Genomic DNA, 144179 nt, shown 5'->3' on the forward strand with positions numbered 1-144179 from the left:
TAAGGCAGTGTGCTGCCTCTTGTCTCAGGGCGCCTCCGATGTGTCCTCTCTAACCCTCTCCATCTAAACTCTTTGCCTGATTTATGCTTCCTTCTGATCTCAACTTAATATCATTTCCCCAGAGAAGCCTTCACAGACCCTCCCATGCTAGGGCAAGCCCACTCCTCTGTGCTCCTCAGCTCCTGTTTAAATGTTACAGTATTTACAGCAGTGTGACTCAACATTTTATTTTCCTTTTTTTAAAACTTTTCCATTGATTTGAGAGACAGAGAGAGAGAGAGAAAGTGAGAGAGGGGGGCATCAACTCAGTATTCCACTTACTTGCTCTGTCTAATTGTGCATTCATTGATTGCCTCTAGTACTTGTCTTGACCAGGGATTGAACTCACAATGTTGGCATGCTGGGACAACGCTTCATTCACTGAGCTACCCAGCCAGGGCCCTCAACCATTTTTCTAATATGACTCTTCTAAGAAATTATTTCACACTTTCTTTTAAAATTGCTCCTCTCCCATGAAATTTTAGTGTCACAGAAATACTGTACTATCTATATTATCTGTGCTTTATATATAAATAGAGCAAGATTTCTTTTGCTGCCCCCCCAAAAACCAGTTTTGTACCCTTAGCCAATATGCCCCCATTGAGAATGCATGATTTATAATAATTGTTACTAAAAGTCAGTTGAAATGTTTTCTCTAAGTCTGTATAGAACTCCGTGAGGGCACAGATCAGCTCTTCAGACTGAACACTGCCTTAGTCTGTGCCATGCAAATAGTAGGTCATTGTTAAATACAGGGGTGGCAAAAGTAAGTTTATAGTTGTTCATAGGGAAAAACATATGATACAAGAATATGTAATAACACAAGAATAAACTATGTTTTGAGTACTCACTATTATAAACTTGCTTTTGCCCCACCTTGTATCAATAGACAAAGAATATTATAATACTTGAAATGGCTGTAGACATTGTATACTTTTTTAATTTTTCAATTACTTTGTGATCCTATGAAGAGGAAAGTCTGAACCCGTCTTCACCACAGACCCATTTAAGTAGGAGGCCCTCCCTAAATATTTGCTGAATGAATTAGTTATCTACTTTTAGGTTAGGAGAATCTGTCCTAATTCCTAAAATGAAAATATTTGGTACGTATCCTGGAAACGACTTATAATGACAACAAATGTTTTGCATTCGCAAAGTATTAAATACACATACTACCAGCAGCCAGGGAGACAGAAGGAGATTAAATTACTTCAAGGGACTTATTCCATTCAAAGGCACTGGTTCCCATCTGGCTGTTGCTCAAGTTTGGGAAGGTTTCTCAAGGCCGACAGCCACCTTCAAAGGGCTTGATTTCGAAATTTGTGGAAACTCTGCAACTTCACTGATGACTCATTTCATTTTAAATCCTTGGCTAAAACATAACCTAGTTCACTTCCTTAAAAATAATTTTTCACTGCTTATTACTATTAGGAGCAAGTCAAAAAGTTCATGGTAGGAACTAAATGTAAAGCCACTATTTCTGAAGAATTTCCTGTGATCAGTTCACCCACAATTCACTCTTTTATACCTACCCTGGATAGCATGTTCTTGAGGAAATTGGCTTTCTAGCAAATGTATCTTAGACATTCAGTAATATTTAAAGATCAAAATGCAACCACGTTCTCTAGCCTGAACTCACCGAGGCAAAGATAGTATTTCAGAAAGCTTTTTAAGCAATAGGTGATATATGAACATGTGTTTAGCTTAAAATTTAGAGTAACCGTAAAATCATCTTGCACAGAAAATGATGTTTATTATTCAAGGAATTGTTACATTAGTCATAGTTGTTGTTTTTTTAAGTCTATGTTGCTTGAATATATAGTACAAGAGACTGAATTTAAATTTTGTCATGTTGCCTATACCTTCATGAGAAAAATATAGTTGGATTCAGAGCAGCTTCTTTTATTTAGTAAGGCAATTTCAATTGTAACTAAAATATTAAATATCTGAAAAATAAAAAGCAAGGTTTTATTGGAGCAGTATAAGGTTTCCGTGGGCACAGCTGGCTTTGAGCATTAATCATTTGGCTTTGACATCAATGTCAGCTCTCCCTGTGGGCCCTGTGGTCACCCTGTAGTCTCCCTTTTACCCAGCCCATCACTAGATCCCACTGGTGGTCCTCTTCAGTGTTTTCTAAGCCGTCCATCTTCCCCGCCCCCACCGCCAGTTCTCCAGTCCGACCTACTGCCGGCTCCCTCAGCCAACCCCCCATTCACCCTCGCTCTCCTGCATTACCTTTCTGTGGCGTGGTGCCCTGGCTGCAGTAACCATACAGCACACTTTAGGGTGCTTTAGGCAGCAGCACTGTGCTTCTCATGCTCTGGGGGCTGGAGGCAGGGAGCCAGCATGACCGGGTTCTGATGGAGGTCAGAGTTTCAACCGATGGATGTTGGGGGGGACACACACATGCAGGCCATAACATGCAACCCCGTTAATCTTTGGAAAATGTCAGTTGGCTTAAGTCAGATCCCCGCTTAAAACCTTTGCAGTGTCCAACAAGGCCCTGTGTTACCTGGGCCGCCTTGCCTCTCTAACCTCACCCGTGCTGCTCGCCCTTGCTAATAAACCTGGTCCGGCCACGCTGATGTTCATGAACTTCGACTTCCCAGCCCTGTCACCTTCACACTGTTTTCTACCGTCACTTCCCACTCTTAACTAGTTAGTCCCTAATTACTTTACATATATCAGCAAAACTTCACTTTATCCAGGAAGCTTCTCTGCCAGACCGGGTTATAACCCCTTGGTTTATACTTTCAAAGACATCTTTGATTTTCCTTTCAAGTTGTAATCACTCGTGTTACTACTTCAGATTTTTATTTGTGAGGTTGTCAGTCATTACTTAAACTAGTTATGGAGACTCCCAGAGTGCACTACATTGTATCAGGCACTCCCTATCCCTCTGGCTCGCCTCTGGAGCCCCCTGCTGGATATATATATTTCTTAAATAAATGGAATGCTTCCTCTCCTCATTCTTTGCGTTCATCCCCAACCAGGTCATTTGGACTGTTGTAAAAGGACAGGGCTGGAGTCCTCACAGACTACCCAGGGCCCACCTCCACGTTGTATAATAAGTGGGAAAATGAGGCTAGAAGGCAAACTACCCAAAGTCACATAATGAGCTTACACAGAATTAGCACTAAAAATCAGGTCTTTGGTTTCTCCGCTCTCTGATATTTCAGGAAATCAAATCATTCCTTCTCCCGTTTTATTACTACTATTTTTTAGATTGTCATCTTTTCTCTATTTATAATTTAATGTTGCTATAGAAATATATTCTTATGAAGTATTTGTTATTAAGGGTTGTCATTCAGGTTGTATCTACCCAAGCAACATGAGTTAGAAATTTGAACACATCTTAGACTTCAGATACTGGTCGTCAGATATTTTAACTCTGCTTTTTAAACCTGTTGAACATTTTGGCCCCATCATCTAAACCCAAGGATGATTTTTAGCCTGCATTTATTAATACAAAAGCATTAATCATAATTATGCCAGTATTAATAAATATGGCTCAAGAAAGAAGTTACCAGAGCAGATTTCATTAAGCTAGCTTAATTTCTTCATCAATTTTCTAAGCAGTCCACTTAAAACCACTTCCGAACTTTTTAGTTTTTTTTTAATTATTGTCTATAAAATCAGTTCTGGATGTACAACAAAGGTTTCTGTCTCTACTTCTACTGATTATAACTCCTATTATTGTAAAATTTTTTTGGTGTCCAATTTCTCTCAAGTTCAATTTTCCTGTACCACATTCTGCAGATGTAACTGTTTCTCTCAGTATTTGGTTCATGGCTTTTTTTATTAAGTGAAAGGAGGGTCGATAGTGAGACAGACTCCCGTATGTGCCCCAACTGGGATCACCAGGCAACCTCCATCTGAGGCCGGTGCTTGAATCAACCGAGCTATCTTTAACGAGTTCATGGCTATTTTTAACATGTACAAGTTCAGATACTTCAGTGTTCACTATTTTTTATAAAATTGAATTTCCCCGTGTCAGTTTTTAGAGTGTTAAAGAGTTGCGAACAAGTGTTTTTATTGTTGTTTCTTTAGTCAGTTTCATGTACAAAAGATTTTGCCTTCTACCATTTTACCTCTTACGAGTCTTATTTTCTGGTGATTATTTCTACCAATTAAATGCGGTTGGAAGTGGACAAAACTCATCTGCTTTCACTTGTTTCTCCCTTAAACACTGGGGAAGTTTTTAGTGATTTCCTTTGCTTTTCCAGGGTTGCTCTGTTTTCCTGGTAGGGAATGGAGGTAGCTAAAGACAGTCATCTGTATTGAGTAGACTGTTACCTTATGACATTATAGATTTGGGGAGAAAACAATTTAACTCAGATACTTCTCCTCCCAACCCTCATTTTATAGGAAATGAGGAAAATCAAGGGCCAGAGAGGTTACCTGACTTGCCTAGCATCATAGGGAGAAACAGACTTTGGGTCTCCTGACATCCAGGACATGTAGAGGAGAAAGCATGTCCAAACTGAGCGTCAAACTTGAGGACGTTTTCCAGAGAGGAGAAGCTGGCGTTTTTGTTACTATGGCAACAAAGTATATTTCAGTTTTGTTTTTTTTAAGAGTTTACCCCCTACCTGTGCTCCTAGGGAAAACAAAGCCATTGAGCGGATGATCTTTATGGTGATTCAAAAACACTTTTGATAGATCCTGTCACAGGCTTTATAAGTTCCTGAATGATTGCATGGAATTAAGTTATTGGGCAGAGAACTAGCTAATGGAAACACATTGATGAAATCGTTTTTGAGGGACATTAAATGGAACTTAAAATAAAGCTGAAATGGCTTTATGGATTTTTCACTCAAACTGTTTATGAACATTATTGCTAGCAAATTATATTGTGTCAAAAGAAAGGATCACTAGGTATGACTTTAATAGAAACCTTTTGGAAATATTAAAATTGAGAATAATTTATTTCCCCTGAATGGACAAGGATTAGATGGGGGCATTCGTCCTGATGGATGGCCATTCACTCGGCAACTTCTGGGAAAGTGAAAAATGGTGCGAAAATCATAAACCAGATAGCACATGGGAAGAAATGGTCTTTTTGAAAAGTATTAATAACCCATCTCATTGTACATGAGAATTGTTTTTACAAGAGAAGTGGTGGGGGTTTAACAAGTATTATTACCTGGGGCCTAAACATTGGTATTTGTCTATAGCTCACAAGAAAAGATGAGCAAGTAGAGAGTGACTTGATCTGCTGAAAAAGACAGTGTTGTCTAGTGGCCAAGGGCATTTGTTCCAGAGCTGAAATGTTAGAATTCAAGTCCCAGCTCCCCCTCTTTGCTGTGTGACCATAGGAAAATGTCCTGACTGCTCTGAGACTCAGATTCCATATCTACAGTAACGTATATTAATAGTCCCTATCTCATGGGGTTATTCTAGTGATCACATGAGAACAGTTTCAGCAGTTTTTATTGATAATAAGTTCTTGCTTTAAAAACATTATTTTTTTTTTAAGAACCACAGAGGACCTGGAAAGAGAAGGGATGGTTCCAATAATATTATTTTATAAACTTTCATCTGCCAATTGCTTTGTGCCTGAGATCTTACCTGGTGATCAGCAGATAAAGAAACAGGCTCAGCCAGAAGTCTGGAGGGAAAAAGAAAGTGCCTCAGGCTTTTGAGGTTCATGTTACCTAAGACAGTGGCATCCCTCATTTTTGGATAATTGGTCAGAATAAATGTAATGCATGTTCTACAACGCGCATAGATTTGGCATAGTCAAAAGTTGCAAAATAACTATTCTTAGGCTTCAAAGACCTGATGAAATGATAGGAGCAGGCAGGAGAAAGAGGTGTGACATTAAACTTGACGGCATTCTAGTAACACTTCAAATGACAAAGGTTGTCCATTGGCAGTACTGATTGCCACATGGGTAAATCAGACATACATGGCTGATTTGAAAAAAGATAATGCTCTCTTACAGTGATGTTTACATAGAATTCTTGGTAGAGGAAGGGGAGATTTGAGTTGGGGCCATAGAGTATGGACTATGTAAATACACAGAAGTAACTGTCCTTGCCTTAGGACAGTGGTCGTCAAATTGCCGCTCGCGAGCCACATGCGGCTCTTTGGCTCCTTGAGTGTGGCTTTTCCACAAAATACCATGTGCGGGCACTACCTCGATAAGGAATGTACCTACTTATAGTTTAAGTTTAAAAAATTTGGCTCTCAAAAGAAATTTTAATCGTTGTACTGTTGATATTTGGCTCTGTTAACTAATGAGTTTGCCAACCACTGCCTTAGGGAGATATACAGTGTGTCCGTAAAGTCATGGTGCACTTTTGACCAGTCACAGGAAAGCAACAAAAGACGATAGAAATGTGAAATCTGCACCAAATTAAAGGAAAACCCTCCCAGTTTCTGTAGGATGATGTGGCAGCATGTGCGCATGCGCAGATGATGATGTAACACCATGTATACAGCAGAACAGCCCTCGGCCATGCCAGTCGAGATGTGGACGGTACAGAGGAAAGTTCAATGTGTTCTGTGGCTCGCTAAATTCGAATCTGTGACCAACGTGCAACATGAATATGGGCATGTTTATAATGAAGCGCCTCCACATAGGAATAACATTACTCGGTGGGATAAGCAGTTGAAGGAAACCAGCAGTTTGGTGGAGAAACCCCGTTCTGGTAGGCCATCAGTCAGTGACGAGTCTGTAGATATACGGGATAGCTACCTAAGGAGCCCTAAAAAATCTGTGTGTGAGCCCACATCGAACTGCACTGAATAGATATAAAACTGGGAGAGTTTTCCTTTTATTTGGTACAGATTTCATATTTCCGTTGTCTTTTGTTGCTTTCCTGTGACCGGTCAAAAGTGCACATGACTTTATGGACACACTGTAGAAGTTCCTTTTAATTATATATTTTTGAAGTAGGGTTCTAATGGCTAAGAATGAAGCATCTCTAAGAATGTTCAAGGGAAGTCCCTGTGACTGTAGTATTGACAGATGGAGCTGTTCACGAGCAGATTGGAGTTGGTAGTGGATGTAGCTGAGGGCATGCTGTTGAGCGTCAGACAGCCTAGAGCCACATTTCAATGTGTCTGTCACTCACTGTCCTGTGCCTTCTGCAGGCCTGTGTCATCTACTAGGGATCCTCCACATTGCCTTCGGCCTAGGTGTGGTTCAAAGGATCACAACAATGTAGGCTCTGGGGAATATATACTCTGCAAACCCAAATTAAATCCACATGTAACAAAAGCTACATTATAATCTATAATCCACTCATTCTTACTCAGTAATTGTATTGGGGTTCTCTGGAGAAACAGAACCAGGAAGATCTATCTGTATACAGGAAGAGGTTTGTTATGAAAGATTAGCTTGCATGGTTATCAAGACTGAGAAGTCCCACAATGTCCCGTCTGCATGATGGAGATCTGGAAAGACTGGTGATGTAGTGAAGTCTCAGTCCAAATACCTGAGAACCAGGGGACCTGTGATGCAAACCCCGGTCCAGGTGTGCTGCCTGAGAGCCCGGAGCAGGGAGAGCAGAAGACTGGTGTCCCAGTTCAAGCAGTCAGGCTGGAAGGGCTGAATTCTCCCTCCCTCCATGTTTTTGTTCCATTCAGTTCTGCAACAGATAGGATGGTGCCACTCACATCGGCAGGGCCAACTGCTTTCCTGGGTCCACCAATTCCAACGCTCCTCTCATCTGGAAACCAGAAAGAATGGTTAGCCAAACATCTGGGCACCCTGTGATCCAGCCAAGTAGACACAGAAGATTAAGCATCACGGTTACAAAGAATGCAATAAAATTTAAATCGCAAGAGCAAAATGAACAATATGTACATAATAAAATAATGAACATTCTTAGGAATGTTACATCAAAAAAAAAGGGTGTATTTTAATGGGACTATGGGTACATCCTGATATATTTGAAATGATGTGGTTTGGGGTCTTGAAAAGTACAGGTGTCAATAGGCAGAGAAAGATGTCACATGTCCTCATACTAAATGTTTCTATGCCTACGGCAGCTGTCAATTTTACGGGTTTATTGCAGAGAATACATGTGTTGCTATATATGAAATATATATTATGTCTAGCATGTAGTAGTCACATAAAATGCTCACTTACAGTAACAGTTATTGTTCGCCAAGATACTCCTTTAATGACTATATATGATGTTAAGTCAAGGTATTACTTTCTGATTTTACTTGCAGTCGTCTTTTATTTATGTCAAAAAGGTTTAATATTCCTACAGTTGCGACAAAAGTAAAAAAACCAATTCTTTCTCCTAGATACATCAGTATGGCAGGATAAATCTAGATGTGGAATAACGGTGGGTGCTGGAGGACTTTTAGTCATTGCAACAGTGCAAGATGATGCTAGAAATTCACACACAGACGCGAGATATTGTTCTGCCCTTTCTTACAGCATCAGAGAACTATACACCCAATGTATAATAACTATTGGGTGTTATACACCCAATGTATAACACCTTTACTTCAAAGTACAAGATATTGCCTAGCTAAGTTTAATTAAAAAACTAATATCCAGTGCAATGGTCTGTGATAAACTGAGGCTTAAATGATTGGAAAATACTTTGGGAGCAGACAGATCAGATCATCACAATCTTTATGGCCAGAAAGGTTCAGCTGGCGTTGACAAGTTGCAAAGATAAAAGCTTACAGCAAAGTCAACAGCTAGATGCCTAGGCTGGGTTGGGGATCTGTGTTAACATTCAATGTGTAAAAGTGCTGAATTTCAAATGATCTTTCTTTGTGTTGTGTTTGACTTTCCAAGATTATAGCATAGAACTTTATTTACTGAAAAACATCTGCTTTGTTGTCATTAGGAAAATACCTTACTGTGTTTTCTAGCACCTACCGTTTGTAGCACCGCTTAGATGTTGTGTGTTGCGTGAGCTGTGTGCCCTGACCACCATACAGGGCTTCAGCTGCTGTTTTTCCAAACATTTCCAGTTGGGTGACTATTAATAGTTCATGAGAGACCAAGCTCAGACCGTGCCATTTCTAGGCATCTTTTTTTTTTTTTTAAAACCAGCATGGAATTTGCCTCCTGGCCTCTCTCTGATCTTGGCAGAAACACTTTCAAAAGAAGTCCCGTGTTATTTCAAAGGCTGTTTGCATGAGTTGATTCAATGCTCTCCTATTATGGGGCCCTAAAGCCAGTGGCAGAATTGTGTGTTTTGAGCTGTGTGAAGGATTTGCTGCATTTAGCTGATTGTGCCCCCAAGTGATGCATCCCACAGTCTCCAACCTCCGCTGTTTTTCTTTTCTTTTGTTCACAGGAGCAGAAGGCACAGTGTTCCCTAAATCCATAGAGACACCTAACGTCAGGGCAGACCCCTTCAAGGAATTAAGGTAAGCTTCTGACTTTGCCTTCATCAGTGGCTGTTCCCTTTCTCTGTGAGGCCAGTCGATGACCCATTTTGAATCCATACAATGTAACTGTGTCACAACCGTGAATATGTACACTGGAGGGGCTGGGAAGGACAGGGAGCTATGCTCTTCAAATGGAGTGTTTGGAGTAAGAGGTTGCTTGCCTTGTAATTGTGAGATTTACAATTTATGTTGTTGCGGTATCTGTTTCTGGCTGTTATTTTGTGGTACCAAAAATGTAACCAGTTAAAGAACTAGTCAGTCATTGGTGCTGATCAGCCCAAAGGTAAGTGTTGTCTAAAAGAAGCTGAACTCTAACTGTAATGCAGATTTATTTATTTTTTTCCTATGGAACAAGCTCCCTGTTACCTGGAGGACTTGAGAAATTTAAGAGTAATGGATTTAGGCTAACTTGGCTTTACACAGGAAAGTAAACTTTCTGTAGGTAAAACAAACCCCATTCACACCAAACAAAGACAACTCTCCAAGCATCAGCCCACTTTAGAGCCCCGTACCCTGAAGGACACAGAACAGAGCATCTGCCCCCATAGTGCTGTAAGAGACGCTTTAGGACCTCTGTATCAAATGACGGGAAACCCTGGAACTTACCTCGGATGAAACCTCCAGTCCCAGGTAAGTTTTCTGAGTCAGCACAACAAAATATGGACTTCGGGTAGTTGCTGCACTTTCACCACCTATTCTAAAATTAGAGGCATATGCCACAGGAACTAGAAATAAACTTTTCTGATGGGAAGCATGACAAGATGTTACTAGGTGGTTTTAAAACTGGTCTTTTGTTTGCATCTGTTCACACTGGGGCATGCTTAATAACCTGAACTGAGTCAGAAGCCCAGAAATGTTCATTTAGCCCCTGCATCCTTCTGGAAGGTTTTCTTAATGGCATGTTATGGGGAGACTCTCTGCCCAGTGGAAGGATAATGAAATGTGGTTGAACGGTTAGTCTAGATCAGTGCGCCTGTAGAGTACTTCATATCAGTCAGTGCAGTGGTGCCACATGGTACTCTGGGCTAGTGATTGAAATTGACCTTGGCTGCTGAGTAAATAGGTAATGAACTTGGTGACTGAGTCTTGTGGGCTCTGGCCTTGCAGTTGGGTCAGTTCTACTGACCCAGCATGGTTGTGCTGGTGTGTCTTCTGGACTTAGGGAAGTAGTGTCATCTAAGGGAGGTCCCTAGACTCGGACTGGCAGGTAGCGCTGAGGGAACTGTCCAGGTGAAGAGGAAACGGTTATTCCTCGGGCGCAGCAGGAGGGGGGGAGGACGGCAGCGAGTGAGTCAGGGACCTACTGCAAACCCACCAGGTGACCTTGAGCTAACCCAAGAGCCTTGCTGTCTGTAAACAGCCAGGTCACTCCTAGCTCCAAACAGCTGGTCCCTGTATATTGTTTTACTTTTTTATTTTAAAAATAAATTTAGATTTAAGGAAGAATCCATACAGATTATTCCCATGCGTCTTGCAACTGGTATTCTCCGATGTTAACATCTTACACGTCTATGATACATTGATCAAGCGAAGAAGTTCGCATTGAAACCCTTTAAGATCTTACTTTACGGAAGAGTTGTTTAAAAGGATGCAATCACCTGAATGTCTTATAGAGGAAAAAATATATACAAAAAGGAAATGAACAGAAAAGTCATTTGTTGAGATGTAGATTAACGGCTCCTTAAAGCCCCCAATGCAGTCAAGTTGGAATGTTTCTAATACGTGTTTTTACAACTCTTCTGTACCCAGATTTTCTTTGTCTTAAATTATCAATGGGAAACAAATTGAGTTAGAAGACCACAGCTTATTTATACATACACCGCCTTCTAAAATAAACAAGCAAAATTTAAATATCCAACACATCCCACACTAACCCCCATCAATCAAACCTGAGAAAATAGCATCTATTTCAGAGACTTTCTCTGTTGGAATAGCTTTTGTTTCCTCAAACCCTTATCTTGGCTGCTGGGTGAGGGGGGGTGGTTCTTTTTTTGTTGCTGTTTGCTTGTTTGTTAATGAGAAGCAGCTTTTAGGCCTCCGGCATTTCTGCCTAAAAGATCTCAACTCTCAGAGAACTTGAGGGTAGCTTCCTTTGAGCTAGAGTTCTGGTTTCCTGCTTTTCTTTTCAGAGTTACTATAGTTACCATATCTGCCGTGTCTGCTTAAGGTGTTTGTAAATAATCCAGGGTTGCTGCTCTTCAGACAAATAATGACTGTTGGAGGGTCTGTGCCCAATGCTCGCCTGGGATGGAGTTTGCTGACCATTCTGCAGAGCTATTCTGAAGTAACGACATGTCATTCTAGAGCAGGGGCAGTCAACCTTTTTATACCTACCGCCCACTTTTGTATCTCTGTTAGTAGTAAAATTTTCTTTTTTTTTTATTTTTTTATTTTTTTTTATTTTTTATTTTTTTTCATTTTTCTGAAGCTGGAAACAGGGAGAGACAGTCAGACAGACTCCCGCATGCGCCCGACCAGGATCCACCCGGCACGCCCACCATGGGGCGGCGCTCTGCCCACCAGGGGGCGATGCTCTGCCCATCCTGGGCGTCGCCATATTGCGACCAGGGCCACTCTAGCGCCTGGGGCAGAGGCCGAGGAGCCATCCCCAGCGCCCGGGCCATCTTTGCTCCAATGGAGCCTTGGCTGCGGGAGGGGAAGAGAGAGACAGAGAGGAAAGCGCGGCGGAGCGGTGGAGAAGCAAATGGGCGCTTCTCCTGTGTGCCCTGGCCGGGAATCGAACCCAGGTCCTCCGCACGCTAGGCCGACGCTCTACCGCTGAGCCAACCGGCCAGGGCACTGTTAGTAGTAAAATTTTCTAACCGCCCACTGGTTCCACAGTAATGGTGATTTATAAAGTAGGGAAGTAACTTTACTTTATAAAATTTATAAAGCAGAGTTACAGCAAGTTAAAGCATATACTAATAATTACTTCCCAAGTACTTTATGTCGGATTTTCGCTGTTTGGCAGAATAAGTCTTTATAAAACAATTTACTCTAGTTAAATCTATCTTTTTATTTATACTTTGGTTGCTCCGCTACCGCCCACCATGAAAGCTAGAATGCCCCCTAGTGGGTGGTAGGGACCAGGTTGACTACCACTGCTCTAGAGTCAGGACTATACTTAAACATATACCAGGCGCTATATCTATCCTTTGGGGGTGGGGTGGGGTGGGGAAGAAAACCTCACTTTGAATAGAAACTGGATTTGAATAAATTCATGACTTTGAAGTGTGAATATTTTAAATGTTCTCTTGTTCACTATTTTTCTTCCTGGAGTCTATATAAAGACATATGGAAAACTCCCTAATCTCAGGCTATGCGTGATCTGAGACAGGAAATAGGCCATGTGGTTCTGCATATGTATGCTCTGTAAGAACAGAGGCAGCTTTTGAATGCCTATTTTGTTCTAAGGACTCTTTTCAACCGTGAAGTTTCCTTGTAAAATTCTGCTCCTACAGGAACAGGAAAAAGATTGTGAAACCCTAATTTTCCAGCTATATGTTAGGGCTTAAAAGTACTGAAAGAGAAAAGGTAATATGGACCACTCTGCATATCCAGCCGAAGGTGTTCCTCTGAATATAACTAAGAGCTGGGAAGGGACCACAGCAGGGCAAGAAGCCAAAAGGTCTTTGTAAAAGAGTTCTTCATCATCTGCTGGGCTGACACACTCTTACGTGACATACAATTACACAGGAGTGGTGACTCGATTTTCCATTTAGTGTCAAGGAAGCCATTGTTTGCCAAGTATTTTGCGATGTGTAGTAGGAGTCGGGGCATGTGCCCCAACTTGGGATGCAGAGCTGCATGAGTACTCAAATAGTTAAGGAGAATAAGACAGAAGTGAACCTCAAAATGTAAGGTAATGAGGTAAGGGCTGGGACAGATGGATGGACCAAGTCAGAGGAAACACAGAGAATGACAAAATCTACCTGAGAGATTTGAGTAAGGCCGCCCACCGGAAGTGACATTTTAGTCATGAGAAGAAAGAAAAGATAAAACCCAAGAAGTAGGCTTCAGAATTCATAAAACATGGCTCTCTGGAGCCATGTCATAGAGGGGCTAATGACCCAAAATACTTCTGTGGCTGCTAGAAATGTTGCTGTGTTGGTTACAAACATGAAGGTTTGTAATTTCCTTATGACAATTGTGTTCTTTAATAAATTGTGTGAAGGCAATTTCAGATATGGCCACAAAGGACTGTAAAGATTGTTACAGGTTTCAGAAATGAATACAGAACATAATTCAAGGCTGAAAGATTCATTGATAATAAGCCCATGATACAGCCCTGAATAAATGAGGCATTTCTTTGTTACTGTTTATTATTCTCCATGTTGTTACCAAGAGTTTAATGATAAAGCTGAAGAATTCCAAGATGTATCCTTTACTCTCAAGTGTGCACTTGAATATTCTGTAAGATTTTTTTTGAAAGGATAGAAACTAAATCTGAACTCCTTAGGGACCGTCTGAGATTTTGAAGTCTGTGTATATCATAGGGAAATAAAGATTAGACAGGACTCCCACATGCTGACAAAAAAAGAATTTCTGTCATTAATTTTACTTTAAAATGTCTGTAGCCAACTAAATATATGTTGACGCTCTATGATTCATAAGTGTAAGTGACCAGGACAGTCTGTCAGACCTTCAGGGTTCAGTTAACTAGAGACTTGCTGATACAGCTCCCCTTGCTTGTCCTCCCTGAAAGTCACATCCCAAAAAATACTGGATCAACTGTCGGATCAAAAATAAAAATGACACACACGCACATATACACACATATACATATATGTAAGGAGAGAGAAAGACATAGAAACAGAGAGAGAGAGAGAGAGACAGAAATGGGGGAGAGAAGCCTGACCTGTGTTGGCGCAGTGGATAAAACATCGACCTGGAAATGCTGAGGTCGCCAGTTCGAAACCCTGGGCTTGCCTGGTCAAGGCACATATGGGAGTTGATGCTTCCAGCTCCTCCCCCCTTCTCTCTCTCTGTCTCTCTCTCTCCTCTCTCTCTCTCTCCTCTCTAAAAATGAATAAATAAAATTAAAAAAAAATTAAAAAAAAAAAGAAATAGGGGAGAGAAGCTATGTGAGTACAAGGTAAATGGGACAGCACAATTGTGGAAGAAACCTTTACATTTTCTCCCTTCTACCCATTTTGCAGACATGTTCTGTAATTTCCTGTATCTTCTCTTTCCTCTCTTCCATCTCCTCAATATACTCAGACTGTTTTAGTTTTGTTTTGCTCGTGTAAGATTCAAAGTTCTTAGATCATATGGTGTGAATATTGAAGTTATTTAAAGGAGAAATGAAAAGAGACAGTGGGCCAAGTAATAGCATAGTTACTTAAGGGAATCATCAAATAGAAGAATTGTGAACTGATGTCCCTGTTGGTAAAGACACTGTGCTTCGAGGGTGTACTGCGATGGGTATGAATTTTACCCCCCCCCCCCCCAGCGCCTATCTGCTTTATGAAGTTGGACAAGTCTGTGGAGCTCTCCTAGCCTCGGTGTCTAGAACAGGGAAGAAGCCCAGTGAATAGTAATTCAATAGATGTTAGCTGTCGGGAGGAGAGGCAGGCAGCTGGTCACCGGACTCAAAAACTCAGATAGACGTTTCCAGACTTGTTTCATTTCTTCAACCCATAAAAAGTTCCCATCAAGTAATGGAAATCAACAATTGTTTTTCAATTAAGGACAAAAACAAAACAAGTATTGTGAATTTTTACCTACTATTAACAGCAATGTGTATAAAAGAAAATATATTTCAACTAACGGAGTAGAGAAGACATAACCTTAAAATAAGCACAGCCCCATAAACTGAATACTATATTAACATGTCATTATCTTGCCTCCATTTTGCCAAAGATGCTAGTGACTGCAACACTTCTCACATAGTATGGTGCCTGCCCGCCTCCGATGGGGATCTGAAAGCCACAGGCCAGCGCTCAAAGAGGTCCACTTGATTTTAAGCTTCTCCTATTTGAAAGCTCATCTTTCAAGACCAGTTGATTCATTTTTATGTTCCTTTTCTTCCTGTCTCTCTCCCTTCCTCCTGTATTCCAAAATGCTATCATTCTTCCCTTTCTTTCCTATTAGTATCGGTCCTATAGTTTGAATTTATCTACATAGTTTCTTTTTCTTCCTTATCTCCAACCTTTCCCTGAAGCGTCCTTTTCACTCTGGTTCTTAGCAGTAGATAGATCAAGACACTAAAGGGGTGAAGGAATATTTACCCTTCAAATACTTGAGGAATTTCCATTTTTCCCTTTATTTATAAAAAGCTTGTATTTTTTTTTTTACAACTGCAATAGAGATTATATTTTAAAGATATTAAACGTAGGTGTTCTGTAATCATCTCCTCTCTGCATTATACTTCTGCCATTAGAGGTCCAGGAAGGAGAGATAGCAGATAACAGGATGGAGAGAGAGGAGGCTAGGGCGTGGGGGAAGTCCCATTCACACAGGAAAAGGGAATTGAAAACCCAACTCTTGTGCTCTCTAGTGAATTGTGGGAAGAAGACAGAAAATGTAGGAAAAGCAGGTTGTGAAACATGTGTCCTCATGACCTTTCTTCGAATCACAGAGGGAAGAAACAAATCAGACAGGTTATAAGGGAAGTCAGAAGCAAAGGGTCATCATGCATTTTCACTGGGACTCTACGAAGCCAACTTGTAGGGTGGTCTCTCACCCCCTAGACTTGTGGTCGGCAAACCGCGGCTCGCGAGCCACATGCGGCTCTTTGGCCCCTGGAATGTGGCTCTTCCACAAAAGACCAGGTGCGGGCGCTACCTCGATAAGGAATGTACCTACATATAGTTTAAGTTTAAAAAATATGGCTCTCAAAAGAAATTTCAATCGTTTCACTGTTGATATTTGGCTCTGTTGACTAATGAGTTTGCCGACCACTGCCCTAGACTGTCATGTGGCTGGAAAGAACAGAGGACCTGGGTCAGCACTCTCGAATCTCTTGAACTCCTGGGGAAGGAGGAAAAGTAGAGAAGTGGGGAAGGAGGGTTGGTAGAAGCATCTATGTGGTGCTGTGCAGACAGGCGGGCGGGGCTCCTGGCCAGTTCCATGCGTGGGATGCAGGGCTAAAGAGCAGATGGTCTGGTTTGGGGATGGAGTCATACATGCCCAGACCTCAGTGTTCACCAACACCTGCAGACCTGACCCAGTGGGTGCTGAGTGAGCCCAGCGAGAACTACCAGCACTCACTCACTGAGGACTCGAGTGTGGATTGCTAGCCTGACGCTAAGCAGAACAACATCTGTGGAATCTAAACTTCCTTGGTTCCTGTCACCATAGAGTCACAGAAGTCCCCTCCCCCCATGTCCATAATGATATCCTAAAGAGGGAGAGGAAAATGGAGACAATGTATCCTGAGGAGAAAGTTGAAACTTTTCAATTTACAGAGAACATACCAGAGGAGAATAAATTTAATTTCCCCTAACAATCCATAAGGGTGAGTTTGAGGAGGAAAATGAAGTCGGGTAAGAGCAATAAAGAAATGCCAGTTGCCTTTATGGGTGAGCATGGTCTGTAAATTGACCAGCCGGCAAGACAGAGTATCATGCCCATCCGAAAGTATCTTGTGACCTTGCCAAGCGTGAAAGGCTGTGAGCCTTCTCTCTGTGTCTCGTAAGGACCACTGAGAAGGATCAAGAGGAAAAGGCTCATTCAGATCCATCATCAGGCATCTGCTCTTAGTGATGTTCATTTCTCTCCAATTCTTGAGCCAGCATTGGTTGGAACTGTGTTCCAGACCAGATGCTCTGAACATAGTCTAGAGTTTTAGTCTCTTAAACCAGCAAGATCCTGGGGCCAATGCCGTAATAATCAATACAGTCCACAAGCCTCCCTCAAAATCATTAATACATGACCTATGAAAGCTATACCCATCAGCCATGTGCCATAAGGCACCTAAACTGTCCCTCAATGGCCAACCTGTTTTCATTCGAATTTGAGAGAGGCAATGTGACACATTATTTTTGTGATCTAAGATGAGTGGCTTTTACTTAAAAATTAAAATGAATATCCTTTAGATTAAATTTTTAACATAGGGGTTTAAAGTGTAAAAGAAAAAAAAAGTCAATCAAAAGATAAAACAGTGCCGAGGGGTGGTAATAACATTGCATTTTTACTCATGTTCTCAGGGCAGATGTGACATCAGAAATAGGCCTGCCTGACCAGGCAGTGGCGCAGTGGATAGAGCGTCGGATTGGGACGTGGAGGACCCAGGTTCGAGACCCCAAGGTCGCCAGCTTGAGCGCGAGCTCATCTGGTTTGAGCAAAGCTCACCAGCTTGGACCCAAGGTCGCTGGCTTGAGCAAGGGATTACTCAGTCTGCTGTAGCCCCACGGTCAAGGCACATATGAGAAAGCAACCAATGAACAACTAAGGTGTCGCAACGAAAAACTGATCATTGATGCTTCTCATCTCTCTCCATTCCTGTCTGTCTGTCCCTATCTATCCCTCTCTCTGAATCTCCCTCTCTGTCTCTGAAAAAAAAGAAAGAAAGAAAGAAAGAAAGAAGGGAGGGAGGGAGGGAGGAAGGGGAAGGGAAGGGAAGGGAAGGGAAGGGAAGGGAAGGGAAGGGAAGGGAAGGGAAGGGAAGGGAAGGGAAGGAAGGGAAGGAAGGAAGGAAGGAAGGAAGGAAGGAAAGGTCTCCCTCCCCTCCATTTACAGCAGAGTGGGCAAGTGTCTCTATTTGTTGAAATTCCTGAGTTGGGGCTACCTCTGTCTCAAAACAGAGCGTTCTACCTTTATTATTGTTTGCATCTTTATTAAAATGTCAGCGGCATCCATTTATTATGTAAAATGTGTGAGGTAGACTGTTGTATTATTCTTGAAAAAATATACAATGGCTTTTAAATCCCCCCCCCTTATTTTTCCAAACCCCCTCAGTGGGATGGCCCTGCTGGGTTTTAGAGACAGAAAATCTTCCTTAATTACACCCTTTATGATCCTGGCTCCAAGCCAGCCTTGTTTTATTCCAATTATAACCTTTTCAAAACAGAGAGGAATGGGAGTTTAGAGGAATGAGCTGACAGCCGCTTTTACCTGAAATACGTTGAGAACTTGGAAGTGATCCTTTTTTAAAAATCAGCCAGTGGATATTGTTGTTTGTTTGTTTTTTTCCCTTGATCCAGAATTTTCCATGGTTTGTTAGAATATAATATAAATGAGAGTGAGACTGTCAGCTCTCAGAACTAGATGACCTTGCCTGATTTCCTGCCAGAGCCGGGCTAACTAGCATCACTCCTTTGTTTGCTCTTCTTCAGTGGCCCCCACTGACTTGAAGATAAAATTTCAAAACGGAAGCACTCCCCTGAAATTTACAAGCCCTGATCTGGTTCTGGGCTAGGCTCCGCCTCTCATTTCCTAGTCATTACTCTTCCCACTCCTTCCAGCCTTTTCTTCTTCTTTTCTTTTATTTCTTATTTTTGATTCTCCCTGTGCTCTTCTCTCTGTTGTCCACTCCTTCCATTAACCTTTTCATTCCAACTCTCCGCTTTCTGTTTCCAGATGTTCTGTGTTGTGTGGCGGTTCCCTCCTATGGCACCTTGTGTTAATTTCATAGATGTGCTATCCTTTCTTTACTTCTTGATACTTTCAAGCTTCTTCTGTTCTCTACCTTTTCTGTTTTTATTTTTTATTCAGATCTCTGGCTTTTTGACTGGGACTTTTTCAGATGGTTGGTGATCCATGGATGTCTATTCATTTTTAAGAGCTGAGCACTGATGGAAAGTTCTGTTCACATGAATGGGGTTTGTTGGCGGGGGTGAGCTTTCCGGTAAGGATATCAGGCTAGGATTTTGGGGTGGCTGGCCCCAGATGTCTTAGTCTGTAGGTCTGTTCTCGGGCTGGTCAGTTTCCCCGGAGAGGAGTCCTCATCCCTTGTTTGGGATGAGCTCTGTAGCCAATATGTTCAGGTGGGGCCTGGAGCTCTCACTCTTCAGTATGTAGGTTTTCGCTTAATTCCCTGTGTTCAGTATCTCACTGCTGTCCTCAGCTATTCTATCGCAGAGCCTAGAGTTCAGGTCTTCCATAGTGCATTTTAGTCCTTTTGGGTGGCTTGTAAACAACAGAAACTTATATCTCCCAGTTCTGAAGGCTGGGGACTCCAAGGCACTGGCAAATTCAGTGTCTGGTGAGAGCACACTTCCTGGTTCATAGACTGCCATCTTCTCATTGTGTCCTGATGTGGTAGAAGAGGCACAGGAGTTCTTTGGGGTCTCTTTCATAAAGTCACTAATCCCATTCGTAGGTCACCTCCTAAATACCAGCACATTGGTGATTAGGACATCAAGACATGCATTGGAATGGGGCACAACATTTAGTTCATGACTATGAGGATAGTCTGATCACCTGAGTATTTACATTGGAGAAACCATCTAGGGGTCTGACAGTCTCTTGTAGAAACCTCAGCCAGTCTTCCTGATTGCAGCTCCACAAGATACCTCCAACCACATGGATGCCTAGTGGTCCCCATTCCTGCACCTGGCCAGAATTCTGCAGTTTGCGTTAGCTCTGGCTTGATCTTCACCAAACCCAGAGGCTCTTAGCATTCAGTTTTCTGTCATATGCTAATAGTTACTTTTTTGTTGTTTTCTTCTTAATTTCTAAAGCTTTGTCAGCATCTTTCTTCTATTCTTTTTTTTTTAATTCAGTGAAAGGAGGGGAGGTAGAAACATACTCCCACATGCACCCCAACTGGGATTTACCTGGAAAGCTCACTAGGGGGCAATGCTCTGCCCATCTGGAGCATTGCTCAGTTGCTCAACAACTGAGGTCATCTTAGCACCTGAGGCAGAGGCCATGGAGCCATCCTCAGCACCCGGGGCCAACTAGTTCCAAAGGAGTCACGGCTACAGGAAGGGCAGACAGAGAGAGAAGCAAGAGGGGAAGGAGTGGAGAAGTAGATGGTCGCTTTTCCTGTGTGCCCTACCATGGAATCGGATTTGAGATATCCACATGCTGGGCCAACACATTACCACTAAGCCAACCAGACAGGGCCTCTTTCTTCTATTCTTGCTGCTTCTCTTTTTCTTTATCCTTGTGGGTTTGTGTCCTTTTTATGGTTCATTTACAGTCATTGCATTAGAGCGTCAGGAAGCAGCCAGAGTGGACGTATGTGTGCAGTTCTCTATTTAATCAGAAGTCCTCTCTCCTCAATTTGTAGGCTTCAATCATTCTGTCTTTCCTTGGTTTCCTCTAGAATGCCTTAGGACCTTATCTGGAGCCTTGCTGTTCCCTTTTCTTGAAACATTCTTCCCTTCTCTCGTTCTGGATAATCCTATTTATTGTTTACCTCTCAGCTTGAACTTGACTTCCTAAGAAAAACTCCTTCTTAGCATATCCTTAGGCTCATTACGGTCTGCCTGCTATAGACATGCATAACCCCTACACTTCACTTTTGAATTTACTGGCCAGATGTCTTCTACATTTGCCATTGCCCCAAAAGGGGTTTAGGTTAGATGGATCACTTCCCCAAAAGTGTGGGGAAGGCCCTGGCCAGGTAGCTCAGTTGGTTAGAGCGTTATCCTGACATGCCGAGGTTATGGGTTCCATCCCCAGTCAGGGCACATACATAAAACAAATCAGTGCTTCTCTCTCTATCCCTTTCTCTCTCTCTAAAAATCAATAAATTAAAAATAATATATTTTGAGAGGGGCAGTGCAGACAAGTAACTGCCTTCCTCACATCTGTAAGGAAGACCTATCAAAGTCTCCTGGAGTCCCTGATTTTGCCTGAGCACTTATTAATCTCATGTCTTTTACTCCTATCCATGTTAAGTCACTTTCAAAAGAGAATCATTCATTCTTCTGTCTTTTACAAGCAGTCTGAAAATGTGAGGCTCCTTTTCCCTCCATGGGTGTGTCCTGGTCACACCTCAGCAGAACTGGTCTGATTTGGAGCCTCCAGCCTACAGTTCCCATTCATTTCCTTCCCCATGGTAATTCATAGAGAAATGCCAAGTCCCCTTTCACCCAATTATACATTTTATCATCGCATCCTGTTCACAAAGGAAGACAAGTTCTGAGTTCTTTGGATTTTTTTCAAAAATACCCCCTGACTCTAATTAGAGACCATTTTTCTTGCCAAGCATCTGAGCTCAGGCACACTCACTCTGGAATTACAAAGCTCAGAGGAATCTGAATCCTTGAACAACCAAGCGCCATACCCCTAACCTTGAATAGCAAGTAGATGCTAATACATTCAAGGTCTTGAAAATATGAATTATCATCACTTCACATTTAGTGGCAGCTTCATGCTGAAGAAAGAGCTTAAAACTTAATTACAATGCTTGTCCCTTCATTAAGTACAGATGACATTCCTCCGATAGATTTTTGCAATGACATCTGAGGAGAGGAGTAGAGAGACTCATTAGTTTTTCATGATGGAGAATATCGACTGTGTACTGATTAAAAGAAAGCGTGGACACTCCTTTTAACACGATGCATCTGTCTGTTCGATTATGGTTCTTGTGGTCCTCATGGGGAGCTCTTTGGGAAATGAAGAAAATGTCTTTGGATGCAGATAGTGTAGAAAATGTGAATGGTGAGTGGGGTTAAATGGAAAGCGGGAGGCTTGCAATTCTGATTACCAGCCCCTGCAAGTGGCAGGGCTGCACTTGGAGGACCATTTGTGAGACGTGCAACCCTAACAGATCAGACACGTGTTGGTGCTTACAGAGCCGTCCGGATACAGCGTTCAGCACTTCAATGGCTCATTCTTAAGCTAGGAGTCAGTTCTTAGAGAATGACAAATGGAAGCTTTTGCTTCCTGTCACATAACAATCCCATAGCTTGAGCCATGCGGTGACTCAGTTAAGTGAACCTGTAAACATATCATCCACTCTCTTTGTGTCACTTGGGATATTCTTACAAAAAGAGGATTTTTCTCTTTATTCTCCTGACCTAGAATGGCAAAGGAGTGAAAATGAGAACCAAAGGGGAGATTGTGTAGCACAGAGGTTGTCAACCTTTTCATACCTACCGCCCACTTTTGTATCTCTGTTAGTAGTAAAATTTTCTAACTGCCCACCAGTTCCACCGTCATGGTGATTTATAAAGTAGGGAAGTAACTTTACTTTATAAAATTTATAAAGCAGAGTTACAGCAAGTTAAAGCATATAATAATAATTACTTACCAAGTACTTTATGTCGGATTGTCGCTAAGTTTGGCAGAATAAATCTTTATAAAACAACTTACTATCGTTAAACCTATCTTTTTATTTATACTTTGGTAGCTCCACTACCGCCCACCATGAAAGCTGGAACACCCACTAGTGGGCGGGAGGAACCAGGTTGACTACCACTGGTGTAGTGTAAGAAAACAATGTCTAATTGTCGGAGGTGGTGAATTATCTCCCTTGGTAGTCATGAGCTTCCCGTCACTGAGATTCAGGGTAAAGGGGACTGTCATTTCAAGACTAGTATAGAAGTGTGACTTGCATCAAAAGAGGGGAGATTTTGACTGAATAGCCTTTCAGATCTGCTCTAATATGAAGCGTCTAAGACTCAGGCTTCAAAGTGCTGCTCGGAGATACAATTTTACCAGGAACCCCTTACTAGGTTTCAAGTCTTTGAAAAAACTCTATTTATCGAGTAGTTGAGGGACAGAATCTATGACCAGCATTTATTGATTCCTTTTTATTTTTCTTTGTACTCTGGGCGTTTGGGAAACAATTCAAATTCTTATGGTGCTTTGTAAACTTCAAAGTATTTTTAAAAATACTCCCTTAGAAACTTCCTCAAGTGGGGCAAGAGGGTTTGACTTCATTCCCATTGTACAGATGAGGAAACTGAGGGGTTAATACGTGACACCTCTCTATTTGGCTGAAAGAAAAGCCCCTGTCCTTGCTGAGAGCTCAGTAAAAGTTGAGGTTGTAGTCTGTGGGTCAAGGTCTCTGACACGGGCTACATCTGGAGTGAAGGTTAGAAGCGGAGCCCTTGGCTGGACTGCCAGACCCAGGGTCCTGGTTTTGCCGCCTGCCCTGCTCGAGTTTGATTCTGGCAAGGTTTTAAAACCTCTTTCTGTCTCCATTCGTCATTTGTGAACAGGATGGTAAGAACACCACCACCAAGCTCAGAAGAACGTGTGAGAACTAAACAGCGTGTGATATATGGGAACTATACTTGAAACATTACCTAGAGCTTAGGGCTTAGATATTAGTTTAGGGGCTTTGTTGTTGAAGCAGCAGATTATTACTCATTCATGATCATAGCCAAGGCATCTGTCCTGGGCATTGGCCAGTTCTGCTATGTCATATTTCTCATGGGTAATGTCAGCAACAGGTTAATAGGCTTTTTTTCTACACATCAGTATACTCAGGACAACAATAAACCAAGTGTGAGCCGATGAGTTGGCCCGATATTAAAAAGTGAACTTTAGCCCGGCATTTGAAATTTTTTTTATAGCAAAGGCATCTGTTGTTTATAATACAGAAACACAAGAGAGGGAAACCTTGTCCTAAGGAGAGAAAAACTGAGAGACTTGCACAAGACACAGAAAAGGGAAGACGTGATCATTGTGATTATGAATGAAAAGATTTGTATTTTAAGCACTCCTGCCACAAAGAGCTTTAGAACTTTTTCTGAATTGCAGTACAGTGAGGGATGGAGGTGGATAGTTAAAAAAAAAAAGTATAGTGTTTAAATATCCAAGATTTCAAAATTCACTAACTCTGACATGATAGAGGCCACAATAGTCCCCCACCTGGCTCCATCAGCTGTTCATAGGAGGGCCACAGAGGTGGGGTGAGCTTCACTGGACTCAGCAGAGAACCTCAGAAACTGGAAGCCTGCTCTGCGTACCTTTAATCCCAGTTGCTGATGACTGTGGGGAATCAACAGCTCCCCCACAACCCTAGCAGGAAAATGAAATCACACATTGATCTCAGAGAGGTTTCTTGAATATTTTTATTTTTTACGTTGACACATATAAATATTTTGTATCTTCCTAGAGATTGCCCATTTATTTTCACATGTATCCATAGAATTTTAGATCCTCCGTTAAAGCGCCCCCTTATGAGTTCTGGTGTTTTTGCCTCCCCCTGAAGGCCAAAATGGGCACCTGTTTGTTTCATGTGGCTTGGACGGATTTTTATCTCATAGCCACAGGTTGTTGCCATTGAACCGTGCTTCCTGCCTGAGACCTATTGCCGGGTCAAATTAACCTGCAGCTATAGTGGCCACCATGGTTTTTCTAGTAGAATTGATCATCTTTGGTGATAACATTTGGTTAGATACCCCGAGGGCCTTGAGAAAGCAGACCCCAGCAGTGATTTTTAAAAGGCTGGTGTCACTTGACCCAACACCCCTGGGGAGTACTAGTGCACGGCTACCACACAGTTCAAAACACTGTTGCCATGGCTCTCTGGGGAAGCAGTTAAACCGGGCTTTAGGGTCTCAGCCTGGGACCTCCAGCAAGTTCAGCCATGCTGAGCCTCTGGTTTACTAATAACTCCCACATTCCACCTGAAAAACTTGGTAAGCCCTGTAAAGTAGGACAGTGCACAGCGGCCTCGGAGCAGGTTTCACCAGGTGAGCCCATCCAGAAGTCTGAGAGGACATGTGCGGGCAGAGTCTAGGCATTTCAGCTGCTAGGGCTCTCGGGGGACCTACCAGACTAGACCCATAACTATAACCCAAACGACCCCATTCCTTCCATAAATACTTGCATGCCGGCTGTGTGTCTGACACACGTGCTGGGGACACGGTTCTTTGAGCAGGGAGACTTTGGCTGCTCAGGCGATGTGGTCAGCACTGACGGCCACACTCCCGGGCCGAGCCCCGCCCGCCTCCTGTATGTGTATGATCTCATGCAGTCCGCACATCACAAGAAGTTCCCCTTGGAGAAAGCCCTGGAATCGTTCCCATCTGACAGATGCAGAATCAGAGAGACTCATGGAAGGTCAGGGACTTGCACCAAGATGGCGAAGGAGCCGGAGGGGAAAAAATTTCACGCGGCCTGACTTTAGTTGATATTCTCCCAGCAAAATCATCCTGCCACGCACAAGGAATCAGCTCTCAGCCCGAGGAGGAGAGCCATTTCAGTGTTCATTTTGCATTTCTTACTCCTCCCGTTGCATTGAGTTAGAAAGGCTTTCCGAGTCTCTGCTCTGGGGGAGTAACTCAAGGACAAAGCAAGAAAAACCCAGAGTTCTGATTGCTGGCCCTCGCCTCACTGAAAATCTGCCACAGGGGGAATTGTTACGGCAAACGCAGCCACACCGTGGGGAAAAGATGGGAAAACACAGATCAACAAAATTCACTTTCCAGTGTTAGAGCTGCCCAGACAGCGTGAAACACAGCCTTCGCGCCTTTTGTGTCGTGTAATTACTATTCCTCTGTTCGCTTGGTTATCGTTTGTCTTCCTCTCCGGGTTGGAAACTCTAAGCTGATGAGTCTCAACCTTTGCTTCTTGCTAGAACCAGCCAAGGAGATTATAACTCATCTGACCCCTAGTCCTCATCCCAGAACAATTAAGTCAGAATCTCTGAAGTGCTACCTAGGTGTTGGTGTTGTTTGGAGCATGCCTGGTGATTCCAGGGGGCAGCCAAGGTTGAAAACTGGGTCCTAAGAAGACAGGGACTGTGTCCCACACCCTCCTCACAATACACACACAAACTTGAAAGTGTCTAGCATAGTAATGGACACTCAGCAAATGCTTGCTGAATCAATGAGGGGGTGGAGAGATGGAAGGATAGGTGAGAGAATGAGTGAAGAAACTAACAATTATAACCATTTGCTCAAGCTGACCCAGTTCTTAGAATAACTATTATTAGATCACTGTTGACAGTTGACCGCATAGTAGCGCCGATTCTATAAACTACTGTGCCAACCCCCCAAAAAGAATCAATCATCCGAGGTTTTGGATAGTTATATGAAAAAGCCAACAGCAGATGGCACAGTGCTCATCCCAGGTAGAAGTGGGGTTGACTGTGCCTTCCTCAATGCCCCATGAAATCTCAGGTCTTGGCACAGTCCTATCTCGACAGTGCGGGCAGCTGGTACCTGAGAGGTAATAGTTTATTATTTCTTCAGTGAATCATGTTCATCTGAAGAAAGCAAAGATAACAAAGAGGAAATTGCAGTTTGTGTGGAGTGATACGATTGTTGTAAACCGAGCAGTGAAAGGGAAGTGTATGCAAGCGATGGAAATTCTGTCTCCCTCCTCCAGAGGCAGAAAGCACTTGGCACGGGCAGTTTATGCCCCGTCCACATTGTGAGGGGTGAGGGGGAAGAGGCCCGATACCTTCCACACCTGGGCAGCCCACCGTTTCCTTGTTATAGCATCCGCGACTCCCCTGATGATGTGGTGGGGCACTCATGCCACCTTGGACCCAACGGTTCTAATTCTAGCTCTAACTCGTGTACAAGCTCAAGCAGGACTGTGCACGTATGAGGGAACAGTGGAAAGACCAGTGGAGAGGGTAGCTTTGGAGGAATCTCTGTTGCCATACCTAGTACTGCTTTGATAAGGTGATTCTTGGATGTCAGCTGAGATCATCCTGTCCCCTAATATCTCCCTAAGCGTGATGGGTGTAGAACTCTTTTTGACAGATTGGGCAAAATGTAATATCCTCAGGTCTTCCTTCGAGTTTCATGATCACCTCTAATTGTGGACATCTATTCTGTAAATATATTAAGACCAAGCACTGGCCCTGGCTGATTGGCTCAATGATAGAATGTTAGCTCAACGATAGAATCCAGTGTGTAGATGTCCCAGGTTCAATTCCTAGTCAGGACACACAGGAGAAGCAACCATCTGCTTCTCCACCCCTCCCCCTCTCTTTCCTTTCTATCTTTCTCCTCCCCTCCCGTAGCCATGACTCAATTGATTTGAGCATATTAGCCTTGGGCGCTGAGGATGGCTCTATGGAGCCTACACCTCAGGCACTCAAAATGGCTCTGTTGCACGCAGGGCCCCACATGGGCACAGCATCGGCCCCAGACAGGGGTCGCCAAGTGGATCCCGGTTGGGGTGCATGCTGGAGTCTGTCTCTCTATCTCCCCCTTCTCATTTGTAAAAAGAAAGAAAGAAAGAAAGAAAAAAAAAAAAAAAAACAAGCACCACCACCAGACTTTGGACCACTTTTGTGCAAATTAGAAAAAAAAGACTTCCTTCCCTCAGATCACTTAACTTCCATTTATCAGTAAGTTGTCGTAATATGGTGAATTTTCAGAACAAGAGAGTGATTCCTATGTACCGGAGTGGTGCACAAACCCGTGACACCTAAGGGTCTGAATTGCCCCTCCACCCACACACCTAGCGTGCCGTCCTTGGGGAGCGCACGACCTGACCTTTGCCACCATATGACCCACGCGCTCTCCTGACAGAGCACCTCCCCTTCCTGCCTCCGTCATCACACATGGGTTACCGTTTGCATCTCAGCGTTTTTTAATTTTATTTCCACCAAAAAAGACGACTCACATAGCCTCTGCTGCGTGCCAAAGATTTTACTAAAGTTGCAAGAAAGGAAAGTACGCTAAAATTCAATAGTAAATATTCTTGTTCCAGTACTTCTCCAGGCCGCGTTCCCCAGTCCTTCTGTCTTCTCCAGCATTCTCTCCATCTGTCCTCGCTCTTCACTCTCTACTCCGGACCCCGGGGTAGCTGCAGTGTCGTTATCTTCCCAGTAACTGAGCTTCCTGCGGAGCCGTGCCCTTAGAGTTTCATTGTTGCCTCAAGCTATGTATCAAAGTATTTTCCTGAACCAAAAGAACTCCTTTCCTAAGATAAATCCTGGGGCAAGCCTGAAGAATTTTTCTTTGAATCTTGCTACTAGTATTTAAACTGGCATTGGGTGTTACTCAGTCTGGCAGCTGGTTGATACTAGTGAACTTTCTCTGGGCTCCACAGAGGAAGGGGCCATTCTGAGGGGAGAATTCATCAGAGAGGAAGGCGCACCAGGTCCCTGGTTACAATCTGTCCAATCCTGTCATGTTGCAATGGGGGAATATGACCCAGAAAGAGGCAGTGACCTGCCTCCAGGCACACAGCTAAGTAAGGTGGTAGGCACTTAGACTCCTGATTCCCAGGCCTGTGTTCTTTTTCATACAGACAACCTCTGACAACATTTAATTCATCATTTCTGTCCCACTCACCTGCCAGCCTAGTCTCACGACCATTAGAATGTTGATTTCAGAGCCAGGCATTCCCAATTCTGCCACTTCATTCCAGGGACAGAACCCCTCTGAGTTCTTGCTTTTCCATTTTGTACAACGGGGGACGCTCATATCGTCGAGTAAGAAAGTCCGGGTGGAAATGCAGTCTTGGGTTTCAGAAGGCTTTGAGTGTTTCCGAGCCCTATACTTTAACCACTCGGCCGGGAAGCGTACCTTGGCAAGGCTTAGACCAGGGGTCCCCAAACTTTTTACACAGGGGGCCAGTTCACTGTCCCTCAGACCGTTGGAGGGCCGGACTATAAAAAAAACTATGAACAAATCCCTATGCACACTGCACATATCTTAAAGTAAAAAAACAAAACAGGAACAAATACAATATTTAAAATGAAGAACAAGTAAATTTAAATCAACAAACTGACCAGTATTTCAATGGGAACTATGGGCCTGCTTTTGGCTAATGAGATGGTCAATGTGCTCCTCTCACTGACCACCAATGAAAGAGGTGCCCTTTCCGGAAGTGCGGTGGGGGCCGGATAAATGGCCTCAGGGGGCCACATGTGGCCCGCGGGCCGTAGTTTGGGGACCCCTGGCTTAGACATTAGGAATGTGCACGTCAGCAAGTCACAGTCTCCCACCTCAGTGAATGGTCGCTGGTGAAACACGGAACAGGCCTGTGTGAGAGGCACAGAGGCAACACCGACGAAAAGACGTGGGCTGGGTCTCAGAGGTGAGTAGGAACTCGCTGCGAAAAGGAGGAGGAGCAACCCAGCAGGAAGAACTGGCAGCCCGTGGCAGAGCGTGGAAGTGCGTGTGGCGTGGTTAGAAGGGTGATGGTGGCGTCAGCCGAGCACGCGGGACAGAGAGCATTGGAGACCGTTGAGGGGGGGGGGGACACACGACAGACATGTTAGGAACGAATGACAAAAAGATTTACACACCCTGCCGACAGATTGGGATTATATCCCACAGCTCAAGGAGAGAGCAAACAATCGCAAGATCAAAGAAGCGCCAGTACGTCAATCATTACAGTGATTTTTTAAAAATGTTTTACCGTTACCCGTGTTCTTGGTTTATTCTCGGTTTGGCGTTACTGATGAAACGTGTTCTGGTTCTGAGCTGTCCACCTGAGAATGGATTACCCCGGAGGAAGTAGCCAAACCAAGCGCTGTCTGTCATGAAGGGGGAAGTATAACCTCAGCAGCCTTGCATTTAATCGAGGGCTTGCCTAATGAAGGTGTGTGTGGCAGCCAAAATAACATGTTCCCTGCCACTGTATTTCACAAAAACCTGCTGAAAGTTTACATGAAAACAGCGAAAAGCAAGGTGCATTTTCTATCTGGTGCATTTCCCGGGACTTCAGTTCCTGGGGATTAAATAAGACTCATGTTGCTGACTTACATAAGGATATATCATTTTAAAAAGAGAAAAGATAATGGAGAATGTCAATTTAATCTAAAAAAAAAATAAAAATGGATGAGGTACCACAGTCATATTGGCATAAAAACAAAAGCAGTAAGTTGGTAGATTCCTTCTCATGGGAAGTGACAGGCGCCTGAAAGTTCCTAAAATGAAATTTTAGAAGGCATCCGAACTGTGCATGTCGAATAGATTCTAATGTGGGCAAGTGGCGAGAATGGGATTCTTTAGAACAGTGGTCCCCAACCTTTTTTGGGCCACGGACCAGTTTAATGTCAGAAAATATTTTCACAGACTGGCCTCTACGGTTGGGATGAATTAATGTATCACGTGACCGAGACAAGCGTCAAGAGTGAGTCTTAGACGGATGTAACAGAGGGAATCTGGTCATTTCTAAAAAGTTAAACATCGCTGGCCTGTGGTGGCTCAGTAGATAAAGCCTTGAGGTGGAACGTGGAGGTTGTGAGTTCGAAACCCTGGGCTTGCCTGGTCAAGGCACATATGGGAGTTGATGCTTCCTGCTCCTCCCCCTTTCTCTCTCTCTCTCTCTCCTCTCTAGGATAAATAAGTAAAGTCTTTAAAATATATATATCACTAAAAAATAAAACATTGTTCAAACTTAAATATAAATAAAATGGAAATAATGTAAGTTATTTATTCTTTCTCTGCGGACCGGTACCAAATGGCCCATGGACTGGTACCGGTCCACGGCCTGGGGGTTAGGGACCACTGCTTTAGAAGATATTCATGCTAGAATAGTAAAGAATGAACAACCTCGATCGTTGACTTGCATTCCTCCTCTTCTCCCAGACCAAACTGCACAAATGCAAAAATCTTTTCAGCTTCTGCCACAAAGGTTTTACCTTTAGGCGATACAATAGCCGATTTAGAGTTTAATACGGTGGCCAGAATAAAGAAGAAAGAATGCAGTATGGACAGCACATATTAAAGGACTAGGCAGAAAACCAATTGGAAATGTAGGAATAAACCAGCATGTCCAACTGCGAAGGAAGACAGGGGACATCATTTCATCAGCAGGGGTTGGGTTCCCTGTGGCTCATGGTGTTTAGGGGTCAAGGACTGGGGGAAGCTTTGTTTTACACTTGAGAGCCCTTAGTAATGGCTTTGGGTGCAGTCTCAGCACGGGGGGGCTCCAGAGCTTCGCCCGGATGTACACAGGCCCGCAGTAGATGAATGAGTGTTGAGCAAAGCTGATGCCAGCATTTCCCTTCCCCATAGGTCCTCCTCCCATCACCATTTACATGGGAAGCTTAGCTTAGAATCTCCGAAGAGGTGCAAGATATTTAAAACATTTAACACGGTTGTTTCAGTGCGGAGATACGTGCCCAAGCCCATGTTAAAATCCAGAAGGGAAAGCCCTGTTTCTCTGACAGCAGGGAGTTGGGGGTATCTGAGTAACAACCAATCACAACTCTTAAAGGGACCGATGTTCAGTGTTGACAAGGGCATCCCACTAGACCGTGGACGTCTCAGAATGTGAGGCCGTTCGTTCTGTAAGGTTGTAGAGTGGACAAGCTGTGTGAGCTTGTGAAACAGACACAGACCTTCCCATCAAAGGCTGCATGTATTCCCTCCCTTCAGCCTAATCCAGCTCTATCCTGAGCTGAAGCATCGCTTCCGCAGGCACCACCCCTGCCCTAAGCTCTCACAGCCCCACGTCCCTCCTCCGTAGCATTTACTCCCCCCTTCCTGTTGTACGGTCACTTTCAGACAGGCCTTCCTCACGTTTCCGTCCCCAATTAGCCCAAAGCATCATAAAGGCAGTGCAGGTTTCTTTTGTTTTATCCCCGGTGACTGACGGTGCGTAACCCGTAGTGGTAATTCAGTCAGTGCTTGTTGAGAGAGGTACACTGATGAGAAGAATCAGGGTGACTCCTCCGTGAATCACAAAGAACAGCAGCTGCTGCGTACAGAGCACTGTGCAAAAGACGCACATTTAATCTTCGAAACAATTCTACGAGGTAGGTACTATGTATTTTTATCCCCACCTCGTTGATAAGGACACGGAGACCTGGAAAGGTTAAGGATTGTGATCATCCAAGGTCAGGCTATGAGTTAGTGACTCAGCTGCTGTTTGAACTTAGATTTGTCTAAACCCAAAGACCTCTAGGCTAGACAGTTCTTCGTGGGGTCCGCTCTTCTCTCAGCGCCCCCAGAAGGCACGCACCCGAGCATGTCAGGACTGAGGTCATCTGCGAGGCACCGTTCTCCTACCCTTTTCCCCATTGGCCCTCCAGCCCTGACAGAAGCCAGGGCTGCTGGTGTAATTAGCGCAGGCATGGCCTCGTTTAGCCGCCGAACCCTGCTGGGTCCTCTCTCTAGACAGGTTAATATCTTATACATCATGGGCCCCACCTGACTTCATCCTAGCGCAGGATCTCTGCCAAGCACAGAACAGCCACAATACTGGGTACGGTGCTTACCTAGCTGGTAACAGGTTCCCAGGTGTCCAAGGGACACATCAGTGGCTGGTCATTAAATCAGCTTCAGAGTCATCAAGTGATTTGATCTCGGTGCTCTGAGGTAACCAGTGTGAGGAACTCCTTTGAGTGATTGGGGACGGGTGTGGCTCGAACCTCTCTGATCAGCAGTGCTATAGGGAATTCTATGGGCAAAGCCAGAGCCACACGGGAATTTGATCTTGACTTCCCAGGGCCAGTGTTTAAAGCTGACAGTGTCTTCTTCTCACTGCGAGCCTCTGTCAGGGTTTCACCATCGTCCTGTGATTTATTAGCATGTCCGATCCCCTCCGGGGAAGCTCATTTTTCAAAGCTATCCCGTTCTCCAGATAGCTCTTTGCAGGGCGACTGGCCGTCAGAGGCACCTGTTCAGCGGGCAGCAGCTGTGCAGACAGGTTCGGGCCTCAGCACCCCGTGCGGCAGCCTCCTGGGGCCTGGCGCCCAGAGGAGTCGTGGGCTTAGAGGAACTCGCGACTGCGGCCAAGTGAGAAAGATGAACAGAAGAGGCCGGGCAGGCCAGAGGCAGGGGATCGCAGAGACCACATTCCTGGAGGTTAAGCCAGGCAATAATAATAGCACTCCCGTGCCTGTGGCACCGCAAGGCCCCCCTCTCACCCCGCAGAGGCTGGTGTCTGAGCAAGTGGACGGTCTGAAGGGCTGGGCGGTGGTCTCAGACCTGCCGGAAACAATCTGGACATCAGAATTAGGAAGACACACTTTCAAGTGGAACCAACTCTCTTCCTTATCTTTTCCTTCCATGTTGCTTTTTTTCCCTCTTGAGAAACCATTTAGCGAGAGTCATGAAAAGGAACAGAGAGAAAGGGGGAGGTGAGCTGTTTGCTGGAGGTAGAAACTTCAGCTGGTGCTGGCACGATGTCACCGCACAAAATAGCGATCGGAGACTCTTCCTCTCTCAACTTTGAATGGACCCCAAATGTCACTGTTATCAAAGCTGCACGTTGAGGCAGACAGCAGATAATGCGCCCGGGAAAATGGGCGCCTCTGCTGGGAAAAGATACAACACTTCCATTCGCCGACCCTCCTTCCCTCGGCATCAGCTTGTGTCATAAATTGCTATTTGCTGACAAGTTGTGCTGATAGGATCTCCCGGCTGGTTGCAGCACAAGAGAAACGTGCCATCTCCTTCGTGCCCGTGACGGGCGGCCCTGCTCATCCCACGCTGATCACCGTGTGGCTGCCCGGTGGAGGGAGGAAGGATGATAACCACCATCATTACCGAACGGATTCCCACCTATGCACCTCAGCACGTTAGTGACCGGAAGAGAGATTCAGCCACTACAGGGAGCGCGAGACATTCTGCTGACAGCTATCCCCAGCCCTGCCCGATGCCCCCCCAAAACAGCCCTTCCCAATGCCCCCAACACACACACAGCCCTTCCTGATGTCCCCAACACACACACAGCCCCTCCCAGTGCCCCCAACACACACACAGCCCTTCCTGATGTCCCCAACACACACACAGCCCTTCCTGATGTCCCCAACACACACACAGCCCCTCCCAGTGCCCTCAACACACACACAGCCCCTCCCAGTGCCCTCAACACACACAGCCCCTCCCAGTGTCCCCAACACACACACAGCCCCTCCCAGTGCCCTCAACACACACAGCCCCTCCCAGTGTCCCCAACACACACACAGCCCCTCCCAGCGCCCTCAACACACACAGCCCCTCCCAGCGCCCCCAACACACACAGCCCCTCCCAGTGCCCCAACACACACACAGCCCCTCCCAGCGTCCCCAACACACACACAGCCCCTCCCAGTGCCCCAACACACACACAGCCCCTCCCAGTGCCCCCAACACACACACAGCACCTCCCAGTGCCCCCAACACACACACCACCCCTCCCAGAGCCCCCAACACACACACCACCCCTCCCAGAGCCCCCAACACACACAGCCCCTCCCAGTGTCCCCAACACACACACCGACCCTCCCAGTGTCCCCAACACACACACAGCCCCTCCCAGCACCCCCAACACACACACCGACCCTCCCAGTGCCCCCAACATACACACACAGCCCCTCCCAGTGCCCCCAACACACACACAGCCCCTCCCAGCGCCCCCAACACACACACACACAGCCCTCCCTGCTGCCTTCAACACACACACACACGCACACAGATACCACCATCTTTCTGCAGGACAGGAAGAATTGCAGAAAATTTCAGTCTCGAATTGCCTTGATAATTATTTTGAAATATTTGCTATGTTTAGCATAGTGGCTCACACATATAAATATTTGGAATTTGAATCATTGGTGAATGTCAGGGTGGCCTAATGGATTTACTCTAAGTTGGTTTATCAACTAGGATATTCATGGTAGTGACTGTTTATAATGGATTTTCATAGCTATTAGTTTATTTGATCTTTACATCAAAAGCAGCAGCTACTCCAACTGTCCTCTTACTTAAGGTTCTTTGACAGAGAACAACAGAAACGCATCTTGACTTAATTACCCAAAAGCTTTTGTTTGGAAGGATGTCAAGAAGCTTCCAGAAACAATAGGAGGCTGGAAAACGAAGCCTGGAGACAAGAAAGACTAAGATGGCCTCAGACCGGCAGGGAATAGAGAAGTCAGGGACCGGAAGAGTGTGACCAGGGAGCCACCGCTGGGACGGACTCCCGGTTTCCATCTCCCTGTCCTTGCAGCCAGAAGCTTTTCTGGAAAGAAGAAAGGAGATCGCTCACGGGAGTAGGAAGGTGTGGGTAAGGATGGGCTTGAGTTTCCCTGCTGGCGAGCTGGTTAAACAGACGCGGAGTGGCCAGTGAGACGCGGGGAACACGGCTCAGAACTGGAGCCATCTGCATGGTCATGACAGTGGGTGCACGAGGGTAAAAATTATTGTCAGGGAAACAATTCTTTTTAAATTCTTTTTTTTATTATTATTTTTATTTATTTATTCATTTTAGAGAAGAGAGAGAGAGAGAAAGTGATAGAGAGAAGGGGGAAGGAGCAGGAAGCCTCAACTCCCATATGTGCCTTGACCAGGCAAGCCCAAGGTTTTGAGCCGGTGACCTCAGTGTTCCAGGTCAATGCTTTTATCCATTGCGCCACCACAGGTCAGGCAAAACAGTTCTAAATCGAAAGCATGGGCACCTGATTAGTAAATGCCTGCTTTTGAGAGAAAGAAGAGCTTGCAATAAATAGAGATGGGAAGAGATTTCAGAAGCACGGTTAGGAGGACTGACTGGTTGAATGTGGAATAAACACCGAGGAAGATGAAGAGCCAGACTGGCACGCTGCACTTGGTAACGTGAAGGCCAGCTGTATGGGGAGAGACAGGATGGAGGAGATGGCGGGGTACTGTCACTGGAACCCAAATTGCCATTATAGACAAAAATTACACTGTCCACTAGGCACATGTGGCCACTTAAATTTAAATTAAATTAAATTAAATTAAAATTTCAGTTCCTCAGTCACACTAGGCACATCTCAAGTGCTCTGTGGCTACCTGGGGCTGGCCACTCTACCAGACTACAGAAAGATGGGGCATTTCTGTCATCGGAGACAGTTCAACTAAAATAAGGCTCAGGAAACTTTTTTTGTAAAAGGTCAGATAGTAAATATTTTAGACCCTAAGCCACATGCTTTCTGTCACAGTTACACAACTCTGCTGTAGAAAACATGTGGAAAAATGGGAGTGCCTGTGTTTCAGTACAACTTAAAGTGGTATCTAAGTTTCATGTATTTTTTTTTCCGAGAGAGAGAGAGAGAGAGAGAGAGAGAGAGAGAGAGGGAAGGGGAGAGAGGATGAGAAGCATCAACTCATAGTTGCTTTCACTTTAGTTTTGCACTGACTGCTTCTTGTAAGAGCCTTCCTTGACAGGGGTTTGCCAGTGTCCCCTCTGTTCCAGCCAGCAACCTTTGGGCTCAAGCTGGCGAGCTTTGGGCTCGTGTGGACGATCCCCCCACTCAAACCAGCGACCTCACGCTGAGAAGATCGAGCTCAGAGCCAGCAACCTCAGCGCTCCAAGTTAATGCTTTCTCCACCGCACCACCACCAGTCAGGCTCACGCAGTTTTTACATCACAGAATATTGTTCTTTTGATTTTCATTTTCATCCTTTAAAAACGTAAAACTCATTCTTAGTTTGTGTGCCATATCCACGCAGGTGTCAGGTCACACTTGACCAGTGGGCCACAGTTCACCGAACCCTAGACTAGAGGGTTGTGGATCTCAGCAACAGAAGCAGCCCAGGCCTGAGCACCTATGTGCTAAACTGTCTGAATAAGAAAAAAATGTGTGAAATGATTATATAGCAGCCCTGGGTTCCATCTGCTCTTCCTCATCCAAATAGGTAATGCAAGTCAGATAAAAATACACATCAAAATTACATGAGCTGTCTTATAATGTAAAAAGGGAAGCCGTTAATCTATAATGATGAAAAGGAAATTTTGATGCGTGGATTTGCTATGACTAGGTAACGAGGTGTGTTGCCATATAGAAATCAAATTAGATCTTCGCTGTAAAAAAAAAAAAAATTCTCCTATTCAGCCCAATTTTCTGCAATACCACTATTTGCCATCTTAAACACTAATCATTCCAAGACTCTGTAAGGTCCTCAGAGATAACACAGTTGAGTACCATAATGACCTTCCCTGTTTATAAAACACTGAGGGTAAAGGGTTTTCTTCCCCTGCGCCACCCTTAGTTGAGAGTAGCTGCCTCAAGCCCAGGGATGAGGAATGTCATAATTAACCATTAATGTCTGTCATGGCAGGAGGCAGAGTAGGGGGTGGGGGCAGACGTGAGATTCTGAGCCAGTTGAAGAGCTATTATACACAAGTGCTTTTTTTCTACTTTATTATAAAAAAAATTTAAGCATACACAGAAAAGAGAATGGTATATAATGAGCCTGTGTACCTATCAGCCAGGTTCAACAATGATCAACTCATAGCCAACCTTCACTTCACCTTTCCACCCGCCCTATTATTTAGAAGCAAATTGCAGGTGTCATAGCATTCACGAGCTATTTTTATGACCAGTTTCTAACCCTGCCTGGCATGCCTCCGTTGTTACATGATAACATTCTTTTAAACTGGTGTCTTTCAGTGTGTGATACTGAAGCAAAGTCAGACTTGAGCTTGTTTTGCAAGGGTCTAAAAATGGTTGATTAGGGAAAAAGTGTCAGGTAATTGCACTGTAATCTGTTAAGTCTATGGTATTTGTACATATGAGTTTGAAGGTGTAATTTATGATGTATGCACCTCTAAGGATGATGCTGTACTCTCTGTTTCAGCTAGCAATGACTCTGTGCTGACCATGTGTCAGAAACCATGCCCAGCATGGTCACCTCCGTTTGTCCAGAGCCCTGGAAGACGTTGGCATCCCAGGCAAGCTGAGGCACAGGGTGTAAAAGATGGGTCTGAGGCCAGCCAGACAGAAGGGAAGGCAATTAAGGACATAATTGACCGTTTTCATGAAACATGGCTTCCGTTACACCTAAACTTCCTCCACCTCACTCAACACAACTCTGATGTTCTCTTCGGTAGATTTTTTTTTTCTACTCAAGTTGTCTTTGGAACTCGAGTCCAATAGCTAAATGTAGGTTGGTCGTGTCTGACAAAAACCATGAAGAGGGACCTGGAGGGGAACAAGTGAGTCTAGAGCTAAGATTTATGACCATAGAAATAAGCTAGGCAAGAAATCTTATTCCATGCCCTGACAACCTAGAGAAAGAGGCCAGCGAATCCCACATCCCCAGCCTTGAAAAAACAACAACAAAAAAAAAACAGAACTACGTGATCCGACCTCTAAACTGTCATTAGGATCATCCACAGTCATCTAATTTCTACCTTGAGAAATGGGTGTGAAGATGGAAGTGAGAAGGAGAATATCTTCTTAACTTTAGGAATGCCCACAGGCAGTTACACCTTATGTGAAATAATCAAAAACTAAGGGCAGCAATATTTCCGCCAGCATAGTGTAATCATGAAAAAGAAATCACCTAGAGCAGTGGTTCTCAACCTTTCTAATGCCGTGACCCCGTGTAAAGCCAGAAGCCAGGGCCACCATCACAGCCGCCTGGCCCATGCAGGTTCACATTGGATTTGGACAGTCGGTAAAGAAACAATGGAGCCAAAAACTGATGAGCCATCTTCTTTAATCCTAGCTTGCACCCAGCAGGCAAGTAAAAATACACACTGGGCTCCAAAACCCACTCACATTCAGTGCTACTGACTTATCTGAGTTTCCTAGAATCAAAGGTTTCTAGCTCACCAGACTTATTCACCTCTGTTCCCCATCTCCTTCCTTCTCCCTGCACAAACTGCACAAACTAGCTTCTCACTCAACACTCCACCATCTTGGCTGCTTCTCCTGGCCTCCTCCACGTGGCCTTTCTCTGCTCTCTGCTCTCTCCTCTCTGCTAATCTCAGGAACCAAGAGAGCAAGCTCCCGTTCTGCCCCCATTTTATAGTGTAGAAATCCAAACCTTTAATCCAATATACAAAATAGGGAAGTGTCTAATATCATACAAAGTCACTTATCTGGGGCATGATGGGATTGTACCACCCCACATCACAAAGGGTGGGAAAGGCTTAATCCCAAAACCAAGCCCCAGGCTACAACGATCCTACCTGCCCACAGCCTGCCCCCAACTCACATTAATATCACCTGGGCGACGGCCTCCCATAGGCAACGCCATCTTTAACAAAGTGAGCATAATACATTTTATCTGCCCAACACCCCGCAATACAGTTCCTCATGTTGCGGTGACCCCAAACCAAAAAATAATTTTGGTGGCTACTTCATAACTGTAATTTTGCTACAGTTATGATTCGGGATGTAAATACCTGATATGCATTATGTATTTTCCGATGGCTTTAGGCGACCCCACAGGGGTCATGACCCACAGGTTGAGAACCGCTGACCTAGAGGCAGGGGGACCTGACCTCTAACTGGCTGTTGGCCCCTCCCTAGTAGTCCCTTCTCTCTGGTCTTGCTTCCTGATGAGTAAAATCAGAAGGGTCGATTGTCCAAATGTTCACAGTCAGCCTGTTGATGTTTAGATTAGCATATGGGTTGTGGTTTGTGTTTTTAATTTAAATTGGTTCCCAATACTCAGACACTGGGAGGTTTCTCATCTTTCTTCGACCCCTGTCCTTACATGGCAAGAATCAGGAATGTCCAAGCAGAGCTGTTGCCTTTAGGAAGGGTGGGTGGTCTCTTATCCTCCCGGTCCTCAGCACTTCTTTCTGTCTCCCTGACAAGGAGGCTGAGGACCAGTTGTCATTTGTCACTATATCTGCAGTGACTTCCGACATATTTTATGGTTACATTGCCTGCCTGACCCCTGGAGACATTTGCAATTACAGCTTGGACTTTATGAACCCTGAGGTCTCAGAGGTCCTCTGGTTGTCTGGTAAAATAGGACATCGCAAATGGCTAGGGTTGAAACGCGTTGTCTAATTAAAGCTTCCCAGGCGTGGGAGTGTCAAAGTCCAAACTACAGGACTAACCTTCTTACCCAGGTCACTCTAATTTCCCGAGGAATTGCTGACTCCTGGATCTGGGAGTCGAGTCGAGGTGACTACGTTGACGCCTGGCATGCTGTCTAATCACATCTTCCCTGCCTTTGCCGGGCCTGGGGATTCAGCCATTCACGGGGATGCTTTTTTATTTACTTTTTAACTGCTTATGTAATGATATTCCAATCTGAACTATAGCCAGCTAGATGATTCTGGCCACTTGCTTTATCCTCTTCTATTTGCAGAATCTTTTATAATTTTCAAAACCATTTGCTCTTCCCATTAACCTTGTGTGAGAGCTTGGGCATGTATTGCTATGCCCGTTTAACAAAGGTAAGCAGGAAATAGGATGTTATTAACAGCGGTTTTTACCTTTCAGCCTTTTCGCTTAAAATCAAACCCTGTTACTTTGTTTTTAAAGCTAATTTCCTAAAAAACAGAAATGAGAATGTGTTTATTTAATGAAAACATCATTCTCCAAAGCCTTAAGACTTCCCGACTGCATTCTTCTCCCTCCCCACTGAGACATAATTGAAGATTGATATGATACATTTTATTAATTAGGCCCGTCTGGTTTTCCCACAGAGAAAAAAGGAATGTGTCATCTTTCATGCCAGCTGATTTAAATAAAAATCCACTTGAATTTAGCCCTTTCATGCTGGTGCTACACTAAAATGAGCACCATGTGAAATGTGAAATATTTACCTTTATTTCATTCTCTGGGAGAAAATGGGAATTTTTGTAGCAAAATATCTTCTTTCTTGGAATGCTAAAGAACTGAACATTACGCAGGATTTGTGTATTCTGACTGACTAACTTGACTACAAACCAATCAAAATGAGTGGAGTGAACTCTTTAGAAGGAACACAGAGAGGGGCTTCTCCTTAGTTTCAGAGGGCATTGGGTATGTGTGTGTGAGTATGTGTGTGTTTTGTGTGTGTGTGTGTGTGTGAGAGAGAGAGAGAGAGAGAGAGAGAGAGAGAGAGAGAGAGAGAGATCCTAAAACAATCAAGTCTCTAAACCAGGAGATAGCAAACATTGTCTATCTAGAGCAAGAGGGCAAATATCTTCAGTTTTAAGCACCATATTTTCTCTGTTGCAGCTACTCAGCTCTGTTGTTGTAGCTGAAAGGCAGCCATAGACAATGTGGAAACAAGTTAATGTGACTGTGTTCCAATAAAACTTTATTTATAAAAACAGGTGGTGAGTGAGATTTGACCCATAGGCTGTCATTTGCAGATCTCTGCTTTTACACTCCAAAGGCGTTGTGTAACATAGTCATTGTAACAGTTCTTGGTCAACAGGTCAAATATTGAGCATTTACTTTATGTTCATGCACTTTATGACAGGTAATGTGTATACATTTCAACCACAATTCAAATGTATGAGATATAGAATCCTTAGTCTTCTGTAGCAACTTAATGCCTAATTTTAGCTTGTATTCCACCAGAGTAACAAACATGAACTACCATTTGGGACACGCAGAATAATAATTTCCCGGGGCTTATGTTGTGCAAAGGGAACATGCCCATATGAGACTTAATATCTTCTGTCCCTCCTGATATCCAGTGTCATGTTCATGGTCTCATCTGGTCCCTGGTCAACACGCATGACCACTGAGATATACCCGTTCTTGTCTGTATGGCTCCTTCATGTCCAACAATGCTGTGTGCATTCTTCATGGCCACTCTTGATGATTTTTCTGTTCTTGCTTCACATGGGGGCAGAGAAAATTCTGTACAACAGTTTATGGCCTCACCATCTGAACAAGAAAATTAGTCAGTCTTACCCAGGCTCTTGCCCGTCCTGTGCTCTTTCCAACAAAGGGATACAGGTGATGCCATAAACTCTTTTCTCTATTTTCCCCCTCCTCCAGGCTCAGCCAGTGGAGCAGGTGATAGAAACTGGCCAATGCCTAAGTTGTCACCCCAACCTCTATCTCTCATCCCTCCTAAATGTAGTCAGCTTTTTCTTGTCCAGGACTGTGGAAACCTCACTCTTGCTCATCATGTCATGGGTTATTTCCAATCCCTAAAGTTGCTAAGCTTTTCAGACCCGAAAGGCCCCAAAGACTCCTACTTCCTCAGCTTTCTTCCATGGTTTCTCTTCTCTGAGGCAGTGAGAAAAACATGCCTGGCTCTTGGATGGGAGGAATGGCTAAAGTAAAAAAAGAAAATACTACTGGTAAATATTTAATATTCCTGTACCTGCTTTATAGAACTACAAACTAGAGTTTAGAAGAACTGAACCATTGGTCCCATAAGAAACTCAAGAATCAGTTCATCCCGATCCAAAGCCAGGAGTTTGAACCACTAGTGGGTGATGATACTAACCCAGAATTTATACAGGTGTTCTGCTGTTGGAGTAGACTATAATTCTTGGAGTCAGAAAACTAATTTGGGAGTGAAGATCAAGGAAAGATGAGCAGTGCAAAGTGGTCTCTTGATGGAAAATCGTGGTATGGACAAGAGCTACAAGGTTAAAGAGAGCAGAAATTACTGTGTGTTAGGATAAGACTCTCAGACAGAGGTGATAGTTAACGTCGGTCTCCAAGGACTAATAGGATTCAGATGCTGGGGACGTGTATGGGGAGGCCTTCCATAGCATCCTGTCGTGGAGAAGGCTGTCTGGTTCATGGCCATCAGTACATGTCTGGTCTCAAGATGAGCTGCTGGTATCAGTACCATCTCAATAACACGAAACACGTCTGTTTCCTTCACCCGCAACCATGAGAACTCTTGCACCATCAGTGCTGCCGGTCCATTCTTAACCATTCATCCCTGCTTTGGGGTACCTGGGACATTTTAAGATGCCCCTCGCCTTGTGATGGGGCCAAGATAGGAGGTCTTATCTCCCTCCTTACACCCCTCAGTCATCGCCATTCAGACACCAAGGAAGATCTGGAATTTGTCGTTGACACCTCTAGTGTCCTCTGGTGAGATTTTTTTTTTTAAGTTGGAAACAGGGAGGCAGTCAGACTCCTGCATGCGCCCGACCGGGATCCACCTGGCATGCCCACCAGGGGGCGATGCTCTGCCCATCTGGGGTGTTGCTCTGCCGCAATCAGAGCCACTCTAGCACCTGAGGCAGAGGCCACAGAACCATCCTCAGCGCCCGGGTAAACTTTGCTCCAATGGAGCCTCGGCTGAGGGAGGGGAAGAGAGAGACAGAAAAGAAGGAGAGGGGGAGGGGCGGAGAAGCCGATGGGCGCTTCTCCTGTGTGCCCTGGCCAGGAATCGAACCCGGGACTCCTGCACGCCAGGCCGACGCTCTACCACTGAGCCAACCAGCCAGGGCCTGGTGAGATTTTTGATACTAAGAAATGGACAATTTTGTTGTGGGAACCTTCCCAAAACTTATCTGGAGTTCCAGTTAGCTGACCCTGTCCTTCTTGGGCCAGCATCTCAGAGCCCTGGGCCATGGGCAAGATCAAAATTTTGAGTATGCTCCCCCTTCAGTTCTTATTCTGACAGCTACTTGCTGAACTATTTTGAGTAGAAAAACTGTTCTCGTACATAGTTGGAGTTTCCAACCTCTTTCCTCCTAGTGTTACAAGTTTTTGGTTTAACAAATAGACCAACACACAGAAAATCTAACCTGCTCTCAGAAGTTCAGCTTTTGTAATTACCATATTTCCCCATGTATAAGACTCTCCCGTGTATAAGATGCACCTTAATTTTGGGACCTGAAATTTGAAAAAAAAAAAAAAAAAGACAACAGCGCGAAAAAGCGGGAAATGCAAGTAAAAAAATCTACAACAATGAGAGCAAAAACAAGCATAAAAAGGCGGGAAATGTAAGTAAAAATATCTACAACCACTATATAAGATATACCCAGTTTTTAGACCCCAAATTTTTCCAAAAAAAGGTGTGTCTTATACATCGGAAAATACGGTAAGTACCCCTGCTTTCAAGAGCCCATTCTAGAGCTAAAAGTAAAGAATCAGACTCATTACTCTAGGGTCTCTGAGACTCCTCGTCTCTACCCCTGCTCTCACCCGCCACCACAAACACACACACAGATGTGGCCACCACAGCAGACCTGGCAAGCCACCCCTGAGTCCCGCTCTGGACGTGTTAAATGGCCATTGACCATTATGGCTTTTTTACTTCTGAAGGTCACTTGCATGTTTAAAAACCAAGGGCCTTCCGGTTGATGGCTAAGGAGTGTGGGTTTCTTTTTGAGGTGAAATGTGGTTAGAGTGATGGTTGTATGTGTCAGTAAATGTAATTAAAGTCATTAAACTGTACACCTCAAATCAGTAAATTATACAGTATGTGAATTATATCTTAACAAAGCAATCTAAAAAAAGACATTTCGACTTTTAAAAAAGAAAAATAAACGGCCTGGCTCTCCGGGCCCCTCATCTGTGTGTCTGAGGGGGTGGGTGCAGCCCTGGGAAGGTGTTCTGGCCCCAAACCTGTGCTTTGACGTCATCCTCACCTATTTCCTGTCTGTGCCGCGCAGCTTGTCTACTCCTCTCCCCGAATCTCGTTCATGTGTACCTGGTTTAGAATTCCAGCTCACCCCTTGGGAAACAATTTAAACATTACCTATTTTCATGAAGGTTTTCCTTGGCCAACCACTTGTGAGTTAACAGCCCCTGTTAGGGGCTCAGATTGTTTCATGAAATGTCCCTATCACCGCCTGTTACATACTCTATCATAATTACTTCCTCACCAGACTGTGAGCTTTGTGAGAGCAGGAATCCCTTTCATAGTCTGTCACTATTTCCCCCCCCCCCCCCAGTGCCCAGAACAGTGCCTGGAAGTTAGTACAGAGTGGGTGGGTGGGTGGGTGCATGGATGGATGGATGGATGGGTGGATGGATAATGGATGGATGGATGGATGGATGGATGATGGATGGATGGCTGGATGATGGATGGATGGATGGATGATGGATGGATGGATGAATAGATGGATGGATGGATGGATGGGTGGATGGATAATGGATGGATGGATAGATGGATGGATGATGGATGGATGGCTGGATGATGGATGGATGGATGAATAAATGGATGGATGGATGGATGGGTGGATGGATAATGGATGGATGGATAGATGGATGGATGATGGATGGCTGGCTGGATGATGGATGGATGGATGAATAGATGGATGGATGGATGGATGGGTGGATGGATAATGGATGGATGGATAGATGGATGGATGATGGATGGCTGGCTGGATGATGGATGGATGGATGAATAGATGAATGGATGGATGGGTGGATGGATAATGGATGGATGGATGGATGGATGGATGATGGATGGCTGGCTGGATGATGGATGGATGGATGGATGGATGGATGGATGGATGGATGGATGGATGATGGATGGATGATGGATAAATGGAAGATGAAGGAAACATGACTAATATAGTTTAGGATTTTACTTTTATGGTATAAAAACTAATGGAAGCTACATAGAAAGAATATTTCCATTTAAGTCAGAAGAAGAGAGGTGACGATGTTACCACTCAAACCGAACATTTGTTTTTCAGAATCTTAATTTTTTTTGATTGGTGTGTAATGAACGCGCTCTCCAGGGATGATGGCTCATCTTACATTTGCTGTTATAATTGACCTAGCTGTGCTGCCCCGCTGTTCGCCCCGCTTGTTTATAAATTAGAGAACATCTTTCAGCTTGGTGGGGGAGCTGTGTTCTCACACAGCAACAGTAAGATGGAAGTATGTGTCGGATGACTTAGAGACATCCTTGTGGCTCAAATGAGATGCCCTGCACTTTCTTTCAAGGCATGACATCATTCACCAGGATGAGACCAAATACAATGAGAGTTTATTTGCAGGACTATTTTTAAGTAGGCTAGGAATAGGGATAGCATGTCAAAAAGATGAGGAATTCTCTGTGTGACCACTTCTTATCATCTGTGCACTCCCTAATGGCTCCCACAGTGCTCTAATGTGGCCACCAACTCAGTCTCTCAAGCTCAGTTTTTAAAATATGCCAACTCTTTACCAAACGGTAACAATCAGTTGGAAGATGCCTCTGATGCCACCTGGTCCAACCTGCTACTAATGCAGGAGTCCCTTCCACAGTGTTCGGAACAGATGGCGTTGGCTACTTTGTGCATGTCTAGTGACAATTACTCATTACTGCGGGAGACAAATGACTTTCCTGTTGAATGGTAGCGTGGAGAGTGTGTTTCAAAGGAGCAGAGTCTTAAAGTGTCCAAGTCTGGAGACATATCAGTCCTGGACATGTGGCTCAGCTCCTGACCAGCTGTGTGCCCTTGGGCAAGTTACATAGCCTGCTTTATTTCTCTATATATACAAAAGGGAGGGCAGTGATATCAGATGCATTATATTAAGAGAATTAAATGAGCAAATATATGCAAAGCATTCAGGGTGTTGCCTGGTATATAGGAAATATGCACTAAGTCAATAGTAGCTCAAAAACAATCAAACCAAAAAAGTTCTTAAAAGGTTCTAAGACTGTTATTTGCAGATAAAGGCCAGGAAAAGAATGATCTCTAGCTATCATGACGATCAAAGTCATGCCAGTATCTTGCTGTAATATATATGGCACCTGTGACTCTTACTGGAATTTGAAATGAAGGGCTCTGAACTTATTCTGCAGAATGGCTTGATACTTGTCTAGATATAGAGATTGGTGGAGTGCTGTGTATGTGTGTCTGCGTGTGTGTGTATGAATCATGACGTAGACTGGGCTACTCTATTTTCTCAAGAAAGAAAAGTGGCACCAAAGGAGAAGAGTCCTTGAGGGTCTTGTCTCTGCCCCTTGGTCATCTTGCATTGTGCCAAGTTCACTGTTCCTACTACACCAGCTAGCAAATACTACTAGACCACAGGAAATCAAACAAATCAATTACTTGCGAAGGAAAGGCTGTTTCCCTCCTCTCAGTACCTGCATGCGGAGTTTGATGACTCCCATTGTGATTTCAGTTAATTTTTTTACCCTATTTCTCAAGCTTGAAATTACCTAGCTCATCAAGATGATAATTGGAATCTCTGATCTCCAAAAGTAATTGGCTTCTTCTTCTCAAAACAAAAGACCATTGTTCTTGATTTTTCTGAATGACCTTGTGTTATAATCAGAAGATATCCTTACAAATAAGATGGCCCTTGCTGAGAACCTAGCTTCTCAGTTCAGCAAATGAAGAAAAGAATGAGGTTTTGATGGCTGCTCCCCAAGTTTCATCATCACCTACTTTTACTCCTTGAAAGATGAGTCAGCACCAGAACCCATTTCTTCCAATGGCCGTGAGAGACGGGGGACAGAGCTCCTGACAAATACTCTAGAGCAGGGGTCGGGAACCTATGGCTCGTGAGCCAGATGTGGCTCTTTTGATGGCTGCATCTGGCTCACAGACAAATCTTTAATAAAAAAAATAATAACATTAAAAATATAAAACATTCTCATGTATTACAATCCATTCATTTCCTACTGCTCATGTCCATGGTTGCGGGTGGCTGGAGCCAATCACCAGCTGTCCTCCGGGACAACACCAAATTTTTATTGGATAATGCGTATTGTACACGGGTCGTTGTATGGCTCTCACGGAATTACATTTTAAAATAGTGGCGTTCATGGCTCTCTCAGCCAAAAAGGTTCCCGACCCCTGCTCTAGAGGACTTTTCAGGTGGTCCCGGACTTCTCAGCATCCCCCAAAATGGCACTGATGCAGATCTCAATCAGAGTCACCTACCTAATGTAAAGCACATCTTGTACGTGTGGGCTAAACGTAAGGTTGACGTGAAAGGGGCTTCCCAACAACCAAGAGGGCGGGCCCCGAAGCTTCCTTCAGGACCATGAGCTGATTACTTTCTGGTCCTGAACCACCATGTTACTCTGCTGCGCCTGAATGCAAAATGCTGTGAGGTCTGACCCTCCTCAGTGAGGGCTTCTTTGAGCTCAGGAAGAAGATGAAGGGTTTTGAATTTGCCAATTCCTAGAGCAGTTATAATGACTGATTTTATTTCTCATTAATAGATCCAGGGCTTTGGAACCTATTCTTCCCTCACGGGATGTACCCACCACAGTCATGCCCTGGGAGTCTCTTTATCAGGATAGCTTCTACTTCCCTTGAACATCCCCCTTCCTGGACTTCCCCAGCATCTCAGTGTTCTGTCCCTTTGTATGCGCCCTGCGCTGTCATCTTATAGTTTACCTGCTCGCCCACCTGTACCCAGGAGGCTGTGCCCTCCACCTTTGTGCCCTCAAGTTCACGGCCTGTACCAACTTCCCAGTAATGGTTTTGTTGAATAGCTCTGACAGAAAGCAATTGAGGTATTTATTTTTTCATTCAATACATATTTATTGAGTTATTATATGCAACAAATAGCCAATTATAAGAGAATGAGATTCCAAAGTCAGCAGGATTAAGAGAACAAATTATAGTTTTAAAAAAATTACCCTTTGAAATTTCTTAAATTGTACCTGATTTTTAAGGTTCAACCCTGTATAAAAACTCTAATGCACTTCAAGGTTTGATAGCAACTGAGTTAAAAGAAGGAACAGAGGGCCATTATGTGCCCACATATCTGGGCAACCAAATTATTCTGCTAAATAACTATTAACTTCCTACACGTGACTCAGGGAGTGGGCGTGCTGCTCCTACTCACCTGAGGGTTTCCTTTGCTATTAAGTCCCTATAGCTTTAGCACATAGAAAGATACTTGTATTAAGAATTACAGGAGATAATAATTATAAAAACACAAAGCATAGGTCCTCACACCTCATGAGTGCTCAATAAATGTTTGCTTAATTTAAATTTAAATTTTACTTGATTGGAACTATATATACATTTGTCTTTGAACGTTCTAGCAAAGAAGTTCGCCACTTGTTCCTTGGTGGTTCTAACTGGCTTCTCTGACTGGCTGCCCCTGTCAGGCCTGGGTCTTGGCATCCCGGGGCCCAGGAAGCAGAATTTGATTCTAATGGTCCGTATTTGCATTGGATACATGAGTCATGTAACTGACCCCTGTGTGAGCGTGCCCTGCCGGCCACACAGGCAAGGCGGTCAGTGAGGCAGATGTGTATCTGGCTTTGGGGAACTCCAGGTCCCATAGGAAAGACAAGGGTTGAAGAAATAATTCCTAGGGCTGCCTGCTATGGAAGAGGGAGTCAGAGTAGCCAAGGAACCTATTAGACGATCTAGTCTGAGAGTCAGTGAAGATTTCCTTGGGGAAGTGTTGATTAAGATAAGTGGGAATCTTGTTAGCCCCTCCCACCTGAAGGTCAGAGAGATGAGGCACCTGGGCTAGTTGTGAAGAACTCAGTATTCTGAATATTGGCAATGAGCTGTGTGTGACTAGCGGCCATGGATTCTGCCTAGACGTTGCGTACCTCTCAAAAAACATGAATTTCTTTGGCATGACTCTGTGGTCATGGATATTGAAGAGTCCTTTATTCCTTTAGTTTAAAGAACTCTAATATTTGGTTTTGTGTCTTGGCCCGTCCTTTAGCAGGGATGTGACTTACCTCGTGCCCTCCACCACTATTTTGAAGTATATTGTTTTTATTCACAGTGAGTTCAAATATGTTTACTAAAATACTCCAATCAGCCTGGTAAAATAATATTCCATTTTGTCAGAAATTCTAAAGTAGAAATCACTTGAAGGATTTATTTAAACCCTTATTTTTCTCCCATTTCTACGAAGGATACAGTAATACAGTGTGTTACCTATCTTCTGGGAATATAATCTCAATTTATATGTATAGCGGGTACAATTTCCAAACCAGAATTTAAAAAATGGGCTTTTTTTCCCATTTATTTAAAACACCTATTTTTCTGGACAGCATACATCTGTTATTTAATTCGGGATATCACCGTCCTGCACCATTCTCCAGTTGAGTCTCGGTTCTGGTGGGAGTACTGGTAGCGTGACAAGACTTGTGAGCAGTGGCAGTCGAGTCCTTGTCCTCCTCCCCCTATAATGATCTCTGCCTGTCCAGATGACTTGATTTCTCCTGGTCTTTCAGTCATTGGTTGTAGGAGAATATTACTGCGTCCCCCTAATCTGGACAATAAGCCCATTCTTGCTGCACTTCGGGGGTGGAAAACCTGCTCCTTCTGGTGCCGTGCGCAGGGGCACACAGAAATGCCCTCAGTCTGTCTGTTGGGTCCTTCAGGAAACTGCTCTTGGATTCTCGGCACTTTGCTGGCCTTTCCTGGGGAAAGGTATGAGGGTACATGTCCTGTCTGCTCTCGGGTTCCCCAGATTTACTGGAGGCTTCAAAGGTCGGCCCCTCCCGGCACCAGGACTACGTTAGGCCTAGAATAGGCACATGGGCCTATTTTCAGGAATTTCTCGTTGTCTAAACTTCCTTCTCTGGTGACTTACCCCTTCTTTCCTTCATCCAGGTGCTAGTTGGTTCAGTCTGGTGATATATTACTTAGACTCTTCAAGTGCGTTTTAAGAATTCGTTGTTTATACCCTGTTCTAGTCCTTTTGAGATGCAAAAGCCAATAACCAGACTGTCTATGGCCTGCACACTGCTGTGCCATTCCTTACGTGAGGTGATGTAGTTTATAAAGAATATAATACCTGTTACCCAAACAGGGAGAAGAGTTACAGAATAACAGGAAGTAACATGTGTTCCAATGAAACATACACACCAATCATTATTACATCAAGATTTTATTCTATCTCATATACATATATCAAAGCAGGTATGCAGTCATAGATTAAGCAAAACACGCACTTTGAGCTCTGAGTACGGCATCTTTTGATCAAAGGCCAGGCATTTTTATATGAAAATTTATATTTGTTTTCATTAGTCTTCTCATCTATTCCTGTCTGCAGACGAGGGCAGTAGTTAAGAGGATATTAAACATCTATGCCAGCCATCATGTCATGGTGTCATGCCTGTTCGAGTCAATAAAATTCCTTCTTTAGATTCAGTCCTCTGCAGTTATTATACTTATTACTCTCAGTAAAAAAAAAAAAGTGCTTGAATGTGCTCAAATTTTACACATTTTTGTGCATTATTAGCTCTTGCAACAAGACCCCACCTTTTTTCTTTAAACAAACAAACAAAAAAGCTTCATGGTTATTCTAGAGAACAGGCTCTCACGCTAACACAAAAGAACACAACTCTAGTGAACACAACCAAATGAAGGATCCAGAAGGACACACAACCAAGTGACTGTGGAGTTCTTTGCACTAGTCTATATTTATCTTTTATAACCAACAATTCCTCATACCTTTCCTTTTAGAGATCATCTTAGCGTGAGAATTCTGTACTGGATTATCGCACAAGCCCATCCATGATGTACATTGAATCAATAATGGTAAACAGTCATGACAGGGAGACTAAAAAATAACCTTTAAATGTCATTTTCTTTTTCAAATTAGAATTGTTATGTGCTTGAAAAAGCCCTTAATTTGGGTCTGAAAAGTATCCTCTGTTTGGCTGTGTCATTAAAAAGCAATCCACTCTATTTCTCTATGCTGTATTCTTATTTATTTATTTATTTATTTATTTATTTATTTATTTTTGAGAAAGAGAAAGAGAGAGGGACAGACAGGGACAGACAGGAAGGGAGAGAGATGAGAAGCATCAACTCATAGTTGCAGCACCTTAGTTGTTCATTGACTGCTTCTCGTTTGTGCCTTGACTGGGGGGCTCCAGCTGAGCAAGTGACCCCTTGCTTAAGCCAGTGACCTTGGGCTTGAAGCCAGAGACCATGGGGTCATGTCTATGATCCCATGCTCAAGCCAGCGACCTTGCGCTGGTGAGCCCGCAAGCCGGATGAGCCCGCGCTCAAGCCCGCAACCTCTGGGTTTTGAACCTGGGTCTTCAGTGTCCCGAGGTAACACTCAATCCATTGTGCCACCGCCTGGTCAGGCTGCGCTGTATTTATTTCAATAATAAGAGAAGGGATATTGGTCTCTGTCAATTACCAAAGTAAAGAAGTAAGGCCGCTAGTGTCACTGGAGACAATTACAGGTGGAATATTGAGTCATAGAGCAATGGAGCCCTTCCCTTTCAACTCTGCTATCCTGATTAAGGAGAAGATAAAGTCTTGTTGATATTAATTTTAGCATTACTTGGTGTTACTTCAGCATTACTTCTACTTTTTAAACAAATATAGACCTTGAATTTAGAGCTTTTCAATATGCAATGGTTTCTAGGTAAAAATTGTTGTGTTGTTCTTATATTGATTCTTTGGTTATCTTCTCTGAGATAGAAATGCTGATTTTCCATTATGGTAGTAGAACAGAGTTGCCTTTTAAAGTGTAAGAAAAAGTGCTCATTATAAAAAATAGTAAGTGAATGTTCGGGCAGGTAGAAAGCTCCTGTCTGAGTTTTAGACTCCACTGGATGGGTGATCTAACAGGACTTCTCAGAGAGTCCAGTTTTATGTGTTGTTTCATCCTGGTCTCAGTCAGGGTGAAAGACAGCGTAGTGTAAACTGGGTTCTCACTTTCCGGCCCGTGAAGCAGAAGGCAAAGTGGTAAAACACACTTCAGAACACAAACAGGCCGCGTCTCTGGACATCAGCCTTCCTGGATGACTTCAGCAAGTGGATGCACACGCACATCAAATATAAAAATAGATGCACTCGGGTATAGATGCCAGAGTTGCATGAATTTGCAGGATAAAGCACTGGTCTTCAAACACATTTATTGCTTTTTTTCATTGAATTGAGTAGGGTGACATTTGTTAATATGTAGGTTGCTGGTGTACAATTCTATAACACATCACCTGTAGATTGTACTGTGTGTTCACAACCCCAAGTCAAGTCTCCCTCTATCACCATTGATCCCCCTTTACCTGCTTCTACCTCCCTCCTCCCCCCCCCCCCTCTGGTAATCACCGTGCTGTTGTCTGTGTTATAGCTTGTTTTTCAGTGGGCAGGGTGGAGCACACTGGCAAGTCAGCAGAGCAGGTTGGTAGGTACAGAATCTGGGATGACCCTAAATTCAGGACAGTATGCACAGATCACCAAAACCATGATGACCGAAACAAGAGAAAAAGTTTGAAATGGCAGAGCATTTCCACTGTGAGCCCAGAGGTGAGCTAACCACAAACATACTTTGGGATTTGGTCAAAAGGAAGAGAGGGCGTCAGTGAGGTTGAGTTGTTCGTACCTCCCGCTCCCTTGCTCGCCTGGTAACGGACCTGCCCTCCATGCAGACGGTGCTGTGGTATATGAAGCATGCAGCAGGGAGAGTCGCAGACCCTGAAGCTGCCTCAGCTCTGCCATGGGAGACTATCTGGGAAGAGCAGGAGGACGGGGTTTGCACCAAAGACAGAGACTGAGAAGGCGGGTCCTGGGGGAAGAACTCAGAGGAACACAGGAAGGATTAAAATGGTCCTGGACACTTGAGAGCTTCTGGGGTTTTTGCTTTCCTTGAGCCACAGATTATACAAATAATGAATTAGAGTCTTACAAACCTATTGTTTCCTCCCTGTTTTTCCCCATTAGCAACACTGCCAGGCAAGAAACTTTGGGTTTAGAAAGAGCAAACATCAATTTTCTTGGTGATCTGTGTTAGGGGTGTACGATGGAGCGATTAAACTTCTTGCTGCTTGTATTATTTCTCCCTACTGTGGGGAGTTGCAAAGGAAATGAGCAGGAAAAGCAAACTACATTTCTAAAGGCCAACTTCATGGTCTTCCACTCATCAGGGACTTTTGCTAGAAGAGTTTGAAAAGCAAGGAGAAAGGATCCAGGCAGCACTGGGAGGGGTGGACCCCAGGCCAGCTGGCTGCGAGGACCAGCTACCACTGGCACGGAGATTCCTGTGCAGGAATTGACCCTACGGAGCAGGACTTGCATTTGTGGGGCTTTGGTTCTCTGAAGTCCCACCCCTGAGTGACTTGTGGAAGAGGTAGGATTGTACTCTGACGTGGCCTGAAGCTGTCCACCAGGTGCACTGGCTCATGGGCCTCCGGGGAGGTGCAAGGCGCCCTGCCCGGGGCCACTCAGCAGGAGCTACAGAGCAATGTGCTGATGGCTGCTACTTGGGCTGGGCTTAGAGGTGCCCAAGAAAGCCAAGCTGTGAACCAGGCCTGGGGCCACTTAGCAAGTGGTACAGGACATGCAGAGGCCAGACGCTGCTTGTTTGAGAGACTTTAGGAAAGTGCAATGCATGAGCCAAGACTGGCCATTGGTATGGAAAAGCCTCTGGAAATGGCTTGGGTGGACCTGCAAGCAGGGTGTGGGGCGGCGGGGTCAGGGAATCACCTGGGTGGGGGAGCGGTGAGCCAGGTTGATGCTGCCTGCCTGCTGGGTGTGTGTGTGTGTGTGTGTGTGTGTGTGTGTGTGTGTGTGTGTATGTATGTGTTGGGGGTGGGGGCAGGGCGTGTCTCAGAAAAGGAACATGGCTCTGCCACTACTTTTGTCTGACAGAAAGGTGCACCCTAGCTTTTTCCCTGATTCCCCACAACCCAGTTTCTCCCCATATATCCCTGGTTTCTTTCAAGAGGCTGCCCCAGGGCTGGGGCACAAAGGGAGTGAGTCCGAGTAAGTCTGTGCATGGGCCCTTAAAGAGATGCTGCCTTGGTCTCCTGTAGCTCTCTGTCTCACTCAGCCACAATCCACGCTGGTTTTTACAGCCAGAAGTTATGGGGACTTCTCTTCCCAGCATTGGAACCCTGGGCTGGGTGGCCTGGTGCGCGCCTGGGACCCCTCACTCCTCAGGGAGATTCTCCACAGCTGAGATACCCCTCCTGAATTTAAACTGCCTCAGGTAGGGGTGGGACCAGCCCATTCCACACCTCCACCCTTCCTACCAGTCTCTCTGTTGCTTCTTGAATTCCCTAGGTGTAGGACTTCCATCCAGCCAGCTTTCAGGTGGTACTGAATGATGGCTGTTCTATAGTGTGGTTGTCATTTTGATGTGGTTGTGGGAGGATTCCAGTACTGGGTTTTCTTTCACTACTATCTTGACCGGAAGTCGGGGATCCCATTTTCTTACCGATCTTGTCCATCCGGGATTGCAGGCGGTGATCTCGGCCTGGTGGACAGGAACTGTGTGGAATATGAAGACTCCTCTTCAGCCCCCTCTCACTGGCTTCAAGAGAGTAGTGACAGAGCCAGGAGAATTAAAACTGTTTTCCAAGAAAATGCACATATTCCTTTATAAACCAAGTCCTGAAAGAGAATACATGCTCTGTACAAACTCATTACATGACTGGCCACCATGGCCAATCCTCACACCTTAGCAGAACAAGCCCAGTGTGCCTCCCTGAGAAAACGATTTCTTCTTGTCCTGAGGGCAGTACCTCCTGATGACACCAGGTACTTCCAAAAACACCTTCCAAGACCCAGAGCTGTATTCCCGGAGGCTTTGCAGAGTATGTCCAGTAGGGAGTCTCACTGTGGAATGTCCTACTTTATTAAACACGGCTAAGGCAGTATAGATGGCTTCCTGCCAGGCTGACATTAAGTTCCTACAAATGTATCTTTTAATATCTCCATCACAGAGCAGTCAGAGGTAAGAGGGACAGTGTAGTTGGAGGGGAGTAACTTTCTGATGCAAGCCGCTCTTACAGCCATGAGCATCAACGTAAGTACTTTTTAATCCATCGAACCTTGCCAGAGGATGACCCTCTCTGCCGGGACTGGTAATTGCTGTACTCTGCTTCTTGCTGTGATTTCAGGGAAAGGTTGTCCCTGGGCCCTGACCTGGCTTTGCTCAGAGAGCGATCCCTGGGAGCTACTATTATAGCTTTAATCCAGTACATGCATTTTTTAAAAATCAGGTTTTATGTTTTAATGACTTCCTGAAACTCTCCAGAGTGAAATCCATCATCAGTGTGAATCTCTGCCAAGGTGGTGATAGCCTAACCGTCCGGTCGGTTGTTGCTGGAGAGAGGGACACTACAGGTTCCGCGGATCTTTAAGACGTGTTTAAAATGAGCTGCTGGTGTGCAGGAGGGTTATGGGAGTCAGAAAAGGTTATCTTTATTTTATCAGCTCATATTTGGTAAAATTATGTGGTTTTGGCCCTGGCCGGTTGGCTCAGTGGTAGAGTGTCAGCCTGGCGTGCAGAAGTCCCAGGTTCGATTCCCGGCCAGGGCACACGGGAGAAGCGCCCATCTGCTTCTCCACCCCTCCCCCTCTCCTTCCTCTCTGTCTCTCTCTTCCCCTCCCGCAGCTGAGGCTCCATTGGAGCGAAAATGGCCCGGGCGCTGGGGATGGGTCCTTGGCCTCTGCCCCAGGCGCTAGAGTGGCTCTGGTCGCAACAGAGCGACGCCCCGGAGGGGCAGAGCATCGCCCCCTGGTGGGCAGAGCGTCGCCCCCTGGTGGGCGTGCCGGGTGGATCCTGGTCGGGCGCATGCGGGAGTCTGACTGTCTCTCCCCGTCTCCAGCTTCAGAAAAAAAAAAAAAAATTAGGTGCTGTTTCCGCGGTCGTTTGTGGACAGCGGCAGAGCGGCAAAAATTTCGAGTCATTTCATGGCCGTGTTCCCAGCTGAGGCTGAACGAGGTTGACTCTGCCTCTTTGTTTCAGCTGTCATAGCTCTCAACTCATGTCCTTTTTGCGGTCTGTTTACCACGGCGTTTACTTGTTTGTTTGTTTTTAGTGATTTTGTTGTTTAAAGCAGCCCTTAAGCCTAGTGCCGAAGTGCTTGGAAGCCTTGGAAGTCTATGATGTGCCTTAGGGAGCAAATGTGTGTCACAGGTGGGCTTTGTCAGGCACAAGTTAGTGCTGTCAGTGCGGTCCCCCGTGAAGAAATCAACAATACATATTAAATGAGGTGTCTTTAAACATAAAACAAGGTTATGTACTGATCAGTTGACAAAAGTACTAAGACCAGGGGCTGGCAGGAACCTAGCCTGCACCTCCCCTTGGAGCAGCGCTTCAGTGTTGGCTATTTCAGTGATCACGGTGACTTCATAGAATGGAACTACCATGAATAACGAGAATCGCCTGCATGTATAAATCGAGTGGGCCTCACTATGAGGGACTCCCATCCCTGTTTCTATTGATGATATCAAGTACACCTTCCAGGTGTTTTTTGTTTTTTTCTTTTCCTGAAGCTGGAAACAGGGAGAGACAGTCAGACAGACTCCCGCATGCGCCCGATCGGGATCCACCCGGCACGCCCACCAGGGGCGACGCTCTGCCCACCAGGGGGCGATGCTCTGCCCCTCCGGGGCGTCGCTCTGTCGCGACCAGAGCCACTCTAGCACCTGGGGCAGAGGCCAAGGAGCCATCCCCAGCGCCCGGGCCATCTTCGCTCCAATGGAGCCTCGGCTGCAGGAGGGGAAGAGAGAGACAGAGAGGAAGAAGAGGGGGAGGGGTGGAGAAGCAGATGGGCACTTCTCCTGTGTGCCCTGGCCGGGAATCGAACCGGGACTTCTGCACGCCAGGCCGATGCTCTACCACTGAGCCAACCGGCCAGGGCCTACCTTCCAGGTGTTTGCTGAAGGCATATGTTTGTTTGTTTTCCAAAACAAGCCGTTCAGAACTCAGATCTCTGATGAAGAATATGCCTTCCCTGTTTGTTTAAACTCATCGAGGGTCATGGGTGTCGGGCTTGTGAGAACCAGGCATACCCCCATGAATGTTTGGGGCCGTCTGTGCTGTTCTACTGCAGACTGGAGAAGGAGACGGTGCCTCTCATAGTTCACTGCTGACAGGCACGGGGAAGGGCTCACTGAGCTGTGACAGTTGACATTTGGAACACAGCGCCTCAACCTTCATGGTCGTGAAGCGCCATGATAGCTCGTTACATTCTCTGTAATGTGTCTGGCCACTCGCCGTATTGCCTGTCACTGGTCTTGGACCTGAAATTAATGAAGAACTAGTAATGGGTAGGGAAGGGATAAGATGAATAACGAAGATTAAATTCAATGTGATTACTGTAAATTGACTCGAGGGTTAATGGGAAGGACAGGAAATTATCGTCTCTGAGGCTGGTCAAGGCTCATCAGCAAAGGGCGATGTGGTTGGTGGAGGTGAACTTCAAACTCAATGAGGATTACGCTAGGGACAACAGGCGAGGGAGGTAAACTCGTCACGTGTGCACATTTAGGATGTCCATGTCTCTTTTGTGGACCAGACTCGGCTTGCTCATCTTGCAGGCTTTTCGTGAACCCGGGGGACTAACCCATGATGCTGTGTCCTCATCAGTCTGGCCTCGTTCAACTAAGCATTGCTTGCCATGGCCGTGAGAGCCAGGTGAGGTCAAACGCTGGGGATGCTGCAGGATAGAAAGCTGGAGTGTTTGGACGGCAGTGCGGGAGCATGTGGTTGGAATCACAGCTCCGCAGCTTAGTAACCCTGTTGTCTTGGGCCGGTTAGTTACCTTGCCAGGGCCTCCATTCCCACACCTGTAAAGCATAGATAAGAGGAGTTCCCATCTCATCAGGCTGTTGTGAGGATTGAATGAGGCGGTTGCATAGCAGTGTTCAGCACAGTGCCTGGTGTAGACTGAGGACTTGTGTGAGAGACAGAAGGCCGGCCACTGGGCCAAGAACTCCTCGGCAAAGAGAGAGTGGCACAAGATGGGGTGGACAGGCCAGTTCCTACAGGGTCTCCTAAGTGGCCAAGGTCAGGATTTTAAAACAGATTCTGAAGTGTATTCAGGGAGCCTTTGCATGGTTTTAAGCAGAGCACCAACACCATGTAGAAGAAAACAGTGTTTGTCATAAACGTACTTTCTACAATATGCTGTCATTTTTCACTAGAAAAGTTTGCAATGTAGCCTCAATACTTCAACTTCCTTTTGTCTGATTGGCCTCTGATCGGTCCCCACAGTGCTCCTCCATAGCCTGGCAAAGGTCTGCGGGACCGCTCACCGTTTCTGGTATTGATATGTTAGTGCTGCTGATGGAAGCGTTTGCAACAAGGGCTGTCATTGCTGTGCTCACCAATGTCAGACTCACATGCCTCATTTTATTCAAACCTCACAGCTGCCTTCCAGGGGCGTCTGACCCCCCTGTTCATGGGTGAGAAACAGGCTTGATGTCTCATGGCTGGGATCTGAATGCAGGCTCTCTGCTCCAGGGCACACTGGCTTCTCGCCGAGTCCCAGAGGGACCTGGAATGTGATGGAGAGACAAGCTGTCTCAGCCCTTCCTGGTGCCTCTGTGCCGTGGTGTCCCCATTGGAAGAATGGGAATGCTGGGTAACGTGGATCACAGAGTGGTTCTGAGGCCTGGCTGTGATCTTAATGCGGAGTGCTGGCCACAGTAAGCACTCCACACACGTTCCCCTGGTGTATTTCCCGGGGCAGCTGTCCACCGCTCTGCACTGGTAACACTGGGGTAGTCGAGTGGTGGTGGTTTCTGGAAAAGGCGTGTCATGAAAGAGGAAGACTCCCCTCCCCCGGCATAGGGCTGATCCTGAGGTTTGTGTGTCTGCTTCTTCCAGCCCTGCAGGAGGAGGGACGGGGAGCTCTGTGCACCCCCTTTCAGGAAACCGAGCCCGAGCTCCCCCTACACTAGAGTTCTCCAAATTACACTTTGTAATTAAACCTGGCGGAGTTGAATAAGGAAACAACCTGCATCGTCTTCATTTCTAAAGAGATATTTGTGGTCTGGCTAATTAGGTAGTGAGATTTGATTCCCCCCCCCCTCATGTGTAAAATTAATGCATGAAATATTTCTAAAAAGGGAAAACATCTAAAGCATTTTATGGGGGCATCTGGCTGAGAGTAAACAGACAGTTCGCAGGGGGCCACCTAACACAGCGCCCGGGCAGCCTGAGCTGGTGTGCAGGGTCAGTAGGATGCCTCCTTACAGAGACACCTCACCGACACGGGCGCCATCCAGTCACCAGCACATTGGATCCTGCGGCCTGTCGTGCCTGTTCACTTGGAGATACAGTCTAGTTCCTCATCCAGGCACTTGACTCTGGTTCCAGTGTCTGTTCTGTCTTGTGTGTACTGTTCTCTGGCTACATCACACCGTGTCCTTCCCCAAACTGCCAGGCTCCTTGATGGCTCTGTGGCTGTGTAAAGGATGTGGCCCTCCCTCCTGTGACTTGTCCTCTCTCTCCTGAATAGGTCCCTCTGCATCCATATTAACCTGTGTTCTGATGTTTCAGCACTGGGGGTAGCCTTGCAGGGAGGGGGCCTGTCTCAGGCAGGGTTGGCTAACTCCTAGGGTTAGCACACCACTGACCTTCCTTACGCACACCAACCCCCACACACTTGCTTGTCAGGCTACCGCAGTCTGGGTCACTATTCTCCTGCTCTAATCCCCCAGTGCCAGGGCCAGTGAGCAGAGACAGCCCGTGTCTCACTGCTTACTCATACTAGCTCGTGTGTTGCTTATTGTTTTCTGTAGAGTAGTAGTTAGCCAACAGGTCTTTTCACAGACTGTGTCCTCAGCCTGTGACATCCCTTTCTGCCCCTCCTTCCTTGGCATCACAACTCCCAGGCCATTGCTTTAGGAAAACCCTGTGTGACCGCTCTGATTTTTCATGGACAGTTTTGAGTAATGTGTATCTTTCCCATTAGACCGTGTGTGAGCTGGGGTTTTTCTGGAGAATCAGGATTGGTTCATGCAGCTGTGGAGGTTTGGCAAGTTCAAAATCTGCAGGGTAGGCTGGCAGGTTCCCCAGGGAAGTGGTGTGGTCAGACTTTAGAGGCTGTCTGTCGGCAGTCTTCTGTTCCTCTAGGGAGATACATCTTTTTTATCATGGCCTTTGACTGACTTCCATGCTGTAGGGACCACCTACTTGATATGTTAACTTCATCAAAATACCTTCAGAGAAACATCAAGAGTAATGATTGACCAAATATCTGTGTATCATGTCCTAACCAGGGTGACACACATAATTAACCATCTGAAACTGTAATCTATGCGAAGGCATGACTCAATCTAACGTTTGCAGTTTGCAGAATCTAGTCCATCATATGTCCTTACTGATTATGAATAGGTGAACAGAGCTCTGCAGAGTGTGGCCTCTACACACACAACCAGTGGTAGAGGATGTTATTCTTTACAGGAAAACTTTTGGTAGTGTGAAGATACAAACAATAAGACCCCTTTAGCATTGGCATTAGGGACCGAGGATAAAAAACAGTCAAGGAAACGTTTCCAGTGGCTGTCAATTAGGCTTTAATAAGGAGAAGCAGATCACAGTTGGATCACACAGATCCATTATTGACTTGAAAGGTTCCATGATTCATTTTTTCCAGAGTCCTTCCCAGAGAAAAATGTTCCTGGTACAGTAGGAGTATGGGGAGGATGTGGTAGTGCTGCAGCCAAAGTCATTTAAATGTATATATAAGTTCCTATGCTGCTGGGAGACAGACACAGAGAAGAAGGAGACAGAGTGAAAGCAAGGTAAGAGGGAAAAGACAGATACAGAAAGTAGAGACAAAAAGAGGGGAGAAGGGATGGAATGAGAGGTGAAAAGGATGGAAAGGTAAAGAGTAGAAATAGGGAGGGGCAGAGAAAACTGGAAGGTGAAAGACAGAGCACATGTAGAAAAAGTAAGTGGGAGAAGATATGAAGAGAAAGGAAGAAGAAAACAGTAATAGGAAGGAGTGAGAGGCACAGAAAGGAAAGTGGGGGAATGAGGAAGGAGCCAGAGAGAAGAGACAAAAAGCGAAAGAGAGACTTACCTTGTTCTCTCCAAGCCAGGCTGTGCAGTACCTAGGGTTCTGATCTTTTTCTACTACCTAAGTTTACACAGGTATCCTTGTTCCCTGTCCTTTCTCTCTGGGTAGGCAAGACAGGGACAGTCATCAAATGTCTTAGACACCAAAAATGGACATTAAGGAGGAAGGTGAGTAGGAGAGAGAAAAGATTTAAAGGCAGAAGGAGGGGAGAGACACAGAGTAGAGATAGCAAGGAAGAAAACTTACAGAGAGAGAAGGGGGAAGGAAAGAATAGAGAAACAGACACAGAAAAAGAAGAGGGAGAGAGAATAGAGGTAAAAAGAGGAAGAATACAGAAAGGAGAGTAAGAGGCAGAAAAGATATAGTGACAGGAAGAAGATAGCAAGAAAGAAGAGTTAGGGGGAAAGGATGGAAATGTAGAGACAGAATAAAAAGTAATAGGGAGAAAATTGAAAAGATGAAGGAATGAGAGAGGCAGAAATGGAGAGAGTAGAGGTAGTTAGGAAGGTGAGAGGGATAAAGGATGGAAAGGTAGGAAGGGGAGAGACGCATACAGGGAGAATAGATATAGCAAGAGTGAAGGAGGAGGAAGAGAAGGAAAGAGTAGTAAGAGGGAAAGGGTGGACAGAAACAGGAAAGATAAATACAAAGGGGAGTGCTGAAAGAAAAAGGGAAGGAGGGTGAGAGTAGAAACAGTAAAAGGACAATAGAAGGAGAAACAGGCAGGGGGTAGAGAAAATTGAGACAGAAAGAGAGTAAGAGTATGAAAGGATGGAAAGAGAGAGAGAAGAGAAAGGAAGGTAAGAGGGAAAAAGGATAGAAAGCTGGAAGTAGAGAAAGAGGAAGGGAAGTGAGGAGAAAAAAGAGCCAGAAAAGGAAGCAGAATGAGGGAGGGAAGGAAAGAGGAGAGAAAGAAAGAGGCAGTCGAGAGAGAAAAGGGGAAGGAGAAAGGGTAATGAGAAGTGGGGGGGGGGGGGAGATGAGATTTAGTAGAGGCACAGAAATTAAAGAGGGAGGACAGTGAGGAAGGAAAGACAGAGAGAAAAGGGAGAAAGGATGGAAAGGTAGAGAAAGAGAGGAGAGTAAGAGCAAGAAAGGAAGGAGAGAGTAGAGGGAGAAAGGATAGACAGGTAAAGAGAACAGAAAAGGAAGAAGATAGAGTAAGAGTGATGGGAAGGAGTGTGGAGATAAAAAGGTGAAAAGACAATGGAAGTAGTCAGAGGCGTAGAAGAAAGGGTGCAGAAAGAGAGTAGAAGTCAATAGGATGGTAAGAAGGAGCAGACACAAAAAGGAAGTGAGTTTAAATATCACAAGAAATGAGTAAGAAGCAAAAAGGATGGAAAAGTAGAAAATAGAGAAGGAAAGAAAATGGTAATGAGTAGAAATAGGAAGGAGGGAGAGAGTACAGGTAAAAAGAGTAAGAAGGAAAGAAGATAAAAACAAAGGGGAGAGAAAGGACGAAGAGAGAGAAGAGCAAGCAAGGACATAGAAATGAGTGAGCAACAAAGAAAGGGAACAGATGGGAGGAGTGATGGGAGAAAGGATGGAAAGCTGGAAATAGAAAAGTGAAAGGGGAAAAGAAAAGAGAGAAAGTTGAGACAGAGTAAGAGTATGAAAGGATGGAATGAGGAAGAGAAGAGAAAATAGAGGGGTCAAGAGAAAGGGAACGAGAGTAGGGAGAGACACAGAAAGGAGAGTAAGAGGCCGAAAGAGGGGAAAAGAGAGGGAGCCAGGAAGGAGAAGAGGCAGGGTGAAAAGGATGGAAAAGTAGAAGAGATGGGAAGGAAACAGACACAAAGAAGGGGGAGTAAGGCAGAAAGGATTGAAGAGAGAGACGGAAGGAGAGAGATAGAGAGACAGATACAAAAGGGAAAGAGTCAGAGAGAGTACAGGTAATTAGGAAAGTGAGAGAAGGAACAGACAGAGAGAAAGGTAGAATGGAGAGTAAATATAGTAAGAAAGGATGGAGAAGCAGAAAAGAAGAATAGTAAGAGGCAGAAAGGATGGAAAGGTGCAGAGAGTAGAAATACATGGAAAAGGAAGAGAAAATGGGAAGTTGGGAAAGAAGAGAGGAAGAGGAGAGAAGCAGGGAGGATATAGCAAGGAGGAAGAGAGAGGATAGACAGATATATAAAGGAGAGTGATGAGGGAAAAAAGGGGGGAAGGAGAGCAAAAGTAGAGAAAACTGAGGGTGATAGGAAGTGAAGAGAAGGGGGAGAGAACAGAAAGAAATGATGGAGAGGAGTAGTAAGAGAAATCATAGACAGAGGAGAGAGAGAAGAGGTATTAGAGCATAGATAGAAAGGAGTACAGACAAAGGATGGAAAGATAGGGAGAAATGAAGAAGGAGGGAGAAGGACAAGGGTTGGGAAAGGGGAGAGAGGCAATGAAGGAGAGTAAGAGGGAGACAGGAAGGAAGGAGAGGTAGGGAGGATGCAGAGCTAGAGACAGTAAGGACAGAGAGGAAAGGGGAAGGAGAGAGTTAAAACAAAGTAGAGTAAGAGTGTAAAAGGATGGAATGAGGGAGAAGAGAGAAAACCAAGAAAGATAGATAGGAAGTGGAGAGAAAGAATGGAAGTGAGAGGAAAGGTAAGAGAGAAAAGTAATTGGGGTACAGACAGAAAGGAGTAAGAGGCAGAAAGAAGCAGGAGGAGATGAGGCAGGGGAAAGAGAGAAATGGGGAAACAGGAGAGGAAGGGAGTAAAAGAATAAAAGGGAGAAAGGATGGAAAGGTACAGAGAGTAAAAATGGGAAGGAGAAAAAGAACAAAGTAAGAGGGAAACAATAGAGAGAGAAGAGGGAGAAGGATAAAAAGACAGAACAAGCAGAGATGGGAAGGGGAGTGACAGAAAGAAGAGGGAGGAGAGAGAGAAAGGATGGAAAGGTAGAGAAAGAAATACAAGACAGAAAACAAGAGCAAGAGAGAGAAAGGTGAAAAGACAGAAGAGGAAAACAGGAAGAAGTCAGAGGTGGAGAGGGAGAAAGGATGGAAAGAGAGGAGAGGTAAAAGATAGATAAGGAGGATGGAAAGCTGGAGATAGACAGTAAGGAGAGAGGGAAATGGGGAAGAAGAGAGTTGAGACTAAGTAGAGTGTAAAGGATGGAATGAGGGAGAGAAAACAGGGAGATAGAAGGGAAAATTGAGGGGGAGAAAGAAAAAGAGAAGGAGAGAGAGTAGAGATAGCCATGAAGGAGAGGAAGAGAAAGGATGGAAAAGTTGAAAAGAGAAATCAGAGAGAGGCAGAGGAGACAGTAGGCAGAGTAAGCGGGAGGAAAAAAAAGACACATGAAGAAAGAAAGTGGGAAGGAGAGAGAGAGAAAAAAGAGACTAAGAGAGAGGATGGAGAGCTAGAGACAGAAAAAAGACAAGGAAAGAAAGAAGAGAATATAGACAAAGAGGAAGGAAAGAAGAGAATAGAGACAGAGAGGAAGGAGAGTAATAGAAAAGTGAAAAGACGAAGGAAACATATACAAAGGTGTCAGATGGAGAGAAGGAAGGCAGGGAGAGGAATAAACAATGGAATGAGAGTAGAGGTAGATAGGAAGGTGAGAGGGAGCAGACACAGAAAGGAGAGAAAGAGGGAGAAAGGTAGAAGAGAGAAATCAGACAGATAGACATAGTAAGAAAAGATGAGAGGAGAAAGCAAGGAAACAGATGGAAAGGTACAGATGTAAAAGGGAGAGAAAGAGAAAATGGGAAGTAGATAAAAAGAAAGTAGAGAAGAGGGAGAAAGGATAGCAAGGTAGAAAAGTGGAAGGAGAGAGGAAAGAGAGAAAGGTACAAAGGGGAGTGATGGGAGAAAGAGAATAAGGAAGGAAGTAAAGGAGAGAGGAGAGACATAAGAGTATGGAAGAATGACAAAAGTAAAGAGTTGAGACAGAAAGAAAGAATAAGACTATGGAAGGATGAAAACAAAAAGAGAAGAGAAATCGCAAGGGTAGAGAGGAAGAATGAAGAAAGGGAGAAAAGTATGTAAGAAGAAAAACGGGAGAGAAAGGACAGAGACAGAATAAAAGCAGGGAGAGATGACAATGAAGAGAGAGAAGGGAAAGGACAGAGAGACAGAAAACGAAATACACTTACCTTGTTCTGCTTCTCCAAGCCACACTGTGCAGCACCTAGGGTTTCAACTTTTATTTTAAATTTTATTTAGAAAATTAAATTTAACAGGCTGACATTGATCAATAAGAGCACATACATTTCAGATAAATATTTCTGTAGCATTTGAACTGTTGATTGTGTTGTGTACCCACCACCCAAAGTCAAATATTTTTAGTTACTGTATATTTGTCCCGTTTTAACCCCTTCCCCCCAACCCCTGGTAACCATGGCACTTTTATCTATGTCCATGAGTCTCAAACTGTTTGGCTTCACATGCCACTTTCCGCCACCTCAGTTTATAAAGGTGTCCATGTTCTGTGTTCTTCCTCTCTGGGTAGGCACAACAGCGACAGTCATCGAATGTCTTAGACACCAAGAAAGGAGAGTAAGAGCAAGAAAGGATATAAAGGTAGGAGAGGGAGAGACAGACACAGAAAAGGGGAGGAGAGAGTGGAGATAGCAAGAAAGGAAAGTAAGTGGGAGAGTGGATGGAAAGCTGGAAATAGAGAGGGAGTGAGGACAGAGAATAGAGGCAGAAAGAAAGAATACGGAGAAAAGCTGGAGACAGTAAGGAGAGAGGGAATGAGGAAGGAAGCAGAATGAGAAAGAGTAGAGAGAGGGAAAGTGGAAGGAGAGAGTTGAGACTAAGTAAGTGTGAAAAGATGGAATGAAGGAGAGGTGGGGAAGGAGAGAGCAGGGGAGAAATGATAGAAACAATGAGTGACAGGAGGAAAGGGGAAAAAGAGAGTAAGAGGCAGAAAGGATAGAAAAGTTGTAGAGAGATAGGAAGGGAAGAAAGAAAAATACACAAAATTGGATGGAGAAAGAGGAGAAACTAAGAGGGATGAGGAAGGAGAGCTAGAGACAGTAAGGGGAGAGAGAATGAAGAAAGAGGAGAGAAAGGAAGTAAACTGAAATACAGGAAGGGGAAGGGAGAGAGAAAGGAGATGAGGCAGGGCAAAGATAGAGAAAAGGAAAGCAGAGACAAAAAGGGTAAGAGAGAGAAAGGATGGAAAAGTAGAAGAGAAAGCAGAAAGTAAAGGGAAGAAAACATGCACAGACAGAAAGGAGAATAAGGCAGAGAAAGACTGAGGATGAAAAAAGAGATACGAAGGGGACTGAGGAGAGAAAAGGAATGAAGAAGAAAGTAAAAAAGGGGAAAGAATGGAAAGTAGAAAAGAGAAAGGGGAGACAAGCAGGGAGAATAGATATAATGAGAGAGAGATAAGATAGATACGAAGGGGAGTGATGACAGAATAAAAAGGGGTGGTGAGTAAGAGTAGAGACAAGAAAGAGAAGGAGGAAGTAAAAAGCAGAGATAAATGACAGTAAGAGGGATAACTGATGGAAGGAGAGAAAGGAAGGGAAGGAGGGGGAGGAGAAAGCTGAGACAGAAGAGTAAGTGTGAAAGGATGGAAAGGGAGAGAGAAGTCAGAGGGGGAGGGAGGAGGAGAAAGAATAAAGAAACAGAAGGGAAAATAAGAGGGAGAGGATGGAAGGGGAGATGGAGAGCTGGAAACAGTAAGGAGAGAGAAAATGAGAGGAAGCAGAATGAGAAAAGGGAAAGGACAAAGGAGACACAGTAAGAGAGGGGGGGAGAATAGGAACAAGAGGAAATAAAAGAGGCAGAGAGAAAGGAGAAAGAGAAAAGGTATTAGAGTACAGGTTACAAAGTAGTAAGAGCAGAGAAAGAAAAGGAGAAGGAGAGGTGAGAGAGATAGAGAGTAAAGAGGAGGTGGGCAGGATGAAAAAGAGCAAGCAGAGAGAAAATGAGAAGGAGAGAGCAAGTACAGTTAGAAAGCATAGCAAGATAAAAGAGGAGAGAGGCAGAGACAGAAAAGGGGAAGAAGAAAGACTAGATAGTAAAGGTAGGAAGGATGGGGAATTAGAGAAAAAAGAAAGAGTTGAGACAAAGTAGAATAAGAGTGTGAAAGGATGGAATGAGGCAAAGGAGAGAAAACAGAGGGTGATAGAGAGGTGGGGAAGGAGAAAGCAAGCAAGAAAGAAGAGAATGGAGAAAGATAAAAGGAGAATCAGTAAGGAGAGAGAGAAGGGAAATAGAGTAGAGAGAGAAAAGGTATTAGAGTTCCAACAGAGAGAAAGGAGATTAAGAGGCAGAAAGGATGAAAAAGAAAGCAGATAAGAAGAAAAGAGTAGGAGGGAGAAAGAAAGAGATACATACTGTGAGAAGGAGAGAGAGAGAAAGGAGACAAAGAGGAAGGAAGGATGGAGAGCTAGAGGCAGAAAGAAGAAATGGAGAAAAGAGAATGGAGAATGAACAAAGACATGGAAAGAGAGGAGGGAAAGAAGGGAAACAGATAGGAAGGAGATGAGGTAGGCTGAAGGGAGAAAGGGTGGAAAAATAGAAGACTAAACAGCAAGAAGGGAAGGAAAGAGTATGGACAGAAAGAGGCAGAAAAGATGGAAAGAGACATAGAAACAGAAATGAAAATAAGAGGTGGAATGGAAGGAGGGAGGTGGAGAGACAGACACAGAAAAAGGGAAGGAGAGAGAGTAGAGATAGCAAGAAAGGATGGAAAGCTGGAAATAGAAAAATGGAGGTAAAGAGAGAAAGGGGAGTGAGGAGAAGCAGAAAGAAAACAGAGAGGATGGAGAGCTGGAGAAAGACAGAAGAGAGGGAATGAAGAAGGAAGAAGAAGGTGAGAGAGGGAAAGGTGGGGAAGGAGAGAGCAGGGGAGAAAAGATAGAAACAATAAGTGACAGAAAGGAGAGAAAGGAAAGAATGGGGGAAAGAGGAGGGTAAGAGGGAAGAGAGTAAGGAGACAGTAAGAGAAATCAGAGACAACAGGAGGAGAATGGGGGAGAGAGGAAGGAAAGGAGAAAATACAGGAAGAAGGAATGGGTGAGAGAGATAGGAACGGGTGTGAGGAGAAAGGAATGAGTCAAGAGAGAAAATGGGAAGGAGAGTACAGATAGAAAGAATAAGAGGGAGAAGTGAAGAAATGAAAGAAGAGAGAAGGTAGAAAGAGAAAGCAGAAATAGGAAGGAAACAAAGTGTGAAAAAGAGAGAGTACAGACAGGAGACTAAAGGAGGAAGGATGGAAAGAGAGTAGAGATGGGCAGAAAGGTGTGAGGGAGGTGACACAAAAAGAAAGGAGAGAGTAAGAAAAGGTAAGAGAAAAAAACAAGGAAACAGGAAGGAGAGAGTAGGTATCACAAAAAAGGAGTAAGAGGCAAAAGAATGAAAAAGTACAGAGAGTAGATAGATGGGAGAGAGAAACAATTGGAAATAGAAAGGGAAAGTGGGAGAGTGGGGAGATGGAAAGTCAGAGAGCAGGGATGTGAAAGGAGAGGGAAAGGATGGAAAGAGATAACTAGGAAAGAGCAGAGAAAACAAGGACACAGAAGTAGATAGGAAGGCGATAGTGATAGAGAAAGGACACAGGTAGAAAGAGAGATAGGAGGGAGAAAGGATGGAAAGCTAGTGATATAAAAGTGGAAAGAAAGATTGGGAGGGGAGAGAGAGAATGGGGAAGGAAGCAGAATGAGAGAGGCAAATGCGGAAGGAGAGAGTTGAGACTAAGTAAGTAGAGTAAGAAGGTGAAAGGATGAGATGACAGAGAAAGTGGAGAGAGGTGAGGAAGGAGAGTAGAGAGAGAAAGAAAATGCACAAGAGAAAATAGGAAAGAGACTAAGGAATGAAGAAGGAGAGCTAGATACAGTAAGGGGTGAGAGAATGAAGAAAGAAGCAGAAAGAGAGGAAGTAAACTGAGAGATAAGAAGGGGAAGGAGAGCCTGACCAGGCGGTAGCGCAGTGGATAGAGCATCAGACTGGGATGCCAAGGACCCAGGTTCGAGACCCCGAGGTCACTAGCTTGAGCACAGGCTCATCTGGTTTGAGCAAAAAGCTCACCAGCTTGGACCCAAGGTCGCTGGCTCGAGCAAAGGGTTACTCGGTCTGCTGAAGGCCCATGGTCAAGGCACATATGAGAAAGCAATCAATGAACAACTAAGGTGTTGCAATGCGCAACGAAAAACTAGTGATTGATGCTTCTCATCTCTCCGTTCCTGTCTGTCCCTGTCTCTGTAAAAAAAGGGGGGGGGGGAGGAGATGAGGCAGGGTGAAGAGAGAAAAAAAGGGAAGTAGAGACAGAGTAAGGGAGAAAGGACAGAAAAGTAGAAGAGAAAGAGGAAGGAAACAGACACAGAAAAAGAAGAGAGAGGGGAAAGAAAGGATTGAAAGGTGGAGAGAGGAAGAATGGATAGATACAAAGGTGACTGAGTAGAGTAAGGCACAGGAGGAATTCAAAGTTAGAGATAGAGAAAAGTGGAAAGAGAGAAGTACAAAGAGGAGAGGGGAAGGAGAAGAAGGGGAGAGAAGCAGGGAAAATAGATATAACAAGAAAGAAGATTCAAGACTGAGGAAGGAGGAAGAGATAGAGAGAGAGGAAAAAGAGGAGAGGCAGAAAAGAGGGAAAGGATGGATATGGAAACTGGAAAGAGAGATAAGAAGGGGAGTGATGAGAGAAAAAAAGGAAGGAGAGTGAGAGTAGAGACAAGAAAAAGTAAAACCAGAGCAGAGACAAGAGAAATGATGGAAGGAGAGAGTTGAGACAGAAGAGTAAGCATATAAAGGATGGAAAGGGAGAGAGGGGAAATCAGAGGGAAAGAGAAAGAATGGAGAAAGGATGGAAAGAGTGAGGAGAGGCGGAAAGAAAAGAAATTAAGAGGGAGAGAGAGTGTAAGGGGAGATGGAGAGCTTGAAACAGTAAGAAGAGAGAAAATGGGGGAGGAAGCAGAATGAGAGAAGAGAAAGGAAGAAAAGAGTCAGGGGAGAGAGGAAAAAGGGGAAGAAGAGAGTTGAGACTAAGTAAGTAGAGTAAGAGTATGATGGGGGGGAGAGGATAGAAACCATGAGAGAGAGGAGGTAGAGAGAAAGGAGACACAGAAAAAAGAGTGTAAGAGAGAGGGAATAGGAACCAGAGAAAATGGAGGAGAGGCAGAGAGAAAAGAGAAGTAGAAAAGGTATTAGGGTACAGATTAAAAAAGAGTGAGAGTCAGAGAAATAAAAGTGGAAGGAAAGAGTACAGACAGAAAGAAATGAGAGTATGAGGCAAAAAGGGTGGAAAGTGTAGAGATAGGTAGGAGAGTAAAGGGCAGGATGAAAAAAAGAGAGCAAGCAGAGTGAAAGGAAGGAGTTGAGAGAGAAAATACAGGTAGAGCAGTGGTTCTCAACCTGTGGGTCGCAACCCCGGCAGGGGTCAAACGACCAAAACACAGGGGTCGCCTAAAGCCATTGGAAATTTTGGTCGTTCGACCCCCGCTGGGGTCGTGACCCACAGGTTGAGAACTGCTAAGGTATAGAGAAATAAGGATAAATGAAGAAAAGAAAGAGGAGAGAGGCAGAGACAGACAGAAAAGGGGAAGGAGAGAGACGAGATATTAGAGGTAGGGAGGATGGATAGCTAGAGAGAAAAAGTAAGAAAGTTGAGACAAGCTAAATAGAGTAAGAGTGTGAAAGGATGGGTTGAGGGAAAGGGGAGAGCAAGGAAGAAAGGATAGAGTGGGGAAAGAGAATAAGAGGGAAAGAGTAGAGAAAAGGGATGGAGAGGGAGAGAAAGACAGAGGATAGAGTGGAGAAAGAGAGAGAAAGGAAAGACACAAAGGATAGAGTAAGAAAGGTGGAGAATGAGGACAAGAGGAAAGGAAAGAGACAAAGAAAAGGTATTAGAGTACAGACAGAATGGAGTGAGAGAGAAAGAAAGGAGGAAGGAGAAAGTGGAGATAGCAATGAAGGAGAGTAAGACAGAGAAAGTATGGAAATGTAGAGACAGTAGAGATAAGGAGGAAGGAGAAAGAAATAGAGACAGAAGGGAGAGTAAGAGGGAGAAAGAAAGGAAACAGAAAAAGAAAGGAAGAAGACTAGGAGGGAAGAAGGACAGGTTGGAGAGGTAGAGACAAGGAAAGGGGAAGGAGAAATAAGAGTAAGAGGGAGAATGGATGGAGAGAGGAGACTTGATGGAAACAGAGACAGAAAGGAGATGAGGTAGTACAAAGAGAAATGTGAAAGTAGAGACAGGGAGAAAGGATGAAGAGAAAGGAACACACAGAAAAGGAGAAGGAGAAAGAATCAAGGGAGGAAGGATGGAAAGGTAAAGGGTAGAAACAGAAAGGAAGGCGGGAGAGAGAAAAGTGGAAGGTGAGAGGCAGAGAGAGTACAAGTAGACAGTAAGAGGGAGAGAAAGGAAGAAAATAGAGTGAAAGTAGTGAGAGAGTACAGACAAAAGGAAAAGAGTAAGGCAGAAAATATAGAAAAGTAGAGAACAGAGATAAAGAATAGCGAGTAAGAGGGAAAGGATGGAAAGAGTGGAGTAGAGCTAGAAAGAAAGAATAAAAGGGACAAAGGATGAAAAGACAGAGGAAAGCAAGCAGAGTTAGTAAGGGGAAGAGAGAGGGTAGAGGTGGAGAGGTAGAGACAGGAGAGAGAGAGAGAAAGGCAAGAGACACAGCAAACGAGCAATAGGGAGAAAGGTGAAAAGACAAAGGAAGGAAGCAGAGGTGAGAGAATGGAAGGTGGAGGAGAGGGAGAGAGGATGAAGAGAGAGAGCCAGAGCAGACACAGAAAGAGGGAGAAAGGATGGAAAGCTAGAAATAGAAAAGTGGAAGTAAACAGATAGAAAGGGGAGTGAGGAGAGAGAGAGTAGAGGCAGAAAGGAAAATAAGGAGAGAGGATGGAAGGGGAGAGTGGAGAGCTGGAGACAGACAGCAAGGAGGGAGGGAATGAGGAAGCAGAAAGAGTGAGAGAGGAGAAAAGGAAGGAGAGGGAAAAGGGAAGGGAGACAGTTGAGACTAAGTAAGTAGAGTAAGAGTGTGAAAGGATGGGATGAGGGAGAGGGAGGGGAGAAAGAAAAAGGATATTTAGTAAGGAGAGATAGGAGAGAGAGAAGGGAAGTAGAGACAGAAAGGAGAGTAAGAGTGAAAAAGAGAATAGAGAGAAAGGATAGAGGCGGGAGGAGAAAGAAGAGGGTAAGGAGTGAAACAGAAAGGAGAGAAAACGTATTAGAGTACCAACAGAAAGTAAAGAGAGTAAGAGGCAGAAAAATTTGAAAAGAGAGAAAGTGGGAAGGAGAGAGAGACAAAAAGAAGGAAGACTAAGAGGGAAGAAAGGTGGAGAGCTAGAGACAGAAAGCGGAAAGGAGGAAGGAGAGAATGAACAAAGACACAGAAAGAGAAAAAAAGTAAGGAAACTGAGCAATAGGAAAGGGAAGAGAGAAAAGAGGAAAAAGAAAATAGACAGAGAAGGAAGGAAACAGAATAAAAGGAGATGATACAGGGTGAAGAGAGAGAAAGAGTGGGAGGGAGAAAGGATGAAAATGTAAAGCGAACAGAAATAGGAAGGAGGGAGAGAGAAAAGTAGAAGGTGAGAGACAGAGAGTACAGGTAGAAAGAGACAGAGAAAAGGGGAAGGAGAAAGTATGGGCAGAAAGAAAAGATAGTAAGGTGGAAAAGATGGAAAGAGACATAGAAAGGGGAGTGACCGAAAACAGGAAGGAGAGAGAAACAGAAAGGAGAATAAGAGGTGGAGTGGGGAGAGACAGACACAGAAAAGGGGAAGGAGAGAGAGTGGAGATCGCAAGAAAGGAGAGCAAGAGGGAGACAGGATGGAAAGCTAGAAATAGAAAAGTGGAAGTAGAGAGAAAGGGAGTGAGGAGAGAGAGTATAGGTAGAAAGAAACGAGAATAAGGAGAGGATGGAAGGGGAGAGTAGAGATAGAGAGGCTGGAGAAAGACAGTGGAGAGAGAAAATGAAGAAGGAAGCAGCAAGAGGAGACAAAGGAAGGAGAGTGGAGACTAAGTAAGTAGAGTAAGAGTGTGAAAGGATGGGATGAGGGAAAGGTGGGGAAGGAGAGTGCAGGGGAGAAAGGATAGAAACAATGAGTGACAGGAAGGAAAGAAAGGAAATAATAGAGGAAGGAGAAGTGTAAGAGGGAAGAAAGTAAGGAGAGACAATAAAAGAAATCAGAGACAATGGGAGGAGAAGGGAAGGAGAGAATACAGGAAGAAGGGATGGGTGAGAGGAGAGAGAAAGGAGTGAGTCAGTAGAGGAAAAAATAGAGAAAATGGGAAGGAGAGAGAGAGTACAGATAGAAAGAGTAAGAGGGAGAAATGAAAGAGGAAAGAATGTAGAAAAAGGAAAGCAGCAGAGACAGACCCAGAAAAGGGAAAGGGGAGAAAGGAAGGAAACAGAGTACAGAAAGAAAGAAAGGAGACTAAGAGGGATGAAGGTGGAAAGAGTAGAGGTAGACAGGAAGGTGAGAGGGACAGAGAGAGAAAAAAGGAGAAAAGGTAGAGAGGAGAAAGAGTAGATATTGCAAAAAAAAAAAAAAAAAACAAAAAAACAGTGCGAGGCTAAAAGGAAAGGTACAGAGAGGAGAGAAAGGGAAGGGGGAGAGTAGGGAAATGGAAAAGTAGAAGAGAGGCAGCAATATTGATGGTAGAGATAGAAAGGTGGAGACAAAAAAAAAGGAGAGTAACAGGGAGAAAAGTGAAAAGACAAAGAAAGGAAACAGGCATCAGAGATAGAAGGAAGGCGTGAGAGAGGAACCAACAATGGAAAGAGGGCATAGACACAAAAGGAAGGAAAGAGGGAGACGGCATGGAAAGGTAGTGGAGGGACAGGAAGGTGAGATGGAGAAAGTAGATATAGTGAGAAAGGATGAAAAGAGGAGAGAAGGCAAGGAAACAGAAAGGGAGAGTAAGAGACAAAAAGGATGGAAAGGTACACAGCGAGTAGAGCTAGTGGGAAAAGGGAGAGAGGAGAGGGAGGCAGAGGGTGGGAAGGTGGGAAGGTACAAGAGAGAAAGGAGAGACAAAGAATAAGAGGGAAAGGATGGACAGAAAATGGAGATAGATAAAAAGAGAAGTGATGAGAGAAAAAAGGGGAAGGAGAGTGAGAGTAGAGACAGTAAGAGGAAAGAAAAGGAGGAAGAAAGTAAAAAGGAGAGACAAGAGAAATGAGAGTAAGAGGGAGAATTGATGGGAGAGAAAGAAAGGAAAGAGATGGGAAGGAGGAAGAGAGTTGAGACAAAGGAGAGTAAGAGTGTGAAAGGTTGGAAAGGGAGAGAGAAGAGAAAGGATGAAAGAGAGAAAAGAGTGTAAGAAGAAAAACAAGGGAGGGAAAAGACAGATGGAGACAGAGTCAAAGCAGGGAGAGATGGGAAGAAAGGACAGAGAAAGAGAAGAATGGAGAGAGAAGGGAAAAGATAGAAAACGAAAGCGAACCAGATTTACCTTGTTCTGCTTCTCCAAGCCAGGCTGTGCAGCACCTAGGGATCCAACTTTTATTTTAAATTTTATTTAGAAAATTAAATTTAACAGGCTGACATTGACTAATAAGAGCACATACATTTCAGATAAACAATTTCTGTAGCATTTGAACTGTTGATTGTGTTGTGTACCCATCACCCAAAGTCAAATAATTTTCAGTCACTGTGTATTTGTCCCACTTGACTCCCTTCCCCCCAACCCCCCCTGGTAACAACTTCACTTTTATCTATGTCCGTGAGTCTCAAACCAGACTGTTTGGGTTCACATCCTACTTTTCTGCCACCTCAGTTTATAAAGGTGTCCATGTTCTGTGTTCTTCCTCTCTGGGTAGGCACAACAGGAACAGTCATCGAATGTCTTAGACACCAAGAAAGGAGAGTAAGAGCAAGAAAGGATATAAAGATAGGAAGGAGAGGGAGAGACAGACACAGAAAAGGGGAAGGAGTGAGTGGAGATAGCAAGAAAGGAGAGCAAGAGAGAGAAAGGATGAAAAGCTAGAAATAGAAAAGTGGACGTAGAGAGAGAGAGAAGGAAGTGAGGAGAGAGAGTAGAGGCAGAAAGAAAGAAGAATGAGGAGAGAGGATGGAAGGGGAGAGTAGAGATAGGGAGGCTGGAGACAGTAAGGATAGAGGGAATGAAGAAGGAAGCAGAATGAAAAAAGAGGAGAGGCAGGGATAGAGGAAAAGTGGGGAGGAGAGAAAACAGAGGGAGTAGGAGAGAGCAAGGGAGAAACGATAGTGATGCGAGAAAGAGAAGAAATGAGGGAGAGAAAGAAAACAAAGAGACAGTAAGGAGAGAGATAGGAGAGAGAGGAGAGAAATAGAATAGAGACAGAAAGAGAAAGGATGGAGGGGGAGAAAGAAGAGTTTGGAGGGACACAGAAAGGAGAGAATAAGAGAAATCAGAGACAATGAGTGAGAAAAGGGGGAGAATGAGGGCAAGAGGAAAGAAAGGAGAGACAGAATAACAGAGAAAAAGAGAAATGGTATTAGAACATGGATTGAAAGGGAGAGAGTGAAGATAGGGGACAGATAAGAAAGTAAAGTGTGAGGAGAGATAGAAGGGAGAGTAAAAGGGAGAGAGGAAGGGGTCAAGAGAAAATGAGAAAGAGAGAAAGCAGAGATAGGAAGGAGAGAGGTAAAAAGGATGGAAAAGTTGAAAGGAGAAAGCAGAGAGATAGGAAGGGAAGAGAGACAGAGAGGGAGAGTAGATATAGAAGGAAGGAGAGTAAGAGTGAGAAAGAGGAGAGAGAAAAGTGGAAGGAGAAAGAAATAGGAAAAGGAGATAGCAAGACATGAGAGTAAGAGGGAGAAGGGAAGGAAACAAAGAAGAGAGAGGGGAGACAGAGGAAAAGGACAAGGGGAGAGAGAATGCAGAAAGGGACAGAAGAGAAATGAGAGTAAGAGGGAGAATTGATGGAGAGAGTAGAAAGGAAGGAAACAGATAGGAAGGGGGAGAGGGCAGTGCGGAGAAGAAGAAAGGATAGAAATGACAGACAGGAGAGGGAGACAGAAAGAAAATAGAAAGTGAGGAGTGAGACAGTAAGAGATGGGGAAAGGGAGAAAAGAAAGAATGGAGGGGGGAAGGAAAGAAAGGATAAGAGGAAGACAGAGGAGAGACAGAAAAAAGAGGAATGAGACAGACATTGTGGAGAGAGAGTAGAGAGGATGGAGAGAGTAACAGGAGAGAGAGAGGAGGAGGAAGGATGGGAGAGGAAGAAGAAAGAGACAGAGAGAAACAGGAGGAAGGAAAGGAGGAAGAAACAGAGAAAGACTAACAGGGAGAGAGAGAAAGGAGAGACAGAGAGGTTAGCTAGGAAGAAGGGGGAGGGGGAGAGAGGAAGGAGAGCCAGAAGAGAGTGGGGGAGACTTGCCTGGTTCTGCTCTCCAAGCCAAGCTGTGCAGCACCAAGGGTTCCGATGTTAAAACCAGACTGCACTGGCCCTGGCCGGTTGGCTCAGCGGTAGAGCTTCGGCCTGGCGTGCAGGAGTCCCAGGTTCGATTCCCGGCTAGGGCACAGAGGAGAAGTGCCCATCTGCTTCTCCACCCCTCCCTCTCTCCTTCCTCTCTGTCTCTCTCCTCCCCTCCCGCAGCCAAGGCTCCATTGGAGCAAAGTTGGCCCGGGCGCTGAGGATGGCTCCATGGCCTCTGCCTCAGGCACTAGAATGGCTCTGGTTGCAACGAGCAACGCCCCGGATGGGCAGAGCATCGCCCCCTGGTGGGCATGCTGGGTGGATCCTGGTTGGGCACATGCGGGAGTCTGTCTGACTGCCTCCCCATTTCCAACTTTAGAAAAATACAAAAAAAAAAAAAAAAAAAAAAAAACCACAAAAACCAGACTGCACTGAGTTCAAATCCGACTTTTTCTACTACCTAAGTTTATACAGGTGTCTTGAGTTCTGTGTCCTTTCTCTCTAAGTAGGCACAACAGGGACAGTCATCAAATGTCTTAGACACTGCTCATTACATTCTCAGCACTGACTGCAATGTCTTGTACAAGCTACCCTTCCATGAATCTCTACGTAAGACACCATTCATAGTCAACACTTTATTTATCCAGGTAAGAGCAGACAGGGTAATGTCCACAAATCAGACCATTTTCTCATCAGTTCTTTAAGACACACAATGTCAATAACACCCAAGTTCTTTCTGTGATTCAAAAGGTGACTAAATTCTTGACAGAAGTTGACTAGACAAGGTTCGAATATCAGTGTTTCTAGGTATATGCTAGAAAAATCAATTCTTAAACACACTGGAAAGAATACAAACTATTAAGTTACACGTAGGTGGGAATTCTATGTCTGTGGCTTACCTGTGTGCTGCATAAGATAAGCTTTCTTTTTCTCCCACTTTCTTCAAGTATAAAATGAGAATACTATTATGAATATTGTATATTATTTTGTATAATTTACCCACCACACTGGCAAACAGGGAGCCTAATTAGTGTTTTTTCCTTGATAAATTACCTTCCATTTTTTATAGAAGTTTCCTTCCAGTATGAACTATAAAAAGCAGTTTGAGGAGGTAACACGCAAAAGGTTATCTCTTTATCTCATGAACATTACGTTTATTGACTCCATCAATAATGATAATGTAGCCAACATCTTCGAATTTTCAAAATGTGCCCAGGCACTAACATGGTCTTACATCCCCTGTCTCATTTAATCTTCCCCAAACCCCACGTGGCAGCACTCCTGTCTTCCTCATAGAGCACATGGCTACGGCTACGTCCAAGCTTGGGGGGGGGGGGGGGGTTCAGGACCAAAACAAAAACACAGAGAAACGCTTCACCGCTCCACTGCCATCCCCAGTCGGCTCTGAAACCCACGGTGAGGGAAGCAGTCTTAGCACCAAGGTCCATAGATTCTCCTGTGCTCAGAAACCACAGTAGTTAATGGTCTCTCTGCCCCCCCCCCAATTCCTTACTAACATAATAGCCCACTCAGTCAATAATAAAATTAATTAATTAACTAAAAAAGAAAAGACTGCCTAATTAATTCAGTGTATTTTTCTACCTAGGGCGATGTAGCATCTCTTTTTCAATTAAAAAAAAAAGACCACTCAGGATAGGCTTTTTCTAAGACATGGTACCACTTTACAGGCTTGGCACTGGGGGTGGTCCACCAGTATTTCATGAGCAGACCCCAGCTAAGGCTCTGTGAAGTAGTGAGGGACACTTTCCTCTGGCTAGTCGTTGGCGAGCCAACAGCAAGCCCATCAGTTGCCACAAAGCATTATGTTTTAATGACACAGTGCACAGCAACGACATGACTTCGTCCCCGGCGACCCCAGATTCAGCCACCTTAACAAATGAGCTCCAATGTCAGCGGGCTTGCAGAGACCCCTTTGACAACAGATTTGTACCATAAGTGTTAGCAATTACCTGATGATTAATGTCATCTAACCCAGGGAACTCCACTGCAGTGAGGTTCGAGATTTATCAGTAAACGTGATAATGATCATCTTTTATCTGTTACATCAGTAATTAATGTAGTTGAGGAAGGGAACCTTTGAAACCTTGTATAAACAAGACTTATCCCCACTGGCATAGATTACAGCCATATGTCACCATTCAGAAGGTAACTGGTACATTTCATTAGAGAGTAATTGAAAAGCTGATTTATTTTAATGCCTTGTAATAAATAATCTTGATAAACACTATTGTTAGCACAGATCTCTGTACCATGTAGACAATTTGCTTTACATCAAAATACAATATGTACTCTATATCATCCCTGGATTTTTCTGTGCTGTTGTCACTTACCTTGTTGTGACTGACTGTAAGTAAAGAATAACATTATTGCACACTCTGACTATCCGAGACCTTTGTCCTTCTGGCTTTACCGTCCCAGCGATTTGCGTTGCCACAAGACCCCGGTTTATTCTCTGTCCCTCTCATGCACATCTCCCACCCGTATGAACAGAAGTGTTTCTAACAGCGGCTTCAAGCAGAAGTGCTACCGAGCTCTGTGCGCTGTCACTCTGGCTGAGTGGGAGGGTACCCAGAGGCTCGGGAGACAGCAAGCGCTCACTGAGGATGACAAGTAGCACTGTTACCACCACCACCATCATCATTACCATCTCTAGCTTCCTAATCCGACTTCTGAGGGAGACACCCTGAGTCCCAGGGTGAGCTTTTCTTTAAATCCCATGGGGAACGCAGGGGAAGAATGCACAAGGAATTTTTATCTCCATTTCCACGTCTTACGGGGTAAATTAAACAAGCTTGTGAAAATAAACAGAGACGTGAGCAATGTCCTCAGCACCAGTCACAGACTCGGCTCCTCTGCTCTGCACACAGAGATGAGGAGCCAGATACCCCAAGGCTGTCTACGGACTGCAATGAAATCTTGCCTTTAACAGGGAACCATTCATCAAAACAGTAGCAGCAGAGAAGTGAGTTCCGTGATTCTTTTTTCCACATCTCTTCAATCAAGCCAAGTTTGAGAGCTTTTCCCCTCCTACCTTCACAACTGTATCATGGTAGAATAGTCCAGACCTGTACTAAGCACTGTACAAACATCACTTTATACGGCAACTATTAGAATCGTCACCTTCGCTTTCTAGACAAGGCTCAGGGAAGGTGAGCATCTGAGATCACACAGGTACCGAGTGGGAGGTCCGCCCCTGGATTCTGTGTTTACCTCTTGAACTAGGACACATGACACCATAGGACAACCCTGATGCGTTTTCCTGGGGAAGTTTCTGCCTAAAGATTTTAAGGGAGACATCAAGTAATTTAACCAATGATACATTCAATTACTGTTTTCCCCTTAAATCCCACGGGGAAACCATACAGGGGTATTGCCTGCTGCCAAACACAAAATCTTGGAGCTGAGTACAGGAAACTGCACAGAGACACTGGCCGTTTAGGGGTCCTGCGCCCCAGAGGGACAGTCATCTCCTGGGACAGGTGAGGGTTCAGTGGGAAGTCCTGAGAAGGCAACTTTGAAGCCAGACAGCCCCGGACACCTGTGTCTCACCTCTGTGACTCAGTGAGCGGAGGCCGTGGGCAGATCGTGCCACCTTACTGCACCTCACCCGTTCTGCTCAATAGGGACTCTGCCAAAGACCGTGGAGCACGCCCTAAAGATTCCCTGCACCGGGGCCATGTCCAGAAACATATAGGATGCTCAGTACAAAGTGATCGTTATTGTTCAACGTTCACAAATCGCTCTCAAAACATGCCCTCCGCTTCATTCAGCTGCCAGCTTACCGTCCCGAGCCCGAGATGGAACCGGGGGCCTCTCTGTCCATGTGGCTTTCAGACACTACTTCAGACTTCCCGTGTCCCTCCTTTAACTAAGAGAGGACCCTGAAATGGGTGGTGAACACTTGCAAAATGTGTACTAACCAAATTAATTGCAGAATACATATTAACCAATTGTTTATTTCACAGCTAGACCAAAACTACACATTTTCAATTAAGATCAAACAGAAACCAGTTACTTTTAAGTGAATCTATTTACATTATCTAAAATGTCTTTCAACACAAGGTGCTCCCTCAGTTGTTTTTAAATATTACTTTTTCCCCAAGAGCCCTAAAACCTAGTCCTGTTCCTCGACCATTTGCTCATGACCGTAAACAGAGGCGGTTTTAGGGTCCCATTATAAAATGTGGGTGCTGCAGCAAGAGCTGCGGTGGGCACGGGCATGCTGACGTACCCCCCTTGCTGCGAGGCTTGGCCTTGACACCCCAAGCCTCACTCTCCCTGTTTGTAAGTGGGCATCATTAGCAGTAAGAGTGCTAATAACAGAACGACTGGAATTGTTTTACCATCACAGTGCCTAGAACATATACGTTGGTGAGGTTGCAATGACTTTTTTATTAAAGAGCTTTTATAAAACTCAACTTGAATGAAGTATAATTATTCATATGTGAGATATTAATTTCCACCTTTCAGCCTTCTGAAAGCGATGTGGCTTACCTGTTTTGGTACTCACTGGCAGAAACTCCTAGGCAACACATACACACGTGCCGGGGATGTTGTAGGATGTCCACCGAGGGTCACATGGAGGATGGAGAGAGAAGAGCATGACCTCTTGCATTGCAATCGTAAGGCAGACAATACTGTCCGTTTCTAGTCATCTTCCACAATCTGTAAGGATGCCGATGCTAGGCTGGGAGAGGCGCCTTCTCAACTGCTGACCCTCTCGCTGTATAAAGGCGAGTGGGTCCCCATGGCCACACAGCAACCTAGTGGCAAGCCTGGTAGTAAGAATCCACTCTGCGTCCATGCTCCTTCTGCTATAATACACTGTCCCCCGGGGCTGAACTGACTTCCAGTTTAGATCAAAGCCAGTGATTTCATTTAAAGGGAGCTATCGAACATGTGTGAATTTCTTAATTTTCATTCTTTATTAAAATCGACAGCCTAGCTCTCTGTCACACGTGGAGGTTAGTTGCACGGGTCATTAGACGTCTGAGGCCTTTAGATCTTATTGGGAAGGCAGGAGAGCTACTGCTGTCATTACCGAGTGCCGGGAATGTGGAAATGTACATCCTTTCTTTGATATTCAAATCAATTATTTAGTTGCTTTCTCAGTTGAGAAAGACTCTCGGTGTGAGGAATGTAATGGTTTGGAGATGCCAGGACCCAGGGTGGACCAGAGAGAGAGCTCCTCTGGAAGGTGCCACCATCACATCTGCAGTTTCATAGGCAGGCAGTCACCTCGGAAGCCCCCCGTTCTGAGAAACACGATCTGCTACAGAACCCAAGCTTCTGGCACTGTTTGGGAGCCCACGTTAGACTACAAAGGGCCAATATTTGTGATCAGTGTTTAACTCTGGCAAAAGGAACTGACAGATGCAGAGAGAATATGTCAAGATTTTCCCCATTCAAAGTCATTGGCATTTTAGCAAATCTCATAATAGTCCAAACACATTTTTCTGGAGGAAGACTGAACTTCAATCACTAGCCTCTGAACATTTTGGAATAAAATTACCCTTGGCAGTCCAGCTCTTTGCAGTCTGTCACGTGGCCCATGGACTCACCAGGATGCTTCTGGATGGTGAAATGTTAAGGAAGGCAGAAGAAACTGGGGTGGGGGGAGGGAGAATTCTTGTTCTCACCACAGATTGAGAGGGTCTGAATGGGTGGGACAGAATTTTTATCTGGGTGAATACAGTAATAAAAACTCACCCACACATTGTAGGTACTCAACGACGGTTTCACCGACATTGCCATGCTCTAGCTTCCTAACAGTCTTGTAAGGAAGGTAGAGTTATCCCTGTGGAACATGAGAAACAGCTGAGCCTCAATGGGGCTTGTCCACTTTGCCAGGGTCAGACGTCCAGCAGGCCAAAGGGCCTGACCTCAAAGTCCTGGCGCTGAAGCTCCATCTGTAAACCACTGTCCTACACGCCCTCCCAAGAAATGCAGACTAAAGTTTTAAGAGGGGGAAACTGCAGCCCTAGATGCACAAATAGAGAATGAGGTAGTTACTAGCAAAATGAGCCACACACTGAGGGACATATTTTTTTCTTTTTGGTATAAACTCAGTATGATGAGGTAACGCTAATGTGACTGCCAATTCTAATGCAGTTAGACTACAGTAATAAATTGTCTAGCATCATAGCAGGAAGGTAAGGGGAAGAAAGGGAAGAGTGTTTTATGGCCCTGGACCTTACTCAGACATAACAAGAACACTGGATTCCATGCTAGGCAGCAAAGTGTGAGAGGCACGTCCATTCAACCAATATTCATTGATTACCTAGGCACCATCCTTGATGCTGGACATAAATCCAGTGAAATTCCTGCCCTTACCAACCTTATTCTAGAGGAAGAAAAAGGTTATAACAAGTAAAGCTACAAAAAATGACACTCTGTGTGCAGTGGCGTGAAAGAACGTCACTGAGTGACAGAAGGGGTGGTCAGGGAAGGTCTCCCTGAAGAGGCGGCTAGTGAAAGTTGAAGAAGGTGAAGGGGACAGACACACAGAGAGGACGGTTAGGGGCTGGGGCAGGGGGACCTGCCATCTGCTGCAGCAAGATGACCAGGAGGGTCGCTCGAGACGTCTCACTGAAGGGTCTGTTGAAGACCCTCTTCCGCCTGGACAAAGGACACTTTCGGGATAACCGAGTTGCGTGTTATAAAAAGAAATGCTTGTCTTTATAAATGAGAAGTGCTAACCTGTGGAAATTCCGGGTGACAGAGCAGGTTACAGGATGGGATCGCCACCCATTATGTAGAACTACTTTTCCACAGTCAGAACTAGGGAATGCGTGCGAACTAGGGATCAGCAGGCCACGGTTTGGTCTACAACTCGGTAGGCACATGGTCTACACTCGACTCCACAACATTTAACCTCTCGAAACCTCCACTGCCTCTTTTTTCCAGTGGTGCTGGTAGTGGCTCTCAAATGGGACAATATACAGGAGAAGCACCACCGTGCAGGGCGTATCACGTGAACTCACTGAGGGGATGTGAATCTCAACCTGTATCCCGCACTTGACACTGGGCCTCCGTTTGAGGCTCCTGAGGTTCCTCTGAATCGGACCACGTGACAGCCTAACTCAGAAATACAGGCTGAGCCGCAAAGGCGGCAGGGAAACATGGTCAGAGGGAGCACTGTGAATTTCCAAGCTGAAAACTAAACGGGCCCCCGTGGTTGACGTGACGGCAGCCAGCACTGTGCTCTGAAAAGTGTCACCATCAAAATCTCACCATGCCTTCACAGTAGCCCAGCACATTGAAACGAATCAGGATCTTCAAAATGGCTGTTGGCTGATTAGTATTTATCAAAAAACACAACCAAAATAGGGTGCTTTTCTGGAAAGAGGAATTCAACTTGGAGCTCTTGAAGATTCTACAAGAGCTAATGAACTTCCAATCAGTGAAAAGTTGTTTGAGAAATATACACACTCTTTTGAATAGAGTCCCATGGATAGACTAGGGGTTTATATACACGGTATCATAAGATCAGCAACCCAAAAATGCAAGTGACCCAGGTGGTACAATGAACCTACAGAGTAGAAACTGCGGGTCTTTTTATCAAGTGCATTAACTTAGCTCCTGGGGTCACAGCTTGGGTTACTTTTCCCCCAGAAGCCATATCACAACCATTCCATTCCCATCACTGACATGAAAGGGCTCCATATTAAAAATGGTGTATCTGCTACTCACAACGATCTGCTAAGTCAGTCTAAGTCAGTGATTTTCAACCGTCACCATATAAACACATGTTAAACAGTTTTGAAGCCCTGGAATTCTGGTTTGATTTGCATGCGATGTGACCCACGCTTTGAAAGCTCCCCATGTGATTCTGACTGAACGGAAATTCCCCAGCCCTGGGCCTCAGCCAATCCAAGGACTCCCTAAAAGCAACTACTTCTGTTGACTAAAGCGCCACCAACTTGACAGACCCTCCCGCCAGTGTCTCTCTCAATTGAAATCCTTTCTATCACAACTTGATCTAATTCCTGTTTTTTCTCAGACATAGAACACACACAGCCACGCTCAGTGTCGGTGCTGGTGCGAACTGGCCCTTTCCTAGGGAGGGCTGTGCTAGCCCTCTGTTTCAGTTACCACATCTATTACCTGGCTTTTATGATGTGTTGAAGGTCGCTCCCCAAGGTAATAAAAGCCATTGTATTGTCTCCCTTCTCTGAGGATGGGCACAAAATATGATCTAAAAGCTTGTCTGGGTTTGGAAGTGATTAATGTAGATTCTTACGATGAAGGAAATGAACCTGGGCAATCTGGATAAGTAATCACTGTTTCAACAAAAACAATTTCCAAAAAAAAAAAAAAAAATGAGCTTGAAACAAAGAGAACAAACTGATAATGCCAACAGCAAATAAATTATCCTCTGAGTTTCAGAAACAGACCTGGAAATAGCATTTTAAGTTTCCTGTTTTTTGGGTTTTTTTTTTTATTCTTGACACTTCGAGTAGAAGTGAGGAGGAAGGGGACATCACTGCCATCCTGTGTTTCCCAGGGACTGGAAGTGGCATCTGAGCAGAGGAGGAGAGGTTTCAAGTGAGTGCAGCAATGTGCCAGGGAACCATGATCATCACCCCGAGCTGCCAATCAACCTAGTCTCTCCCTGTCCACAGTTCTCCCTGCCCTGGTCCCTGGGCCACACGGGAGCTGTTGGATCACCTCAGAGGGCAGCCGAGTCTGGGCACTGTGGAATCCTGGTCAGGATTTTGCTTTGTCTCTGGTTATAGTGAACCAGCGTTCACCCTGGTAGGATGCCACCTCCACTGGGACTGGGCTGAGACCACCATTTCTCAGCAGCCCAGACACTCTAGAGGCAGCTGACACTCCAGACTGATTAGGTTTGCGAAGGCTTTTTTTGAGGCTGTCTCTACAGACTGTCACTAACTCAGCCACAGAGGAAGATGCTGCCAGCCGCAATCAGATGTACCGCACACCTCTCTAGCTCTAGCCCTGCATACCCGCATTGCTACTGGACGTTCCGGACAACTCCCGTTCGATGTATTTAAAACCCCACTCACAACTGTCTGCTGTGCTCTGTAAGTGTTCCACATACACTCTTCCTGTCTCAGTGGCTGGCCCACTCAGTACACCAGTCATAAAACTCAGAGTGCTGGAGATCATTTCTAACTAATTCCATCACCAAGTGCAAGTCCCCGCCTTCTCCCACCTGGATAACCACAGGCTCCGAGTCCTCTCCTTGCAGTCCTCATGCCCCTTCTTGTCCACTGTCTACTCTGGGGCCAGATATGTACATTTATAGAAGGTTACTATTTTTTTTTTTTGTATTTTTCCGAAGCTGGAAACGGGGAGGTAGTCAGACAGACTCCCGCATGCGCCCAACCAGGATCCACCCAGCACGCCCACCAGGGGGCGATGCTCTGCCCATCCGGGGCATCGCTCTGCCGCAATCAGAGCCACTCTAGCGCCTGAGGCAGAGGCCACAGAGCCATCCTCAGCGCCCTGGCAAACTTTGCTCCAGTGGAGCCTCGGCTGCGGGAGGGGACGAGAGAGAGAGAGGAAGGAGAGGGGGAGGGGTGGAGATGCAGATGGGCGCTTCCCCTGTGTGCCCTGACCGGGAATCGAACCCGGGACTTCTGCACGCCAGGCCGACACTCTACCACTGAGCCAACCGGCCAGGGCTAGGAGGTTACTATTATACATACACATATCCTGTTGGTTGTATATATCTAGATAACTCTAACACTGTGTGTGTGTGTGTGTGTGTGTGTGTGTGTGTGTGTGTGTGTGTGTGTAGATTTATAATAAAGAATTGGTTCACCTGATAATGGAGGCAGAGAAGTCCCAACATCTGCAGTTAGCAAGCTGGAGATCCAGAGAGCTGGTGGTATAAGTTCTCATCTGAGAGCAGAAGACCAGTGTCCCAGCTCAGATGCCTAGGCAAGCTGAGTCCCCCTCACTCAGCTTTTTGTTGTGTTCAGGTTTAAAACTGATTGGAAGAGGCCAACCCCCATGAGAGAAAGTGATTTGCTTTACTGAGCCCACTGATTTTAGTATTGCTGTCACCCAGGAACACCCTCAAAGAGACACCCAGAGTCATGCTGGACCAAATGCCTGGGCTCCCTGTGTCCCAGTCAAGTTGACACATAAAATTAACCATCACAATAATCTTTCCAACATGGACATCAGCTCATGTTGTCATCCTTTTATGCCCCTATACCCCCACTCCACTTAAAATCTTTTATTGTCTCACCATATTCTGCAAGGCCATGCCTGACCGATCTCTTACCTCTTCCCATTAACACCACAGTCTCTATGGACTTTTCTTTCGATTATTTTTAAGCCACAAAACTATTTTTCTCCTAAAAGTCTTTGGGTGTGCTGCTCCCTCTAGTTAGGACACTCGTCTTTCACCAGACTCACGCCTCCCTATCCTTAAGATGTCATCGTAAGCCTTCTCAGACCCCAACTCTTCTCACCCCCACCCCACACACACTTCATCAAGGATTCCTCGTCACCGTAAACCAAACAGTGCTCAACATGGCTCGTCCATAGCAGCACATCAACTCACTAGGGCAAGGATTAGGTCTATACTGTTTACAGCTATAACCCCAGCATTTTGCATATAATAGGAATTCAACAAATGTCCAAATAAATGAGCCACTTCCTAATGACTCCACCAGACTGGGATAGAGGCCACTTTTCTATCCCCTGAGGTCTAGTATAATAAATGTATATTAAATAAACCAGCAAGCTTTCCACTGGGAAAGAAGGGTTGATTCAAAAGAGTGTTTTGTCATGATCTGGTTTGCCTTTTGTGAAAGCGAACTTCAAAATGGCTTTGCTCTTGAGGACAGACTATCACTGCATTTCTGAAAGAAGTGGCTTTCAAATGACAATACCCAGCCCATTCCTTAAATCTTCAGAGCAGAACCCTAAGAAGACTCTGCTTAGATTTTCCAACTCATTATTTAAAAACAGATAGATCTCTAAAAATTCAGCAGCTCCATTCATAAAAATTAAACAGCGACCACATATGTGGGGAGCACAAATTTCAAAGTAACCCTTGTTTGACTTAAAAGCAGATCCACCATAATTAGAAAAAAAAAAGCCCACGTTTCTCCTTCTTGTAGGTGCTTATTTCAGTCAGTTCCTATTTTGGAAGTTGAAACTGATTCCACGGAGTGCTGTGTTTAAGCCAAAGCCGCCATTTACAGCAGGATGACACAGTAGCGTGGATTTGGATAGGATCAACCTAGCTAAGCCGGCACTACATTCCCAGAAAGTTCCTTCTCGGCGTTAGCCTGGGGTCGGAAGGTGCATGTGAAACCACAGCTGTATTCCTGGTACACTGGAAGGTGGGGTCAGGGCACCAGGCACCACACAGATTACCTATCTGCTCACCTGGTTAGTGTGGGGCAGCCTCGGCCGCTCACTCCTTGGGCTACCTACCATCGGGGCCTCCTTCAGCTTCTCCAGCTCCTGGGCCGGGCACCTTCTTAGTTCCATGAGGAAGGGCATGACTTTCCCTCCACTGAACCAGAGACTTAGAAGTGGTAAGAGACTGTCACAGTACCAGTTCATCATGAGAGGGTTCCAGCGCCTCGTCACCTCCCTCCCCTCACCTCCCGTCCATCTTCTCTTCCGGAATGCCTGTCGGCTGACACCGGGCTCCAGCCTCAGACACAAAGACAACAGCCTTCTGGAGACCGGGTACCTGGCTCCCGCTGTGGACGAGGTCTAATTCCTATCATGTATCTATCGCTATGGTACTCCTACAGGGTCTCCTCTTCTAATTGCACCTTGACAAACTTTCAGAGCCATTTTTAGCTTATTGGCAGCCCTTCAGCCAGATCTGGATCTCAGGAAGTTGGTGTATCCATGGTTTAAAATAATAAAAAATGATCACGTTGCCACCCTTGAAAGTTGCAGCAATTACACTGTACAATTTCAAAATTAATTTTTTTTGAAAAAGCAAAAATGTGGGTCTCTAGTACAGCAACATGGTATACTCTATCTACCCTGATCAGTTGTTTTGGTTGAAAACTAAAACAGAAAAAGAAGCAAGGCAGCCAGTTTAGACACATGGGACTCAGTAGAGAAAAAATATAACAAGTTCATTTACTGTGAGTACAGGAACCAAAGGAGGAATTTAAAGAGCAAAAAATAAAAAAGATGACTAACATGTTAGAAAATAAGCCAGTTTCTAGAAATGAGAATATCATCTCAAAAACTACAATGCCAATGTATGTGATAAGAAATAGATAAAAACAAGAATATGTGAACATGAAAGTCTATCTGAAGAATCATGGCGACAGCAGGGAGGCAGAGTGACAGGAATACTGGAGTGGGAATGTCCAACCCAAGTTTCATTCTGAATGAGGGGAGAGAGAAGGAAGCAGAAACAATTTTCAAAGACGCAGCAGCTGAGTATCGCCCAGAAGTGATGAAAGACACAAAACTACAAATTTAGAGTCAAAAAAAAAAATTCAGCTAAATAAAATGAAATCCACATCTAGGGATATCAAAATGACACTGCAAACCATCAAAGATAAAAAGCAGCAGGAGAGAAAAGAACCAAATAGAAATTCTAGAATTGGAAGTTTAACTGACAGCTGACTTCTTAACCACAAACAGTGAGAACCAGAATACAGAGAAGTAGTATCTTCAATTCCTCAGAGATAGTGACAGCACAGTTGTTTATCAGCCAACATTCTTTAAACAATGAACAGCAAATTAAAGATTTATTTCCAGAAAAACAAAACCGGGAATTTGCCCCAGCAAACCTCACTAAAAGAAAATATCAGGACTTTTCTTGATGTTATAAAAAAAAGGGGGAAAGTTTAAGATTAACAGAAGGAATAAGTGAAGAAAAGTGGGAAATACATGAATATATGTAAATTGACTTTGAATGTAGATGGTAATCTTGCTGGATCAAAGAACACAGTACCGAAGTACACAACAGTAGCACATAAATCAAGAATAGTCCGTTTGGACTGTTAGATTTGAAAAGAAAATCCATTAAAGACTCAATATTGTTAAGATATCAACTCTTCCTAAAATTGATCTGTGAGTTCAACACAATCCCCAAAACCCCAACAGGCTTTTAAGATAGATGTGGAAAAGGAAAGGGTCTAGGGAATTACTGGGTTGTAGAAAAGATGTGTCTTTAAAAAGAGTGTTTAGGCAGCGTGTAAGATGGTCCCCAACGATCCTTGCCCTCTCTCTCCTTGATGTGGGCTGGATGTGGTAACTTGACTCTACATAAATAATACATGAAATAAGTGATGGGATGTCACTTATGAGACTGGATTATATAAAGACTATGGCTTCTAGAAGGAAATATAGGAGACCATTTTTGTGGCCATGGGGTAGGCAATGGTTTGTTACAGAACGCACGAAAGTGCTACACATAAAATGCAATGATAAATTAAAAACTACCATAGGGGAGAAAAGGGTAAACAGATGACTTGTGATGGATAGGTTTATTAGCTTGATTGGGATATTAAGGTATTTCACAGTGTATACATATATCAAAATGTCACATTATATACCTTAAATATATACATATATATAATATGTATTTGTCAGTGGAATAAAAATATCTGTGCATTTCACTGTATATAAATTAGACCTCAATAAAAAGTCATCTGAACTAAAAATCTAGTTATATGACAGACACACCTAACATGTAATACATAGAATGGCTGATATTTAAATGTATGTCTCCAAGGAGAATACTGACAAAAACAGAGGAACAACAACTATAGTTAGAGGCAAAATGGATTTTAAGACAAAAAAAAAAATTAAATAAGAAGGATCACTATCCCTAGATAAGAAAGATGAAGTAGGCCCTGGCCAGTTGGCTCAGTGGTGGAGTGTCGGCCTGGCGTGCGGGAGTCCCGGGTTTGATTCCCGGCCAGGGCACACAAGGAGAAGCACCCATCTGCTTCTCCACCCCTTCCTCTCTGTCTCTCTTCCCCTCCCACGGCCAGGGCTCCACTGGAGCACAGTTTGCCCGGGCGCTGAGGATGGCTCTGTGGCCTCTGCCTCAGGCGCTAGAGTGGCTCTGATTGCGGCAGAGCGATGCCCCAGATGGGCAGAGCATCGCCCCCTGGTGGGCATGCTGGGTGGATCCCAGTCGGGGGCATGCGGGAGTCTGTCTGGCTGCCTCCCTGTTTCCAACTTCAGAAAAATACAAAAAAAAAAAAAAAAAAGAAAGATGAAGTAACTCTAAACTGGGATGTATTTAATAATATACCTCTTTTAGTAACTGATAGATCAAACCAAATATATATGTATATGTATATGTATATGTGTATATATATGTATATATATACACACACACATATATTTGAAGAGAACAATTAAATATTTTGAATTAATAGATATATATGAAATATAGCACCTACAGAAGAACACACATTCTTTTCAAATGCCATGCATATTTATAAAAATTGACACATACTGGGCCAAAGAGCTAATGTCAATTTTTAAAGAATTGATTTTATACATAACACATTATAAAAAGCCTTGCCAACAAATTTAAACCTTTAAATAAAATGGAAAGATACCAACAAAAAGATAATTTACAGAAACCAATCTGAGAAGAAACACGAAATCTATAACTGTTTTTAAAAGTGGGAATAAGATGTTTTTCCATGCACAGAGGGTTTATCGATGAGTTTAAATTTACAGGGAAAAATGATTATAATCTGTCATATAAAATTCCAGAATATAGATGAGCAATAACCCTGACAAAGATCTTATAAGGAAATTACAGGATGAAGCCAATTATGAACACAGGTGCAAAATCCTTAAAAAATTAACAAATATTTTCAGAAATATATAGAAAAGATTATACTTAATGACAATGGGTTAGTGTCAAATAAATCACAGGAGTGGATTATCATTGGTAAATTACTTTAGTTCACCACATGAAGGTGAAACATATTACCTAAATATATGCATGAATAACAAAAATAGTACTTGATTAAATCCACATTAATGAATGATGAAATCTCTTAGCAAAATAAGAATCAGAGATAACTCATCTTAATAAAAAGTATTTGAGAAAAATAACTAGAATAAAAAATCATACTTAATTGTAAATTGTTCAATGTTTTCCCTTTAAAGTCATGAAACAAAGATTGTCATTTCCTTACTTCTAGTCAGCACAGCATTGGACAGTTTGAGGCAATACAGTATAAAAAGAAAAAGAAATAAAAAGTATAATAAAAAGATATAAAACTGGCCCTGGCTGGTTGCTCAGTGGTAGAGCCTAGGCCCAGCATGTGGAGGTCCCGGGTTTGATTCCCAGCAAGGGCACACAGGAGAGGCGCCCATCTGCTTCTCCACCCCTCCCCTTCTCCTTCCTTCCTCTCTGTCTCTCTCTTCCCCTCCCGCAGCCAAGGCTCCATTGGAGCAAAGTTGGCCCAGGCGCTGAGGACGGCTCCATGGCCTCAACCTCAGGTGCTAGAATGGTTCGGGATGCAATGGAGCAATACCCCAGAGGGGCCGAGCATCGCCCCCTAGTGGGCATGCTGGGTGGATCCTGGTCGGGCGCATTTGGGAGTCTGACTGCCTCCCTGCTTCTAACTTTGGAAAAAATACAAAAAAAAAAAAAAAGATATAAAACTGTCATAAATTCATTAGTACCTACAAAGAAAACCTAAAACAACCTGTGAACATCTTAGGAAAAAATAAGATAATGTACCTAAGCGTCACCTAAAAGATCAATGTACGAAATAATTGGACATAAATACAAAAGGAAAAATAGGGGTGAAAGAAATGCATATTTTTTTTACTAAAATACCATTTTCAATAGCCACAAAAGATAGGCTGCATACCCATATCGAGAAAATTATTCAACTTCACAACAAAGGAAACACAACTAAATAGAGACAGATGCGATGTTCATGGAATGAACAAAAATGCAATCAGGATTCCAAAAGGGCTCTTTTGTAAACCTTAGATTCATTCTAAAATGTATGTGGGAGACCAAGAATAGCTAGGGCATTGTTGAGAACAAGGTAAGATGACTTGCCTGATGAAATACCATAGAAAGAATGTTAAAGCTGTAATAAGCAAGCTAAAATAATGAACTGTTGTCACAGGGACAGACCAATAAAATAATGAAACAGACCAGAACTCCCTGAAAGAGACTCACAGGTGTGCGACAGTATGATTTGTGACAGAACTAAATATGGGCTTTTCACAAAGGATGTCGAGATCATTGACCCGCATCTGTTCTGATTCTGGTTCTCCAGACCGTACACAAAACTCAAAACCCAGTGAATTAGAAACTTAATGCAAAAGCAAAAAAAAAAAAAAAAAATTTAAATATAGAATAAATTTATGATCTCCTTGTAGGGAATGATTGTTCAGATTAGACACAAAACGCATAAATCCAAGAAGAAATGATCATGAGTTTTTGGACATTACAGTGTGAAACTTTATTTGCTCAAAGATGCTAAGCAAAGGGTGAAAAGACAAATCACAGACTCAAAAAAGAAACCATCAATCCAGAGAACTACTAAATAATCATTTTTCAGAATAAAGTGTTACTAAATATAATTTGCACACACAGACAACAAAAGTAATTCCAATAGGCAAAAGGCATTTCACGGAAGAATCCGGAATGGCTTATAAACAGATGAAAAGATGCTTAACTTCACTAATCTAGAAGTGCCAATTTGACAGACAGTAGTGTCCCATGTCATATTAAACAGTATCAGAGCTAGCAAGGAAGTATAATAGAATGACCAGAATCTACACACCACCAGTGGGAAAGTATCTAATAAAGCTGCAGCTATGCATATCCTAGAAGCTAGCAATCCCACTCCTCACATATGTGTCCTAAAGAGAATTTACAAATGGACACCAGCATCCATGGATGAGGATTTGTGTGGATGGAGTTTGTAGAACAAACACCTGTGACCCACCCAAATGTCCAACAGAAAGATGGACAAACAAACCATGATGTAAGCAAATACCAGGGAAATTGTATATGTTGATGCACCTCAGGAACGGAATGTTGGGAGGAAATTTAAGTCACTAAGGAATACCTAAGTGGAATTATTCTGTGTGTAAAGTCAAAAACATGTGATAGCAAACAATATCTTGTTTAAGGAGGCAAACATGTAGTAATCTTATAAAGAAAAACAAACAAAAAACAACCAGGAAACCTAACATCCGTAATAGTAGTAATGCTCGAGAGAAGGAAAATGGGTGGGGTTAGGAAGAGGACCTCAGGACATTATTAAAAAGATAAAAACTTTTCTTTCTTCAAAAGGATGCTGAGTATACAAGATTCATTGCATTGCCATTCTTTATGCCATATTTATATTTTTAGAGATGTTAATATGCATCAAACCCCAAAATTGAATGATTCAGAATAAAATTGAGTTTTTTCATCAGGAAAGAGATCAAGAGGTTCTGACAGCAGTCAGCTGGATTAGGGCAGCAGCTGCCCCTGGAGAGGGAGCATCTCCATCACTGGCCACACATCATTGTACAAAGACTGTTGTCCTTACAGCTTCTTAGGGGGTCGTTCATCTACATCACCTGTCTAGCCTTTGTGTGCACCTGAGACCGTGGGCAGTGGTTCCCACAGTGCGGCCCCCGCACGAGCTCCAGCATCACCCGGTGACGCGTCACAGTGCAGGTGTTCAGGCGCCACCCTGGACCCGTGACATCCAACTCTGGGGCTGGAGCCCAGCAATCTGCTCTAACAAGCGATCCGTGGCATTCTGATACATTTGGGAACCATTGCTCCCTATCTGTGGCATGCTGATACATTTGGGAACCATTGCTCCCTATCCGTGGCATGCTGATACATTTGGGAACCATTGCTCCCTATCCGTGGCATGCTGATACATTTGGGAACCATTGCTCCCTATCCGTGGCATGCTGATACATTTGGGAACCATTGCTCCCTATCCGTGGCATGCTGATACATTTGGGAACCATTGCTCCCGAGGACACAGCCCCGCCCGCGGACCTCCCTGCCAGGCCATTCTCCCATTCTGGGTCTTTCTCCTGATGGAAGCCGTGTTTGTTTCCAAGAGCCAGCGGGACTCCCCATCGCCAGCCGTGGGAAGGAAGCCGCCTTTCCCTTTTTCCTCGCTCAGTGCCCAGTAAGCCATTGTGTGGTGTGGCTGGTCATCTGTGGTCGGAAATTGACTGGCGTAGCAGCAGGAGTGCCTTGTCGGCTCTCTGCCCGCCCCACGGGGCTCCTGCAGGAGCCTTCATCACAATGGCAACATCAGCATGTGAGCAAACTTTAAAATGCCCAACAGCACAGGACCCTAAGACGGGCTGTGAAACGGAGAGTCAGTTACTTTTTTGTCACTGCTGCCTGGAAACTGCCCTGTCCACCTTACTGGAGCCTTTCACAGTGGGAGACAGTTGTGGCCCAGATCCCTCGCTCAGCAGGCTGGTTCTTCGGAGACAGAGAGGGAACAGGAGCGGCCCTTTCTGACCCCACTCTGGCCTTGGGGCTCTCCTGCTGATCTCAGAAACCACGGGAGGCGAGCGAGAGTAAAGCGAATTCTAACACCAGCCTGACATGCCCGGCCGGCGCTCCGCCTGGTACACCTCTTTTTCCGGGCTCTGTATTTGTTTTCTATAAAGTTCTTTCTTCCCCACAACTGTCTCTTTGTGTGAGTTGTCCACTTGGAATGTTGTTTAACACATGTGAACACATTCACCATTGGCTGAATTTGATATCACCGACATCCACTGTTTAAATAGGTTAGGAGAATACTGTATACAAGGGCAAATTCCATGAAGGAAGAGGTGTCATTTAATTATAAACACCAGCATGAAGACATGATAGACAGGAGAGAAGTTCAGTTCTTTAGTGTAGTAGTGGCCGGCACACTCACTTTCGTGTCTACTAAACGTGAATTTGAACCTGGCCTTTGCCCTTTTACTAGATGCGTAACCCAGAGCAAGTCACTGACCCTGGGGTCCTTGTTTGTACAGTCTGGGTCACCGGAACAGCGTGAGTATTATTTGACTTATATAGAGCAGTTTGCACAGGGTCCGTCGCCTCGTAAGTGCTCACTAAAACACAGCTGACGTTTGTGGCAAGATATAGAACTAACAAAGTAGATCAGACCAAGTTCTCAATGGCCGAATAAACTCAGAAGTTCAGAATAAACTCAGAAGTTCAGAATAAACTCAGAAGTTCAGATCTTGTCTAGGGAACTTGTGAAGGTCTTGGTAAGAAGAGTGACGTATTCAAAACTTCCTTTAGGGAGACATCCCTGTGTGTGAAGTGCAGTGGAGAAGAGGAAAGCTTAGAGACAGACCTTGTGAGGCAGTTGAGACGATTCAGGTTGGAGATGAATTAGTAGACTGACTATGGAGAAGTCGGGAGTGGGGACAGAGAAGGGGACAAAGGTGGCATGGGGACTGGCACCTGGGGAAGGTGGGTGACGGCCGTGCCATTGAGAAGAGTCTGAACAAAGTTGGCGGTGAGCAGGCGATGTTATCAGAAGGGAAAATTATGCCAGAAGGGGAAAGGTATCAATGTTGGTGAAAACAGAAGACATTAGAAAATGTAGGATAAACTGTGCTAAGCCAGTCAGGCCAGACAGGAAAGAAACCAAGAAAATGGTGCAAAACCATCTTCATATTTCACCAGTGCAAGGGGGTCAAGAGCAGAGGCTCAAGGGAGTTGGATTTAGTGACAGAGCAGGGCTGCTCTGCACTGATGTCCCTCCCTGTGGCTCTAGTAACAAGACCCCCACTAGTGCTGACATTAGAGTAAGAAACACCACACGCCAATGAAGTCAACTGTCGTTAGAAGCAGAACCACACCTTGACCAGCACCAACTTGGTGACATCTTGTGAGGAGGAGAAGGTGGGACTCTGGGGATTTCTGCCACACACAGAGAGGGCAGGTCAGAACAGAAAGAATGAGGTACAGAAAAGTTCAAGCCTGTCCTTTTATGAGCACTGGACCTGTGGTCCCTCTTTATGATTCTGGCCGAGTCGCCGTAGGGGAATACAGAAATCAGTGGAGGAGGCTGCTTGCCTGGACGTGACCCTCTGATCCCAGACCGGCCGTGGGGGAGCCCTCTCTGTTGGCACCTGAGGAAGGAGGCTTGAGACCTCAGTGGTGACATCAAACCGGTCAGCTTCATCTTCCTGCCACCTGCTGAAGCCCAGGAGGGGTTGCCCTAAGCGTCAGGAGGGGTGCAGGCGGAAAAGGGAGTCAGCAGTGGGCAGAGAGGGTGAGGTGTCTGAAAGTTAGGAGAACAGAAATAAAGTACAGGAAAATTGGTCTGAATCAGAGCCGTTTGAGAGCCACGCTGAGGCCCCGGCTTCCTAAATTGGGACACTTCCTCTGTGACAGAGAGAAGACTTTCATTCGTTTGTATCTGGTAATAATATAAAAAATGTGGACTGTTCAGTGGATGGGTAATATTTTTCTCTTTGAATGAATTAGGGAAAAATCTTTCTAAGTTAGATGAGCCTCTATTTTGCCAGAATGATTAACCTAGAGTATGGCTAATTCTCCTTCTCTCAACTTATTTTTTAATTTACACATATAAAATTAACTCTTTCGGGGGTGTGGTTATGTGAGTGTCCACAGACTCAGAGAGAGATGTAACCACCGTTGCAAACAAGATGCAGGACAGTTCTGTCACCAGAAAGGAAAAGCGTCTCCTCATGCTGTCTCTTTGCCGTCAAACCACTTCTCTTCTCTGAGCCCCAGCAGCTACTGACTATTCTGAATTTTCTCTTGACAACTGCCTATTTGAGGAAGGCCTGAGATTTCTTTATGATTTGCTGCTATTATAACAATAGTAACAGCAGTAAGCATAAGAGGCAGTATCTATTACTCATTGCCAACGTGCCAAGCACCATCTGAAGCATGTTATAGATAAGGAAACAGATGCTTTGTGAAATGTGGGGAAGGGGAGGGAAGGGCAGACAGACAGACTTGCCCAAGGTCTCAGAGGGGCTGCCCTGTGGCTGTGGCTTGAATCCAGGTGTTTCTAACCCCGCCTACCTGAAAGACAAAGAGAACAGGACAAAGGAGAAGGAATTCTGAGCAGCCTGAGGAAGCTCAGCTTAGACCCGGGGTTGCCTTACGGTAAGAATGAACAAGACCTCTGTAAGAACTGGGCTAATTTTAGAAAGGAAGCCGTCACTGACTGGGTGTAAGAGCAGAAGAAGCCAGCCCCTCGAACTCCTTCCTTACAGCGCTTGTGATACGCGGTGAGGGGAAAGCCCAGATATGTTCTCCTTTATCGACTTGACCAGCTTTGTGACACAAAAGCTAGGAAAATGTCCTGCTCAAATACCAAAGTGTCATTTCAGTGCTCTGAGAAGCAAACTTCTTCTTAAATTTTCCACAATAAATAAATAAATAAATAAATAAATAAATAAATACTGAAATGGGATCTTTAATCTTAGTCTTGTATATATTTCAGGTTGGAGTCCCCAACCCGGTCTCTGGTGATGGAGGCCCCAAAAGGAGTAGAAATAAATGCAGAAGCCGGCAATATGGAAGCCACGTGCAGAACAGAACTGAGACTGGAGTCCAAAGATGGAGAGGTAGGGGGTGAGAAGGACAGGCGTCCAGACAGACACATCTGCAACAAGCTAAGCTTTCCCTAAACCGGTTTTTTCCTCCCTTTGCCACTGAAGTTGATCCTACACTGTAACAACAGAAGGAGCTGAACAGATGTGTCCAACAGGACAAGAACAAGCCAAACCCACAACACGTAAAAGTTATGACTTCTTATTTGTAAGGTGCTGAGATCATAGCATGGATTGCAAGTACAGAATAATACACATGGCCATTCAAAGATGAACGCTATTTCCAAATTCTGTCACTTGTCACCTAAAAATAAGATTTAGGTAGCTGGCAAATTAAGCTATATATCACACACATCTGGCTAAAGATGAACTTAAGTGACTTGTAGTAAATTTTTAAACTTTTATGTTGCGTGTTTCTACTTTGAGCACAGAGAGGCACTTCTAACAGCTGTCCCAAATCAAAACAGGCCAAAACTTCAATGAACTAGATAGCAAGACGGTGACAGACTGTGAATAGTATTCATTCCCTTGCCCCAACACAATCCCACTTTCGTGTGCAGAGATGCTGCTTGTGTTTTTTGCAAGTAACATAAGCTAAGTCCCCAAAGAAAACGTGATTCAGCCACAAACTTTTATAATGCCTTCACTCTGGTCATAATCAAAGTTTTCTACTAAAGAATTTTAACAAGAGGCCCTGGCCAGGTGGCTTTAGTGGATAAAGCATTGTCCCAGCCCACCAAGGTCATGGGTTTGATCCCCAGTCAGGGCACATACAAGAAGCAACCAGTGAATGCATAAGTAAATGGAACAACTAAGTGAAACGTTGGGTTGATGCTTTTCTCTCTCTCTCTCTCGCCCCCCCTCTCTTCACCCCTCTTCTCTCTCTCAAACCAATGGGGAAAAAATTTTTTTTAACTTAAAAAGAGGAAACAATTGTGCTTTTCTTTTTAAAAGCCAAACTCAATTCTACCCTTCGTAGCTACTTAGAGGTGATCAGTCTGCAGCTGCCTCTACCCGCCAAGCCTGCCTTTTGATGGGTTTAGAAGCATTTGTTATATTTGTTTTAAAAGAGCTAGGCAGAAAGAGCACTCAGTCATCAAAACTGTCTCTTCCAACAGTCACAAATTCCAAACCACACACATTTAAAATAGCGACCTGACTGCATCACACACACAGTTTATCTCTATCAGAATCCAGACCCTGTAGGAATCGGTGATATCGTAACAGCCGCTTACGCCCCAGAAGGGGCTAGATATTCTTGAAGACCTGCCATGCTCACAGACATATTTACGGGCTGGGAAGTCCCCTAGTGAAGAAAATTGTTAAGCTAGCATTTCCTAATTTATTTCACTCTAGGACTCTTATTGGCATTCTGCATGATATACTTTCGCAAAGTGCTAATATATATACCATTGCCAAGGCAACGTTGTCTTGCTAGAACATAAGCTTGCTAGAACGTTGTCTTGCTAGAACAAAGTGCTAATATATATATACCATTGCCAAGGCAACATTGTCTTGCTAGAACATAAGCTTCTGTGAGGAACCTAGACTTTGTCTTACTCAACTCAGCATTCCCAGTGCCTACGATACTCAACACACAGCGTGTGCCCATTTGGTTTGAGTTGAACTGAACATTCACCTGTGATTTCTGAGTGTCAGGAGAATGAAGGACAGCCTCTAACTCTTCCCTTACTATGTACTCTCTTTAGATTAAGTTAGATGCTGCGAAAATCAAACTACCTAGACTGCCTCACGGATCCTACACGCCCACGGGAACGAGGCAGAAGGTCTTCGAGATCTGCGTCTGCGCCAACGGGAGATTATTTCTGTCCCAGGCAGGAACCGGTTCCACTTGTCAGATAAACACAAGTGTCTGCCTTTGAGAGACTCTCCACAGAGGACACTGTCGGCAGCAGATGGCCTTTTTTTTTGGCTTTAGATACTGGCTGCCAGCTATTTTTACTAGAACACAGAAAGCCTATCAAAGACCGTGTGTGTGTGTGTGTGTGTGTGTGTACATGCGTGAGTGTGTGTGTGCGCGCCGAGTGTGTCAGCGTGTGTGGGTGGATATAAATATATATAAATATATATAAATAAATATATATATCCTCTGTATAAAATGAGGTTTCAGTACAAAAGGAGCCATGGGTGACCCTGTGATCTCCCATCATTTCCATCCCCACCCCACCACCTCCATGATAAAATCAAACCCCTACCTTCAGGCTCAGCGCTCCCCAGACTCTTCAGAACCACTCGGTGTACTGCACACTTACCAAATACTCCTCCACACCTTTGAGCAACACCGTCTCTCCTTCACTGTCACGACAGGGCAGTGATGGCGGGAATCTCCGAGTCAGACGCATGCCCTGAGATGATGGAATTCAAAACAGAACTTTGGTTTCCTATTGTGGCTCCAGTAAGGCTGGGCTACGTCTCCCTCTTCAGGTTAGGGATGGGGCAGCGCCACAGAAACGCAGATTGGCCCTCCTAGCTTTGCAGCCCAATGTTTGGGGGCTTGTGGAGTTGGATGAGTGAGGACTGTGAATTTTAGCAAAGTGTGAACTGCTCACCCAACTCCCGCCGTCTTACCTCCTCCATACTCATAGACTCTCCCCCAGTCAAAACCGGGATCATAAATCAGCACAAATAGGGTGCCGGCTGCTCTCAGTCGGCTGGAAGCTACTCAGTGGCCTTCCAGGCAAAGAGCAAATGGGTGATATGTCTCTGTTTAAAGAGGGAAGAAATGGGTCAAAATCTGTTCCATCCTGACTTCTGTCTTATTCAATAAACTCCAACCAAAATGATTGGTTAATTCCATCAGAAATAACAAGAGCAGAACCCCCGCCCCAAGAGGAGCCATTCAGAGATGGCCGTCTCAAAGCAGCATCGGAAACCTAATTATTTTTATTATGTTTCTTGGCATTGGTAGGTAATTTAGAGATGTGCCTTTTATTTTTAAAGGCATACACACTCTCACTGAATTTGATCTTCTCATAAATTGTTTTCAGTGTAGGGATAGTCATATTCTTAAATCCACCATTATATTTTCTCTGAGAATAACAGAGCTAAAGTACTGCATGCTCCCACCCCCATGAAATGCTCACTGAACTGTAACCAACTGATCGAGTGTCTTGATCAGAACCACTGTGTCCCCTGGGGCCCGCCAGCACCCACTCCCCGCCTGAGGAAACAGCCCCCTAATTCCCGCCATCAGCTACCGCCCTTCACCCCGCCTTCATCGTCATGCTCCAGGGTCACCCTGGCCAGCTCTTGTGCTGGGACAGGGGATTACACCATCTCTGTTCAAAGAGGGGGAAATGTGCCTATGCCTTAAGTCAATGCACTCAGCAAGGAGAAGCACATCTATTTATCTTGTCGTTTCCTGTGGTTTGTTTTTGTGATTGGTGGGGAATGGTTCAGTAATGACCGGGCATCTTAAAAGCAGGTCAACAAGCCAAGTGGCCGACAGACGTGGACTCGGAGGAGCCCAGAACGGAGACGCACCTGGCTTAGACAGTCCTGGATGCACCTTGGCAGAGTGGCCCCACAGTCCTAAGTGAAGTAGTATGTGTAGGCCTGAATGGCATTTTTTTTTCTCAACAAGGTTCTAATTTTTTCTTACTTCACAAGCAGGGTAAGACTGGTTATAGGAGATTTAAAAAAGAGGGGGGGATTAGGTACCTCTGAGCTGTCACTCAAAAGTGGGCTACGGTTTGCACACAATATGGGGTGTGAAAGAAGCTGAGTGTTGCTTAGCCACGTAGAAGTGAGGGTGGGGGGGAGAGTGGTTCTAGCTTCACATGGACCCTGCTGGCTTTTAGACCCCCTGGCTCCCTTGAGTCCCTCTTGCTCATTGTCCCGTAAAAAGAATGAGGATGTTCAAGGGCAAGATCATAAGGTTGCTTAGTTTACAGCACTAGGTCCTAAAGAAGAAAATTACAAGCGATCAAGTTTGCTGTGGATCAATGTTATTTACATCCTGTATGACCAGGTAACCACACACAGGGCTCAGCCAGGCTGGGAAAGGCCCCCGGCCACTGGGAGCACTGACCCACACCATTCAGAGAAACAGCAGGGGCTCTGACCTCCTTTGCAGCTGAAGACCATAAGACAAGGTGTTTTTAAGCCCAGACAGACCCACCTTTGCACTTTGCCATCTTAAGTACACGATCTGTGGATGACAAAAATGAAAGGTTCCCCGAACCTCTGTTCTCCAATTGTGTTCTGACCATTACAGGGAAGTCTGAGATCAGCACCTTGGGGGTTTTCTATTAATAAAAAAAAAGAGTGGAGCGATCCCACTTACAGAATTTTATCCGGAAGGGAATCCAATCACAAATGAAATAGAAATAATACTAGCAGCCAAGACCGGAAATGAAGCAGACATGCTATAAAATCCTCATCTGCGTTTGTGCTAAAGTGACCGCGCTATACTTGGTAACAAGCAGGAAATTTGGCACGAATTAAATTGCGTGTCTCAGTTCAGATTTTAGGATTTGGTAAAGTGCATTCTGAGTTCTTCACTGTACATTTCTTTTTCTCCCTACTTCCTTCAACCAGAATATTTGGTCATGATCATGAGAGAAGATTTTATCTGAATTCTGGGGGAAAAAAAAATATATATCTTTTACATTAAAATCTGATAACCTTTCATTTTCAAAAGTGAGATTTTTTTTCTAATCTTTATATATACTATCTTCCAGACAATCTCACCTTTCAGTATATTAAGCAGCGGGTGACATAACAAACAAATCCAATGAACCTTCGATAGTCTAGAAGTTCTAGTATGTTAATACTCTTCAGAAGAGTTGTAAGAATTAAAAATTGCTCACCAAATAGGTTTTGCACTGAGGTCTGTTTGGTATCTTCTGACTAAGTCATAAAGGATCGGTCTCGGGGAACTTCCAGGGTGCAACAGAGTTTTTCAAAGCCCTCCTGGTGGCATCTGTGTGGATGGGAACTTGATCTGAGGCTTTTTCGTTATGTTATCCAAGGAATAGCTCTTATAAACTTGAATTGCTTTTTATTTATTTAACATCCATTTTCTTTTGGCTCATTTTTTCTTGTCTACCCACCAACCATAGACCAAAGATTTCGTAAGGTTTGATCCTAGAGCAGGGGTCAGCAAACCGGGGTCCCTACCCCGAATCTGGCTCATCACTGGTTTTTGTAAATAAAGCTGTAACACGGCCACATCCACGTATTCACATGCTGTCCATGGCTGGTACCCTATGGCAACAGCCTGGTTGAGGAGCTGTGCCAGAGAGCTCATGGCCCCCAACTCATTAAATGGTTAAATGGTTACTCATTAAATGGCCTTTACAGAAAAAGTTTGCTGACCCCTGATGTAGAGGTCATTTTTGGTATGTGTTGGACGCAGCAGCAAAGAAAGCAGACTTCAGGATAGCACGGTGTGAGCCTGCATGTCCACACATGCTTGGGAAGAGAAATACTTGGCTGTAGAGAAAAGGTTAGTCTAACGCTGTGTTTAAAAAAAAAAAAAAAAAAGTGACCCACTTGTCTGAGAAATGCAGGCTTCCAGGATCTTGGGAACAGGGAGGATGGAATTCGGGGAAGATGGGAAGGAAAGAAAAGCTGTGATCCTCCAAGAATTTTTTCCTTGGACCCTAAATAAATTGGTGGTTGCTCCAATCCACCTCTTATGCAGCAGGAAGTGAAGCGGGGGTCCGAGGACTTCAGTTTAGAATCTCTTTCCTGAAGAGACTAGTTCTACAACCTCAATTCAAGAGGTTCCCTCCCACCACCTGCCCATACTCCTAAAAGATGCCCATTCCATGAGCCTCCAGAGAACATCTTCGACTTAACTTGGCCTTTTGGCATTGTCACCTTGGTTACTGGCACCTCCGGTGTCCTTATGCCAGGCCCGGAGGCTTGGTGAGACGGATAAATAGTGACAGGTATTGAAAGGGGCATCTTAAAATATGGAGGAAGAAAAAAACACGGTACAATTCTTTCCTGAAGCTGTTGATGGGAGGAACCAGATTAATGCCAGTGCGTTTTGTTTCCAGCGACCTGGGTCTCTGTTCTTTGGGGTCGCAGGAGTGCAAGACATCCCACCATTTTGAATTCTGTGTCTGCATCTGTGGGGTAAGGCAGGTTCCTGCCAGGGAGCTGTCCCTTCCGTTGCTTCCCTGCTGCTAACCCAGGGCTTTCTCCTCGTGTTTGGAATTGTTAAATTAGTATCAGTATGAGTGAGCCTTTGTAATATGAGCATTCGTGTCAGGGAGGAAAGATTTCTGTTCTTAATGAAAATCACCGCCATTTACCAGACCCTAATCCATGTCACTTAAGGAGTTCAGCAGCATTTTATCTGGACCCCACCGAAAGAGGGTTTGGTTGGCGACCCTGCCCTCCACAGGAGCAGCTGGATGAGAATATCTTGCCTTTGTTTACTTCAGGTGACAGGTAGCCTGATGCCTGCACAGAAGAGATAAACAGATTCACGCAGGCACCTCATTCTTATTCTTTAAGGCCCTGTGAAAGGTGAAAATCCCCTTTTAGCACGTTGTAAACCAGACCCGCTCTCTGGCTTTCCCCTGCACCTGGACACTTTAGGCACAAAGAACAGTCCCAGAGCAGTTCCTGGAATGGTCCCAGTAGCACGTGGAGGGGGAAAGGCTAGAATAAAAGAACCACCTTAGAAAACGGGCCTTTTCTCTCAAATACAAAATGTCTTTCTCAGTCTTTCTTTCAGCACTTCCTCTTTGGTGGAAGGTTCCCTCATAGTCAACATATTTCTCTTAAAATAGTCAAAGCTACTGCATCACCCTGTCTGATGCATTTCTGCCTTTGTGGTAATTGGAAATTGAAATGATCCAGTTGCCTCTGAATTTCCCATCACGAAGCTGAACCACTGATAAGAGATAAAGCAGCCTGAAGCTTGCCACTTCAGCCCACAGAGCACGCCACCGGCATTAGCACTTTCAAAAGCAATGTGATTTCTATGGTTCTTGTGAGCTTTGTTCATAATGGAGTCCTTGAAAGTTCTCAAGGCAGATCTGAATGGCAGGGGAAATAATTATTGGAGGGCTGTCCTGTCTTGTGGATTGTTAGAGCACCAGGGTAGAAGAGGATAGCCCATTTGGGGTGGCCCCCGGCTCACATAGGCCATTGTCTTTTGTTTTTACCCCCCTTCCTTTTATAGATGCTGACAGAGTAGGAAATTAGCAACTTCCTCTGAGAAAAGAGAGCAATTCAAGAATCCTGTGAGCCCCTGATGCCACAGGAAGTGTGAGGTCTTGAGGATCCATCTCAAACACACCACCAACAACGTGAACTCAACTTCAGCCCAGAGAGTTGCAATCCCAGTCCCACACGTCCATGATGTTTGCAGTTGGAATCGAACCACAGTTGTACAGGCAAAAGGTTTAGAATCCAAATGTACCTGTTTTGGTAGAAAGCCAGAGTAGTGTCCCGAAACTCCTTGTGAGGCATGTCGACAGACATCCTCACTAGCAAGTGAGGTGACTTCACGTCTTTGCTGAACATTAGTGAAGGTCAGAGAAGTAAGACAGAAGAGGGCAAGCCTGCCCTCTTTGGGAGAAGAGAGAAGGAAACATCTCCTAGACTTGTCTGTTTCTGTCACTGTCTTCACAGCCTACTTCTGCATGTAGGTCATTCCGGTGAAATGAGAACTCCAATTTCATAATGTAAGAAATGCCAAGCTCATCACTTGGGTTACCTAGGAGCAGTAAGCAAAGAACTGTCTGTGCTTCTGTGCTAGGAAGATGGTATTTGTTGACAAGGAAGATGTGGGTATTTCTTTAGTCCTCCTATTTGTCTAATTCATGGGGTTCTAACATTATAAGGGGCATACATTTTTTGAGAATCTGAGCCAAATTCTGGACCTTCTTCCTAGAGACAACTACTCTCAAGAAATTCTGCAAAAAATCTAATAGGTCTTCTTAGACCCAAAGCCTAATCCAAGATACAGCAAGGTTGGATTCTGTTCTCCAATTACAATAATAATTTTTATTACTATTCATTGAGCACTTATTATGTGGTAGGCACTGTGTTTCATGTGCATTCACTCAAAATAATCCTTTGAGTTGGGTTATCATTCCAATATACAGATAGGGAAAGTGAGGCTTAGAGAGGGTATGAAACTTGCCCAAAGCCATTAACTAGAAAATGACAGAGCTGGGGTGTGACTCTAACTCCAGACCAATAGGCTATGAAGTCACCAACATGTCCAGCTAGTTTTCAGATTGTTGAGAAATGTCTACCAGCTTTTAGACTAGACCCTTTTGGGTTGTTGAAGCTATAAAACTTTTATCTCCCATCTCTCTGTTCTCTCTCATCCCTGACAGCATCCAGCACTGAACTGTTTTCACCTGGGGTGAAAATATAGGAGGTCTGTCTGAATAATAGAATCTAGAACCAAAAAAAATTAGTTTCCTCTCTGTGTGGTTCTTGATAAGTCAGTCTTCTTGTCCTTTCCAACTGGAAGACCCTGGGTTGTCAGTCTTACATTTAAGAGGAGATACTTATACTTCGTGATCTATGTGTGCGGCTAAACAAGTTGGCATTTGTGCACACATACATCTTTCCCTATTCTGCAGTACAAAAGACAAGTGTCTAGTTTTAGGTGAGGTCTGTGACACTACTTGGTTACTGTACTTCCCTACATTTATTTGTAATATAACTCAAGGAAAGAATCAAATAGAAGGGAGCTCAATCTCTATCACTGTTCCCGTTTCCCTACAAGAATATAGGACTAGCAAGGACTCGATCAGCAGTAGGCATTCCATACCCAACCTGGCCACTTTTGCTCTGCTAATGGCTTGAGCCCCACACCCCATACCTTGTCAGTCATCACTAATGGGTCATAACCCTCCCCACATGCAGAATTCTTCTCACCAAAGCACTCAGGCTGTCACTTCCAATTGATCTGAGTTGGTAAAGGGACCCATTTGTCAATCCTTGTTTAAACAGTGGCACCCTTTAACCTTGAGTCTGTACATTTTACCCTGGGTGTCCCGGATTCAGCAATGAGGTTGGTGGCATTCCAACTACGAAAGGAGATGAGTGCATCTGAAGTTCTTTACAACTTGGTGGCTTTGGGGCACTTTCATCTTCGAAGCAAAGGGATCAAGGTTTGAGCTGCAAGAATTAAAAGTCCTAAAATCATTTTTGAAGAATTTACTCAGTCAGGGACCATGCAAACAGGTTATCAACCAGTGAGCCCATGTCAAGGCCCAGCTGTGAACCTGCCCTCATCCACCGCTGAGAGACCAAACAGCAAAGAGACTGGGGCACATCTGCTTTTCTGAGCTTTCTCAACAGCACACATCTGATCCACTGGGGGTCATGGACAGAGCTGCTCACTGCTCCCAACAGACTCAGTCCGATTTCCAGGCAGGGTTCTGTAGTGCTCATCTGGCTCAACCACCTCATAACACCTTAGTCAATTAAAGGGATGAGCTCAAAACCATCAGAGACCCCGTTTTAGGGTAAGTCATTCAGGGGTTTTCATTTCATGGTATATGTGTCCCAGTGGCAAATCAGGAATGGGTACCTCTCTACAGGGTCTCTTGGAACTAGCATCACAGAGCCAGAAAGCAGGATCCCTGGTAGAGAAGAGAGATCCTAGCCATGTAAAGGGAAGAGTCTGCAAACCTGAATTAGCCTAGTATGTTGCTGAGGGGGGAATTGAGTTTTCCATGTTAACTACCTTTCCAGTCAACTTTGTTTTTCTGAGGCCATGAAGCAGCAGAAACCGACCCCTTATGGTGGTCAGATTTTAGAAGGGGAGGTAGAGGACAGCCACCATTGTGCTGGCTCCATGTATGGCCGGAGAAGCCACATTCAGGCACTTTTAACAGAGATGAAGTCAGAGAAGTCCTAGGTGCTCAGAACTTTTGAAAAAGGAACCCCATTCCCATGAAGTGATGAAGTTCAGCCATTGGGTTACTCGGGGTTGGGTTTTGTTTTGTTTTTCTCTGGTTTCGGGTGTGATGTAAGAAAGAGCTTAGTTTCGTTTTGTTTTGAGTAACATCAATCCTTGCACACTCTATGCAAAAATTTTGTAAGCATTGCAATAATGCTATGAATTACAAGGAACTATTTTAACTTTATTACACTTTCTGTATAAAAAAAAATTTGTATTTAATATTATTTCGACTGCAGTCTTGTAAAATATATTAATAAAAATAATGATTGGTAAGAAGGAAAGCACCCTTGTCTACTTCTTTAGGGAATTCCTCTTTGACAGTCGATGAACTAGTCACTCCTGTTTGACTCTAGATATATCATATTTGCAGATTAACCTCTCTTCTGCATTTCTCTGACCTGTAGCCTACCATGTTGGTTAAGCCATTGTGCCTCTCAGGAAGAGACTGACACGGGCTTCCTTATAAAAGAGAGCTTACTACAAGGTAATACGTAGTCTAGAACAGGGAGTCCCCAGGATTGGAGCAGGCCAAGGGAATTGCCATGCTCTGCTGCTCTCCTGAGGACCTGCCTAGGCTCCTTTTGTTACAGTTTGCCAACCCTCCTGAATCAACACAGAAACCGGTATAATCCCTAGTGGGTTAAACCATTTTAGTTGGTCTACCTTAGCATTCTTGATCAACTCATGGACAAGTCACTTTTGAGCTAAGTGCCCATCTCAGGTTCAATTAGTTTTCATCATCCTCCAAAGAACACCCTAGCACTGCTCCCCTAGATGGGGCCAAGGGTGAAATAATTTATGATGAAAGCCATCATGGCAGATCCACTCTGATCAACCCACCACGGTCAGCCCTCCATTTTGAGAATCTTCCCTCTCCTGGTCTATAACAAAACGCTGAGATTTTGCACATATGACTCCATCTGCCTAGAATGCTGTCCTGTCTAGCACCACCCCACCCCGGGGGATCTTCCTTCAGGATGCCATTCCCATGTCATCTCTGTGGCCTTCGTCACTCTTCCTGGATCGCCCTATTAATGTTTTCTAGTTTATTTTATCATTCTACATTGCACCATGACTTATCTATTTACCTATCAACCTAGAACCATATAATGCAAATATTCTTTTTTTAAAGGCTAATGACATATCTAAATTGGTCCTCATAATATATCACAGGAGAGATAAGTCATTTCCTCATCTAGAAAATCTAAGACATATTCAACACATGACAGAACTAGTGTCCATTCCCAACCGTATTTTCATGGTGGGTTACATCTCATCAGAGTTAGCTTCTGACTACAAATGACAGTGGAGCAATATTACAGAATTATCAAGGTCAAAGGCTGTAATAAAAATTTTATTCCAAATCAGGGTGTTCTTTATCTCCAAAGATATAGTAATTTTATTACCTGGTTTCTTGGGGGCGGGGGGAGATTTACCAAAAAAAAAAAAAAAAAAAAAAAAAATTTAAATCAAAGGAAATGAAATCAGAGAAATCACCCTTCAGGAGAAATGATTCACTGATGAAAAAAATGTTGAAGTGTAGCTAAAATAAGAAATACTAATGGGGCGGGGGGCGGGGGCGGGGGGCTGTTACTGATGAGTTGAACTAATTGAGATCATTGTTAATACAAAATTAGAAAGCGGATGAAATACCAGGAGGCTAAAAAGTGCTCTATTCCCTTTCATCAATGGAAGAAAAAATTTTTTAATGGAAAATAGGTATAAATCAGCACCTTTTATATTTCCTCCAATATTAACTCTTTTTAAAAAAAATGTAAAATTCTGTATATAGCCCACTTGATAACCCAGTTCCAGAAAACATATAAGCAACATGGACGAATTGGCTTCTCAGATTCAGTCCAATGACAAGTTAATTTTAGTTTGTGAAAGCTAGATTGTAAGTACCCTTAAGAACACCAAACCCCTGCAGTTGAGGGTCAACTGACAGCTTTCAGAGATGCTCATGACAACAGACAAACAGCAGATCAGCCTTTGAGACGTCCTGGTACAAAGAGCTAAACATGATGGAACCCTTGTGAGATAGCTCAAGATACCTCTTATTAGAATTTAAAATGGGTCTATAAAGTGTGAGAACAGGATCTTTCAAATTACAGTATATTCTAATAGGAAATAAGCATTTTGAAATGGCAAAGTTTAGGATAATAGGTATTAGATCAAAGGTAGAAACAATAACACTAAAACATCTATGTTAATCTATTAAGAGACCAAGTCAAGAGTTTCATTTAAAAACATATTGAGCAAAAGTTAACCTATAAAATCTGAATAAAAGCAAAGTCAATATCTTAAAGTGAACTCTATAGTACAAAGTATTAGGAGCAATTAAGATTAACAATATAGAATGATTAAAACCCCTATCTTATTGGTTATACATAATTAAACCATTATACTGAACATTCAAGTAATAAACACCAAAAATCCAACACTTGAAATTTTCAGAGAGATAAACACAAAAGAAGAGACCAATACATCTGTACAGACTAAAATTAATAAAGATTTTCTTGTTTTCCCTCAAATCAATTTGGCCATTATATACAAAATTCCAATCAGAGTACCAACAGAAATTTTTGGGGAAGTAAACAAGGTAATTCTAAATTTTATCAGGCAAAATAAAATAGAAAAAGGGAAGGTCTATTCTCTACAAAAAGACACTGACATGACATAAACCTCAGAAATTGTGTAGAAGCACAAAATAGCAATCATGAGGATGATGATGTTTCAAAACAGGAACACAGCTCTGTTGCATTTGATATTATTTCCCCACCAGGCAAACAGCCTTCTCCTGTCTTTATGTGGTTTACCCCTGTTCACCCCTATGATTTGGCTCAGACAGCTCCCCTCCTGGGGAGAGTCTCTGACTTGCCCTGTGGATGGATCAAGTGCCCTGTACCCTCAGGGAACCCTGGCCACACCCCTATCGTGGCTTATGTCACACTAAAGCAACCTATTCGTTCCTCTGCTTGCCCCCTGAGAACAGGGGTACTGCTCTTGCTTGTACCACCTGAGCCTTGCAGACTGCCAGGTACCTAAACAGAACAGACCCAAAAACCTAGAGAGAGACTCAAATGAATTTAAGAATTTGCCTGATAGCAATTTATCGATTCAATCTACCGGTTATTCTTGAGCACTCCAAAACAGAGAACAAGAACAAGATGGGGATCTCTGCCCTCATGCCGTTCACCAGTTGGTGATCTTGCCAATGAAACAAACAGCCAGAGACATGGCAATGAGCAACGATGGGGCAAAAGTGCCGCCGAGGAAGCAGAGAGCTGGAATGCCATTGCCAGCCAGTGGGAAAGGTCCTGATTATCTGCTCATTCTTAGGAAGATTAACAGCAGTTTTGGGGGGTGAGGGTAGGGAATGGGGGCTTCAGAGTCCCACCTTAAATTACCTACAGTGGACAGAGTTAACTATTATATATTTGCTCATCTGGTGTCTGCTGAATGCTTATTCCCTCGGAATTAAATAACACGCGATCCTTGCCCTTGGATCTCTTGAGTCCAGTGGGGTGGTCAGAGACCCAGGAAGGTCAATTCCAGCATTGTTGGAATTGGAAGAGCTGTGAAAATGATAAGAAAAAATACCAGGAAACCGAGTACCGACCTACCTGTGATCAGAGGAGGAATGGGAAGGGAAGCACAAGGAGAGGAAACTGGCGCGTTGAAGCATACGGAGCTCTGTAAGCTTTTGCTTCCCTCATCCCGCCTGACACACAGACCTCCTTTTTTAAGAATAAAATAATAGCAGTACACCGGAGAAATGGTTAAAACTAATGTTCTTTTAGGAGCTCATGCAAATTAATAAGGAAATTATCAAGACATCATCAAATAAACCAGAGATAATAAGCATATAAGGCACGCAAGCAAAAATACAAATTCTTTTTCCCATCCCAAGACATGGAAAGATGTAACAGAATTCAGAATCACTTAACCAGAAAAACAAAGGAATGCTATCACATTAAATATTTGCCTAAACCTTAAGATTTCAGAATGTTAACAAATACAACTTATCTACTAAATCAGCGGTTCTCAACCTGTGGGTTGCGACCCCAGCGGGGGTCAAAAAACCAAAACACAGGGGTCACCTAAAGCCATCGGAAATACATATTTTATTTAAAATGTATTGTATAATAAATATGTAGGTGACCCCTGTGTTTTGGTCGTTTGACCCCCGCCGGGGTCGCGACCCACAGGTTGAGAACCGCTGTACTAAATAAAACGCAGTTCATGTATCAAATAGATGTGGTTAAACATGTTCCCACCCTTACAAAGAAACCTGAATGGTATCATTGTTCGTTTTCAACCCACCAGATTGGTTAAATAAATAGTGATGGTTTTGAGGGCCATGAAATAGGGCTATACAGTGATACCTTGGGATACTAACAGACCAACGTACGCATTTTTTAAGATACGAGCTGTGACTCGGTCCGTATTTTTGTTCGAGATCTGAGCGAAATTCCAAGATACGAGTCGTGATTCGGGAAGCTGCCCCTAGTTGGCACGTTGGTGCACAGGTCCAGTATCGGCAGTTTGATGTACGAGTTGACTGACTTACAAGCTCGGTTACAGAACGAATTAACTTCATATCTCAAGGTACCACTGTATTCTATACTCGGTTTAATCCTGAAAAGAAGCCCGTAAGGTAGGTATGATTATCTCCATTTTACAGAAATAATGTTCAAAATAGTTAAGGAATTGCTTGGGGCAATTCTACTAGCAAATGGCAGAGCCGAGTGTTAACTTCAATTAATTTTTCCAATGTATGAAGCTGCATACCCTTCCTTGCCCTTGAATCTCTGACTACTGTGGGGTTCAAGGGCAAGGAGGACGGATAAGACAACTACCCATTTGTGCGCTAGTGTATAATCTCAGAAGGTAATTAGTCAGTATTTTTAAAGAGTCATAAAAAAGTTCCATACCCTTTGGCCTAAGTAATCCCATTTTCAGAATTCATCCAAACAACTATATTTAAATAGGAAATGTTGCCACCAACAGTGACAGGCAGTGCAGTAGAATTTAAGGATGGGAAAAATTAGCAACGTTACCTAACCAGATGAAAGGGAAGGTTATTTAAATCATAATTATTTTAACTTTATGGAATATCATACCCTCTTTTAAAAAGGTTGTGAGGATTTTGTTTCAGTATGGCAAAATATAATGTTAAGCATGAAGAAATGATGTATATACATAAATCAAGACTTCTAGGGAAGCTACAGATGAAGCAAGCTGGTTTATTTGGACATATAGGAATATTTTTCTTATCACTGTTGTGTTTATAGTATTTGTATAATAAACTTTTTAGAAAAAAAAACTATTATCTGCTCTTTTTCTATAAAACAGAATGACACATACTTTGATCTCACAAATAACCTGCATGAAGGAAATTTTGTAGACCTAAAGTTGTTTACTGCAGTGTTATGTACAAAGAAAAAATATCTGGAATTTGCTTTTTCCCCAACAACAGGGTCAATCAGTAGTTATGGCACATCCAAATCAATGGACTATCATAAATATTAAAAATTTTGGAAACCAAAGAATGATGTCACATGTTTAAAGTAATTTAGAAAGACTGAGAACTACAATGAAAGCTAACTGCAGCTCTATGGGGGGTGAAAAGGGACTGCTGATACTGTTAAGTTACTGATGTCAAGGTAATATGCATATGGCCATTTGTTTTTCTAAACTTTCTTAAGTGTAGTTACTTTATAGACATTAAGTTTGTAAAATGGCTGAACCAAAATCACTTTCAAGCTCAGTCAAAAAAATTATTTAATTTTCAATTTTTGGTCCATTTATCAAGCATACCAAAGGGTCAAAATTGAAAAAGACCTGTTCCTGAACACAGACTACCTGGGGATTTAAGGTGGCCTCTCCTTCCATTGCACAGAAGAATGAACTCTTTGAAAATGTTCTCTTGATCCCTGTGATGGTTACAAAGCTCTACCACAGATCTGACATCAAAGAGCAGGCAGCCCGTCTAAGGCCTATTTGGGCACCAAGGTTGTCGGAACTTGGAGTACACAGGCAGACCAGGTGGGGAGGGCCCAACCCTTCCCCCTTTAAAGATACTTGAAGGGGAAACCAAAGAAAACTTTCACCACAACATGAAATGGACAGCTAGCTTTCATGTGACAGCAACAATTCACGCAGTCCGCTCTTAGAGAGCCTTCTGTCTGATCGTGGCTGTCTTCGTTTGCTCTATTCCTCAGACTCCACAGCTCCCTCCTGTCTCAAGATTCTAGCTCTAGTTTGTCAGGTAGACCTAAATTGAGTGGCTTTAAGCCTGAAAACTGTTGCATGAAGCCGCTCCCCCATGCCTTGTCCTCTACCTGATGTCTGGAGGGATCCAGTCTGAAGAGAATAAATTGTGGCTCGCTCAGATAGAGAAATAAGAGCAAGAGTGACAGGCACTGGTGGATATGATGTAAACTTTGAAGACAGCCCTACGCCCAGACTTCTTGGTGATGTGGGCCAATAAATTCCTTTTGCTGAAGCCACTGTCAGAGCGCGAGTTATTTCAAACTCAGCAAGTCCTGATTAGGATTTATTAACCCAGCATCTGACGATCAGTCTTAAATTGGAAGCGCACATCGTGTTGTGGTTGGTCTGGGACACTCGTCGCCCCTGCAGCCCCTGCCCATGCGCTAGAGATAAAGTTTGTAAACACGGATTTTACACCAATCAGCTCTGTCTTTGGTACTCTAGGGAGCCCAGATTAAAATTCACAGAAATTCACAAGAAGCCAAATACCATATCTTCCCCATGTATAAGTCGCTTCCATATATAAGATGCACCTTAATTTGGGGACCTGAAATTTGAAAAGAAATGTATTACATAAAGTTATTGAACTCGAGTTTTATTCATAATAAAATTCATACAACTCCTCATTACTGTCAAAACTCCTATCCATTAGTTTGTCCTCATCTGTGTCTGATGATGAATCACTATCTTCAGCAATGAGTGCAAAAACAAACACAAAAGGCGGGAAATGCAAGTAAAAAAAAAATTCAACCACTATATAAGATACAGCCAAGTTTTTAGACCTCAAATTTTTCCAAAAAAAAGTGAGTCTTATACATGGGGACATACGGTATGCCCTTTACTAATGCTTGAATGTAGGTGGATGGATAAAAGAGAAATCAACTCTAAGCCATTTGAAAGATGAGAAAATTAAAAGAAAATACTCATATGATCCCTAGGGAGCCCTTTCAGACTCTGGAAATGTTCTGGGGCTATGTTATAATGAAAATGATAAAATTCAAAAACTATCAAATGTCTGAAAAAAATAGTTAATTTTGCAAAACGAAGAACAGCAGGAAAAGCATGCTTCTCCCAATGATGGCATTACTTTATTTGGCCTCTAGAGGTCAGGTCCACCCAATACAAACCTCTAATAACACACTCCTTTCTTAGGAGGAGTGTTTTACAAACTCTGCTTCCAGGAACCCGTGGGAGTCTGGTGAGATGCATTCTGCATTAACTAGACTATCTCTTCTTAAACATCATCTTTTATGCATTGGGCTCCCGAGGAAAACTAAATTGAAAAAGAAAAGGTTTTGAAAAAATTAAAAACTGTTTTACCCCTATAACTTCTTTTTTTTAAAAAATTAGAAACTAATCACTTGAACTCAATAAATAGCATTAATCCAGGTGTTGAGTTTTTAGAGACCCTCTGACACTGAGGTTCTAAGATATGAGCAAAAGGTTCCAATGATGACACATACATCGAGGTAGCCTCTGGTACGGAAAACTGTGTACAATGTATTGATCTAAAAGGATCACCCTCTTCTGCCAAGCTTTTATGATAAAATAAGTTTCTGCTCATCTTATTATCCAGAGCACACCCCAATGAATGAGCCTTTGTCAGGAAGTGGGACAAGGGACCAGTGCTTACTCTGGGATTTAATTGTGTGGCCTTATCACAATCTTCATATGACATTCTACCATTTATAATCAGAAGCTCAGCATGCAAATAAACCTCCATTGTTCCAACACACAGAAATCCCCATCCATAAGTAACATTTCTTTAAGCATTCCCTTTACCTATGATCAATCATGCAAAAAAGCACTGTGCCAGCATTCTTTGGTGCAAAGGAGAGAAAGAGGCTATTAGGAGGCACTGGTATAGCAAGCCTATAGATGCATTATGGTTTCTAAGAACTATTCCCCAACACAATAGAAACTAAAGTTATTGTGACCTTGTTCATTTTACAACTGTCCTTTTCCATACCAGAAAAAAAAAAAACTTAAAAGAGAGAGATGAACATCTAATTCCTTATCCTATTCTCCATCTTCAAAGTAGGCTTTCTTTCCTCCCTAACGTTTAGGTTTCATTCCTCTGCTTGAGGTAGTTAAGTTCAGGAAATGTTCAAAGAGACAAAAGCTATGCAAAAGAATATAAATGTCAAACACATGTAAATTTCTCCTGCTCCATTTTACCCGGAGTCAGGGATGTCCTTTGTTTTCTCCTGGTCTGTTTCAGCTGGCTGACATCTCTGGTTGAGGAGCAATCACCCAGGCAGTGTTCTCACAATGTAATGACAATCAGTTACCGAAAATGTGCAGGCACTGATAATGGGATTCAGAAGAGTCTGGAATAAGAAGAAGAAAATAGCCCTTTCAAACAACTGCACAGCAGCTGCTGCTGCTGACCTTGGCTGAAGATTGCACCCAAAAACACTTATTAATTTTCTGTAGTAAGATAGAGGAAAGTCAAATGAAATACTGATAAAGGATCATTCTGGAAAGGGGTGGGGGGCACACTTTACTGTTTAAATAGTATTCCTTCCTACAGTTAAATTCTTTTCAGAAACATCTTTCTTCCCACCTGGATCAGTTCAGCCCACATAAAGGAGGTGCTAAGGAAGATGCAAAACACAGCTTCAGATTTATACCTTCTTTGAGAAGGACCCCCTAGCTTCTCTGGACTTGGAAAACTAACCCAGGTACATGTAAAGATCAGATGCACAAAAGACTTCAGAAAACCTGTAACAACATGAAGAATGCACCCCAATACGCTCCTTCTCAAGAATAGAGCAAGTATACAACACAAAACTAACGGTCGTAGCTCCCTCTTATCGAACGACTATTATGATCCAGGTGCTCTTTTCATTCAAAAAGACTCTGCAGACTGGGTCACATCCCCTGCCTTGCGGATGAGAAGTCAAAGGGTCAAATATATTGACTTGCTCATGGTCAAGCAAATAAAATGAAACAAATCTAGGATTTAAAAGAAAGCTTTTTTTTTTTACTCTAACACCAGGAGTCATAATCTTTGAGCTCTTCATTTAAAAATAAATAAATAAATAAATAAATAAATGAAATAAAGGATAAATTGGGGAACCAGAATGGTGAAGTGGGTCAGGAGATAATGTCACATGAGCTGATAAAGTTTAGCCATTTAATCCAGGGAAAAGCAATGCAACAGGCTTCATAGGAGCTGTGGGGAAATACCAGAAAGGTCGCCATGTGGATGATTGACATATAAATCCATATGTTTTAATCAAAAACAAATAGGGGCCCTGGCCGGTTGGCTCAGTGGTAGAGTGTCGGCCTGGCGTGCAGGAGTCCCGGGTTCTATTCCTGGCCAGGGCACACAGGAGAAGCGCCTATCTGCTTCTCCACCCCTCCCCCTCTCCTTCTCTGTCTCTCTCTTCCCCTCCTGCATCCAGGGCTCCATTGGAGCAAGGTTTGCCCGGGCGCTGAGGATGGCTCTGTGGCCTCTGCCTCAGGCGCTGGAATGGCTCTGATTGTGGCAGAGTGATGCCCCAGATGGGCAGAGCATCGCCCCCTGGTGGGCATGCCGGGTGGATCCCGGTCAGGCGCATGCAGGAGTCTGACTGCCTCCCTGTTTCCAACTTCGGAAAAATACAAAAAAACAAACAAACAAAAAAAAAACAAATAGGAATTTGAGGGTTCTACCTCTAGCTATGACAGAAGCTTGATTCAGACTAACCTTTCCATCAACAACAACTACATAAGTTAGGTACCACAAAAGGGGGGGGTGACTTTTTATTTTCATCAGAGAGCAATTAAGATAGCTAGGATTCAACAGATCAAGATCCCCAAGACGAGAAGAATGTATTGAGAAATATGTATTGGTCATTTTTTTTTCCTCCAGGGTACCCCTGCCAATCTTTAGAGAAAAGGAGAGGGGCAGCAATTCAAAGGTCCTGTCAATCTCACCAGGATTGGAAAATAAAGTCCCTTAGGGCTAGCAAGGAAGCCAGAGCTTAAGAAAGGACAAAGATGTTTCTAGAAATCCCCTCTCGCAGTGAGATAATTTGCTCCTAGCAGGGAGGCAGTAGAGAAGTGCTGAAGGAAGAGGACCCCTGCAGGGAGAACACTGGTGCAGAAACAGATCGGGAGCCCCAGAAAGCTTAGCATGTGGAAAAAGCTAAATAAATATTGACAGTTTAATAAAACACAGATTGTGGGGATAAATTTTATATATACACATACCCAGATATGACTAAATATATTTTATACATTATTTTAACATGTGACAATAACACAAAAGGTGGGAGAATGGTGAATGGAGTAAAAAATTTTAAGGTCTGATGTACTCTCCAAGTGGTCAAAGTAAAATTCAAGTTATGATAAGTCTTTAAAAATGTATTTTGTAACATTTTTAGGATAAAAATCTAAAAGCACGTGCAGTTAATAAGACAATGGAGGAAAAAGAAAATATAAAAATACGTTATCAATTCAAAAGAAGACAAAAAACTGCAGGAGAATGACAGGTGTGAAAAATAAAAAAACATAATAAAATAATATATTCAAACCCAAATATATCACAATTACATTAAATGTAAATGGACTAAATATCCTATATAAAAAACAAGCATGGCCAAATTAGGAAATAAAGAACAAAACCCTATTATATAGGGTTTATAGCTTCCTGGAAGCTATAAATATATTATATATATTTATAGCTTCCAGGAGACACACCTAAAACATAAGAACCAGAATGAGTAAAAATCAAAGGATATGTAGCTTGTAAATACTAGTCAAAATAAAGCTGGTATAGGTATACTAATATAAAACTAAGAAGAGTTCAAGACAAGTATTATTAGTGAAAAAGAAGCATATGTTCTCTGCCCACAATAGATTTAAACCAGAAATCAATGATAAAGACAACTAGAAAATTTCCACTTCTGAAAATTAAATAATGTATTTCTAAAGAACCTACGACTTAAAGTAGTAATATTAAAAATTTGAACATATTTTGAGGAAAAAACAATGAAAATTCAGCATATCAAAATGTTTGGAATAGAATTAAAACAGAGAGTAGAGGAAATTTTATAGGTTTAAATGCATATATTAGAAACATATTTAATATCAATTCTTTAAGCTTTCCCTTCATGATGCTTCAAAAAAAGAAAGGAAGGTAAAAGCAGTTATCAAGGAAATAGAAAAGAGAAATCAACAAAGCAAAAATTGGTTCTTTGGAAAGATTATTAAAATCGATTACTTCCTTGCAAGACTAATCAAGAAAGTAAGAGAAAACACAAACTGCAACTATCAGAATTGAAAGAGGAACAGCACTACAAATGTTAAAATACCGATGTTCATACTAAAATTATGAATAATTATATGCCAATAAATTTGTCCAGTTAGATAAAATTATTTGAAACACATCTCAAAACTGACTCAAGAAAATAAAGGAAAACTAAATATTTCTCCATTGGTTAAAGAATCAGAATCTATCTTTTATAACCTTCCCACAAAATAAATTCCTGGCCTGACCTGTGGTGGCGCAGTGGATAAAGTGTCGACCTGGAAATGCTGAGGTTGCCGGTTCAAAACCCTGGGCTTGCCTGGTCAAGGCACATATGGGAGTTGATGCTTCCTGCTCCTCCCCCCTTCTCTATCTCCTCTCTCTGCCCCCCCTCCTTTCTAAAATGAATAAATAAATAAATAAAATTTTAAAAAATAAATTTCTCATCAGACAGACTTTGGTAGTGAATTCAACCAAATACTCATATTTACAAGTACCAATTTTACACAAAGCCACTGAGAAACAAGAAATAAAAACATTTCCCAGCTCATTTTTTTATGGCCAGCAGTATCTGGATACCAGCATTCAACGAAGTTTTTATAGAAAAGAAATGAATAGAGATATAAAATGTCTAAAACAATATATCAGCAAATAGAATGTAGCACTATACATAATGACCAGGGGGCTTCATCACAGAAACACAGGTTAATTTAATCTTTAAAAATCCTTTGAACATAGATAGATTCTCTATTCATGAAGTGGAAGACTCATTGAAGGTATCAATCATCCTGACCCCAAAAATTAATCTATAAATTCAATGAAATTCTTACCAGAATTCCAACAGGGGTTTTGTTGTTTTGTTTAGAAATTAATAAATTGGTACTAAAATTTGTACAAAATATAAAAGATCTACCTACCTATGAAAAATCTTGAATTAAAATAGCTTACACTACTAAATGTCAAGACCTTCTATAACACTACAGTGATTAAAACTGTATTGAGAACAAGAACAGACACCTAGGTCAATGGAACTGCCCAGAAAGTCCAGAAGTAGATCTACACATAAAGAAACAAACTCCTAGAAGTTAAATAACTTTCCTAAGTCTACCTGTGATGAAGAAAATAATGACACCCCTCCGTCCAAAAAAGATGTCCATGTCCTAATCTCCAGAACCTTCAATCATGTTACCTTACATGACTAAAGGGATTTTGCAGATGTGTTAAGACTCTTGAGATAGGGAGATTATCCTGGATTATCTAGATGGGCCAGGTGCAATCCAATGGTCCTTTTATGAATGGGATTCAGAAGGGTCAGAATCAAAGGGACAATGTGACCATGAAAGAAGGGAAGGAGGGGGAAGAAGGGAAGGAGGGGAAAGGAAGGGAGGGGGGAAGAAGGGAGGGGGGAGGAAGGGAGGGGAGAGGGGGGAGGAAAGGGAAGGGAGAGGGGGAAGGAAAAGGAGGGGAGAGGGGAAAGGAAAGGGAGGGGAGAGGGGGGAGGAAAGGAGGGGGAGGAAGGGGAGGAAAGGAGGGGGGAGGGGGAGGAAGGGGAGGAAAGGAGGGGGAGGGGGAGGGGGAGGAAGGGGAGGAAAGGAGGGGGAGGGGGAGGAAAGGAAGGGGAGGGGAAGGAAAGGAGGGGGAAAGAGGAAGAGGGGGAGGGGGAGAAGGGGGAGGAGGGGGATGGGGATGGGGGAGGGGGAAGGTGGGGAGGATGGGAGGAGGGGAGGAGGAAAAAAAGGAGGAGAGGAGGAGGGGAGGACAGGGATGGGAGAAAGGGGATGGTGAGGAGGGGGATGTGGGAGGAAGGGTATAGGGGGATGGGGAGGAGGGGGATGGGGTATGGAGGAGGGGGGGAGGAGGGGGATGGGGAGGAGGGGGATGGGGTATGGAGGAGGAGGGGGAGGAGGGGAATGGGGAGGAGGGGGATGGGGTATGGAGGAGGAGGGGGAGGAGGGGGAGGAGGGGGATGGGGGATGGGGTGGTAGGGAGGATGAGAGGCATGGGGGAGGAGGGGCAAAAGGGTAGGAGGGGAGGATGACGGGGGAGAAGGGGAGAAGGGAAAAAGGGGAGGAGGGAGAGGAGAGGAGGGAAAGGGGAGGAGAGGGAGGAGGTAGGGGAGGGGGAGGACAGGAAGGGAGGAGTGGAGGGGAGGGAGAGAGGGGAGGGGAGGAGGGGGAGGAGTAGGGAAGGGGAGGAGGGGGGAAGAGGGAAGTGGGGGGAAAGGGGAAGAGCAGGAAGAGGGGTGGAGGGGGGAAGAGGGAAGTGGAGGAAAGGGGAGGAGAGGGAAGAAGGGAGGAGGGTGGTAGAAGGGGTAGGGAAAAGAGGGGGAAGATGGGGAGGAGGAGAGAAGGGGGAAGGGGAGAGGTTGGGGGAAGAGGGGGAGGGGGAGGGGAACAGGAGAAGGAGAAAGAGAGATTTGAAGATGCTACATTGCTGTCCCTGAAGAAGGAAGAAGGGGCCCCTAGCCAAGAAACAAGATTGACTTCTGGAAGCTGGAAAAGACAAGGAAATGTATTTTTCCCTTGAACCTCTGGAGGTAACACAGCCCTGTTAAGACCCTGACTTCAGCTCACTGAAAGCCATTTTGACTCCTAATCTCCAGAATCGTGATACAATAAAACTGTGTTGATTTAAGTCACTAAATCTGTGGGAATTTGTTACAGCAACAACAGAAAACTAATATACATATCTAACTACGTTGCTTCCAAGTTTTTCTGTCTTCACCATTGCTTGTTTGCTTGTTCTTGTGTCTTCACATTTAATCAGTCACAAGGAAGGCACAGTTTCCAGAATTGGGAAGCAAAGACAAATCATTTATCAGAATACTTTGCCCTGCAAAGATCTTTGGTTGGTATTGCTTCATTGATCGTGGTGTCTCTAAAATTGAAATAGACAAGCAAACTACTAAAGCCTTATTTGATTGGTATAAGCAATACTGAATCCTCATAAAGTAAGAGCTCCCTGAATAATGTTGACCTTTTCTTGCATATGTATATACATACATATGTGTGTATATATGTATACATACACTGTATCTATGTGTTTATGAATGTCTATATAGATATGCAATCAGATAGATGTGTGTGTATGAACATATTTGCATGCATATTCATGACATATTCTTGAAAGAATACATAAACTGTTCAGAAAAATTGCTTCCAAGAAGAAGAACTGGCCTAAGCAGGCAGTGGCGCAGTGGATAGAGCATCAGACTGGGATGCGGAGGACCCAGGTTCGAGAACCCGAGGTCGCCAGCTTGAGCGCGGGCTCATCTGGTTTGAGCAAAGCTCACCAGCTTGGACCCAAGGTCGCTGGCTCAAGCAAAGGGTTACTTGGTCTGCTGTAGCCCCCGGTCAGGGCACATATGAGAAAGCAATCAATGAACAGTAACTAAGGTGTCGCAACAAAAAACTAATGATTGATGCTTCTCATCTTTCTCTATTCTTGTCTGTCGCTATCTATCCCTCTCTCTGACTCTGTCTCTATAAAAAAAAAAAAAAAGAAGAGGAACAGAGTTTCTAGGAAATAAGGCTAGGATTTCAATTTTACAATTAGATATTCCTTTGTACCTGTTAGATATTGACCCATGTAAGTGTCATGAAGAAAACGCTTTGTAAAGTTTGATTGTCTAACCACGAAGCTGTACACCTGAAGCCAGTACAAGAGAATACTGAAAGCCAACTATAACTGAAAAATAAAAAATAATTAATTTAATTTTTAAAAAGAAGAACAGGCGCCATGTGGAGATGGCCTGGGCAAGAAGCTGCCCCAGCAGAGGGAGCAGGCAATGAAGGGCCCGAGGCTGGGGAGACGGTGGTGCTCAGGGACCCGGGGCGCCGGGGGAAGCGTGAGAGTGGAAGGGAGAAGGGTTGCCACCAACTGCACTAAAGCAGGTGACAGAGGAGCGTCCCATGGGCAGGTTCAGGCGACAGAGGAGCGTCCCATGGGCAGGTCCAGGTGACAGAGGAGCGTCCCATGGGCAGGTCCAGGTGACAGAGGAGCGTCCCGTGGGCAGGTCCAGGCGACAGAGGGGCGTCTCATGGGCAGGTCCAGGCGACAGAGGGGCGTCCCGTGGGCAGGTCCAGGTGACAGAGGAGCGTCCCATGGGCGGGTCCAGGTGACAGAGGAGCGTCCCATGGGCAGGTCCAGGTGACAGAGGGACGTCGGGCAGGTCCAGGTGACAGAGGAGCGTCCCATGGGCAGGTCCATGGGAGCAGCGTCAGCAGAAGTCGGAGAGGCAGGTGGAGGAGTCGTGACCTCCCTGCCAAGTCTGGCCTGAAGCTAGCCACAAACAGTTGGAAATACGTACATGTTCATCCAGCTTCTGAGGAATGTCATGAAATTAAACCTGTCCTCCTGTCTGACCTGTCCCCAAAATGACTACAGGCAGGATGCATGAGCAGGTGGCTCCACCAGGAACGCTGGGTCCTGATATGGAAGTGTCTGGCCCAGCGCGTGGCCCAGATGAAGCACTCAGTAACATCTCTGCCCTTAGTCAGTGTCCACGGAGAAGCCAAGAGAATTCAGATCGTCACTAACTGCCTTCCTGGCTTTCGCTCCTGGACTGAGACTGATGGTCCTTCATTTAACAAACAGGTATGAACGTCCCCCGTTGGCAGGCACCATGCTGGGCACTGGGGGTTTCCAAAATGGGCAAATAAGGTTCCAGGGGGAAGAGGCCTCGGGGACTGGAATCCCATGTAAGTGTGATAAGTGCACTATTGCCAAGAGCTCGTGGGAATACTGAAAGGAGTATCTAGACTTCTCATGAGAGCTTGGAAAACCTTTGGAGAAGAGGCAAAAAAATAATAAAACCAGCATCTGAGTCAGACTCAAAGGACAAGCAGAAGTTTATCAGCCACGGTGAAAAGGGAGGGTTCAACTGGGCTCCAGCAGGCCCACGTGAAGTGACAGGACAGTCGGAGGGGGCACTTCCCAAGTGTGTTTCATCCAGGGGCCTGTAGAGCTTTCTCAGCGTCAGGATTTCTCGAAGCCTTGCATGTGTGCCTTGTGAGTGATTCTCCACGAGAAAGGTACAATATTTAGCATTTCCTCACCTTATATTCAATCAGAGATAGCGCTTTTAAACGTTTTCCATTTTTTTTAATTAGATTACCTTCAGATAAGAAAAAATGATCTTAGATCATATTATGAAGTGACTTACATGTCAAACCCAGAAAGTGACAATTAAAAGGTACAGCAAGTTTTTAAGAAAGGACCGTCATATCATGCTGCTGAGCTTTAGAAAGCTAATTCAAACAGTAGGACTTTAATAGATCCCACAGTCTCTGGCAAGAACACAGTCCAATCTTCAGAAAGCCCTCCTGCCAACCAGTTCTTCAGTGCATTTAACTGAAATCCTCCTTGCTGCAGATTAAATCCATTTATCAACCCTGCATCCTTCTTTATAATTAATGTTATTTTCCAGCGGATTACTGGGACAGCATTTTCCTCCTTTGCTAACTCCACCAGGATGCTCACTAAATAAACAGCAATACACCAGAGAAACGTAAGTGGTAAACCCTAAGCGTCAGTCGATTTCCAAACTCAAACATTTTTTTTCTTTTATATAAATGAGCAATTCGGCTTCCTGTGCATTTGTTCCAGAGTCCATTCCTTTCTAGGAATTCTAGACCTTCTATCTAGATATAAATAGATTCTTTCTTCCAGAGCCTATTTCTCCCTTCACACAACTATTCTAGTTGGCCTCCTGAATGCATACCTGCACACAGTGGACTGGGCTGTCCAATGGCCTGGCAGCACACTCTTCCTCACCAACTGCCAATGAGAATCCCAGACCAGGACTTAGGAGAGCTGGTACCAGGAGCCCTCTGACCTCAGCCATGTGACCTGGAATAGGGCATTGCCCCATCTTCCTGACATGTGAAATGAAGCTGTTTAGAACAGCAATCTTCAACTGGTGTGCCACAAGGATTTTTAAAACATGCAATGCCTATTTAGTCGGGGGCACTGACCTCTTTTCCTTTACATTGTCAAATGAAAAAATGTCAACAGCCAACACAACATTAGCTGTCTGGTGTGAGTATCCTATCTTGAACCACAACTATGTAGGTCATATAATAAAGTTGCACCTAATTGGTCATGTCACATAATAAAGTTGGGTCTGGTTGGTGAATTCTTGGTACTGGAAATCCTTACATATAAGTATAGTTACCTGATTTTTCAAAAATTCACTTTGGCCTGACCAGGCAGTGGCACAGTGAATAGAGCGTCAGCCTGGGATGCTGAGGACCCATGTTTGAAACTCTGAAGTTGCCAGATTGAGCGCAGGCTCACAGACATGACCCCATGGTTCTTGACTAAAGTCTAAGGTCACTGGCTTAAGCAAGGGGTCTCTGGCTCAGCTGGAGCCCCCTGGTCAAGGCATATATGAGAAAGCTATCAATGAACAACTAAAGTGCCCCAGTGAAGAATTGATGCTACTCATCTCTCCCTTCCTCTATGTCCCTGTCTGTCTGTCTGTCTCTCTTGCTTAAAAAAAACTCACTTTTGAGCAAAATAGGTAAAGAATTATTATTATTGATTATTTTTTGGTAACTCAATCAAAATTATACTAATTTTTTCTGTCAGATTGGCAAGAAATATATTTTTGGTGTGCCACAGAATTTTGGTAATTAGTTTATGTGCGCCGTGAGATAGAAAAGGTTGAATATCGCTGCTCTGGAGTAAGCCGTCTCTAAGCCTGTACATGGTCCGAAAAATGCTCAGGACTGGGACCGCTTTCCGTCTCATGGCTCCGAATCTAGCACGTTGAGAACAGGAAACCAGCCAGCACTGAAAATTCGGTGAGATCAGACCTCTCCTGGATCAAGGGCAGCAAAGTCTGGGTACTGAACGTTCCTATCCAATACCATCCCCTCAAACAGCTGCACAAAACATTTCCTTTTCCTTGGAATGAAAAAGTGAGACAGTGGCCCTGGCCAGTTGGCTCAGTGGTAGAGCATCAGCCTGGCGTGCAGAAGTCCCGGGTTCGATTCCTGGCCAGGGCAGACAGGAGAAGCGCCCATCTGCTTCTCCACCCCTCCCCCTCTCCTTCCTCTCTGTCTCTCTCTTTCCCTCCCGCAGCCGAGGCTCCACTGGAGCAAAGATGGCCCTGGCGCTGGAGATGGCTCCTTGGCCTCTGCCCCAGGCGCTAGAGTGGCTCTGGTCGCAACAGAGTGAGGCCCCGGAGGGGCAGAGCATCGCCCCCTGGTGGGCAGAGCGTCGCCCCCTGGTGGGCAGAGCGTCGCCCCCTGGTGGGCGTGCCGGGTGGATCCCGGTCGGGAGCATGCGGGAGTCTGTCTGACTGTCTCTCCCCGTTTCCGGCTTCAGAAAAATACAGAAAAAAAAAAAAGTGAGACAGTGCTAGAAGACAAGTAAACCCTGTTCATCTCCCCAGGGACCGCCCCTCATCACGCTGGAGCCAATCAGGTAGCCCAGACTGGGAGAGGCAGGCAAAAATCTGAGTCAGAAGAAGAAACATTCAAGGTTTAGTGCAGAGATTACAGCGCATTATCCTGGAAGTTCCGTATCTAGTCCACAGATTTTTTTTTAACAGATGGTTTTGTGAGTTTTTTTTAAGTTTGATCCACCTTATGTAATTGAGAAGAATTCACATAAAAATTCGGGTTTTCCGTTTTTCTTGAAGACACTGCGGACGCGCCTGTGCTGAGACCCCATCACCTTGCTGGCATGTACACGGCTCGCCCCTCACGTTCCCCATTGCTTCCCAAGGGGTGGCCATCACCATGCTCCTCTAGCCGCCTTCTTGTTGTTGTTTAGAAATGGGACATTTTCTCTGTATCGATATTGGGGGAACGAGAGATCCACCAAGTGGACTGATCAAGAAAAATGGAAAAAAGCATATTTCTGTGGAGAAGAAAACATCATTTCGGATTTAGGCAAATGTGCGCCCATCTGACTGGCTCTTTGGCATTTGTACATATTTGAGAGAGTTTTGGAAACCTGAGGTGGGGGGAAACCATCCTGAGGTGGGGGGAATCCATCCTGAGTGGGAATCAGCCGTCCCTTAATGTCTCAGGTTCTCAGGGTAACGTAAACTGCTTGAACTAGATGGTCCTTCCCGATGTATACAGAAAATCTAAGAGCCTGAATTCCAACACAGCCAAAAAGCCTCTGACAAGGACAAAACAATCCATTTAGGGTCCAGCTCAGTTAAGAAAAGACAATACTGACACCCAGTGGTCCAATAAGCAGCACCCAATTGGTGCCCTGAAATTCCTGAGCTTAGAACCTTCTTCATGTCCGGAACTTAAAGAAACAACAGACCAACAAAAGCTAATGATAGTAAAAAAAAAAAAAAAAAAAAAAGATTAATAATAATAATAATAATAAAGCACATACTGGTTTGTTTTCTAAACCTTCTGATCCGGTTAAATCTGGGTTTGTCATAAATGGACCCATTGTTAATCAAAAGTGTTTACATCAACAATGTTATTGCCATTACATAATGGAAACAAATATGCTTTTGAAAACACAAGACTTACATCCCAGGAGCTAAAAGCCCAAACATCCCAAAGTGTTCTGTAATGATTTTTTTTATTTATTAGTTAGTCTTCAAAGCCCTCAGAAGTAACTAATAAATATCTGCGATTACGAGGACAGGGACTCTAACTGGTCTGTGACCCTCCCAGCTCAGCCCCAGAGCCTTCAGTTCGGGACAGTGAGGAGGTTCCTGCAGCAGTGAGGCTGGGGCAGACTTGGTGGGAGACACACACCTGGAGGAGAGCTTCTTCCACTCCCAAGGGGCTAAGAGTTATCAAAGTCTTAAAATCAGCCAGATCTGAAGTGTGACCTTTTGATGACATTTAGTCTGACAGCTGAATGAAATAAAAATTAAGTGAAAACTGTATTTTAGTAATTAGCATTTCACATTGAGAGCCTCTGGTTTTGCCTGGGCTGGGTAGCTCAGTTGGTAGAGCACCATCCCGATACACCAAGATTGTGGGTTTGATCCCCAGGCAGGGCACATACAAGAATCAACCAACGAATGCATAAACAAGTAGAACAACAAATCGATGTTTCTCTCCCCTTCTCTCTGAAATCAATAAACAAAAAATAAATTAAAAATAAAAGATAAAAACAAGGCCTCTGGTTTGATAAAAAGGACCAGCAACCTGACCTTCCGATCATAACCTAAGCTGACATCTAAATGTAATACTCTCAAATCAGACTTCAGAATAATAGCGCTGGTGAGAAGTGTGGGGAGACCTGATGCTGGCGACAAAAATAGCTGAAGCTCTTGTCTTTTTATTAGGGGAAAAATCACCAGCTGGCATCGAGCGTCACTGAAAGGACGCAGACACACGTTCCCATACAGAGACAGTCAGCTGATGCATCCACGCTGCCACGCTGCCTCTTCTCACAAACAACAAAACCAAGAAAAAAATATACAAAAAAAATAAATAAATCAGCAACAGTGAAAGAAGGAAACCAAATGCCAAAAATCTTCAAAAGAGAGAAAGAAGGAGACCAGCTCCTATTTCAGAAGGTACTAAAAATCCGGAGACTGTCGTTCAACACTCCCAAGCTGAACAAGACGTGTAAGGACAGTATTCTTTATGTCTCTCTCTCTCTTTTTTTGTAGGTTGCTTCGTTTAGTTAATTTAACAACACAATATTTTTAAAGTAAACTGGGTAAGTTTTGTTTCCATTTTATGTGAAAAGAAATCTCTACCTTTCAGTATCTGGGACTTCCCTTGTGCTTACTTTGTTAGATCCACAGCACATCAATTCTCCAGTCACCCTCAACCAACAATCTGCTTTCGCACTCTAGAATTCAACAGTTATAGCCGGTTCCTGTAATAGAAGTATACAGTCAGTTAGTTTTGATGACTAAACTCCTTTCCCTTAGCAGGATGTTTTCAAGACTCGTGGTAAGTCTTTATGTCTCTTTCGACCTCAAGGAAGGACTGAGAAATGGCCAGGGTTGGGGAGAGCTGCAAAGGGCAGCAACCAGGTACTTTGGTCCACTTGTGCCGAAGCGGAAGCTGAATGGAGGGGACCATCTGTACGACATTGCCCTCTGTTTCAGGAGCAATTCCAGGCACAGGGCAGCGCACACAATTTAAGATAAGGATACACAAACCAGTTCCTCCAAGAAAAATGACACACAACCCCAGGTGAAGTCTCCCGGCCCCAGCACGCTCACAGGCTGAAGAGAGGGAGGTGGGAGCCAACACCTGAGCCTGCTGGCTACAGCCAGAGGTAAGATCAGTCTCAGGTGACGCTGAGAGAGGACCAGGAGGACTTATCTCACACTGCTAGGGAGGCACCGAGTCTACAGAGCCGCTCTGTAAGCGGAAGTAAAGCAGGAAGGAGCAAGGTGTTAATCTGGAAACACAGCATGAAAATGAGGTCTAAAAGATGAATACTCCTTTTTATAGAAAATATACCCCGACAAAAAAATAGAGGAAGGGTGACTTTGCTGTCAGCTAGAGCTGAGACATAATTCTGCTCAGACGTCTGTGCTCCTGGTGTCAGGCTGACGGACTCAGGTGAGGACTTATACCATCTGGCTCCTAGTTCTCAGGTGTTTGGACTTGGACTGAATTATATTTTTGGGTTTTTGGGCTTTTAGCTAGCAGGGTTAAATCATGGGACAGCCCAGGCTCTGTGACCACATGAGCCAATTCCTACCATAAATCAATCTCGATTTCTCTCTCTCTCCCTCTCACCCCCATACTACTTTACTCTTTAGCCTCAGGTTAAAAAAAAACACATTATATATATATGTAGATAGATATATAGCTATATAGACAGATAGATAGATAGATCAGAGGTTAGGAACCTATGGCTCACGAGCCAGATGTGGCTCTTTTGATGGCTGCATCTGGCTTGCAGACAAATCTTTAATAAAACAAATAATGTTAAAAATATGAAACATTCTCATGTATTACAATCCATTCATTTCCTACCGCTCATGTTCATGGTTGCGGGTGGCTGGAGCCAATCACAGCTGTCCTCCGGGACAACACCAAATTTTTATTGGATAATGCGTAATGTACACGGGTCGTTGTATGGCTCTCATGGAATTACATTTTAAAGTATATGGCGTTAATGGCTCTCTCAACCAAAAAGTTTCCCAACCCGTGTGTGTGTGTGTGTGTGTGTGTGTGTGTGTGTGTGTGTGTGTGTGTGTGTGTGTGTGTGTGTAAAATGCTTCTCTGGAGGTCCCTAACATACTGTGTGACCTTAGACACAGGACCCTTCTGCACCTCAGGCAGAGGACTGGTACCAGTTGTCCCCTTGTATGCCCCTTCCTTCCTTCCACATTGGCACAGCAGGCAACTAGACACGGGTGACAGGCACAGGACCAAAGCCGCCACACTGCTAGAGCAGGACAGGCAGTCCCGGGCCCCTGCTGACCTGAGCAGCCTCACAGTCCTACACCAACTACCCCCAGGTTTCTTGTTATAAAAGAACATCGAAGTCCTCTTCGTTTGAGGTACTTAGCAAGTTTTCCATTACTTGCCACTAAATACACTCCAAACACATCTCCCCATCGCCTGGTTGAGGAAATCAAATATCTGACCACGGCATATACTACCCTCCCCAGTCTGACCCCCAGCTAGCTCCCTCTGTGAGCTCTTCTATCTCACCCTTTTTTCTCATAAACACCCCAGACTTTAACGCTGCCTTTCCCTAAACACCATGCTCACCTTCCTGCCTCTGTGCCTTGGCTCATGGCAGTTCCCTGCTTACACGTCCTCCCTTCCGGCTCCTCCGCCACCTCCAACCCCACCTCCCAGAAGGACTGCCCTGTACCCTGGCAATACTCACCTTCTTCTGAAATCCCAACTCCGTTTGTGTCCCGCTTATCACAGTATCCAGTCCCCCTGCAAGTCTTGTAAGATCTACCTCCATCTCCCAGAGGACCTCCTCCCACCATGATGCTGGTCCCACGCCACCCCCCTGCAGGCCACGCTCAACTCTCTTCCGGATGGTTGGCAAAGACCCTGGCTGGCCACCTTATTCTCTTCCTGCTTACAACCCACTGGTCAGTTTCCAGCACAGATGCCAGAATAATCTTCCTAAAAATGTATGTTGGCTTATGTCATCCCGCTGCTCAAACCTTCCAGGTGGCTTCCTAACAGATTAGAATAAAATCCAACTTCCTTTCCTTGCTTGGTCTGCCCATCTATCCATGCTCTAGACCCTGTCGGCCCCTTCAAACTCAATTTTCACCTCTTTCTGCTTGTTTACTCCAGCCAGCCTGGTCCCCTTCTGGCCCTGGACTATGCCAACCCAATTCCAGCCTTCACACATTTGCACTTGACCGTCACCTCTACCTGGTATGATCTTCCCCATCTATACATAGCTGGTTCCCTGATCACTAAGACCTCTCTGCTCAAGTGCACAAACCCAAAGAAACCCTTATCTAAAGCAGGGGTAGTCAACCTTTTTATACCTACCGCCCACTTTTGTATCTCTGTTAGTAGTAAAATTTTCTAACCGCCCACCGGTTCCACAGTAATGGTGATTTATAAAGTAGGGAAGTAACTTTATTTTATAAAATTTATAAAGCAGAGTTACAGCAAGTTAAAGCATATAATAATAATAATTTACCAAGTACTTTATGTCAGATTTTCCCTAAGTTTGGCAGAATAAATCTTTATAAAACAACTTACTATAGTTAAATCTATCTTTTTATTTATACTTTGGTTACTCTGCTACCGCCCACCATGAAAGCTGGAACGCCCCCTAGTGGGCGGTAGAAACCAGGTTGATCTAAAGTAACCTCCACATAACACTGCTCCCCAGACTTTATGCTTTTTCTTCATAGCACTTCTCCTTCCTGAGTTTAAAGCTATTTTCTTTTTCCGCCTTATTATAGGACTCCCGCTAGAATGTCAGCTCATCAGGGCAGGGGCTGTGTTCTGTTCATCCTATAGTGACAACATCCACCACAGCGCTGGGCACAGTGGGTGAAGCTACTTTACCTCGTTCAGGTGTGGACAAGCTGTGAACCTGCCCCCTTGTGGCCACTAGGTGGATATCCACAATCCCCAATCACAGTGTTTTCTCTAACTCTTCCCCCTCCCAATCTGCCACCCAGGCCCTGTAGTTATTACAAAGTTCAGAATACCCAAATACTGCTACAATGAATGAAAGTTTCAGTTTCTGGTTTTATTTGAAGTCTGTCAGGCATCTCTTGCTTACTCTGTGATCTTACCTAAACTGCAAAAATTGCTTTTCCCCAAATCGGCTAACTACTACAAAATAATTCTGATACTAATAATTAAATCATTTTAGTTTTTTTTTATAGATATTTCATTGGGGGGGAAGCTACTTCAAACCCTTCTTGCAAAGAGGTATAAATGCATTTTCAAATACAAAAGATGTAATAAAGTTTAAAACCTAAGTAAGTAGAAACAATAATGCTATTTAAAGGAATAGACTCACTAGCAACCATTTGCCTGCGCACATAAATAGTTAGCTATCCCTTCTCTATTCTTGTGTTCATTCAGCTCAGTGACCACTGAAGTCTCAGTTTCCAAGTTCCCTTAGAATGACTTCCCATGCCAGCCTCATTCCGGACGACTGGTCTCATGGGACTGTGTCCATGACTAAAGTTCCAATGGTGCAACACCACTTCAGATAAAGTTATTACAACCATAGCCTCCCTCCCGCGCCTGTTGGTTAGGGAGAGAAGCTAATCTGAAAAGCCTACAAGGTCCTGTAGGACTCCAACGACATTATGTTCTGCAAGAGGCAAAAGTATAGAGACAGTAAAGAGTGAATGGAGCTAAGACAACGACACTGTCCACTTAATGATAATAACATGTCAAGTTTTATGTTATACCTACTTTCCCATAATGTTTCAGAGGGAAAACCATCAGTGGTTGCCAGAGGTCCGGAAGGAGAGGTGGAGAAGAACGGATGGGTGATGCTCAGGACATTCCTAGTGTGGTGAATCTATTCTGTCTGATGCTGTAACGGTGAATACAAAGCCCACAGAACATCCACCACCAAGAGTGAGCCCTGGCCCTGGCCAGCTGGCTCAGTGGTAGAGCATCAGCCTGGCGTGCAGGAGTCCCGGGTTCAATTCCCAGCCGGTGCACACAGGAGAAGCTCCCATCTGCTTCTCTACCCCTCCCCCCTCTCCTTCCTCTCTGTCTCTCTCTTCCCCTCCTGCAGCCAAGGCTCCATTGGAGCAAAGTTGGCTTGGGCGCTGAGGATGGCTCCATGGCCTCTGCCCCAGGCGCTAGAATGGCTCTGGTTGCAACAGAGCAACGCCCCAGATGGGCAGAGCATCGCTCCCTGGTGGGCATGCCAGGTGGATCCCGGTCGGGTACATGCAGGAGTCTGTCTGACTGCCTCCCCGTTTCCAGCTTTGGAAAAATACAAAAAAAAAAAAAAAAAAAAGAGTGAGCCCCAATATAAACTATGGACTTCAGTTAATAATAATTGATCAATGTTAGATCATCAGTGGCAAAAAACGTACCCCACTAATACAAGATGTTAACAACAGGGGAGACTGAGGGAAGGTGGGAAAGGGGTTTATGAGAGCTCTCTGTACTTTCTGCTCAATTTTCTGTACACCTAAAACTGCTCTGAAAAAAGTATATTATTATTATTTTTTTGTGTGTGTGTATTTTTCTGAAGCTGGAAACGGGGATAGACAGTCAGACAGACTCCCGTATGCGCCCGACCGGGATCCACCCGGCACTAAAAGTATATTACTTTTTTAAAGTTATTTTTCTGGTCATTGGTGTCTACTCAAGTAGAATTTTAAAACACACACACACACACACACACACACACACACACACACACACACACACAAAAACTCCCTAGTGGCGAATTGTAGATTTAGGTTCACCTAATTGCATGTCCGTATTTCTTCTCGATTACCGAGTGAGTTTTCTGTTTAATATGAATTCTTAAACATTAAACCACTCATCTGCACAGGTATTTCTTAAGTGACTACTACTACTTGCAAGGCTCTGCAATAGGCATGCGTATACTTGTAAATAAATAAACCCAACTATTTATTCAAGGTCACTGGGGAAGAAAGACAAGAAAGGTTTCTGTGGGATTTCCTCGGAAGTTTTTTTTTTTTTTAATTTTTTATTTTATTTTATTTTATTTGTATTTTTCTGAAGCTGGAAACGGAGAGAGACAGTCAGACAGACTCCCGCATGTGCCCAACCGGGATCCACCCAGCACGCCCACCAGGGGCGACGCTCTGCCCACTAGGGGGCGATGCTCTGCCCCTCCGGGGCGTTGCTCTGCCGCGACCAGAGCCACTCCAGCGCCTGGGGCAGAGGCCAAGGAGCCATCCCCAGCGCCCGGGCCATCTTTGCTCCAATGGAGCCTTGGCTGCGGGAGGGGAAGAGAGAGACAGAGAGAAAGGAGGGGGGGTGGAGAAGCAAATGGGCGCTTCTCCTATGTGCCCTGGCCGGGAATCAAACCCGGGTCCCCCGCATGCCAGGCCGACGCTCTACCGCTGAGCCAACTGGCCAGGGCCTCCTTGGAAGTTTTTGTCTGAGTGCACAGGTGGTCACCTTGCTCCTTAGTCATGCTGCCCAGCAAGTCAGCGGGATGGGGACAGTCTCTGTCCTCTGCACATTTGTATGGATTCCTCGGCTCCTCTCAACAGAAAGAAGATAATTTTTCAGAGCAAACGGTTGCATTGATATTCATAGAATAAACGGCTTGTAACTGAGCACAACAACACCCTGCTAATGTAAATTTCATACACAGCTTCCAAAAGGTTAAACAATGCTGCTTAGCACGACTGTGCCCGGAAAGCAAATGACAGCCAGAGAGGCTCCACCTTGGCGCCTGGCGGAGTTCTCAGGCAGAAAGTTTGCCCAGTGACAAAGTTTTCTTGCTTTCTGCTTGAGAGAGGTGTCCGACACCCTTTACCAGAGTCCCCGGGACACGAATGGCTCAGTACACATACAAACAAGCACCTCAACTTTCTTAACCCCAAAAAAGCAAGCAGGAGGCATAACAATAAGCAATTCAGACATGGTCTTTGCCCCCAAGGAGATTATATTCTGAAAGAAGCAGACGGTAAACAAGCTAATTTGATTATGTTCAATGCTATGGAGAAACAGGAAACGGGTTGATGGCACAAGGAGCATGACGGTGGAAGGGGCATTTGGTGTGTAAACTTTAGACAGCTGGGTCATCCAGGACCTCCGGAAAGAAGGGGCATTTAAACTGAGAATGGGACGATGAAAAGAGCCAACCATCTAAAGATGTGTGAAGCCCCCAGGCAGAAGTACCCTTGCGGGTTCAAGACGAGGAAGGAGTTCAGTGTGTCCAGAGTAGACTGACAGTCGTGGAGAGCCCTGTAAGCATCTGGGTTTCACCCTACATATCCTAGGAAGCAGGTGAGGATTTAAATAAGGACAACAAATGATCGGATCTATGCTGTGAAAAGATCACTTTCCCCATGGGGTCTAGAAAGGGTTGTAGAGGAACAAGACCAGAGACAGGGAGATGCATGGGGCGAGGCTGAAGTAGACCAGATGAGAGTGGGCAGTGGCCTGGACCACAGACTCCACTACCAATGTGCCCAACCCAGAGGGTCAATGGGGTCAAAATCTAGCCTTCACCCATCTTGCCAAGCCGTGACCCAGTTTGGCATGGGCTGATTCCTCTGCAAAAAGGAGCCATTTGGCAATGTATCCACGCTAAGGGAACATCTCTCTCCCTAATCATGGAGTCCTTGACTGCTTGGGGCGTGCCTGGAATCAATCAGAACAGCCTCGGGGAAGGGAAGGTCCCCTGCATAGGATTTGCGATGAATTCCACTGAAGGTGGGTAGAAGAATTATAGGTCACTCCTAGATTTTTTTTAGCTTGAATATCATGGTGGGTGGGCTCATTTCCTGAGCTGGAGGAGACTGGAGAGGAAGAACTTTGTAGTGCTGAAAAAAAACAAAGTTTTGTTTCCATTGTTAATGGAACTGTCCATCGGGCATCATTGGGCAATCAGGTAGGGAGGGCGTTTGGAAAGAGCAGAGGAGAAGAAAGACTGCCCCCCCCCCCATGCAGGGGAGCCGCAGTCAGAGGTCAGACCGAGGAAAAGCAGACAGCCAGTCCCACGCTTGACTCGCTCACGGCTACCATGCGTCCATGCAGTGAAACAGGACATGAAGACCGTTCATTCCAGAAACAGCTGCGAGGTGAGCGGAGGCTGGGTGGCACCGGCTCAACATGTGTTTCACAGCTGGGCGGCACCCCCTCAACATGTGTTTCACAGCTGGGTGGCACCGGCTCAACATGTGTTTCACAGCTGGGCGGCACCCGCTCAACATGTGTTTCACAGCTGGGTGGCACCCCCTCAACATGTGTTTCACAGCTGGGTGGCACCCCCTCAACATGTGTTTCACAGCTGGGCAGCACCCCCTCAACATGTGTTTCACAGCTGGGCGGCACCCGCTCAACATGTGTTTCACAGCTGGGTGGCACCGGCTCAACATGTGTTTCACAGCTGGGCGGCACCGGCTCAACATGTGTTTCACAGCTGGGCGGCACCGGCTCAACATGTGTTTCACAGCTGGGCGGCACCCCCTCAACATGTGTTTCACAGCTGGGTGGCACCCGCTCAACATGTGTTTCACAGCTGGGCGGCACCCGCTCAACATGTGTTTCACAGCTCATTTCCAAAAGGGCTCCCATGTAAATCCGGACAGTAGATCATCTACAAATTTAATCACTCTATTTGTGCAGAATCTCAATTTGACCATAAAAATTTAATGCTTCATATAGTGTAAGGTTCAATGGCCTTTCTTTGTAAGAGGAGACAGATGAAATGGTCACAAATTAATTTTTCCGGTCATCCCCAATATATCAGATTTATGAAGACAACTGAGAAGAGTGGCTATGGTAAGTCTGAATATGGGATAAAAGAGGGGAATTAAATAACTTCTCCCACTCTCCTTAAACAAGAATTCTTTCCTCTCATTAACTAACTGTCTGCTCATAGTAACATTGAACCAGTGCCTCCCGACGTATACTCTGAGCCACGCACCTCACTCCCGGGCACAGCCACCTCATCACCTTCTAGTGCCTATGTCTTCGGTGCAGACGGGGACTGAGTGCCTTTGCAAATAAGAAGGAACACAAAACAGAAACACTCTGCAATAATGTAGGCCAGACCCATACATATTTATAAGGCCTAGAGAGGACTCATTCCCATTTCCAGGTCTGCTCATCGGAGGAGGGTTCTCATCAAGAGCACTAGACCCATGCCTGACCAGGCGGTGGCGCAGTGGATAGAGCATCGGACTGGGATGTGGACGACCCAGGTTCGAGACCCTGAGGTCACCAGCTTGAGCACGGGCTCATCTGGTTTGAGCAAAGCTCAGCAGCTTGGACCCAAGGTTGCTGGCTTGAGCAAGGGGTTACTCGGTCGGCTGAAGACCCACGGTCAAAGCACATATGAGAAAGCAATCAATGAACAACTAAGGTGTCGCAATGTGCAACGAAAAACTAGTGATTGATGCTTCTCATCTCTCTCCATTCCTGTCTGTCCCTATCTGTCCCTCTCTCTCACTCTCTCTCTCTGTCTCTATAAAATAAATAAATAAATAAATAAATAAATAAATAAATAAATAAATAAATAAATAAATAAAATAAAATTTAAAAAAAGCAAGCACTAGACCCGGACTTCAGTCCCGGCTGTGCTGTTTGGCAGTTGTGTGACGGTGGGCAAAGCAGTTCCCACAGGCTTCGTTTCCAGTGAGAGGAATGCCTATTCTGTGTACCGCACGGGGGAGCCGAGCAAACCCAATGAAATGAGGGCACGTGAAGTTACCTGCCGTTTGGCTCGCTAGGAAAAGTGAATTCAGGTACACTACAAACTGTGCTGACCAGAAGAATCTGCGCTTGTACCGCTGGAGTAGCAGGAACGACACGTCTGGCGGATCTGATACCAATGCAATACTGTCTGTGTTCTTCCACACCAGCGCATAGCAGGTCACTAATAAGTATTGGGGTTCTTCTGTCCTCACTTTGCCCTTCACCGCTCACTGGACTTGAGAGATTAATTAGTTCAGCCTTGTTTTAAACAAGAGAAAACCAACGTCCAGAAAAGTGAAATGACGTGTTTTGGGGTTCGCAGTAAATATCTCTCAGTCTAAGTTAAATAAGGGGCGTAGACGAGATAAATCATGTTCAGGTTGTGTCTTGCAGCAGAGCCCGCCCACGGTGGTTCAGAGGAGACGGAGAGAGCATGGCCTCATTCGCCTGGAGCACGTCTGCTTTGAGGAGACTATGTATTCCAGTTCTGCGTAAGTTAGAGAAAGAGGGTTTCATACTGCTAACGGCAACAACAAGATGTGTTAATGCAACTCTCGCTTCATGAGGCTTCATGACAGGTTAGCTCATGCGAACCCTGACAGACTCTGGGGGCTGCAGTGTGGCCCACGTGTTTCCAGGCGGGCCACAGCTCTGGAATTCACCAGGCCCTCACAGCTGCCTTTGTCTTAGACCAGCTCACGTCACTGAATGGAGCTAGCCGCCGAGCCCCCGAGATGCCTGCACCCTGCCTCTGCCATCTCTTATGTTTGGGGGCAAGCCTACGATTCGCTTGCTTCATTACTTCTTTCCATGCTTAGGGCACCAACGTGGCTGCTATAAAGTGTAACAGCAGCTTGAACAAGATAGTTCACGCCTCTCTCACACAGCAGTGTGAGTATAAGCAGGCAGGGCCTGATGGAGGAGTCCCAGTGCCTCGTTCTTTCTGTCTTATTGTCCCGCCCTCCTCAACCTGCCATTAGGCATTCATGAGCCCAGATAAAGCTCAGGATTCCTAAAGGGAGAAGGGCTACTGATGGACAGCTATTGGTTTACACCATGTCTTCTCTATTACATTTTAAATTCTGAGAGTCAAGGCCGTGAGACAAGCATCCACACACTCTACAGAATGCCAGATGAATGCAAGATCTGTTCAAGTAGCTGCTTACTCCTCATTGACTGTAAGGAGGAAACCCACAGGGAAAGGAAGGTTCCAAGTAGGAAGAGCAGGCTGGGTTGGAGGGAGGAATGCACACTCGTTAGGCATCAGGTCAAGCTGACAATCGTTAAGACCAGTCTGAAGAACAGGAACAAAGACTGGACTGAGAACATAAATTTGTTTTTGTTTTGTTGTTGTTGTTGTTTTTAGAGAGAGAGGTGGGGGAAGGGAGAAAGAGAGAAACATCAATTTGGTGTTCCACTTATTTATGCATTCACTGGTTGACTCTTGTGTGTGCCCTGAGCTACGATCAGACCCATAACCTTGTATCAAGACAATGCTCTACCCAACTGAGCTACCTGGGCATGGCCTGGGAGCATAAATTTAGAGTAATCCACGTGTGGATGGCATGTAGAGCTTTGGAGGGGAACCTGGGGGTGAATAGAGACAGAAAAAGAATGGTCTAAGAACTGGGCCTGCGGGTGCATCAGCATTTCGAAGTTGAAGAAATAGGGAGAAACTAGCAAAAGAGAATTAGAAACAGCCCTTGAGAAAGGCAGAGAGAAATCCTATTTCAGATACCAAAGGAAGGGCTTCAAAAAGGTGGGGTTGTCAGTTGTGCCAATGGCTGCTAATAGGTGGAAAATAAGAAATCAGAAGTGAACATTCGATTTAGCAAGGGAAGGTCATTGGTCACCGGTCACTGTTTCGGCAGACAGTGTAGAAGATTCTTCCAGGGAGTTTGCTATAAGGAGTGGGGGTGGGGGGAGCAAAAATGGAGTGTAGCTAATAGGGAAGTGGAGGTAGGGGTGCATCAGAAAAAAAATATGTGGGAAATAGACTGTTCCATTGCTAATAGGAATGATGTATTAGAGAGGTAAAACTTCAGTGAGGGAGGTGAGAGGGAATACTTATAGCAATATCCTCTAGTTAGGCGGGAGGCAATTGCATCTAACACAGGAATGGAACAACTGAGGGTCCCCAGAGCCTGTACAGCTCACCCTTGGTCACAGTAGAGAAGACAGACCATATGGATGTCAATGCTGGCAGACGCATAGACATGATGGAGGAATGAGTGGAACATCTTCTCTTCAGTTCTTTCAGTGCAATAGGAACAAGATCATAATTGAGAATAAGGATGAAGGAAGAGATATTAGAGATCTTACAGAAGAAAATGAGAGATAAAATGGTTTATCAGATGGTGGTGGATGGACTAAGATTGTGTAGTAGTCTTGCCTGAAAGAATCAAGAATCCCCTGGAGATTCTGGTCATGAAGTTCAAGTGAGAGCAAATCAGACCAATTAAATCTTTTATTCCTACCATGGGCAGCTGCACAGATGCAGGCACGGAGTGATGAAAGTGAGTCAAGGATGTTTGAAGGTAATGATGATAATGACTGATCTTGGAATTTAGGAAGAAAAGTGAGGTCATTAAGGAGATAAGTTATAGTGAAAAGGCAGTGGAATTTATGGTAAATTGAATGTCCAAGTGGCTTTGAAGGACTTCTGGAGTTGAAAGAGGGAGTGATCAGAAAGATGGAGGTGGTGATCAGAGACTGGGTTGTAGAAAATTCAGAGTAAGAAAGAGGAACTGGTGGTGATCAGAGACTGGGTTGTAGAAAATTCAGAGTAAGAAAGAGGAACTGGAAGACTATGTCAGTGACTGTTAAACAGAGAAAAAGGGAGCCTAGTTGCTAGGACCAAGATCACGCCTCTCCTGTGTCTTCTATTCCCATTATCGAGGCTGAGGGTAGACATCTGTTCTTAGAATGACAGCTAGAAATCCCTCTACTGGGTATATACCCCCAAAACTCAGAAACATTGATACGTAAAGACACATGCAGCCCCATGTTCATTGCAGCATTGTTCACAGTGGCCAGGACATGGAAACAACCAAAAAGCCCGTCAATAGATGACTGGATAAAGAAGATGTGGCACATATACACTACGGAATACTACTCAGCCATAAGAAATGATGACATCGGATCATTTACAGCAAAATGGTGGGATCTTGATAACATTATATGAAGTGAAATAAGTAAATCAGAAAAAAAAACAGGAACTGCATTATTCCATACGTAGGTGGGACATAAAAGTGAGACTAAGAGACATTGATAAGAGTGTGGTGGTTACGGGGGGAGAGGGAGAGGGGGAGAGGGAGAGGAAAAGAGGGAGGGGGAGGGGCACAAAGAAAACTAGATAGAAGGTGACAGAGGACAATTAACTTTGGGTGATGGGTATGCAACATAAGTGAACGACAAGATAACCTGGACTTTTTATCTTTGAATATATGTATCCTGATTTATTGATGTCGCCCCATTAAAAAAATAAAATTATTAAAAAAAAAAAAAAAAAAAGAATGACAGCTAGATTCTCCATGATCATCAAGGTCAAGATGTGTGTGCACACTCCAAGTTTACCCTTTCCCTAGCAAGGGTTAAGAAGGGACCAGTGCATTAGGATTAAGCCCCCTTATAGCATCTACCCCTATTATAAGAGCTAAGAGAAAGCTCCAAACCCTCCATGAACACACACAGACTTGTCATATGCTTTGAATCCATCAAATTGGACTTCACTATTTTGTTTACTGAACCATCACTTCATAAAGCCCCAGCTTATTAACCTTGACCTTTTATACTCTAACCTTCACATGACTCTCCCCATTCTCTTCTTTGCCCTCAATGTCCTATTCACCTCATTACTCTATCATGACATCTGTCTAAGGACACAGATTCCCTGGCAGCCCTCTCAAATGATGACCCTTTTCCTCCTATATCTCTTGACCACTGGGTATGGAGGTGTGATAGGTCTTCTCTTTTCATCTCATTGTGGCTTCCAGATAATTTCCTTCCCTTATTAGCTTAAGGAAAAAAAAAGAACAAATGAGTTTTAAACCTCATGTCCTGATACATAATTTCTCCTTGATGCTGTCACCAACCAAACCCTCGGTCACTCCCCGAACTCTCTAACACTTTCAGTCCCTGGCTCACTGTCACTGTCTTCATTACTATTCCTACTATGGATCTTGCAATTTTAATATAAATGCGAATGAATTATACAGCACACTGCCTCCTTAGTTTTATGGTCTACTCCTCTCCATCTCTTATATCCATCTCCCCACTTCAGACACTCACTCCCATGAGTACACCTATATCTGGTCATTACCTCTGTTAGATGAGAGAACTGAAGTCTATAAAGGTTCTTAATCAGTATGCTCTACTGCCTTCCCCTTGACATTCGTGAAGGAGATGTAGACCTAGGTGAATTGGACTCAAGTTCTCATTTAGACTCCACTACTTACTAGCCGTCTGACCTTAAGCGAGCTCCTTAAGCTTTGCTCCCATTTCTTCACTGGAAAGGGGAAAATACTACTACTACCTCACAGGGTGGGGGTAAGGATTAAATGAGATTATCTAGTAAAGTGCAGTATCATACCAGATACTTAAAATAGGGCAGTTATAAAACTGACTTTTTTTCCCCTACCTTCTCTACTGAAGATGCAGTAGGATATACTGGTTAAGAATATATTTTTGCAGGTTGACTTCCAGGGTTCAAATCCCTGTGCTACTACTTTAGTCACGTGACCTTGAGCAAATGTCTTAGCTGGTCTGTGCCCCAGTATTATTTATAACTGTAAAATGGGGATAATGGTGGTACCTGTCTTGTTAAGTTGTGAGAATTAAATAAAACTACATACATGCCAAGGGCTGGCAAACCACAGCCCACAGGTCAAATTGACCACTGCCTGCTTTTGTAAAGTTTTATTGGAACACATTCACATCTACTTGTTTAAGTATTGTCTACTACAGTGGTTCTCAACCTTTCTAATGCCGTGACCCCGCAATACAGTTCCTCATGTTGCGGTGACCCCAAACCAAAAAATAATTTTGGTGGCTACTTCATAACTGTAATTTTGCTACAGTTATGATTCGAAATGTAAATACCTGATATGCATTATGTATTTTCCAATGGCTTTAGGTGACCCTGCCGGGGTCGCGACCCACAGGTTGAGAACCGCTGGTCTACTACTTTCCCATTATAATTACAGAGTTGAGTAATTGCAACAGATACCACATGTAATGCCCTAAAATACTATCTGACCCTTTACAGGAATGGTAAGCAGACCACTGGCAGATGCAATTATTTAAAACAGGAGTGAGTGCCGTGCAAGCTCTCAATAGCAAAATTTTTTTTTCTTTGCACAAGCCTACTTTAATTTGCTCATTAAAGTAAGGGAAGAAGTTGTGTGGAGGAGAGTGGGTAGCAATGAGTCACTTGCATTGTGAAGTCCGATAGCAAAAATCTATAGCTCAGATTTCCCTGGGGGCTATGGCAGGGTTTTGACATTGGACAGAGGGCTGAGCTGGACTTTTATTGGACTTCCATATCACTGCTGTTGCTGGGACCAGGATACCTCCGCACACCAACCATGAATTATGCTTCCAAGGTTAAACCTACAGAAGATGCCTAACTGAACCCAAGATTCTTGCAGCAAGGCATGAAGGACGA

At 44.3% G+C, this 144179-nt stretch overlaps 1 protein-coding gene across 1 annotated transcript; it reads left to right on the forward strand.

Moving 5' to 3' along the window:
• Positions 1–6475: 6475 nt before the first annotated feature.
• LOC136377229 (delta-sarcoglycan-like) lies at positions 6476–107422 on the forward strand. Its single transcript, XM_066343709.1, has 4 exons — positions 6476–6671; positions 9318–9390; positions 98193–98316; positions 100011–107422. Exons 1-4 carry the CDS (start codon positions 6476–6478, stop codon positions 100182–100184), a joined length of 567 nt encoding a protein of 188 aa, XP_066199806.1. The 3' UTR covers positions 100185–107422.
• Positions 107423–144179: the final 36757 nt, after the last annotated feature.

This window comes from Saccopteryx leptura, chromosome 6, assembly GCF_036850995.1.
Source record: "Saccopteryx leptura isolate mSacLep1 chromosome 6, mSacLep1_pri_phased_curated, whole genome shotgun sequence".
NCBI classification, from domain to species: Eukaryota; Metazoa; Chordata; class Mammalia; order Chiroptera; family Emballonuridae; genus Saccopteryx; species Saccopteryx leptura.

Excerpts from the sequence above, each read along its gene's own strand:
- LOC136377229 (XM_066343709.1), top strand. The coding sequence starts at position 6,476 with ATGTATACAGCAGAACAGCCCTCGGCCATGCCAGTCGAGATGTGGACG. Across the intron at positions 9,391-98,192 it reads GACCCCTTCAAGGAATTAAG|GTTGGAGTCCCCAACCCGGT; the intron begins GTAAGCTTCTGA and ends TATATATTTCAG. Across the intron at positions 98,317-100,010 it reads TGGAGTCCAAAGATGGAGAG|ATTAAGTTAGATGCTGCGAA; the intron begins GTAGGGGGTGAG and ends TACTCTCTTTAG.